The sequence below is a fragment of the Canis lupus genome, chromosome 6 (genome assembly GCF_048164855.1).
Source record: "Canis lupus baileyi chromosome 6, mCanLup2.hap1, whole genome shotgun sequence".
NCBI lineage: Eukaryota > Metazoa > Chordata > Mammalia > Carnivora > Canidae > Canis > Canis lupus.
The window spans coordinates 9,738,990-9,883,168 of NC_132843.1; the positions used below are offsets into that span (position 1 = coordinate 9,738,990).

General features: G+C 38.2%; 1 protein-coding gene and 1 long non-coding RNA gene across 5 annotated transcripts; both read left to right on the forward strand.

The window, feature by feature from the left end:
* Window positions 1-8,497: 8,497 nt before the first annotated feature.
* AKAIN1 (A-kinase anchor inhibitor 1) lies at window positions 8,498-92,934 on the forward strand. Of its 4 annotated transcripts, none has more exons than XM_072828876.1 (3): window positions 8,498-8,835; window positions 19,818-19,875; window positions 90,853-92,934. In XM_072828876.1, exons 2-3 carry the CDS (start codon window positions 19,821-19,823, stop codon window positions 91,044-91,046), a joined length of 249 nt encoding a protein of 82 aa, XP_072684977.1. In that variant the 5' UTR covers window positions 8,498-8,835; window positions 19,818-19,820; the 3' UTR covers window positions 91,047-92,934. The 4 variants fall into 4 exon arrangements, with proteins under 4 accessions (XP_072684977.1, XP_072684976.1, XP_072684978.1 ...); XM_072828875.1 differs by lacking the exon at window positions 8,498-8,835 and adding an exon at window positions 9,064-9,523; XM_072828877.1 differs by lacking the exons at window positions 8,498-8,835; window positions 19,818-19,875 and adding an exon at window positions 42,695-42,894.
* LOC140634990 (uncharacterized) lies at window positions 19,893-20,969 on the forward strand. Its single transcript, XR_012032321.1, has 2 exons — window positions 19,893-20,393; window positions 20,908-20,969. It is a non-coding gene; the product is annotated as an uncharacterized lncRNA (long non-coding RNA).
* Window positions 92,935-144,179: the final 51,245 nt, after the last annotated feature.

Below are 144,179 nucleotides of genomic sequence, written 5' to 3' on the forward strand. Positions count from 1 at the left end.
AAAGGAAAAATAAACTTCTCATACATTATGACAGAAGGTGGGTTTGTGATTTGGAGCCAGGTCCCTTCTGAAGATAGGCTCCGATTCTCCCAGCAAACTGGGAAATAGGGGTACTGTCTTCCCTGATGATTACATTTCAAAGTGATGGTTCCAGGTCCCATTTCAAAGAGAAATTCCTGGATTGTTAAGTGAACAAAGGGCCTATGTATCTTTTAAAAAGTTTCCCGCACATTTCATGAGGCAGAGATAGAATGTACAATGACAAATTTTCTTTTTTGTTTTTTTTATCATCTCTGCAGAAGTGCCTTCATATGTGTAATGGCCGTATAAATACCTTTCACGGACCGACCATGATTTGTATCGGAAATCTCTATTTTTTAATATTTATTTAAGTATAGTTGACACACAATGCTACATTAGTTTCGGGGCTACAACTTAGTGATTCAACAATTCTGTACGTTACTCAGGTTCTCCCCACGAGAAGTGTAATCACCATCTGTCCCCATACAAAGTTATTACAATAGTACTGACTCTATTCTCTAGGCTGTACTTTTTAAATTCCTGTGACTTATTTATTTTATTTTATTTTTTGGAGTTCGATTTGCCAACAAATAGTATAACACCTAGTGCTCATCCCATCAAGTGCCCCCCTCAGTGCCCATCACCCAGTCACCCCATCCTCCCACCCACCTCCCCTTCCACTACTACCCCTTGTTCATTTCCCAGAGTTGTTTGTTTGTTTGAATATTGTTTTATTGGAGTAATGACAAATTTTCTAAAGTGAATGCTCTCTTTTTTTCCTTTGCACCAGGGAAAATTAAATATTTTTCTTTTTTTCTAATTTGTTTTATCCTTATGCCTACAGCATCAGCATCACCTAAGAACTTTAATTGGAAATGCAAATTTTCAGATGCCAACCCAGGCCTGCTCAATCAGAAACTGGCTATCAGACCTAGCAATCTGCGGTTTTTAATCATCTCCTCAGGTGATGCTGATGCTGCCTCACGTGTGAGAATCACTGCAGAGGACTGCTGACAGCAGGCCATTTGAAAAGGGTCTAGGGAAGATGAAGGATTTTATTTTACTTGAATAGCTATCTGCAGCTTTCATTACTTGTTCTGCTAGAGAATTACCTTCAATTAATTGGCAAGAAATTAAGATGTCTGAAATAAAGCTATTAAATGAACCTAACTTTAGCTAAGTTAGTCAAATCTTAACAACTTGCATGAGAGGGAAATGAAAGCAAAAGCATTACCAAAAATAATTATGCTCATTTAGCTCAGAGTACATTCTCTAATTTAATATACAAAGAGTTGTCTGATTTTCTGGCAACTCACAAAATGCTCAGAATAGTAAAGCTATAAAAGCCAAACTCGAGAGAAAATAAACAATTGTGCAATTTATTCCCCATGGATCCCTTCTTAGTTCACCTGGCTCTCTAGGAAGGGTGGGGCAAATCTATCTTTTATCAGTATTCCTCAATTTTGGAGGTAAACTTGGAATCACTTGAAGATAAAAAGACACACTGTCAGAGGGAAGGGTCTCCAAAGCAGCAGGTGAGGTGAGAGTTTTACTCTCATGAACAGAGATGAGGAAAGCTTGAGGTTGGAGGTTGCCGGTACACTGGAAACTGTCCACTGTGGCCGTCAGTGAACGTGGGCCTGAGGACTCATAGTCACATTACTTGTGCATGCTTACAATTTGTGTCTGTTTCTTTATTTGAGAGACCTGCAAATAGACAGTAAACTGCAAGAGGGTAAAGAATGTTACCTTTGTGTTCTGGAGAATTGTCAAGGTCAAGAACAGTGTTTTGCATATTGCTGGTGCTGAATTAATTTTTGTTGAATTAATACAGTTCTAGGAAAAAATCATAATTCTTAAAGGAAAGATAATTTTAGTTTTGCTGTCAGATTCTTTTTTGGGGGTCTTAAGACTACAGAGCACGTAACAGAGTTGAAAGCTAACTGTTTTGTGATAAAGCAATGCGCAGACCGGTTATATCTTGTTTTAGTCTCACATTTGACCCCTCTAAATTTAAGTTCATTGGTGTCAAATGTGCCTTCTGACATAAATTTGTAGTGTGAAGAGCAGAAGATGAAAACATCTAAAGGTGCTAAGTGAAGTTTTTTTGTTTTGTTTTGTTTTTTTTCTTTTCCTTTTTTAGCTTATAGTATTTTGTAGTTTGCTGCTACTCAGAGAACTTTAGAAAATTGCAATGGATTTTCAAGCCAATAATTACATGATTTATACAAAAACATCTTTTAAATTCTTCAGTTGAATGTTACTGCTGTGTTGATCCTGTGTATTTGTGCTCAGTCATCATACTAAGAACCTTCTAAAGCTAAGCCCCTAATATTAACTCTGAAGTGGCCGTGGAGACTGGTCAATAAATTCATTCTCCTCAGCGAGGTTTCACAGAAGGGCCAATGGATGAAATGAGAATGAATTGCTTTGCCTCTTCTCCTGTTGAAGCTAGGCAGGATTGTAAAAGTGCTTATACTTTAAAATACTTTGGTCTCTATTGGAGGGAAGGTGCTGTGATTCTGAATGGTCAAATAGGACTACTTTGGAAGTCTCAGGAATTGCTATTTAGGGCAGCATTCACACAATTATTTATGTAAAATATACAAGATGCATAAACTTTGATTTATGGCTATAACTGTAAAGTTTAATTTTCTCCTTTAAGAGAAATGATGGGCAGAAAATTAACACTTGTGCTGCATGTGGTTTAGTGAAATTAGAACAACTCTGACCTCCTTGTTTACTAACCATGTATCCGTACGTCAGTTTTCTGCACTGCTAGCTCGTGTGTAAAAATCTCCCTTTCAATATCGTTTATGAAGTCACTTGTGTGTCTAAATTCCTCCTAAGTACTGCCTTTTGTCTAGGGGTGGGAGGGGAAAAGGGAGTTTCAGAGACTCAGCTGAAGTTCTAGCACGGAGATGGAGGTGAATTGTTTGGAGCAGTTTGAAATGTCTTTCACTTAAGGAGTCTGCTTTGAGAAGTCTTTTTTTTCCTTTTTCTTCATGTCATGTGTTTTTATTGGAAACTGTTTACCATGACTTCTGTTTGGTAGCCACTTTTTGTTCTTTTACTTTTTATTTATATTTTTTATTATTTAATCCAAGTATAATTAACATACAATGTTATACTAGTTTCAGATGTACAATAGAGTGATTCAATAATTCTATACATTACTCAGTGCTCATCACAATAGTGTATTCTTACGAGTAATAGTGTATTCTTACTCTTTAAAGAACAGTCCTTTATACTTCAAATTTAACCCGCTCCTGAAAGACAGCCCTAATAAATTGGTTTCTGTGGCCACTGAGACAAATAGCATTTCTTATGCCAAGCCTTCCTGAGGAAGTCCATCTCAAGTAAGGCTGGTGGCATTTGATTTCTTAGGAGCTCTGGATATTCCTGTGATAGACTCTCTCTCATATGTCCTTAGGCCATGGACCTGCCTCTGTCCATTGATCCCATCATAGATATATTGCAGTTAAGCTAGAAGGAGCTGGACAGGACAGTTAACACCAGGTAAATGGAAAATCTGGCATTAAAAAGCAATATGAGGAGGGATGCCTGGGTGGCTCAGAGGCTGAGAGTCTGCCTTCGGCTCAGGGTGTATTCCCGGGGTCTGGGATTGAGTCCCGCATCAGGCTCCTTGCAGGGAGCCTGCTTCTCTCTCTGCCTATCTCTCTGCCTCTCTCTGTGTGTCTTTCATGAATAAATAAATAAATAAAATCATTTAAAAAAGGCAATATGAGGAGCTCCACATGAAATGCCTAGAGATGGGAAAAATTCTGGATGGATTTATAAGAACTCTATCCCCAGTGACAGAGGAAGCAAAACAGAAGGAACGTGCCAAAGCTGAAATCTAGGTCTGAAAGAAAAAGATCAACTTACTATAGACACGAACTCTATGAACACATCATTCTCTGAACTTTTCAAGAGACTTGAAAAGCAGGTGATTAAAGACTATCCCAAGAATGAAGAGGTATACTGAGACCTAGGAATAAACCTAATCAAAGGGGTAAAGATCTATACCCTAAAACCTACCGAACGCTTCTGAAAGAAATTAAGAAAAACACAGAGATGCAAAAACATTCCATGCTCATGGATTGGAAGAATAAATACTGTGAAAATGTCTATGCTACCCAGGGCAATGTACACATTCAATGCAATCTCTATCAAGACACCATAGACTTTCTTCACAGAGTTCGAACAAATAATCTCAAGATTTGTGTGTAATCAGAAAAGACTCCAACCAAATAGCCAGGGGAATATTTTTTTTTAAAGATTTTATTTATTTATTCATGAGAGACAGAGACAGAGGCAGAGACACAGACAGAGGGAGAAGCAGGCTCCATGCAGGGAGCCTGATGTGGGATTCGATCCTAGGGACTCGATCCTGGGGACTCCAGGATCATACTCTGGGCCAAAGGCAGGCGCTAAACCGCTGAGCCACCCAGGGATCCCAAGCCAGGGGAATATTGGAAAAGAAAACCAGAGCTGGGGGCATCACAATGCCGGATTTCGAGCTGTACTACAAAGCTGTGATCATCAAGACAGTGTGGTACCGGCACAAAAACAGACACACAGATCAATGGAACAGAATAGAGAACCCAGAAATGGGCCCTCAATTCTATGGTCAACTAATATTCGACAAAGCAGGAAAGGCTATCCATTGGAAAAAGGACAGTGTCTTCAATAAATGGTGCTGGGAAAATTGGACAGCCACGTGCAGAAGAATGAAACTAGACCATTCTCTTACACCATACACAAAGATAAACTCAAAATAGTTGAAAGATCTAAATGTGAGACAGGAATCCATCAAAATCCTAGAGGAGAATACAGGCAATAGCCTTTTTGAAATCGGCCACAGTATCTTCTTGCAAGATACATCTAGAAAGGCAAAGGAAACAAGAGCAAAAATGAACTATTGGGACTTAATCAGGATAAAAAGCTTCTGCACAGCAAAAGAAATAGTCAACAAAACTAAAAGACAACCTACAGAATGGGAGAAGATATTTGCAAATGAAGTATCAGATAAAGGGCTAGTATCCAAGATCTATAAAGAACTTATTAAACTCAACACCCAAGAAACAAAACATACCATGTAATGGGAAGAAGACATGAACAGAAATTTCACAAAGAAAATCTACACGTGGCCAACAAGCACATGAGAAAATGCTCCACATCATGAAAACCACAATGAGATCCCACCTCACACCAGTGAGAATGGTGAAAATTAACGAGACGGGAAACAACAAATGTTGGAAAGGATGTGGAGAAGGGAGAGCCCTCTTGCACTGTTGGTGGGAATGCAAACTGTTACAGCCACTTTGGAAAACTGTGTGGAGGTTCCTCAAGATGTTAAAAATAGAGCTGCCCTATGACCCAGCAATAGCACTACTGGGTATTTACCCCAAAGATACAGATGTAGTGAAACACTGGGACACCTGCACCCCAATGTTCATAGCAGCAATGCCCACAATAGGCAAACTGTGGAAAGGGCCTCAGTACCCATTGAGAGATGAATGGATAAAGAAGCTGTGGTCTATATGTACAATGGAATATTACTCAGCCATCAGAAACGACGAATACCCACCATTTGCTTCAATGTGGATGGAACTGGAGGGTATTATGCTAAATGAAATAAGTTAGTCAGACTTATCATATGGTTTCATCATATGGTTTCACTCATATGGGGAATATAAGAAATAACGAAAGGGATTATAAGGGAAAGGAGGAGAACTGATTTGGAAAAATTAGAGAGGGAGACAAACCATGTGAGACTTCTAACTGGAAAATGAACAAAGGGTTGTGGAAAGGGAGAGGGTGGGGGTTGGGGTAATGGGCACTGAGAGGGGGCACTTGATGGGATGAGCACTGGGTGTTATACTGTGTTGGCAAATCGAACTTCAATAAAAACAAATGAAGAGGTAGACTGAGGGCTACATATTATTAATTGAAATGGAAGGCCAAAGATACCAAACATTAGAGTCCCACACAGAAAAGCAACTCAATCTAGCAGATACGGAAATTGCTCAGGTCTGGAAGAGAGGGCCTCAGTGGCCTGTTGGCCTTCTAGGTGAGATTGGTACCGGGCGGATGCAGAACTGTTCCCTGGAGACCATGCAGCAGAAGGCTAAAGAAAATGAAGTGATCATGAACTGATCTGTTATGATCTGATTTTGGAGGTGGAAAAATCTGATGTGGAAGTCACTGACCTGTGGCCTCTCCCCACTGCGATCTCTGTGTGTAACTGTAAGCAAGCTTCATGTACTTTCTTCTCTCAATTTTTAGTGAAGATCTCAGTGATCCTCAAAAAAAAAAAAAAAAAAGGCTATAGAAAAGTATATTTTGACTTCTGAGTTACATTTTTTCAGCCATATTTGACTAATTAAATGTTGATGCAGAGCTTTTATAATGAAGTTTTTGTATCCTATCAAATATGTGCTCTTGTGAGGTTTGTTGAAAAAAAATTTTTGGTGCCATAACTAACAGATTTTTTTCTCTGTGGGAAAAAATACTGCTTTGAATTATCGATCAATATATCCAAGATTTTTTTGTTGTTGTTAGTACATGTGTGCTACTAAAACATACTGGAATATAAGAGATCACGTTGAGGGGCCCAGTTTTCTTACACAATGCCTGTAATGCTAACTGGCAATAACTGTTATAGCCTGTCTTTTAATTTATCTTGCAAAGATATTATTAGAGGTTTTTACTATGGTCTGGAGATATATAAATTGCCCATGAAAAAGGCAGCGATGAGTTTTTCTTAATAGGAAGATGTCTAACCAGGAATTCAGTAAGATAATTCAGTGAGACCATATTACCCACCAGAATGATAAACTCACACTCATTTAAGGAAAGGCTTTACAGATTTTCCTCCTAGAGGGTTTCAAGAACCCCTTTGTTTAAATGGTCTTGGATCCTCCTTTTTCTTCCCTTTGGTCCCATAAGAGAATCACAGAATTTTGAATCTAATTTTAATAATCAAGTAATGTCTTTAATTATACAGGGAAAACAGAGGTAAAAAAAAAAAAGTAAAGTAATATATCCCCCCCCCCCAAAAAAAAAGAAAGAAAGAAAAAGAAAAAAAGAGTGCTGTCATTTAATGTAAAGGAACAGTCATGTGGCTAAAGCTCGAAGAATGCACCATCCCCATTTTTTTTGGCCACAAGTCATATGCATCTTTAAAAACACCACCTTCACAGAATCAGTAATAAACCTAAAAACTGTTCAAGTGGTGTTCTTTCTCCTTTGTAAGCTGCATGTTTTTAACGTATAAATTATGGGGCAAAGGGGAATCCCTGGGTGGCTCAGCGGTTTAGCGCCTGCCTTTGGCCCAGGGCGGGAACCTGGAGTCCCGGGGTCGAGTCCCGGGGTCGAGTCCCACGTCGGGCTCCCGGTGCATGGAGCCTGCTTCTCCCTCTGCCTCTCTCTCTCTCTCTATGTCTATCATAAATAAATAAATCTTTAAAAAAAAAAAAACAAAAAACTATGGGGTAGAAAGTTAAAAAGTCCATAAAACAAGAATCCAATATGCACTCTTTACACACAAAAACATGTTTTACCAGACTTAGGAGAAAAAAAAAATCGTGTTGCTGAGGCCACATATTTTGTCTCATTCATTCGTTTCTCCTGGAACACCTAGTACTGGGCCTATGGTGATGCAAGACACACATGTTTAAGGCCTTAAATGTAAAATAGTTTTTCCACGTAGTGTCCAACGCCTGGTTTTCTCTGCCCCAAAGGCACAATCTGTGAGGCTTGTGGTTTCAGAAGAGAAAATGAAGGATGGAACCAGTACGGAAAGCTGGTTCCTGGGGCAGAAATGTCATTTTGGCTGCCGGGCACAGCAACCCCGGAGGGGTCTCCCGCCTCCCGGCCGGAGCCAAGCACCTTCCACGGGGGTGTGACGCACGCAGGCGGCGCGCCGCAGTCTTGGGAGACGGCAGGTGCAGCGGCGTGATTCTGGGTGCTCCGCTCAGGTCCCACAGGTCGCCTGCCAGTGGCCGGGCTGCCGGGCAGGGTACAAAGGCAGGGGGGTCGGCGAGAACAGGCGGCGGCCGAGCTTCCCAGCAAGCGTCAGGGCCTGGAGCGGGGAACTGCAGGGCTTCGTGGGTCGAAGGCAAGAGCCGCGGCTCCAGCCGGCCGCGCCCACACGAGGGGCCCCTGCCGGCCCGTCTCCCACCCGCTTCGGCGCTCCCCCTCGGTGCGATCCGAACGTCGCCGTGAGGGTGTCGCTGGAGAACCTGGCCTGGAAGAGGTCGGGCGGAGTCACAATCAAACGATTCGGGAGGAGCCGCCGGGCAGGCCAGCGGACGCACCTGGACCCGCAGCGCGGCCCGGTCCCACCGCCGCCGCCGCCGCCGCACCTGGTCCGCGGGCTCCCAGGCGCCCCCGCGCGTGCGCGGCCTGAGTCTGCGTCGGGAGGTCCAGCCTCGGGACCGCCGGCGCCCCGCCCCCGCCGGGCTCCGCTCCTTCCGCTGCGCTGCCGGAAGTGCGTGTCGGCCTCGGGGGCGGGCCGCCGCCGGGAGAGTCGTCGCGATGCGGCTCCGCGGGTCGGCCCCTGCCAGCGCCGGACGTCCCGGCTTTCCCGGACTAGTGGTCGGAGGAGGGCGGACCCGGAGCCCTGGAGCCGGCGGGCGGGAGCGAGAGGAGGAAGCCCGGCCGGCAGACGGGCGCCGGGGTCGGCGGAGGGATCTGGGGCCGGGGCGGCGCGCGTGAACCCCGGGCAGTTCCTTCCGCGGGTGCGCGCGCAGGTGTTTAAAGGGAAGGCGGCCGCGGGGGCTGCGGGTTCCTCCGCTCGCCCGCGAGGTACTGTGGTCCCGATGCTTAGGGGGTGCGGTCCGCTGCTCTGGCTCTTCACGTGAAAGCCTGACAGCTGCAGGTTGCCGATTCTAATGAATCTCTCCGTGCCTCCCGAGGAGACTCCACCGGGGCGGGACGGGCCCTGGAGCAGCAGCTCTCTCTTCTGCCCCGCGCCTTGCAGAATCTCGTGCAATCTTTCCGACTCTGAAGCCCATGCTGGTTTTTGTTTTTTTTTTCCCCCTTCCTTTTTTTTTTTTTTTTTTTTTTCTGGAGGTCAGAGGCAGCTCAGAGAGCACACAGACTTCGGCTACAAAATGGGTGGACTCCTGGGAGGATGCTACCTCACTGTCAGGGCTTCGGACATGAACTTTAAACATGAGGTGGTGGGCAGGGTTCATAGATGGGAAAGGACCGTGTCTCGAGGAATGCCTCCTGTAGTTACGGTGGTGAAGGGAATGTATGTATACCGTCTGCTTCAGTTCAGCCACTATTTACAGTGCGGGTCGTGAGCACTGCTGCTCTCCTGTCGCAGGCTCTGCTCGGACCCCTTTCCTACCCAACCAGTCTCAGTTTTTTTTTCCATCAGTGTTGTTTATAGTAGGTAAAGAAAGCTTCAAGTAAAGTAACATTTGCTAATGAAACTGCAGGCATCAAATTCTGTTGCAGTACTTTCAAAAGCAGAATGCTAAACTAGGTGAGTTTCGACGTCTTATCACCTGAAGTATATGTACCTTGAGAAAGAGAAATATGCAACGAAAAAGTTATCTATGGGTAGTAAAGGCTCTGTATGTCTTTATTATGGAAAATTTTTATGCCTCTCTTGAAAGTGATTTTATTAAAAGCAATAAAATTTGTTAAAGTGAAAAAAAAATTATGGAAATATGGAAGAAATGCTTTCGATTTTCAACATGCTAGTTATGTAAAGGGAATTTTGGAAACCATAAAGGATGGATATGGAGCTTAGACTGCATTTCACATCTCAGGCGTAATCTGAAGAACATGTAGTGTTCTTGTAATCTTTTATAGCTAGAAATTGATTTTTTGTTGTTGCTGAGGAAAAGATACCGTCATCATATTCACTTTATCTAAAAAAGGAAAACCATTTATTGAGCCAGTGTAATTTATTGAATTTCTCTGGAGCTACAGATAGTAACAAAATGTCATTTAAAGTTTCAGAACCAAAATGAACTCTTTACTTTGGCCTCAATGTGAGATTTATGAACACAAATACAAGACTGGGCAATCATGCTGAACATACTCAGGATGTGCCCGCTATTAACAATGAAAGCTACGTGTATTTTCTTTTGCAAATAACATACATTACAAAACACATTTAAAAAACCTACATTGCCAGACACATGATAGATGCTTCATAAATATGTAATATATATTTTTAAGTTATTAAACCTGATAATAAACATTCTTGAGTCTATGACTCAAGATTAAGACTTAAATTGTGGAATTTCTGTGTGGTATTTCCCTATTCTATCTTTCCTGAGCTAACCAGTATCCTGAAGTTTGTTAATCACCCCCTGACTTTTAAAAACATATAGTTTGGGACGCCCAGGTGGCTCAGTGGTTGAGCGTCTGCCTTTGGCTCAGGGCGTGATCCTGGAATCCTGAGATCGAGTCCCACATCGGGCTTCCTGTGAGGAGCCTGCTTCTCCCTCTGCCTGCGTCTCTCCCCCTCTGTGTCTCTGTCTCATGAATAAATAAATAGAATCTTAAAAAAAACAAACAAACAAACATGGTTTTATATTTATCTGTCTATACCTATAGGTCTATTTGCTTATTATTGCTTATTTCAGGGCCTTTTGAAAATAGTATCAGCCTGCTTTAGATTTCTGTAACTTGTTTCACTTATTCAAAATTATGTTTCTAAAATTGCTTCAAATTGTGTCATTCATGCAGCATTAGTTTCTTTTTATTGCTGTGAAATATACCACTGTGCAAATACACCATAGTTCATGTGTGCATTTTCCTGATACTGGATGTTTGAATTGTCTCTAGCTCTTTGCTATTATAAATGATGACATGATTTTTCTTGCATGTATCTCCCGGCCCATGCGTTAAGAATTGTTTTAGGGTTACATTTAGGTTTGGGAGTGGAGTTGCTGTATTAGAGGGCATGTGGATATTAAATTTTACATGATAATGCTACTACATTGTCTTTTAAAATGTACCCATTATACTTTCACCAGCACTTGGTATTTTCTGTTGTCTTCCATTTGCCACTCTAGTAGGAGTAAAATTATGCCTAATTGGTTCTTTTAATTTGCATTGTTTATGTTTTTAAAATATGTTTGAGTAACTTTTCATGTATTTTTTGACCATTTGTATTTCTTTCTCTCTTTTGTAAGATTTTATTTATTTATTTGACAGAGAGAGAGCCAGAGAGCACAAACAGGGGGAATAGCAAAGGGAGAGGGAGAAGCAGGTTCCTTGCTGAGCAAGGAGCCCAACATGGGGCTGATCCCAGGACCCTGGGATCATTACCCGAGTTGAAGGCAGACACTTAACTGACTGGGCCACTCAGGCGCCCCAACCATTTGTTTCTTATTGTGTGCCATGTTTGTTTATGCATTTTAGTCATTTGTGGGAGGTTTTCCTCCCTTCCTTTCTTGCTAAGTATAATTGACAACAAATCTTATTAGTTTCAGGTATACATCACAGTGATTTGTTATTTTTATACATCATGTGATGATCCCCATGATCTATCACTATCCAAAGTTATTTTAATACTACTGTCTATATTCCCAATGCTACATATTATATCCCCAAGATTATTTTTTAACTGGAAGTTTGCACATCTTAATTCCCTGTACCTATTTTGCCCAACCCCTAAACCTTCCCCACTCTGTGGTAATCAATTTGTTTCCCATATTATGAGTCTGTTTCTGTTTTGTTTTTTTAGAATCCATATATGGGTGAAATCATGTGGTATTTTTTTTTCTCTTTATTACTGATTGACTTACCATAGTTCCCTCAGATTTCATTCTTTTTTTGTGACTAATACACTATTGTGTGTATGTGAATCTATGGATTCATCTATGGATGGACACTTAGATTGCTTCCATATCTTGACTGTTGTAAATGGTGCTGCAGTGAACATAGGGGTGCATATATCTCTTCAAATTGATGTTGATAAATACCCAGAAGTGGGATAGCTAGATTGGTAGTTCTATTTTTAATTTTTTTAAAAGATCTTATTTATTTATTCATGATAGACATACAGACAGAGAGAGGCAGAGACACAGGCAGAGGGAGATGCAGGTTCCATGCCGGGAGCCCGACACAGGACTCAATCCGGGACTCCAGGATCAGGCCCTGGGCCAAAGGCAGGCGCCAAACCGCTGAGCCACCCAGGGATCCCCTATTTTTAATTTTTAAAGGAATCTCCATACTGTTATTTTTTTTAAAGCAGCTGCACATTTTACATTCCTATCAATAGTGATCAGTAGTTCTTTTTTCTCCACATCCTCATCAACATTTGTTATTTTTTGTTTTTGATAATAGCCAATCTGAAAGATAACAGGTGCTATCTCATTGAGATTTTGATTTATACTTCCCTGATGATTAGTGATGTTGAACATCTTTTCAAGGGCCTGTTGGCCACCTGGACGTCTTCCTTCAAAAAATTTTTATTCAAGTTCTCTGCCCGTTTTTAAATCAGATTGTTATTGATATGAGGTTGTGTAAGTTCTTAATGTATTTGGATAGTAACCCTTATCTGATGAATGATTTGCAAATATCTTCTCACATTCCTTAAGCTCCCTTTTTGTTTTGTTGATTGTTTCCTGTGCTTGCAAAGCCTTTTTATTTTGGTGTAGTCTCAATTGTTTATTTTTGCTTTTGTTTCCCTTGTGTGAAGGATAGATCCATAAATATGCTGGTAAAATCAATGTGTAAGAGTTGCTGCTTATGTTTTCTTTTAGGAGTTTTATGGTTTCACCTCTCCCATGTAGGTCTTTAATCCATTTTGAGTTGATTTTTGTGTATGGTGTAAGATAGTGGTCCAGTTTCACTCTTTTGCATGATGCTGTCCAGTTTTCCAGCACCTTTGTTGAAGAGACTGTTTTCTTCCCATTGTGTATTCTTGCCTTCTTTGTCATAGATTAGTCAACCCTATGAATGCGGGTTTATTTCTGGACTTTCTATTCTGTTCCATATTCTATATGTTTATTTTTGTGCCAATACCATACTGTTTTGATTTTTATAGCTTTGTAGTATATCTTGAAATTTGGGATTCTGATACTTCCAGATTTGTTCTTTCTCAAGATTGCTTTGGTTATTCAAGGTCTTTTGTAGTTGCATACAAATTTCAGGTTTCTGGGCAGCCTAGGTGACTCAGTGGTTTAGCACCTGCCTTTGGCGGGGCATGTCCTGGAGACCCGGGACCGAGTCCCACATTAGGTTCCCTGCATGGAGCCTGCTTCTCCCTCTGCCTGTGTCTCTGCCTCTCTCTCTCTCTCTCTCTCTCTGTGTGTGTGTCTTTCATGAATGGATGAATAAAATCTTAAAAAAAAAATTCAGGATTCTTTTTCTAGTTCTGTGAAAAATGCTATTCATATTTTGATAGGGATTGCATTGAACCTGTAGATTGCTTTGGGTAGTATGGACATTTTAACAGTATCAATTCTTCCAATCCATGAGCATGGTAGATCTTTCCATTTGTTACTGTTGTCTTCAGTTTTTTTCATCAGTGTCTTATAGTTATCAGAGTATAGGTTTTTCACCTTCTTGGTTAAATTTATTCTTAGATGTTTAATTATTTTTGGTGCAGTTGTAAATGGGATTGTTATAATTCCTCTTTCTGCTACTTTGTTATTCATGTATAGAAATGAAATAGATTTCTGTATATTAATTTTGTATAGTGCAACTTTACTAAACTCATCCATTAGTCTACTAGTTTTTTGGTGGAGTCATTAGGGTTTTCTATGTATAGTATCATGCTATCTGGATATAGTGACAGTTTTACTTCTTCCTTACCAATTTGGAGAACTTTTTTTTTTTTTCTTGTCTGATTGCTGTAGCTAGGACTTCTAGTATTATGATGGATAAAAGTGGTAAGAGTGGACAGCCTTGTCTTGTTCCTGACCTGAGAGGAAAAGCTATAAGTTTTTCACCATTAAGTATGTTGTTAGCTGTAGGTTTTTATATGTAGCCATTATTGTGTTATGTTTCCTCTAAGCCTACTTTGCTGTGTGTTTTTATTATGAATGGATGTTGTATTTGTCAAATTATTTTTCTGCATTTCTTGAGATGATCATATGGTCTTTATCCTTCCCATTGTTAATGTCATGTACCACATTGTTAGATTCACAAATATTGATACACCCTGCATCCCTGGAATAAATCGTACTTGGTCATGGTGAATGATCAAGTGTATTGTTGAACTCACTTGGTGATTTAATATATTGTTGATTTTGGTTTGCTGATATTTTGTTGAGGATTCTTACATTCATGTTCATTGGGGGTATGATTGTATTTTTTGTTTCTAGAAGTTTATTTAGTTATTTTTAATATGTCTATTTTGATAGTCTGGATGTTTTGGATATATAGGTATAACAGTTAATAATCCTTTATTTCCTGGCTCACGTCACAGTTGTTAAATGGTAGAGCCCAGAGTTAAATTCACGTCTAACTACAAAATCTATTTCTTTTAATTATACCAGTGTTTTCTACTCTTCAGTATATGAATAGATCTTTATTAATGTGCATTAATATGTTTAAAGTCCTTAAAACAGTGTTATCAAATAATGTGTTCAATAAATGCTAGCTATTATTTTTAACATTTTTTCTTAAATGAACTTACCTTTTCAAATTTCTTTACTTTAGTCTTATGCCAAGTAGTACTATTTGTGACATTATCGTTTTGATATCTAATACATTTATTTTAATACAGTTTAAGGAACATACCTATTAAAATATTTATCCATATGTGCTTCAAATATCTTTTGTACCATCAATGTTATCAGTACCACACCGAAGAAAACACAAAAGCTTCTCAATAAACTCTTTCTGAATTAATATTTCTTTAATTCTGTTGTTAAACTAAAGAATAGTTAGATGAGCTAAATGCTCATTTGAAGTCCATTTACCTCCTGTCTGTGTGACTTTGGGCAATTTAATCTCTCTGTACCTCAGTTTTTCTTCTTTAAATTGAAGATAATTTTGGCTATAATTACATTTTTTTTTTAAAATAATTACATTTAAAGGAAGTATTGTATATATAACTTTTTGACATAATGCTTGATACATAGTAAGGACTCATGACTATTAAATAGCATTATGACCTTATTTTAAAGTTGTCCGAGGAGAAATTATAACACTTCAGAAACTGAGCATTTGAACAATCCTTCTGGAAGCTAATAATTTATATACAGGGTATTATTTTAAGGATCTCTCTCTTTTTATGCATAATCTTAAAAATTATGGTGAAATTCACATGTGATAAGATTAACCACTTTAAAGTGAACTATTTAGTGCCATTTCGTACAGTCATGATGCTGTGCATTTTCATCGCTCCAAAAGGAAACCCTGTACCCATTAAGAAGTTGCTCTGCATTTTTTCCTTCTCCTGCCCCTGGTAACTACCAGTTTGTGTTCTGTCTGTATGAATTTTTCTCTTCTGTATATTTCCTATAAATGGAATCATACAATATGTGGACTTTTGTGTTTAGCTTCTTTCATTTAGTAATCTGTTTTCAAGTTTTAGAAAGTGTAGCATATATCAGTACTTCATTCTTTATTATGATTGAATAATATTCCATTGTAAAGTATAAACCACAATTTGTTTATCCATTCTTATATTGATGGACATTTGTACTATTTCTACATTTTGGCTATTGTGAATAGTATTGCTTTGAACCTGTGTGTATGTGTACTTGTTTGAGTACCTACTTTTCAATTCTTTTGGGTATTAACCTAGGAGTGAAATTGCTAGGTCCATGGTAAACCTATGTTTGACTTTTTGAGAAACTGCCAAACGATTTTACACAGTGGTTGAACCATTTTACACTCCCACTAGCAATGTACAAGGGTCTTTCTACACATCTTTACCAACACTTGTTATTTTTCATTAAGAATAAAATATAGTTATTCTAGGGAGTACATATTCAAGTGATACATGATTGTGATTTTGATTTGCATTTCCCTAGTGACTAATGATGTTGAACATATTCTCATGTATGTGAATATTGGCAATTTAAATGTTGTCTTAGAGAGATGACTCAGATTCTATTCAGATTCTTTGCCCATTTTCCAATTGGCTTTTCTTTTTGTTGTTGAGTTATAAGAATTCTTTAGATGTTGAAGATACTAGGCTTTTTGTCAGATATATGATTTGCAAATGTTTTTCCCATTCTGTAGGTTATTTTTTCACTTTCTTGCTAATGTCCTATGCATAAAAGTTTTTAATTTTGATGAAATCCAATTTATCCATTCTTTTGTTATTGTTGCTTGTGTGATATCAACAACCCACTGCCAAATCTAACATCATGAAGACTTAGCCTTGTTTTCTTCTAAAAGTTTTATGGTTTTAGTTCTTGTACTTAGGTTGTTCATACATTTTGAGTTAATTTTTGTATATTGTATGATATAAGGGTCCAACTTCATTTTGCGTGTGTATCCAGTTGTCTCAGCATCATTTGTTGAAGAGATTATTCTTTCCATGTTGAATGGTGTTAGCAAACTTACAGAAAATCAGTTGGCCAAGAATGTATAGGTTTATTTCTGGACTCTTAATATTATTCCATTCATCCTGTATGTCTGTCTGTGTGCCAGCACCACACTTTTTGATTACCGTAGGTTTGTAGTAACTTTTGAAATCAAGAAGTGTAAATTCTTCAACTTTATTCTGCTTTTTAAATACTGTTTCACCTATTTGTGGCCTCTTAAAACTCCATAGGAATTTGATTTTTGGCTTTTGTAGTTCTTCAAGAGTAGCTATTGGAATTTTGACAAAGTGCATTGAATATGTAGATCGCTTTGGGTGATCATCTTAAAAATATTAACTATTCCCATTCAGAACAAGGGGTAGCTTTCCATTTATTTAGATTTCTTCATTTTCTTTTAGCAACATTTTGTAGTTTTTAGTGTACTGCATGCTTGATTAAACTTATTTCTAGGTAGTTTTGGATGTTATTGTAAATGGAATTTTTTTCTCAAATTTTTTTGTTTATTCATTGCTGGTGTTTGGAAATACATCTGATTCTTGTATCCTTTAATTGCTAATTGATAAGTTGTAGTAGTTTTTCTGTGGATTCTTTGGAGTTTCTATATGTAGTCTTATGTCATCTGTAAATACAGATCGTTTTACTTTTTATGCTTTTGTTTCTTTTTCTTGCCTATTTCTCTGGCTAGAACTTCCAGTATAATGCTTCAGAAGTGCTGAAATTAGGCATCCTTATCTTGCCCTGATATTTGGGTGAAAACTTTAGTCTTTCACTATTAAATGTGATGATCATTGTGGGTTTTCCATATGTGTCCTTTATCAGCTTAAGACGTTTCCTTGTTTTCCTACTCTATTAAGTGTTTTTTATAATCATTAAAAAGGGTTGGGTTTTGTCAAATGCTTTTTCTGCATCAATTGAGATGATCATGTGTTTTTTCCCTTCATTATATTAATGTGGTATATATAGCATTGCTTTTCACCTATTAAATCACCCATGCATTCCTGAGATACATCCATTCTTTTACTACGCTGCTGGATTTAGTTTGGTAGTATTTTTTTCCTGAGGATCTATATATGTATATTCATAGGGAACATTTCTTGAGGTATCTTTGGTAATAGGGTAAAATTGGCCTCATAGAATAAATTGGGAGTGCTCTCTTCTGTTCCTTTGGAAGAGTTTGAAGAGTATTGGTTTTAATTGTTTTTTTGTTTTTAATGTTTGGTAGCATTCACAAGTGAAGCCATTTGGTCCTGGACTTTCCTGTGTTGGGAGATTTTCTTCCTTTTTTCCTTTTTCTTTTTAAGTCACTTATTTAATTTCTCCTATTCCTCCTGAGCCAGTTTTGGTAATTATGTGTTTCTAGGACTTTGTCCATTTCATCTAGGTTATCTAGTTTAATTGGTGGACAATTATTTATAGTATTTTATTTTAAAAAAAATTTCTGGGGATCCCTGGGTGGCGCAGCGGTTTGGCGCCTGCCTTTGGCCCAGGGCGCAATCCTGGAGACCCGGGATCGAATCCCACGTTGGGCTCCCGGTGCATGGAGCCTGCTTCTCCCTCTGCCTATGTCTTTGCCTCTCTCTCTCTCTCTCTGTGTGACTATCATAAATAAATAAAAATTAAAAAAAAAAATTTCTGGAGAGTTGGTTGTAATGTCCCCATTGTAATTTCTGATTTTAGTTATTTGCATCTTCTCCTTTTTCTTTCTCGTCTAGCTAAAGTTTGTCAGTTTTATTGATTTTTCCCCCTTAAGAACAAACCTTTCGTTTTATTGATTCTCTTGTTGTTTCTATTCTCAATATCATTTATCTCTGCTCTAATCTTCATTATTTCCTTCCTTTTGTTAGCTTTGGGTTTAATTTGCTCTTCTTTATCTAGTTTCTTAAAGTGTGTTATGGACTGAACTGTGTCCCTCCCAAATTGATACGTTGAATCCCTAACCCCTCAATGTGGCTGTATTTGAAGATTAGGCTTTAGGGAGGTGACTAAGCTTAAATGAGATCATAAATATTTTTCTGTTTCTTTGGAGCACCCTGACTAATACATTCTCCTTTTGTTTATTTCCAAATCTTCAATCAAGAGTATATTCATGGATATATTCTTACAGAAAATATCTTTCAAGTGTTTCCCACCAAAAAAATTCCTCAACAAATAAGAACAAGGACAATAATTTCTTTTATGAGTGTGTGGTTCTGCCACCTTCTCAAGATGTTTTAAAAGGCTTAAGAGAAATACATTGAATGGCACTACATGGCTACTTTAGACAGCAACAATGTTTGAGTAGAGGATGTTAAATATATAGAAAGGGACTTTACCCGTATTTTAACCTCTATCTATATTTTAGGCTAGACTCTTCCGTGGCTTTAGTAGCTTGGAGTCTTGAGGTGGGGTTGAAGTAGGGTAGGATCATTTCTTCACTATCCTGATGGTGTGTGGGAAAATTGGACTAGCAAGTTCAAAATCTGGAGGGCAAGCTAGCAGGCTGAAGATTCAGGTATGAATTGATGGTGTAGTTCTGAGTCTAAAGGCTTAAAGCTCTGGTGGGATTTCTATGTTGTAGTCTGGAGGCATAATTCTTTCTTTGGCAAACCTTAGACTTTGCTCTTAAGATCTTTAGCCAATTGAATGAGGCCTACCCACATCATGGAGGGTAATCTGTTCACCTTAAAGTCAACTGATTTTCGATGTTGATCACATCAAAAAAATACCTTCACAGCAACTGGTGTTTGACTAAATAACATTCACCATAGTTTTGCCAACTTGACACATAGAATCATCTGTGTAGAAATATGGTCATTTTAATGGCACTTGAGTGGCTCAGTTAAGAGTCTGACCCTTTTTTTTTTTTTTTAAGATTTTATTTATTTATTCATGAGAGACACAGAGAGACAGAGAGACAGAGAGGCAGAGACACAGGCAGAGGGAGAAGCAGGCTCCCTCCCTACAAGGAGCCCGATGGGGGACTTGATCTCGAGTCTCCAGGATCACGCCTGAAGATGGCGCTAAACCGCTGAGCCACCCAGGCTGCCCAAGTGTCTGACTCTTGATCACATCTCGGGTCTTGATCTCAGGGTCATGAGTTCAAGCCTTGCGTTGGGCTCCACACTGAGTGTGGAGCCTACTTAAAAAAAAAAAAAAAAGAAATTTGGTCTTTTTAGAATAATATTTGAAGTTAGAAGAGATGGCTTAAACGAAAGTGGGAATTTATGAGAACTCATCTGAAAGTTGGTTTTATTTGACTTGTACTTTTATTAGAAGACAATTAAAGGGCACCTGCATGGTCAGTTGATTAAATGTCTGACTTTGGCACAGGTCATGGTCTCGGAGTCATGGGATAGAGCCCCACGTCTGACTCTGCACTCTCCACTCAGTGAGTAATCTGCTTATCACTCTCCCTCTGCCCCTCCCCCTGCTTGTGCTCTCTCTGTCCCTCTCTCTAATAAATAAGTAAAAAAATCTTTTTTTTTTTTTTTTAAAAGACAAGTTAAATCCGAAATATTTCAAAATGGCCACTTCCTTTAGGGAAGTAAATGCATAACTGTGCCCCTATCTGATGGGGAGTTAATCAGCATATATTTGAAAGCCATTATGACAAAGGCTGCTGCAACTATCAAATAAATGATTGTTTCTGCTGTCCAGGATGCACCTTTTATCACTTGCTCACTCTCTTTGGGGGACCATTGACAGTGACTCAGACTGAGTCAGGAAGCAAGATGTCCACTGATGTCACATTAAAAAGACTGGTGAGACTTACAAACTACAGGGGCTTGATGAATAGATAATGAAATAGCATTTTTAAATGGGTACGCTTTTCTTGCAGATATCCTTGGAAGACAGTTATTCTGTTTCCTGGAATAGGCTTTGTTTTGACATGGGCCCCATAGTAAGGTAACAGTCCCTTTTGATCATTTGTCAGCATGTCTGGAGCTCCAGCTGCATTCAACCTTATGGATTTGTTAGGGGCATCAAATGAATAATGCATGTGAAAGCATTTTGAAAGAGATCAAACATTAGAAAGTTGATGACAGGATAGGCAAGGTCTGAACCAAAGAACTTATATAAGACGTGTCAGAATTCATCAGGGGCCACTTGTTGGTTTCAAAGCTTTTACAGTATTTAAGTTAATTTTGGCATTTTAGGCAGGAGGAATGGTTTCATTGGATTTTAGAACTTATGGTTAAGGAAGCAAAGCATTAAGGAATTCATTGAATTCAATCTTTTAATAGCAGAGGCAGTAATATGGCTTATGGGACTATCAGTTTAACAAGTCTAAGTCTTCCTTAGAAAGACAGAATTTTAAGAGCAACTATTTTGGTTTATTGTATAAAGTAAAAATCAAAAAAATTTTGAGAAGGTATTCTCTTCTAATCCCCTTTTTTTTTCTGCATTCCTGTACATTCAGATATTCCTCATCCTGTTGCCATATTGGATTATGTAAAAATTAAAGATGAAGATTATGCCTGTGAATTTCTGAATCTTTTATGACTGGTACATGGTACATACTAAATAAATTGTTACTGTTCAGTCATGAAACAGGTTGTATGACACATGAGATAAAGTTAATGAGGATGGTTGGCTTAAGATGGGAGAAAGTTGTGATGAAAGTATTAGACATATACATGCAAATAATACCATTATTTATTTATGGAAAAAAATTTATGATTGCCAGTTATGTGTCCGAATTGTCCTAGATGCTAGAGTCACAACAATGAATAGAAATAGCTAAGATTGCTGCTATTCTGGAGTTCATGATCTATGACTAAAGAAAACTGGGGCAAGCATACTGAAAGAAAATTAGCATTGAGAGAGCACACGACAAGGCACCCAACTTCCACTGTGGAGTCAGGGAAGCAGTCCTTGAAGAAAAGGAATTTAAGTTGAGATCTGAAGTATATGAAAGTATTAATAAAATGGAAAGGAGGGAAGGGTGGACTTTCACAGAGGCAATAGGCCAAGTCTCTGTTAGAATAAGTATGGTATGTTTGAAGATTCAAAAAATCCTAGCATATCTAAAGCACAGAGAGTGATGGGGGAGCAGTACAAGGTAGGGGTGGGGGGGAAAGGCAGGAACTAGGCAGTGGGCCATGTTGCAAATTTTGGTCTTCATTCTAGGAACAATAGAAAGCCACTGAAGTTTTAATTAATGGGGGATATGGTTACTTATTTGTTTTGAAAAGATGACTGATTACAGTTGGGATCAGAGCAGATGTGGGGAGACCAGTTAAAAGGCTATTGCAGTTGTCTCGGCAAGGGATGAAGGTAGCTTGGATTAAGAGAGTAGTAACAAAGAGGAGAGAAATGGGTAGCTTTGGGAGTTCTGTAGACAAGATGTAGTAATATATTGCATACAGTGCAGGAACACCTTCACAGTTTCATTTACTAAGTTAGGGAATATTGGAAGAGCATAATAATTTCATTTCAGACATGCGGAGCCTGTCATTACCAATAACTATAACACACTCCCTAATTACCAGTTTCAACCACCCTTTTACACCAGTTCCTAATGTTTCCTGTTCACTCTAATTCCCCTACTCCAATGTTGCTTTTCCCATCAGAATCTATAATCCACTGATCACTCACTGTTTCCTGCTTCTCACTTCTTTTGTGATCTTATTGAGCACTTGATTCAATTTATATTCCTTCCATTACAGCATTATAATCACTCTTTCACATACATTTATGCTTGATTCCCTTGACTTTCTCTTGCTGCATTCTATCTTCTTGGAGAAAACACAACCCTATTTACTTTCAATTCCCCCTCTGCTCCTCACCTACCCTTGTGCTAGAGAAAAACTCAAAAAGCGTGCTGAATGGGCTCAATGTATGTGATTACTAACATCAAATGTGGCCATGATACTGCTTGGAAATCATACTGGCTTTCACTAAATACTCAGTCTCCATTTCTTCTTGATGACTGTTTCATACTGATCACACCTCAAATCATTCTTCTATAGTCCTCACTCTAAACTGAGGAGCTTGTGTCCATTGCATTGAGAAACAAATGCAATTGGAAGAGAACTTCCACAACCTCCCACCATTACATCTACCCACTTGCAGGTGTCTATATCCATTTAGGTTGTTTCTTTTTCTTCTCTTGATAGGTGAATTACTTATCCCTGGCATAGACTAATTTCCTCACTTGTCTCATTTCCTCTTAGGATGGGACCACTCAAGGGGAAGGGCAATGCTCTGTAAACTCTCTTCCCTCTTCCCTGCATCATCATTCTCTCCTCCACCAAAATCTTCTTTTGACCTCACTTTTCCCTCTAGCTAATGTCCTTTTCCTTCCCTTCTCTTAATAGTGAAACTTCTCAAGAGTTGTTTGTAATTCACTTTCTCTATTTTATCTCCTCCAATCCTCTCTTGAACCACTCAGTCAGACTTTTATACTTGCTACTTATCCTGAATGTATCAAGGTTACTGTGACCTCCATGTCATTTTTCAATCCTCACCTTACTTGATGTATCGGCAGCATTTGGTATAGGTGATCACTTTTTCAACCTTGAAACTCTTTCTTTTGGTTTTCAAGTCTTACTCTCTTAGTTTTACACCCATCTCTCTAAATGCTCCTCTCAGTCTCCCTGAGTTCTAAATACTGAGAGCCTATATCTCATTTCTTGGACCTCTTTTCTCTTTTCTTTAGTGATCTTATCCAGGCTCATGTATTTAAATAGCATATACAGAACTGAAGCCTCCCCAATCTTTATCTCCAGCCTAGACCTCTTCTTGAACTCTAGACTTGTATATCCATCTGGCTCCTTGACAACTCGCCTTGGATGTCTAATATGTGTCTCAAATTTAACATGTCCTGAAATGAGTTTCTGTTCATTTCTTAACCTGCTTCTTCTGAAATCATCTCCAAGTAAGAAAATGGAAACTTCATTTTTCTAATTATCCCAACCAAAAACCTGGGAATTATCCTTGACTTCCATCTTTCTTCTCAAACCCTATGTCTAATCTATCAACAAATTCTGTTAGCTCTATCTTCAAAATATATATAGAATTCTGACCGCTTTTTATCAATTTACCTCTTAATGCTCTTGTCCAAACCAGCTAGATTGTTGCCTTCTAACTAGTTGCCCCACTTCTGCCTTTATTCCCCATCTGGTCTGCTGTCACCCCTGCATGCAGCCAGAGCGGTACTTTTTTTTTTTTAAGGACTTTATTTATTCATTCATGAAAGACATACAGAGAGAGAGGCAGAGACACAGGCAGAAGGAGAAGCAGGCCCCATGCAAGGAGCCCGATGCGGGACTTGATCCCGGTTCCCCAGGATCAGGCCCTGGGCTGAAGGTGGCGCTAAACCGCTGAGCCACCTGGGCTGCCCCTAGAGTGGTACTATTTTATTTTATTTTATTTTATTTTTTTTATTATTTTATTTTATTTTATTTTATTTTATTTTATTTTATTTATTTTATTATTTATTTATTTTTAGAGTGGTACTTTTAAAACATAAGTCAGATCATATTATTTTCTCTGCTCAAACTCCTCCAGTAGCTTCTTGTTTTATTTAGTGTAAGAGTCAAATTCTTTACCATTGCCTACAAGGCCCTATATGATATAAACTTGTTAAAATTCTGATTTTATCTTTCTGCTTTCTCCTTTATTCATTCAGCCTCATATATGTGACCTGATTGCTGTTTCTTCAAGATATTATGCCTATTGCCACTTACAGGACTTTGCGCATTTTGTTCTCTTTACTCGTGTCCACTTTCATTACTTTACCAACTTTTCCAGAAAAGTCATTTTTCACATGTCACCTTCTCAGTGAAGCTTTACCTGATCATACTACTTAAAATTTCCAACTTCCTCTCAATACTATCTGTCCCATTATCCAATTTAATTTTTCTTCATACCATTTATCATGATGAAAAATATGTATTTGTGCTCTTATTGATTTCCCCTCAACTAGAATGTAAACTTTATGAGGACAGGAGCTTTGTCTATTTTGTTCATTAATATATCATCAGTTCCTAGAATAGTGCTTGACCTACAATAGATAAGTAATTGTTCAATGAATGAATTGATGAATTCAAGTGCACATAGTGAGTAGGCAATTCAGTTTATGAGTCTGGAGCTCAGAGAAGAGGTCTTCACCGGGGAAATAAATTTGGGACTCATTGGCATATATGTGGGGTGACCACATATCCAAATTGGCTCTGAATAGTGTAGGCAACATTACTGATAGTCCCCTTCCTTTACTTTTGAAAGTGGTCTGGTTTGAATGATAGGTTATGTAGTTCTCCTAAAAATACACGATAATTGAAACCAGAGGACTGGATGGGATTGCCTAGGGAAGGCCTATAAAGTGAAAACAGAAGAGGACCAAGAAAGAGCTCTTAGGTTCTCTAACTTATAAAGGCTTGAAGAGAAAGAAGAATCTGAAAATAAGATTGGAAAGGAGCAGTCTGAAAAGAGAAAAACCAGAAGAATGCACAAAAGCTAAGAGGAAAAAGTAGTTCAAAAGGGAGGAGGGTTATAATAATCTATTGAAAAATCAAATAATATAAGGACTGAAAAAATACCTGTTAGATCTTGGGAGTCAATGACAATCTCTACTTTTGGTGTAGTGATTAGGGCAGAAAACAGACTGATGAAATGGTGGGAGGAAAAACGAGGAAACAAAGACAGCAAATTATAGAAAACTTCATATTTTGATGTCAATATGAGAAGGAATGGGCAAATTCTGGGTTATGCAATTAGCAGATAGGCCTCAGGTAAAGCTCCTAGCAAAGCAGGAACACCAAAATAAGACACATTTGGAAACAATTTAGTACTTGACATTTTGAAAACATGGAATTAAAGGAGTTCTAATCAAAACTCATAATTTTATTTGCTTTCTGTGAGTTTCTAAATGTTTGCACTACACATGGAAAAGGATACATCAATACTTGGGTCCTCCAAACAATGTAATCCGAATATGGTCATAGGTGCCAGCCAGTTTGTGTGACATCAAGAAATACTATTTAATATTTTTGTTTGAAAGAGATTTGAGCTTGTTGAAATGTTGATAGAGAAGGTCCAGATGAGAGGGACCAGCAGAATACTCTGCTGGGGAGGGAAGAGATAATCGATGGTGGCATTTTATCGAGAAGGCGGGAGGGGACTGGATCTGCAGACAGATGGAAGGATTGGCTTTAGGTAGGTTAAGAAATACCTTTCTACTGTAACTGCAAGGATGAAGGAAAGGCTGGATGCATATATAGCAGTGTTTGTAGAGTTGGATAGGGAGGGAAAGAGCATTCTATCTGAGGTCTTCAATTTTTCTGAGAAAGAGGCAAGACCATCTGGGAATGAGGGAGATGTCTGGGGCTTAAAGCAGTTTGAAGAGTGAGAAAGAGACTAAGGAAACAATGTTAAAGGCTCTTTTGAGGTTGGTGATCATGAATCATGAGTGAACATTTCCTGTTACCTAGGTGATTATGGGAAATAAGAGGCTTTTTTCTTTGATCAAGCAAAAATCACTAGGGAAAAACAGTTAAGAGATGGCATTATCTTGGGATCCCTGGGTGGCGCAGTGGTTTGGCCCCTGCCTTTGGCCCAGGGCGTGATCCTGGAGACCTGGGATCGAATCCCACATTGGGCTCCCGGTGCATGGAGCCTGCTTCTCCCTCTGCCTGTCTCTGCCTCTCTCTCTCTCTCTCTCTCTCTCTCTCTGTGACTATCATAAATAAATACATTAAAAAAAAAGAGAGAGAGAGATGGCATTATCTTAAGCGACCAAATAGCCACTTCCTTTTTTGCTATATAATGAGTCAACATATGCATATGGGTAAGTAGGGATAGTTTGGAGAAAAACTCTCAAGAAGGTACTTAGTCTGTTTCATTTTATTTCTCTTTCAGGAATGAATGAGATGGAGTAGATTAAGGTTCTCACTGGACTGGGTGGTAGTCAAGACACCTGATTCACAGTTGTGGCTCTGCTGCTAGCTAGGTTCTCTCTCCAGGTGTCAGTTTTCTCATCAAAATGCTGTGAACAGATGATCTTAATTTTCTTTCTACATTTAAAATCTCTGAGTCTAGATTTAGCTTTCAACTGTCAGGCAGGGATGTAAATCATGGACTTCTTTTGGAGTTGGAAGTATTCTTACAGATTACCTGACTCTGAATTTGTGTTCCATGATATTGGCTTTCAAGGGGGTCTGATGAACTTGAACCTTCTTGATGGCCAGAGTTTTGAATCAATTAGGAGATAAGGCAAAGGAAGCAGGCAGACATAAGTTAAAACATTGTCTTTGTTAGTAGTAAATCTGATATTGGAGAATGTGGCTTATAGCTATGTAGATGTAGGCTTTAAAATACTGAATTCCAGAATGGGGAGACTTACCCACTAGAGGCATGGGAAGCACAGAATTTCACATTGTCCCTGAGCATATTATCACATATGGAAACAGAGCAGAATACAGGCTTTCTGCAGGCAGCCAGCTCCCTAAAGGTAAGGAAAGAGGAAGGAGTGGAGCCATCAAATATCAGGTTCTCTCATAAATTTACCAACCAGTAAGTTGCTCCTCCTCAGGGGAGAAATTCAGATGGACAAAGAGAGACAGAGGCAGAAAAGGGCCAGAAGTATGAAACTTCATTGGCTTCTTCTCAGTCTCGTCTGCTGATTTCTCTTCATCTTCCTGAATTCCAAATATTGGAGTGTTTCATGGTTCAGTCTTGAAAACTCCTACCTACCCTGTTCTCTTCCCATTTGTCTCTTCTAGTCTCATGGCTCATATACTGATGATTTCCAATTTTATATTATCTCCAAACTGAAATACTTCTTTGAACTCCAGAACCTCATCATCTTTAGGTCTTTGCTCAAATGCACTTTTCTCCATGCAGCTTTTCTTGACTATTCTCTATATAAGACCCAGAATTCTCTGCCCAGAACTGTTTATCTGTTTATACTACTTTATTTTTCTCCACAGTACTCATCACTCTGAGCTGTTGTATATGCTTAGTACTTTGTCTATTCTCCACAGGCAGTGTCTATCTAGTGGAAATTTGACGAGAGTAGGGTCTAGAATGTGCCTGGTATATAGTTGTTAATAAATTTATGTTGGTTGGATAAATGAGTGAATGAATGTTATGTTGCTTCTCCTACTGGGAAGGAAACATCAAGAATAGGGAAGAAACATTGCTTCTTCGAACACAATAGGATCCTGGATGCAGCCCAATGTCTGAGGTACAATTTGAACTGGGCACTAAGGTGAGGAAAGACTGGTCCTGGTTGGGAATACATCTGAGAGCCAAGTGTTTAGGAATAAGATCAAATTTGAAGACCAAGTCATCCAAAGTAATTGCCACTGGGGCTGAGTCCAGGTATAGGTCAACAAAGCACCTAGAGTTCTGTTTAGTCATCGTGTTCAAAGAGCACTAATTAAGATATTCTGGGAAGTTTCCCTTTCTTTTCCTTTTGTACTTGAAGGCAAAAAGAAGAGTGGAGCCACCCCTTTTCAAGTACTCACCTAACTTTACAAATGGAATAAGTCATTCCTTCCCACAGTGATGCCCTTACCTTTGGATACGGTGGATTATATCACCACTTTATTGTGCTTCTTATGCTGGCATCATTATTTCTTTATTTTTTAAAAAAGATTTTACTTATTTATTCATGAAACACACACACAGAGAGGCAGAGACATAGGCAGATGGAGAAGCAGGCTCCCGGCAGTGAGCCCAATGTGGGACTTGATCTGGGACTCCAGGATCACACCCTGGACTGAAGGCAGGCGCTCAACTGCTGAGCTACCCAGGCGTCCCTCATTATTTCTTTAAAATGATTTCCTCCACCATATGGTGAATTTCTTGAGTGCAGAGATTGCACTCATATTAGTATTTCCAAGGCTTAGTATACATGTACTCAGGTAATGTCATTGAATTGAATGAATTTTGCCAGGTTGTATAAAAGAGGAGGGAAATGAGCTAGGGAGGGGCACCTGGGTGGCTCAATGGTTGAGTGTCTGCCTTCAGCTCAGGTCATGATCCTGGGGTCCTGGGATCCAGTTCTGTATCAGGCTCCCTGCAGGGAACATGCTTCTCCCTCTGCTTATGTCTCTGCCTCTCTCTGTGTGTCTCTCATGAATAAATAAATAAGTAAATTCTGTTTTTTTTTTTTAACAGAAATGAAGCTAGAGAGCAAGGGTAGCTCAATTCTGTGTTCTATATGGAAATTCCCAAGATCCCAGTTAGACTTCCACTTTCAGTGACAACCACCTGGTTTAAAATCTAGTTCAACTGAAGTGTGAAGTTGTGTAGGTAGATGAACGGCCTGGAGAAGAGACAAAAAGTAAAGTCTTATTTAAAAGAAAGGTAGTATCTCATCTCTCTTATTGAAATGTTATTCTTTATTCTTTCACGTCAATAGTAGTTTTGGTAAACAGAGAATCTCCTTGATTGGGAGCTAGGATATTTTTTAGCTATGGTAAGTCACTGTTTGTGATGGGAGCTTGTTTTCTCAAGAGTTCTGGAGAAAAGGAAAGAACAGGTTCAAGAGAGGTGTAATTGCATAAGTTGAGGATAAAGACTTTTGAAATCAGGTGGCATAGGAGTAATGGGGTGGAGAAGCTGTTTCCTTCCCACCATTCAGGGTTGATACTGTCTGGTTGGCAGTGGGCAGCTTGAACCTGAATTAAAGGACTATTCTGTACATCTGTCTGAATCTCACCTGTGTGATAGAGAGCAGCTTAGAGAAAAGCTTCATCCTTCGTGATGGATTATGCCAACCCAGCTTCTGAAGCTAAAGGCAAGTTACAGATGGAATCATACAATGCCTCCACTTTAAGCACAGACCCCCATCTACATGTATACTTATGGCTTAGTTTGTCCTATTTCAGACAGTGCAGTAAGCATCAGAAAGTGTCAAATGGTTATAACAAAGTACCAGATGGCTTTTGTCAGGAAAATGTGCATAGTAAGGTTATCTTATACAAATCTGAAGTAGACATCCCAGAGGCAAAAGTGTCAGAAACTTTAGGAATTGACCTATCTTGGGCCATCCTCCATCTCAACATTTCAGCTGAACAATCTGAGACTTTCAGCTGTTGGTAAGACAATGAAGATGCTAATTTTCATTAATTTTAACTATGGCTAAGAATCATTTTTTTAAAGGTACAACAATGCAATGATTCTATTAAAATCTTTAAATCCTTAATTTTTAGAGATACTTATTGTAGTAGTTTCACATGAAATGATATACCTGAGATAGGCTTCAAAATATCTAGAGGTAGGAGGATTAGGGATGTGGGTGCAGGTGTAAAACAAAATATGCCATAAATTAATATATATTGGCACTGAGTGAGTAGGTAAGTAGGTGAGTAGGTCAAGTTAAGGAGTATATGGTGGGGATGGAGTTCATTAAGAACAAGAAGTTCTTTTGTACTTCTGTATATGTTTGAAATTTTCCACAATAAAATTGTTTTAAATATCTATAATCTATCTATCATCTGTCTGTAATTTTTAAAAAAGATACATACATACATGCATGCACATTTAGAAATATAACTAAAGATGTGTATGGCAGACAATGCAAGTATTCAAAAAGTCCTATTTCATTTACATAAACTTTAAAAAATCAGACAAGTTTAGTGCATTCACACATTCACTTATTTAATAAATATTTTAGAATATTTATAGTTTCTACTATGTGATAAGAAAATGCTGGGCATTGAATTGAAAGGTAAATGAGACACAGGAAAGCTTCTATGGAGGGACTTAGAGTTAATGAGGGAGACAGGCAAATAATTATGATCAAGTGCAGTACTAGAAATGACAGAGATAAACAGAGAGCTTCCTGGGAGACAGGGATCTGTGTGGATTATGGAAAGCTTCCAGAAGGAGGCCTGGGTCTTGTCAGAAGAATAAGCAGGAGTAAGCCAAGTGAAGAGGAAACATGAGCAGGTCATTTCAGGTAGGAGGAAGAGTGTGGATAAGGATGTCAGACTAGAAACATCAGGGACAACCTTTGTGTGCAGAGAACTAGATATAGTTCGGTGTTACAGGAACGTGAAGTGAAAGGCAAGAGGTGGTAAGATAGAATGTTCAGACAGTAGGCAGGGACCAAATCAAATGCATAGGCCATATTTAGAAGTTTGGATCTCTTTTTTTTATTTTTTATTTTTAGAAGTTTGGATCTTTTATAGACAATGTGGCATGATCTAATGTTTTAAGATTTTCTTTGGAGAGAAATGATACAGTTACATGGTTAGTGCTGTATTCTCTATGGATAGCTCTGATAACTACCAGGTAAATCTGTGGTTACTCTGACCCACCACCTGCCTTTATAAATAAAGCTTTATTGAAACACAGCCACATCCATGCATTTACTCGCTGTCTATGATGGTTTTCCCACTGTGAAGGCAGAGTTGAGTGGTTGTGAAAGAGAGGAACATAAAGCAGATGAATGTAAATAAGCAGATGAATATAGAAACATGAGACCAGAAGAGTGGTTACAATGCTATTGCAATAGTCCAGGTGAGAGACGATGAGGGTTTTATGAGGGCAGGGGTGATGGGAATGGAAAGTAGTTGGTACATTTAAGTTAAGAGAGATTTAGAAAATAAAATCAGCCAAATTAAGGGTCACTTGTAGACTTCTGGCATAGACTGAGAAGTTGATGCTAACGGAGAGAGAACATGGGAGAATGTTAAAATGGAAGGAAAGCTGATGAATTCAGTTTTGAATAAAGTGAGTCTAAAATATCCTACCCAGCTGACTTCATACCTCATTCATGAACCTCAGGGTCAAGGAGTTCTGAAGTTTGGGATTGGGATAGGATGGCTGTTGCAGTATGATAATTAAAAAAATATTCAATGTTTTGTATTTTTAAGCTATGTGGAAGTATCCCTGAGTAAAAAAAAAAAAGCCCCATCTCATCGTCCTCCCATGTAGCCTATTCCCCTGTAGACCCTAGGTAACATCAGAAACCTCTACTATGGCAACCTCTACTATGTACCCTTGGACTGAACAGTTCCTCAGTTCATTAACTCTCCCAGAAATGAAGTGGAAACTGTCTTGGCTTTGGGATGGGTTCACTGGTCACTGTCCTCCCCGCACTACCAGGATGGTGAGGCCCAGGCCATTGTCTTCTGTGTTTGGAAAAAAGGAAAATATTCAGTAAGAGACAAAGAGCATGCTCTCACATCAGTCATGCTTTTTTTTTTTTTTTTTTTTTCTTTTCTTCTCCTTTTTACTTGGGTTTAAATTCTGGCTGTATCATTAAGTGGCTTTGCAAAGCTACCTAATCTCTCCATGGCTCACTTTCCTTGTCTTTAGAATGAGGACAATAATAGTATCTATCTTAAGAGTAAATAAATTTAGGCAAATTACAGCATATAGCTTGGCACAGTCACCTAACAGGAGTTTATTGAATTGCTGTTATATAGTGAAGACCATACTAGGCACTGCAAGTACTGCGATAATAAAGCAGGAACAGTTTCTGCCCCTATAGAGATAACGGTGTAGCACTAAGCAGGTAATTGTACAGACCTTAAACAGGTAATCAAACAAATAACTATGAAATAGCAAGTTGAGGAAAGTGATATAAAGGAAATGAATCTAGGCCCCTGACAGAGAATAGACAGTGTGTATGTGTTTGTGTGTGTGTGTGTATGTGTGTGTGTAGTGGGATGGGTGTTGGACCTACTAAGGCTGGTCAGACAGGAAAAACCTCTCAGGGTAATATTTAAATTCAGATGGCATAGAAGCCGCTATGTGGAATGATAAGATATCAGGTAGCTGGAAATGCTATGTGAGTGCACTAAATAAGTACTCAGAAATATTACAGAATTTGGTAGAACCGTGCAATTTTCAAGAGACTTTTTTTTTTAAAAGATTTATCTATAACTAATGCTAATCTTTTTATCATATTCAATAGCAGAATACTTAATCTAGTAACTTCTGGTCAAGCAGTCAAAATGGCTGATTACTCTCATTTCAGAAACCTTTGAGTAAAACTCAGGATTTTGAATAGCTAATAAAAGATTTCTTTTGTGCACTTTTGTCTTGGGGTTGTGTCCAAACTCAAGGGGGTAGGGTATCCAGTTTTCAGACCCTAGCCATTCTCTAGCAGTTACTGAGATGGGACTTTGTCCTTTGCTTATGGAGCTTGATCCTTGATCCATCATCTTAGATGGCCATGTCTCACCAAGGCCTTTGGTCCCTCTGGAGCCTTTTTTTTTTTTTTTAAGATTTTATTTATATTCATGAGATACACAGAGAGGCAGAAACATAGGCAGAGGGAGAAGCAGGCTCCCTGTGAGGAGCCAGGTGTCGGACTTGATTCCAGGACCTCAGGATCACCCCTGGGCTGAGACACTCAGGTACCCCCTCTGCAGCCTTTCTTATTCGGACTTCAAGACTGCTGCTGGCTACATGTTCAATCCTTCCCAGTCATTAAAAGATAAACTGACTGGGCCCTACCTTCGGCTCAGGTCATGACCCTGGGGTTCCAGGATTGAGTCCCGCAACGGGCTTCCTGCAGGGAGCCTGCTTCTCCCTCTGCCTGTGTCTCTCTCTGTGTGTCTCTCATGAATAAATAAATAAATCTTTTAAAAAAAGATAAACTGAGACATACTAAATATTTTAAGAGTTTGAGCAAAACTTGATTCATATCAGGCAGCAATCTAGCATATAGAAAGGAGGTGCACAAAATAAAGGCTTTTATAGGCAGCAGAAAGCAGGAACAAGGAAACTCTTCTAGGCAAAAAAGCAGGTTAGTTTTTGCTGGGTTACTTTCCTTTAGGGGCTGGCAGGGGTCTGTCAGGAGCATTACCTAATTAGTGCTGATTAGGCAATTCCTGACTGACTGGTTTAAGATCCAAGCTTAGCCTGTAATTAAATCTCAGTTTGGTGACTTGGTGCTTAGCATAAAAAGTTCCATTTTGGACCTGTTTTCTTGTTTTTCACAGATTCATATGAGAGTTCTCTGGGGTTAGGAAGGACCTAGGAGGGGGCCCTAAGTTTCATCTATCCAGACAACTCACTCTGTTACGGGTATTTATCCCTCCAGCATCAGCCTGGAAAATTTTCAAGACGCTAGAGGTCTTTTGGAGCTATATATATCCTTGAGAGTCAAATGAAGGTCTCACCCTAACTCTGTTTAGACTTTACAATTTTAGCCCTGAGGCCTTGAGGCTAGGACACACTCCTCCCCGCCCCCCAGCAATAAAGTGAAAGCCTTGGCTTTCAAGATTTTAGTCTCCATTCTGCATTTCAAGCACTTATTTTAAAATTCAAATGCTAAGAAATTGCTTGTTTATTTTCTGAACTCATTTCAGTGTCTTTATAAAGCAATAGGATTCAGGAGCACCTGGGTAGCTTAGTGGGTGAAGCATCTGACTCCTGATTTTGGCTCAGGCCATGATATCAGAGTCCTGAGATTGAGCCCCCAAAAGAGCTCTGCACTCAGTGGGGGAGTCTCTCTCTCCCTCTCTCAAATCTTAAAAAAGAAAGCAATAGGGTTCATCCTAAATGTCTACTATTGTTACCTAAATTGGTGTAAAAAGGAATTACTAACTAGGAAAACCATCCATTTCAATTTCAAAAATGGTATCATTCTGAATACTTAAGCATTATTAGCATATTCAAAGAACTTTTAACTAGTTCCTCCTTAGATTTATGTGGTGACATCATCTCAGTACAGCTGACTCTTGAACAACATGGGAGTTGGGGTACAACAACCTCCCTCCTCCACAGTTGAAAATAGGTGTATAACTTTTGACTCCCCCCAAACTTAACTACTAATAGCCTACTGTTGACCAGAAGCCTCACCATAACATAGTCAATTAATATATATTTTGTGTGTTATATGCATTATATACTGTATTCTTTACATTATATACATTATACATTCTTTACATTATATACATTATACATTATATACTGTATATACTGTATTCTTACAATAAAGTAAACCAGAGAAAAAAATGTTATTAAAAAAATCATAAGAACAAGAAATTACATTTACAGTTCTGTAAAAAAATGTCCATGTGTAAGTGGACCCATGTGGTTCAAATCTGTGTTGTTCAAGGGTCAATGGTATTTCTAACTTTCCAACTCCCTCTCCCATTGATAGAAACCAAGCTGTGACATTTATTATCTTCTCTGCCCTATGTACACCTACCATCCAGGAACACTTCAACAGCCTAGATACTTCACTCTCAGAATTCTTTCACTTCCTTTCTGCTGATTTTTCACTAGTTACTTATGGAGCTGCTCTCAAGACCAACTTAGAAATCCTGCCTTGGTCCTGCCAGCTTTCTTATGCCTTTCCTCTCATGGTGCTAGTCTTTCAACCTCATAATTCTAGTCCAGAATGACCTCTTAATTTCCTTCTCCCTTAGTAAGTCCCTCATGCCTTAATTTCTTTACCTCTCCAAATTGGATTCCATTGGTTTAGAGGCATTCTCGTGTGTTAAAGGAAAAATCCAACAATCATAAATTTTGAAAAGATCATATCACCTTTATGCAGTGATTTATGAGTTGGGCAGCATCCAGTCTAGCAGGATAGAAAGCTCTGAAGGGGGGGCACCTGGGTGGCTATGTTGATTAAGCAGCTAACTCTTGATTTCAGCTCAGGTCATGATCTCAGGGTTGTGAGATTGAGCTCATGGAGCAAAGGGAAGTCTTGAGTCTGGTGAGGAATTGTGCTGAGCAGGCAAGTGCTGATTGGTTGACCTAGGCATGCCTTTTCTGGGAGAGCCAAGCATAGACACTTAGGTAAGTTTTGGTCGGCTGACATGGGGACTTAGCATGCATGACTCCATGTCAGGCTTACTGTAGATATTTTAACACATCTCCACCCTGCCTTCATATAACCGTGCCATCTGACACCTCTGTAGATTTATATTTGCAGACCTCAGCTCTGTCTCTGTTTTTCTCTCCCTTTTCCTTTCCTTTTCCCTGTCTTTTTTCTATCAGACTGTAGGCTACTTGAGAGCATACCTGTGTCTTATGCTTCTGAATCTTTAATATCTGATACTATTCTTAATATTCTTAGTATTGATCCCCTGATGCTTATTGAATAAATGCATGAAGAATAATGTGTATTTGTAAAATAAATTGCAACATTTTATATCAATGTACTCCTTCTTCAGTCATTCATATTGACTAAATACAATAATTCAAAATGATTGAATAGAAAATATGAAGCTATTTTAGGTTTAAAATATTTTTAAAATATAAGAAAAATTGAGTTAGCATATTTTATAGTTAATTCTAGTTCTCAAAAATTTCATTTTTAGGATATGCATACCCATATTTCTATTTATGAGAAATATCGGATTGCTACAAACTGTCTTTTAGATAAACTTATGGCAGTATACTTTACATAAAGTAAAATGCACTCATTATACGTATACAGTTCAATGGGTTTTTTTTTTTTTTTTTTTTTTTAGTTCAATGGGTTTTGACACAGGTACACACCCAGGTGACCACCACTAAGAGTAAAGATATAGCACATTCCATCATCCCAAAAACTTCCTTTGTATTTCTTTTCAGTCATTCCCAATCCATCTTCCCATGTCCCCCAACCCCAGATAACCACTGAATTGCTTTCTATCGCTATAGCTTCTTAGCCTTTTCCGGAATTTCACATAAATGGAATCATACAGTATGTACTCTATTATGTCTGGCTTCTTTTGCTCAGTATGTTTTTGAGATATATCATATTATTATCTCTGTATGCCCACAGTTTGTGCATCCATACAATGTTGATGGACTTAGAGGTTATTTTCACTTTGTGGCTATGATAAATAAAGCTATTGTCAATGTTCATACATACATCTTTGTGTAGACACAGTTTTCATTTCTCTTAGATAGCCACGTAGGAGTGGAATGGATAGACCAGTCCCAGGGTAAGTATATATTTAAGGTTATAAGAAACTATGAAAATGTTTTCCAAAGTGTCTGTAACATTTTACATTCTTACCAGCAATATAGGAGAGTTCTAGTTGCTCCATATCTCATCAACATTTGGCATTACCAGTCTTTTTCACTTTCCCCATTCTCCTAGGTATGTAATAATACCTCACTGTGGTTTAAATTTATATTTCTCTGATGACTAATTGTATTGAGAAGTCTTCATATGCATATTGGCCATTAGTAATACATTCCTCTTATGAGGCGCCTATTTAAACATTTTGGCAAGTTTTAGATGGGTTGTTGTCTTATTGAGTTGCAAGATATATGAATATAGATGTCAGATAAACATATTAACATATTATAAATATTTTCCCCTAGTCTGTAACTTGCATTTTTATTTTCTTAGCAGCGGTTTTCAGATAGACGATAACTTTGATTTTGATGAAGTCCCATTCATCAATTATTTTCTTTTATGATTTATGCTTCTGTTTTCATCTAGGAAATTTTTTCCTATTCTACAGTTGCAAAGGATATCTCTTATGCCACAAGCTGATTTTTATTTTTTTAAATTTTATTATTTTTTAAAAGATTTTATTTATTCATGAGAGACACACAGAGGCAGAGACACAGGCAGAAGGAGAAGCAGGCTCCCTGTGGGGAACCCAATGCAGAACTCGATCCCAGGACCCCGGGATCACAGCCTGAGCCAAAGGCACAGACGCTCAACCACTGAGCCACCCAGGTACCCCACAAACTGATTCTTAAAATAGGTTAAAAAGTAACCAGAGTCAGCATTTCTACGTTCTTAGCTACCATGCTCTAAAAAATAATTCTTCTCTGATACCAAAATCCCTGTGTAGTGTAGTAGGACTCTGCTAATTCTGAACTGAGCCTTTGAATAGAGATGCAGTGCGTGCTTTAAGCAATTGTTTAAAAAACTAATAAGTGTTTCTTTCTTTTTAAAATATTATTAAAAAAATAAAATATTTATTATTGAAATATAGTTGACATACAATGTTAAATTAATTTTAGGTATACAACACAGTGATTTGACAATTCTGTACATTACTCAGTGCTCACTACTATTAGTATAGTCATGATGTGTTACCATATCTTATTACAATATTATTGACTATATGCCCTATGCCATATTTTTCATCTCCCTGACTTATTTATTTTGTAACTGAAACTTTGTACCTCTCAATTCCCTTCACCTATTTTGCTCATCCCACTCCATGCCCCTTTGGCAACTACCGGTCTGTTCTCTGTATTTATGAGTCTTTTTCTGTTTTCTGTTTGTTCATTTGTTTTGCTTTTGAAATTCAACATGCACATGAAATCATTTGGATTTCTCTGACTTATTTCACTTAGCATAATATTCTCTAGGGTCATGGCTCTTGTCACAAATGGCTAGATTTCTTTCTTTTTTATGGCTGAGCAATAAAGTTATTAAGTATTTCTAAAGGTAATGATTAAATTTATTCCCAAACATACAGCCCAAGTGAGCCAGATATAAGAAGAGCACTCAATTTGGACTGTATTGAGGATCTAATCTTTGTCATTATACTTTTAAAAAGTTTGTTATTGTTTATTTTTCTTGTTTTGTTGAAAAGTGTTTTTTGACTCTCTCATTATGCCAGTTTTTCTGTCTTTAGTGTCTTTCTTCCTTTATATATATGCTTAGTAGGAAACTCTGTTTTGATTTCCTGCCACTTTTCTTTCCCCTTCTCATGTCCCTTTCCTATCTTTTACTTTTCTCTTCACCTCTTCTTTCCAGATATTTTTTTCTCATTGATTTTTCCCTCCTGCAATTGACTTAGTGTGGAATTTATCCATTTTATTTATTTATTTTTATTATTATTTTTGGAGGGGTGGAGAGAAGGGGGAGAGAGAGACAGATAATCTAAACTCAGTGTGGAGCCTGACCTAGGGCTTGAACTCACAACCCTCAGATCATGACCTGTAATCGAGAGTTGAGTGCTTTAATAGACTGAGCCACCCAGGTGCCCTGACTTAGTATGCACTTATATATAAACAGATAGATTTTTACATTCAGAACTTGTTGAATAAGATTTATATCATCTATTTACAATTTTGAAGTTCAACATTGAGTTGCATACTTTGTGCTTCTTTTTAAAAACCAAACTGGTTTTAATTTGAATGTTCTGCTCAACTGATTCTTCCTCTTCCTCTCCCATCATCTAGTAAAAACAACTGTGTGTATGTGTGTGTGTAACTACGGAGAACTTTTTGTACAAAAATAGACATGGATACATAGTGCTTTGGTGGGGAAAAAAGGTCTCAAACAACGTTAGATTTTTTTCCCAGGAAAATATTCATTGTGCATAAGCACACAATAAAATTTTAACTATTCTAATTTCCTTTTTCCAATAGAGAAGTTTTGCTGATATTTCCCTTAAAAAATACAGCTTGTTATAGTACCTTTTAAAGCATCTCACAGGATTCATAAACTGCTTCACAAAATGCAAGTCTACAGAGACACTGTCCTATGTTTAAGCCTGTAAAATTCTTAAAAATTTTCCATTTCTTTTCTTACAGCAGTATAGTTATTAATTTTATTTTCCCTTCCCTTTTATTCCATCTTCTATCTTCTGTTTTTTTGTTCAATGTATGCCATTTCCCTCTCTAGATGTATTTTTACCTCGCTTTCTTTAAGTCTTTACAGATTGGATAACATAAAGATTAGTTTTTCAATGTCTTCTTCCTCATTCAGTTTTTCTCTTTTCATGTCTATGCCACATCCTCTCATTCCTTTTATTATTATTATTATTCCTGCTTATTTCACTTCTACAGGCTTCCCTTAGGCCCAATTCAATATCTTAGAAGAAAAGAGTTCTTTTCCAGCACTTCATTTCTGTAATCATTTGAAACCTACAAGCCATTTGGAAAAAAATTATGTTTTAATGCTTCATAATGAAAATTCTTCTTTTCAATCTATTTCAACTGTCCTCAGAGATACTAAAAATTGTTTGAAATTATATTTGGTTGAATAATTCATTACAATGAGTATGGAATGGGAAGAATCAGGGTATGGCTAGAGCCAAGGTGAGCTGCAAATAATGCAAACAGTGGAAATATTTCAAGATGGGTTTTCAAAATTCTTCTACTTTTTAAAGCTCAAAGAATGAGTAGAATAAAGTAATGTTAGAGAGAATAGATGAGAACTTGGGGGGAAATCCGAGAGTTATAGCTCTGTCTATTGTAATTTCTTTAGCATCTCTAATGTTTATATGTCACATTAATTTTTATAAATCACTACTTCATAATGTGACCATGTTTATTTTTGTATAAAATATTCTCCCAAGTTTCCAATTAAAATAGTTGATTCTATTAGGTGACTTTTTTTTTTTTTAAATGTGCCTTCTAGTTCATCTAGCACCTTGGTCAAGTATCCATAGGTAGAAGGGCCCAGTTTGATAAGCTCAGCATGAGAGCAGGAAAGTTGGGACATCTAGTTCAACCTGTTCACTGTCTTGCTTCCTATCAGTATTCCCATCATTCACTGGAAATGATGGTACTAGAATGAGGTAGATGGTCGAGGTGGAGGTGGTGGCTGCCTCTCTGATAGATGGCTACGTAAAAATGCAGTGAATTGTTTGGCTAGAGAATGAGTTGCCTTAAGTGGAGGTGTTTATTTTTTTTTATTTTTTATTTTTATTTTATTTATTTATTTTTTTTAAGTGGAGGTGTTTAAACAGAGACACAATGAGGCTATATTGGGAACTTAAGCCTCAGTTGTTGAATAAGACTGTTTCTATCAAGAAATCTGGCTTTTATGGTAGAAAAAGGAAATTTTTATTTTCCTATGAGACAGTCTGTTATTAAATTGACCATATACACTAAGATATAAAAAATCTAGTAGTTTTATTAGGGTACTTAAACCAACAGAATAAAAACTCCAGTAGTAGCAAAAATTGGAGATAATATTCTTGAATATAAAATTTACTGATAAAATATTTATAAATAAAAATGTATTAAGTGCTTGGGTTTTACTGGGAATAATATTAATTGCTCTTACGAAAATATAAACAAGCAAAAACTGAATTGGGAGTATATTGTCCTTTGGCTAAGCAGCCATAATGTGTTGGGTAGAGAAAATGAAGAGTTCACTGGGGACAAAAGGGCAGAGAACAGCTCAGAAAGGCTGAGAAGTTTTTTCTTCTGTCCTTGACCTGTTGCACTGGTTTTTACTGGATCATATTACCTGCTACTGCCACAGCAAGCTAATCAAAGGTGCTCTTGGGACCATTTTCAGGCCTTCTTTATTTCTACTACTGTCTTGGCTTCTGTGTAGCTTGGGAGTCTATGGGAATACGTCTGTATTCATTCCTTATTTAACATTAAGAAAGACATGCTCTGAGGTTAGAGGTGGTATAAATTGTTTCTCTCTTTTAAAATGCTGATACAAGGGCAGCCCCTGTGGCGCATAGGTTTGGCGCCGCCTGCAGCCCGGGGTGTGATCCTGGAGGCCCGGGATCTAGTCCCACGTCGGGCTCCCTGCGTGCAGCCTGCTTCTCTCTCTGCCTGTGTCTCTGCCTCTCTCTCTCTCTGTGTCTCTATGAATAAATAAATAAAATCTTAAAAAAAATAAAAATAAAATGCTGATACATCTAATACCTTGCTACTCAAAATATAGTCTATGGACCAGTAGGATTCTGCAGCCTGGACATCATCTGGGAGCATGTTAGAAATGCAGAATCTCAGAATCTCTCTCTTCCACCCTGATCTCCGGAATCATAATCTGCATTTTAAGGAATCTCCACGGAATTTATATGCACGTTAATATTTGAGAAGTACTGATTTAACATATTTAGTTCCCATTCCTGTAGGGTGTCATCTATTCCCAGTGTGTCAGCAATTTCCTGGAAAGGGTTTAATTGGGGCTGTGTTCTCTCTTAATTAATCTGTTAATACATTATCACATTTAATCCCCACAAAAAACCTTCACAATACCTTAATCCTTATATTGCAGATGAGACAGTTAAGTAACTTGTCCAAGGTCACACAGCTAATAAATGGTGGAGAAGCTCTACTTGAGTCTGACTTGTTCTCAAATCTTTTTTTTCCTACGCCACACTGCTTTCTCTTGAACTTAATCATTATTAACTGTTTATGCATTAAGAGAATAAAACCCATAAAAAATTAAAGGTTTTAAAGAGAGCTTTTATTTTTTTATTTTTTGTTTTTTGTTTTTTGTTTTTTTTAAAGAGAGCTTTTAAAGAGGACTTTCAATCATTCAAAGATTATTTCAAAGACTGTATCATGTTTCTGGTGATAAAGCAAAGAAGACAGAATGAAGTGCCATTGGTCCCTAGTTTTTGGTGTAATTTGGGGGAAGTGAGAGGACTGTACCTTGTCATGCACATTCCTTGTCCTGCCCATCAGCTGACCTGCATCTTGTTGCTGCTGAGGCAGGTTCCATCTGTTTAAGGCTGTGTTGAGCCAGGTGCTAAGAGCAGTACTGATTGTATTATGTTGAGGCTGCCCATATGCCTCCACACAAACTGTAGTTCAAGAGCTGTAAAACTGTTTGCATTCTAAATCCATCAGATGGCTTTGAACAAAACCAGTGCCAATAAGGCTATTTGAATGCTTTATATTTGGCAAAAGAGTGGAGAAATTATGGCCACCAACCAAATTATTCGGAAATATTGTATTTTCAGAATAGCTATATTTTCCAGGGAGAGGTGCAAGTGAAGAAACCCCATAAAATACTGGAGATGGCCCAGGTCACCTTTTGTTCTTGCAAAACTCCAGCTGCAAAAACAGAGAATAAAATCTAAAGTAACTGACATATGCTTTGAGACTGGAGGATCCTGTGTCACCTTAGCTCTGGGCTTGTAACCCAGATGGACTTGTTTCAAGCTGGCAAACATCTACTCTGTGCTATCCACACTACACAAACGTTTGTTCTTGGAACTAGATAATGATTTAAAAATGAGCAGTGAATTAGAAGCATGAAGTGAGTGTGGGACATGTCCCAGTAACTTTAGAACTCTGCCTGTATGGGGGGGGGGTGCAGTTTTCAGTTGGATCAAGGTAGGGGAAGCACTGTTTCTTAGTCAGTCTCGGCGATTCTCACAACCGAAGGGGACTCTGTTGGCTCAGAGCGTGTAAGCTTGTCTCAGAGCGAAGACATATCTCACTGTGGTCTCTTTCTTGTGCATTGGCCAGCCTTGCTTTCAACTAAAATGATAACCTCGAGGACCTCCAAGTTTAGGAGCTCTCAGAGGGGACTGGCCGCCTTAGGGCGGGGCCTGATGGGGCGCCCTCCTCACGTGCTCCAGTCACCCCGTCCTTCCCTCTAGCTCTCTTCCTGACGTTAGCAAAGACTGAGTGAGAGAGGAGCCCCAAGGGCTCATTTACTTGGAGGCCCCACCCCTCTATTCAGAGTCACTCAATCCGGAGAACTCAGAGTCGTCCTCAAGAGTAAAGTTCTTTGAGTTATTTATATATATATATTACAAAAGGGCAAACTCATCCTAAATGTCAGTCCGATATCCACGGAGGCGAGAGACAGCAGGTAATTAGAAGCAATTAGTCGTCCCCCTGCCGGGAAGCCAGGCAATTACCTTTTTCTCTCTTCCTCTTCCGTCCTTCCTTCTCCCGTGGAAGCGATAGAAGTGTTTTGCTCCCCAAGCAGCAGCGTGCGCCGAGCTGGCACGGGAATGAGGGATGCACCGAGCGGGATTCGGTCTCCTCCTCCCGCCGCCGCGGTAGCCGCGGGCAGAGCAATGCATTGTGGAGGCCGAGCGCGCCGCGGCGGCTGGAGCTGCGGCCCCGGGACCGCGCCCGGGGAGCTGTCCGAGGTGCTGACCAGCCCGGCGCACGCCCGCGCGCCCCTCTGCCAAGGACCCCAAGTCCTGGCCTTCCTCCCACCCTTCCGTCTGCGGGTCTCTGCTCCTCGCCTAGGGGCGGAGCGGCTGGAGGAAATCATGGTGTTCGCTCCAGGTATCCCAGCACCTTGCTTTTTCACCAGGTGTCCAGGCGGGGAGCGGGGAAGAGAAGGGAGAGCATAGAGGGAGAAAAGGCCTTTACCTCGCCTCCCATCCGCGCGTTTGGGAGTTACTGTCTGTAAGCTAGGGGCGGGAGAGTGCCTCTGTGCGGAGTCGTCCCCCCTCTCCCCAGTCCCGTCCCATCTGTCCTCTAACCATCCCCAGCAGCAGTCCCGTCGCTGCTCTAGCCGCCTGGTCCCTCCACATCCTATCCGAGCTCAGGGACCTTGAGAACTGGGACCTTTGCCAGACACACAGGCGCCTACGTGGGCTGGAGAGTGGAGAGATCCGGCCAGGAGTCGTGGGCTTCAGGATACTTCGGTGGGAATCTTCTTCCCTGCCACTTCCCCCTCTGAAAAAGCGGCAGAGTGACCCGGTCCCTCCCGATGTCCTGAGGAAAGAAGTGGGGAAGCCCACGGGACTGGGACGAAGGGCAGAAGAGTGTTACTCCTCAAGGAATTAGACCTGAAACTCTGGCTGGAGGCTGCAGCGCGGAGGCTGCTACTGCGGCGCCGGCGCCGCTGGCTGTTGCAGTGTCTTTTTGGAGCTGGCGGTGAAGGACTTTGGTCCCTTTGCTGCTATCTCTGGCTACAACTTGGCGAAGAGTCAGATTTACCTGTGGTTGCTTGGCTTACTGGTGTGTGTGTGTGTGTGTGTGTGTGTGTGTGTGTGTATTTGAGTGATGGGTGTGTAAATTGAGCAGCGGGGGAGTGGGGGGGAGCATGGTCACTGTTAACCTACGAAGCTGTTTCTAGGGGGTAAATACAATATCTTTCTCTCAAGTTCCAGGCTCTGCTTTCATAAAAGACTGCTGTGGGGGAAAAAGGGGAGTATGGAAAAGAGTAGAGGGGATGAAAACTTAAGTTTGTTATGGTTCTTTCCCTTGAAAGGTTCTTTTGCATTTGCTATAGCCATTGGACCTCAGATAGCTGGGGAGGAAGAGTGTAATGCAATTTTAAAAGGGAAGAATTGAGTCTGGGTTTCAAAACAATTCAAACAGCAAGACTTAACATCCCCCGGGATGTCAGCTGAGGCAGGAGTGAGTTTCTGTCAGTTCTAACACTCACCACAAGGCAGTGACTCAGAGGATGACTTAGAGGAAAGTCCAGAGGCCCTTCTGCTGACCATCCCAAATAATTCAAGGCAAGGGGAAGTCCTTTTGTACAGTGAAGGGCATTCAATCAACACAGGATCTGTGAAGTTGAAAAACAACAGTTCTTTGTTACATTTATAAACTGCTTACTTACCACTTTATAAAGCACTTTTATGCCATTATTTCATATGATCTTCAAATTATCCTCTGAGGTAAGCAATATCATTTCCCTTTTACTAGCCCCAGGAGGCTAATTTCAGGTAGTCTTGCCAGCCTCAGCTGGAGTTTTCTGAATCCTCTGAATCTCTTTTTTCCTATACCTTCCTATACCTATCTGCTTGACAAAATGCCTTTTCAGTTTCCGGGATAGCTGCTTTTTGGTCCAGGCTCAGATGTATCCAAAGGGAATTGTCCTTCACTTCTGAGGTGAGGATGGGCTAGCGTTGTCCCCAGTTAGTGTTGTTGGGTGAAATCAACTAGGCATTTTCTAAAGGCATGATTGTGAGTGAAAGACTGTGTAATGAGTAGTGAGTAATTCCTGGAGTGGATTGAGCTGACTTAAGCAGACTACTGCTTGGACCGGACATTAGTTTTCCATTTTTCTTCTAAGTTTTGTGTTAGTTTTTCATTCCCTGAAAGGAAAGTAGAAGTTATTCATAACTGTCAGAGAAGGCATAAATTGTCCTGGATAGGATACGTTACAGAAACCTGTGGGGAAACACTTTTTGGGTCATTTCTTCAATTTTGACTTTCTCTTAAAAATTATAAGCATTTTGGGGCAATAAGAATAGAGTGCTTAAAGTATTGTGTCAGCTTACCTTTTCATTTACAGATCACATATCTTCCAACACATATAGTGATATTATTCTATTTTTTAAAGATTTTATTTATTTATTCATGAGACACACACACACACACACACACAAAAGCAGGCTCCCTGCAGGGAACCCTAGTGGGACTTGATCCCAGGTCTCCAGGGTCACACCCTGGGCTGAAGGCGGCGCTAAACCCCTGAGCCACCCGGGCTGCCCATTTTGATATTATTCTAAGTATTTTTTTTTAATTTTTATTTATTTATGATAGTCACAGAGAGAGAGAGAGAGAGAGAGAGAGAGAGGCAGAGACTCAGGCAGAGGGAGAAGCAGGCTTCATGCACCGGGAGCCCGATGTGGGATTCGATCCCGGGTCTCCAGGATCGCGCCCTGGGCCAAAGGCAGGCGCCAAACTGCTGCGCCACCCAGGGATCCCCATTTTGATATTATTCTAAAAGAATACTGAAACAATCAATTGTTTTTGAACTCTGCCAGATTTTCATCATTACTGTCTCATTTCTAGGACTATTGCTTTTCTAAATCTCTATAATCAGAGATACAGCTGTTTTGTACTAGTCAAGGCAAATATTCCCCCCCCCTCCATTTTCTCTAAGCCCACCCCGGAAGGGAGAGAACAGAGGCATGTGCTATCATTATTCCAAAATTAGTAAAGTAAATTAAAGTAATAATCCCAAATGAATATAATAATAAATTAATATCGAGCTGTCCATAAAATTGGGTCAGTGTGTACTGTGCCCTCCTAAACCCATTGTAGCTCTTTGGATTTTAGCAAAGGGAAGCAAGAACCCTGAGCTTTACTTCTGGCTTTGCCTCTGCGATTGACTTGCCTTGAATGATTCTACTGCTCTTTGGTTACCTTAAAGGCAAAGGTAAAAAGTGACAGAGATTCAGGAAGCAAATTTCAGCCCAGAAGTACAATGTAATGAGGGAGAAATGATTGGGAATCTATATGACTGTAGTTAGGATTCACTCTTATTACATGGTATAAAACAACCTTGCATTCTCTTATTTCAATTAGTCTACAGAATATAAGGAATATGGTTCAAGTTGGGCAGGGTTTTTGAGTGGTTTCTCAGCTTACATAGGGCAGACAACTCAATTCTGTACTTTTCCTCCTTCTTATACCATTCATAGACTTTTAATTTTATGCATTTTAATATTTAAACTCCTTAATAGTAAGGGACTATGACTACTAATTATTTAAGGATTCAGTTATCTAAAACCTATCATGCATTTCTTCTTCTCTCTAAAGGAATGACGTAAAATTAATAACAGTTAAATGAGGAATAAAGTATAAATATATTAATTCCTCTGTAAGTACCATCTATCCCTACATATAGGTTAAACCAAGCTGAGGCACATGGCTGAGGTGAAAAACAAACTGAGGCCCCTTGCTTTTCTTAAATCTCTTATCTATTCCTCCTCCTTCATTTCCCCAAAACTGAAGATGGAATCTTTGTAGAGCAATGTGAGAAGATTAAGAAGCATATCAACGGTTCCAAAGGAAAGAGGATAAAACAACAGATATGGAAAAATTTTTTGGCTCTGGTGCATAATACTTAACTGACCCAGGTTACTTAGTCTGTGGCTCTGAAAAAGCTTCCTTTTGAGAGGAAAAAAAGTTTTGGGATATCTGGATTTTATATATGGTACTTCTGTTTTTGTGGAGGAAAATCAAGGCATTATTACCAATTTTTGGACAAAGTCAAAGTAGAAGAAAGGAGGAAAACCACTGGGTATTGGTGTTGAAAGTGAAAAAGTATAGAAGAAAATTTCAGGATATTTCTTGGCCTGTTCCAGGATGAGAAAGGGTATGTTCACAGATTCAAGTGTTTTTTCAGTGCCCTGGTTTCATCCAAGGAATTCCAGATTCTAAACAATCAGATTAGCAACTCCTCCCTTGAGGAAGAGCTAATAAAAAATAGACTGTGAGGTATAAAGTGAGAACAGAATTTTCCTTATCCCTGGGCCATTCCACATATCCTCGAATGACTGGTATATACTTCAAGAATTAATGTACTTCTTTTTGTGGATGGATCTAAGATATACTTGACTTGTTTGAATTGCCTTCAAGTAAGATGTATTGTCAAGAAAAAGATCTTTTTTCTCTTGTACATGAATTAGACAAGATATGATAACAAGGATTTCGAGGTGAGATAAAAATGGTATAATTGCAAGCAATTGAATAGCCAGCTTCTTGACTTCTAAGATTACTTTGAATAACATTTAGCAACAGTAGCTCTAAGAGAGTTATAAAAATATCTAAGAAAATATTTAGTGCAAGGTAGTTATAGCTTTTGCTTATTTATGTAAACCTCTTAACCAGTTCTTGAGAGATAAATGAATAAATAAATTATATGACAGACAGACTGTCTTAACTCTGAGGTTTGCCATCTGCAAACTGGGCAGCTATTTATTAGCATAAATATTTTTTTACTTTTATTACTTTATAATTTTAAAAAGCTTACATACAGTTAAATGGACAGGTTGGCTTTCCGATATGTTGTGAATTATAGGTTAAGTTTTTTTTTTCATGTGAATATTCAATTATTCTAATACCATCTGTTGGCAAGACAATATTTCTCTGTTGAATTACCTTTGTAACTTATTAAAAGTTAACTGGCTATATTACTGTAGGTCTATTTCTGGACTCTATTTCATTCATCTATATATCTGTCCTTTCACTAATATCAGCCCATCTTGCTTACTATAGCTTTATAGTAAGTCTTGAAATTAAGTAGTGGAATCCTTCAATTTTGTTTTTCTCTTTCAAAATTATTTTAGCTGTAGTAGTTCCTTTGACTTTCCATATAAATTTTAGAATCAGTGGCGTGTGGGTGGCAAAGTCAGTTAAGCATCTGCCTTTGCCTCAAGTCATGATCCCAGGATCCTAGTATCAACCTGAAGCATTGTGTGTCTGTGGAGTCCTTGCTCAGTGAGGAGTCTGCTTCTCCCTTTGCCCCTCACCCTGTTTGTGCTTGCACATGCATGCTCTCTCTCTCTTTCTCAAATAAACAAGCAAACAAACAAAATCTTTTACAAAAAATTTTTAAAAGTTTGAATCAGCTTGCCTGTATCTACATAAAATGAAATCGATCATAATAGATTTCTATCTATTTCAAATCTATCATAAAATGATCAGTTTGTGGAGAATTAATATCTTAAATATGCTGAGTCTCCAGTCCACGAACGTGATTGGTCTCTTCATTTATTTAGCTTTTCCTTGATTTCTCTTATCAGTATTTTGTAGGTTTTAGCACAGAGATTGTATGTATGTTTTGATAGGTTTATACCTAAATATATTTTTGAGAAAAGATACTCTGTCATTAAAAATTTTCAATTTCTGAAAGTTCATTACTATATAGAAATATAGTTGGGTATCTTATGTTGACCTTGTTTCCTATGATCTTGCTTACCTCTCTTATTAGTTGTAGGAGTTATATTGTAGATTTCTTAGGAGGTTTTTTTTTTTTAAAGATTTATTTATTTATTTATTTATTTATTTATTTATTTATTTATTTGACAGAAAGATAGAGAGTGCGAGCGCACAAGCAGGAGGAGCTGCAGAGGGAGAGGGAGAAGCAGACTCCTCCCACCAAGCAGGGAGCCGGATGGGGGGCTCCATCCCAGGACCTTGGGATCATGACCTGAGCCTAGGGCAGATGCTTAACCAACTAAACCACCCAGGCATCCCTCTTAGGAGTTTTTATTTAGGCAATCATGTTGTCTGTAAATAAGGACCATTTCATTTCTTTTCCAGTTTTATGCCTTTTTGCATTGGGTAAAACACTAGCATATTGTTAAATAAAAGTATTTAGAGTGGACATTCCTTTTTTATTTTGTTTTTTAAGATTTTATTTGTTTCTTTATTTCTTTATTTATGAGAGAGAGAGAGAGAGAGAGAGGCAGAGACACAGGCAGAGGGAGAAGCAGGCTCCATGCAGGGAGCCCGATGTGGGACTCGATCCCTTGTCTCCAGGATCACACCCCAGGCTGAAGGCAGCGCTAAACTGCTAAGCTACCGGGGTTGCCCTAAAGTGGACATTCTTGATTTATTATTATTTTTTAAAGACTTTATTTATTTATTCATAGAGACACACAGAGAGAGAGAGGCAGAGACACAGGCGGGAAAACATGTAATCTTTTACCATTAGGTATGTTGTTAGCCATAGAACTTTTCATAGATGCTCTTTATTAGATTGAGGAAGTTCCTTTCTATTCCAAGTTTGCTGTGAACTTTTATCATCAAAAGACATTGAATATCATCAAATTTTTTTTCTGCTTCTAATGATATGATAATGTTGGTTTTCTTTTTTTGAGTGTTAATATGATGGGTTACAATGGTTTTCAAATGTTGAACAAGCCTTACATTTCTGAATAACACTCATTTGGTTTTGGTGTATTATTCTTTTCATGTGCTGAAGGATTCAATTTGTTAATATTTTTTTAAGGATTTTTTTGTTCTGTGTTCATGAGATATATTGCTCTGTAGTTTGCTTTTCACACACTATCTTTATCTGTTTTTTTTTTAAAGATTTTATTTATTTATTCATGAGAGACAAAGAGAGAGAGAGAGGCAGAGACACAAGCAGAGGGAGAAGCAGGCTCCATGCAGGGAGCCCGATGTGGGACTCGATCCCCAGTCTCCAGGATCACACCCTGGGCTGCAGGGGGCACCAAACCGCTGCGCCACCGGGGCTGCCCCTTTATCTGGTTTTGATATTAGTGTAATGCGTAATGCTATCCTTATAAATATGCTAAATATTTCTGCTGATGATTTTTTTCCAAAGAGATGATGTAGCCTGGTATAATTTCTTCCTTAAATGAATCATCACTCACTGAGGAGGGAGACCATGTGTGCCTAGAATTTTCTTTGTGGGAAACTCTTTAAACATGAATTCAATATCTTTAATAGATGCAAGACTATTCTGTTAGTTTTGAGTTAGTTTTGGTAGTTTTTATAGTAATTGGTCCATTTTATCTAATTTACTGTTTTTATGTGAACAAACTTGTAATACTCTCTTATTAACTGTTCAGTATGTGTAGGATTTATAGTGATGGCTTCCTTTCATTCCTGATACTGGTAATTTGTGGCTTCTTTATTTATTTATTTATTTATTTTTGTCAGTTTGGCTGCAAGTTTGTTCATTTTTTAAAATTTTTTCAAAGAAACATCTTTTTGATTTCATTGATATTCTGTATTGTTTTTCCTGTTTTCAATGTCATTGATTTCTGCTCTTTATTATTTCCTTCTTTCTACTGGCTTTAACCTTATTTTGCCCTTCTTTTTGTAGACTTAAAATTAAACTGAGATTGTTTGTTTTAGATTTTTCTTTCTTCTGATATAGACAGCACTATAAATTCCCATCTAAGTGTGTCTTTAGCATATTTTACAACTTTTAATATTGTATTTTTATTTTCATTCAGTACAAAATATTTTGTAATTTCTCTTGATACCTTCTCTTTTCCCCCATGGATTATTTAGAAGTATGTTGCTTAGTTTCCAGTTACTTGGGAATCCCCTACATATCTTCCTGGTATTGATTTCTACTTTATTTCCATTATGGCCAGAAAATTATCTTTCTATGATTTTAATTCTGTTTAATTTGGGAAGGTATGTTTATGAGACAGAATATGGTCTATATTGGTATGTTTTATGTCCACTAAAAATGTTTATTTTGTTCTTTTTTGGGTGGAATGCTCTGTAAATGTAATTTTGATATGATTGGTTGCTAGTATTGTTAATTTCCTCTATTTTAGCTCATATCCAGCCTACTTGGTCTATTGATTATTAGGTAAAGAGTGCTGAAGCTCCCAGCAAAAAAATTGTGGATTTTCCCATTTTTTCCTTTTAACACTTTTTGCTTTATGTGTCTTGAAGCTCTCTTATTAGAGAGACAACAATCTAATAGACTATTATGTCTTTCTGAATTGACTCTTTTACATTAAGTAATGTCTTTATCTCTTGTAATTTTTCTTGCTCTACAGTCTATTTTGACTGATAATAACATAGCTACTGCAGCTTTCTTTTGATTAGTGTTTGTATGGCACTGTCAATCCTCATTATTCACAGACTCCATATTTGCAAATTTGCCTGCTCAGTAAAAACTATTCGTAAAATAGATCAATCAAAAGCAGTACTTGCAGCATTTTCTCTATCATTCAAGAACATGTGCAGAATGGTAGAAAAATTGAGTTGCCTGGCATGCATGTTCTCAGCTAAGGTTGAACAAGCAACACTTAGCTTTCTTGTTTCAGCTCTCATACTGTGAACAAGTGTGATTTTTGTGGTTTTTTTTTTTTTGGTTTTTCACATATTTGTACTTTTTGTTGGTGATGTCACTGTTTAATGTGGCCCTCAAGTGTAGTGCTGAGGGGTTGCCTGATGTTTATAAGTAGAAGAAGATGGTGACATACTTTATGCAGGAAAATGGTAGATAAGCTCCATTCAGGCATGAGTTATAGTGCTGTTCACTGTGAGGTAAATTTTAATGAATCAACAACATATATTAAATATAGTTTCCTTAATCAGAAACACACAGAAAACAAGGTTATGTATTGATCAGTTGACCGAAATGTTACAACCAGAGGCCATAGGAACCCAACCCTGTATTTCCCTTAGGAGCAATGGTTCCCTATTTGCTAATTCACTGAACATAACTTTTGCGAATGAGATTAGACTGTATATTGTTTCTATTGTTTCCCATCCTTTTGCTTTTAAATTACCATGATCATTGTATTCAATGTGGGTTTCTTGCAGACAGCATATTGTTGGGTCTTGCTTTTTTTTTTTTTTTTTTAAGATTTTATTTATTTATCCATGAGAGACACACAGAGAGAGGCAGAGAGAGACATAGGCAGAGGGAGAAGCAGGCTCCCCATGGAAAGCCCAATGCCGGACTCAATCCCAGGACCGTGGGTTCACGCCCTGAGTCAAAGGCAGATGCTCAACTGCCTGAGCAACTCAGGCATCCCTGGGTCTTACTTTTAAATCAAATACATAGTTTTAAAAGGTTTAGTTAGCAACTGACTGCTTTTTCTAATTTTCCATTATTGTTTAAAATTAAGTAATATTGGGGATCCCTGGATGGCTCAGTGGTTTGGTGCCTGCCTTCGGCCCAAGGCATGGTCCTGGAGTCCCAGGATAGAGTCCCACATCAGGCTCCCTGCATGGAGCCTGCTTCTTCCTCTGCCTGTGTCTCTGCCTCACTCTCTCTGTGTCTCTCATGAATAAAGAAATAAACTCTTTAAAAAAATTAAATTAAGTAATATTTTACCATTTGAAAATTTCTGTTAGAATTTTAAAATTTTAGTAAGCATAGATAGCCAAAAAGAAAATTTTAAAAATCACATTATCCAGAAGTAACCACTGTCAATATTTTATATATAACTTCTCAAACTCTTCAGACCTTGTCTCTATGAACATAGCTCTTTTTAAAACAAAAATGTTACCCTGACATGCATACTACTTTTTGACACGATTGTTTACACATGTACTGTTATCATCTTTTCGTGCTATTCAGTTGCCTTATATCTATCATTAAAAAAAAAAACGACATAGAGCAAATGGTGTCATTATCCTTGTTTTTACAGATGATAAAAGTAAGGCTCAGAATGCCTGACCAATTTTAGGTTACAGAACCAAGATTTGACATTGGATCCACTTATCTTCTATATACAACATAGTTTTTTAAAAACATAGCAAGCAACACGTAATTTGCACACTAGGATTAGAGACAAAGGAGAAGAGATAAAACTGTTCTCCTGTGGAGAAAATCTTATGTATTTTGAAAACCCTTCTTCCAATCTGGACTTTAAAAAGTGTTCTCTCAACCACACAGAAATGGGCTTTGTCCTTTCACACTTCCTGGATTCTTCATTGACTCCAGACTGCTGCTATTAGTGATAGAGTGAAAGGATGGATAGACAAGATTGCCAAAAGTTGACCAGGAGACAAAAAAGAGCTAACAAATTTACAAAGTGCTTGATAATTCTCAATGCATTTGTATTAACTCAGTGCCATATGCAAGGTAATCTTTGAGTTTAAATAAAAGGCCTGGGACTAAGTATAGTCTTTTTCTTCTCTGTACACTGATGAGAATATTTCAGTTATTCCAGAGCAATTCAAATATGAGACAAAGTTGGTTGCTGCAGAAGCATGGATTTAAGGACAGATAGGCCTGGGTTTAAAGAGCCATGTCTACACTTAGTGCAATTGGGAGAGCCATCCAATCTTGATTTGCTGGATTGTAAAATGAATTCATAGTATCTATTTTCCTAAGTGTTAATGAAGATAAAGATGAAGTGTCTGGCCCGCAGTAGGCTAAATGGTAAGCTATTATTGATGTTATTGTTTTGAAAGGGAATGAATTATAATGTGTTTTTATGTACATATGCATGATTTTGATTTCAGAATTGGACCATCAGTCTTGGAAAGTTATACAGTTGATTTTCTTGTTTTGGAAGAAGACTAACTTACTGGTTCAATATGTTACCTGAGTAGAGGTTATTAAATGTTAAAGCCAAATGCTATAACAAGCTGAATTGATGATAAAGCAGATGTCTGAATGTGTCCTGGGATGAATAAGTTATGAATCATGAAAAGTTGCCGTTTAAAGGCTAGCAGCTGCATGCTTGAAAGCAGATGGCCATCTTGCTGATCTGAATAATCCTGATATTGTCTAAATTTAAAAGCTGGATGATGATTTTCTAGGGGGGGTATAAAGCATTATATTTTAATATTTAACTATTTAATTAGGGTAGATTTGTATTTTGGATATGAAATTTTGTTTCATATTCTCTTTACCTTTTGTGTGTGTGTATGTATGTGTGTGTGTGGTCTTATGTCATGGCCACACCAGCATTCTTAGATACTATTCTTTGAATATTATCTTTGGTCCTACATGAATCTTTTTAGTAAGAAAGCTTTTTCTTTCTTCTTATAAAGATACTTTGTTGGTGAGACAGCCACACAATCACTAACCAGAGATAGGTAGAGGCATTGGAGTTTTCCTTCAAAAGTTTGTTTTGACTTGTAATATGACTTTGAATTAGTTAAACTGCTTCCTGTGCCTCTTTCCCAATCGTTGTCTAAAAGTCTTCCTCAACATCTTAGAGATTTAGCATCTTGGTTCTCAGTACATACATTTACTGGGCAGAGGGGATAAATGTAAGAAAAGGCAGGGGAACTACATTTGTAGAAGATGCATGGCATGCTGCATGTATCACATGCACTTTTCTTAGTGCAAGGAACAACTTTATAAAGTACATGCCAAATTGTTTTTCTTTAACTTGTAGCTAAAATACCGTTTCATGTTTCAAACAGTGACAGATGATCTATTTGCTGAAACTAGTAGGCAAAAATGCAATTTTTCCATTTCTTTAAATTTTTTTTCTTTAAAATGAGAGAAATAGTGTTTATGGTACTCAAGAAATACACTCAAATTAGTAATATTATATCTCTGTTCTGGACACCTCACATAAGCCATGTATGATGGGTCTGTTTGGTATTTAGACAGGGAGCCTTCTTGGAATCCACATCTTGTGTTGTCTGGAAGAAATTGTTAATTTTTTCTTCATGGAATTTATTTCTAACATTCTTGTGTAGTTATTTCTGCCTCTCCATTTTAATTTTACATTTTTTGTGGGAATGAAAAATGAAATTATATGTTTATTGCAGCACCATAAATGAGATTTTGATCACCCCTGACCAGGGAATTTAGAATGAAATTCCCTATAGCTTTAATTGCAATCTGACTCATGCTATAGAATAGATTATTTCACCACATCATTAGGCCATGCTGTACGAGTCAATAAATAATAGTTGTTTTGCTCTAAAAATAACTTATGTTAAGAAGGACAAACTTTATAGCTTCGTTTTTCTTGCCATTCTTTCTTGCGTCTACTAGGGCAATACTAGTTGGGTGGTGCCAGTATTCATTAGACTGGAACTAACTAAAAAGAATAAATATGACCCTCCTCTACCCAAAATCTTGGACCGCAGCAGATACCTTGGTAAAGGTCATGTGCAGTTTGGCCTGGGAAGGAGATGGTAGCTGCCTTTCTGGGAGCAGAGCTGGGGATATCATAAATATTCACTAATGGGGAGGCGGTGTAAATGCTTTAGATATTTTCAATCATTTATTCAACAGACATTCACTGACTCTCTTCTCTGAGCCAGGTGCCCTGCTATGTAGTGATCACTAGGATTTTAACATACAAAGGTACACCAAAGGATCAGGGTCTCTTAACTGAAGAGTAGAGAGTAAAAGGGGATGAAGAGGAAGAATGGGTCAGTTCTGTACGGAAGGAAGTGACTGTCTTGTCTGGGTCTGATTCCTCCTGGGGAGCCTGCCCTGGGAATGGATAAAGCCTTACTCCAAAAGAGAAACCCTCCTGTTTGGACCATTCTGTAGTGCCACTGGGCCATGCATGAGAACCCTGTTTGTGAGTGCAGGAACGTGAGACCGGGAGACATGACTACCAAAGTAGAAAGAGAGGGTCTCTTTTGTCTTGATATTTTAGGTCCAAATATGCACTTTATAAAGAAATGGTCTCTATTGCCCTGAAGTGACAATAAGGATTCTCTCAAGGCAGGAGCATATTAGAGATCTGAAAGTAGACCCTCTAAGAGAAGCAGATGTATTGATCTAGGCCTGACTCTGACCCCCCAAATTTATCTTTACTTGAGGTCATCTCCCTTAAATGACCACTGCCAGCACCAGGATGGGATGAAAGTGTGCTGTGCTCCCTTTAAAGCATTGCCTCAAGCACGGGTACACATGTCTTTTCCTGTTTTCTAAGCATAGCTAAGGTGGACTTTTATTAAACACTAAGGGAAAATCCAAAGGAAATTAGCATGCAAACATATTAAAAGGGTCAGGATTTTGATCTGGTCATAGGTATTTTACGTCTAGGTCCCTATTCCTGCCCATCCCATTACTGTCTGTGCTGTAGCTCAGGGATTCTCAATGCTGGCTACACATTAACATTACCAATATTGGTAATGTTACCAATATTAACCAATGTTACCAATATTAACCAATGTTAATACCAATATTACCAGGGCAATATATTGTTGCTCTGGGTCCTACTCAGGCTGGTAAAATAAAAATCTCAGGTGGTGTGCCCTAAGCATAAGTGATTGTTAGAGGCTCTCCTGATGGTTGATTGTGCGTTTGGGCTGAAAATCACTGATCTAACTTCAAAGGGCAAGCACAACAGGTGGGCAGCTTGCCCAGTTCCTTATACTCCTGTTCCTTATGTATCTTCTCTACTCAAAACAGGGCACATACAAGCGCTTCGTACATGTTGGATAAATGAATCAATGAATGAACAAATGGCCATCTTTCTTTTCACCTCATAGTCATCCCATTAAATTAAAAACCAAGAGAAGATTCTAACTCTTCTGCTCACTTGGGGCCTTCCCATCCAAGTCTTGCTCTGGTTTGATGAAGAGACCTTTTCTGGTAATTGACAGCACTGTAGGATTGTCAGTGATTAAAGTCTGGTGGTGGTCTTGTTCCACTTGTTTACACTGAGATTTCAATCACTCAAAGGTCATAGCAGTCGTACAACCAGGATTACACACGTCGATTAGCAGGAGGGTCTATATATCCACACAGAGGGTCTGTATATCCACAGGCAGATGAGTCCTACTGTAGTTAGGCTAGGAGTCAAAGTTGAGTTAGCACAGTATTCCCAGTATAGGGCAGAAGGCAGACACACAAGGCAGGTCATGACCCTAGAGGGACATTGACCAGAGATTTGCACTGAGGGCCTTGGGGGTGATATCCCTCTTGCCTGGTGGTTTGTCTACAGGCATGACTCTGAGAGATGATTGGAGTCACAGTTGAGGAAGGAATAGGGCAGAACCAATGACATGTATGCCAGGGATTGCTCAGTGTAGATTCTGTGTCCTTCCCAATGACATTCTAAGCAGTTTTTCATGTTCCTGCAATAATCTGGGTCAAATGGAAAAATGGGTATAGTTTTCTTGGGTCCTCATTTCAGAAGGGCACGTTACTGCAAATTTCAAACACTGAAGAAAAGAATCAAAGCACGTATATAATCAAATAATTTTCCTTTAGGCTTAAGGTGTATTTTTGTTATATAATTTAGCTTAGAATCAATTTATATATGGTAAAATAAGAATAGCTTATTTATTATTTATAGAGTATTACTTACAATGCATGAGTCTGGAAATACATTTTTAATGGTATTTAATATGCTAAGTGTCCTACTTTATTCTGGAAATCCTGAGATTAAATTGCCTAAATGTTTTGTTATACTATCATAAAAGGCAATTATATATTTTTAATCTTTAAAATGATTTGTCTTCAAATCTTTTAGGAAAATATAATTCAAAGTTAGCATATAAAGTATACAGGCCACAAGGCATTGGAAAACATTACTTGGCTTGGAATAAGAAATTTGACTTTAATACCAACCAGGATTCTCTACATACCTTCTATATAATTTGGAGAAAGTTACTTAGTCTTTCTGAACTTCAGTTTACTTAATTATAGAATAGTAATAATAATGATCTTTCTTATGATAATGATTCATAGAGAAATTACTACAAAATATGCTTAATAGATTATAAATCACATGAAATTTGAGTTCTAATTTGTATTTAAAATTTTTAACCTGAATGAGATATTCACCTTGCCTGAATCTATAAGAAAAAAGTCCCATGATATCCTTAAGTGTTTTCCACCTTTTTTATGAGCTCTCTGCTGCCTCTGAACTAACTGAGATCTCAACTGCATTTGGTGCTGGCCTTTGGGAACTGCTGTGTTTCGTAGCCTTGCTGAGACCAGCATACCCTGCCTGAGGCCACAGCTGGTCTCTGCGTAGAACTAGATAAATTCCTGGAAGTATGTGAAAACTTTCCAAGGGGTATGTGCTTATGAGGAGAGTTTTAAGAGAGTCAGTTTCTGTGTCCTTATTTTATTTATATAATCTCTACACTAAGATTGGGGCTTGAACTCATGACTCCAAGATCAAGAGCTGCATGCTCTTCCAACTGAGCCAGCCAGGTGCCCCTCTATGTCATTATTTTTATTTTTATTGTTTTTAAAGATTTATTTATTTATTCATGAGAGACACACACAGAGAGAGAGAGAGAGAGAGAGAGAGGCAGAGACACAGGCAGAGGGAGAAGCAGGCTCCATGCATGTGGGACTTGATCCTGGATCCTGGGATCACGACCTGAGCCAAAGGCAGCCACCCAATCGCTGAGCCACCAGGTGTCCCTATGACATTATTTTAAATCTATGTTCTCAAAGTTGATTTGCTTGAGAAACCACCAATGGTGTGCAGTTTCCATTGTCCAGCTACCAAAGTGCATAACTGCCCTTTTCTCCTTGTACAAAAGAAAGAGTTATGTCTCCCTTCCCTAATCCTACAATGTCCCCAAATGAAAAAACCCCAGGAGGCATCAAATAGGAAAAGATCTTAAGTTTTAGCCTCTGATCCAGCACTTGGCTCCTATAGCCTACAGAATTTAAAGCACTAGGTTTCATAGCATTCATAGCAGTAGGTTGGCATTCTGTCTCCAAAAAGCATCTGAGGCCTGCACACAAGGCCAGCTGTCTCCTTTTCAGTAGAATATTCCCATGGGGGGCGGGGGGGCTGCTCTGTGTTTTATAGTGTCATGCTCATTACACTAAAGATAACCACTTTCTGCTCTTTGAGGGGCTGTTTACTCTGCAATGGTGGTCAGGCCCCTCAGTGCCTTATCTCATCAGGCAGTTTTGCTTACTGCTCTTTGCTGTCAGTTTACTGATGAGGCCAGACAGGGTCTCCAAGGTGGACCTTGACTGCTTCTAGATGTACTACATGACCTCAGTGTTTCTGTAGGCAGGGCTCCCTTGAAAGGGAATCCTCAGAGCACTGCTTCTCCTCTGGGGATAGACATTGGGAGAGGTAGCCCTCAAGAGTTTGGACCTCCTTATGGTATGGTTCCCAGGGTTATCTTAGCCAGGGTGGACGGACCATCTTCAACACCAGAGTCCACAGCACTATTGCAACTTCCTTGTAAGTCTAGTTTAAAAAAAAGTTTGTGGGAGAAAAGTTGCCTTAAGTGGTCTGGAGATCAAGGGCAAGGAGCAAAAAAGCAGGCATAGAATAAATGCATCAGTGAGGGGAAGCTCTGGGCAAGTGTTTGGAGCATATTTCTTGGATTTTGGTCTTCATCTACCAGGAGGAGTACTAGGAGTGGGTGAACAAAATATACCAGACAGCTGAGAAATAATCCTGCAGCCCCCTTTTCTGGTTGTAATGTCAATTCTAGATCTTTAACCATGCACGGCAGATGGTAGAGGAGGGCACATGCCAAGGAAGGCCCAGGTGGGACAGGTGCCTGCCACTTACCACTACTGTGGTCAAGTGTTTAGTGATCACCAACCCAACTATGCTTCTGTTCTCGTAGAGCTCAGGATTGTTCTTTGAACCTAATCTCTGAATTCCTCAGTGTAGAACAGAGTTTGTGTCATATTAATTAATTATTTATTGGACAGGCATTATGTGCCAGACCTGGACTAGAGCTAAACAGACATGACCCCTACCCTCAGGGGACCTAGCATGTTTGGGCAGAGTCTAGAAAAACACCTGCCTGTAGTCTGGACCAGGTTTTCTCCTCCAAAGGAAAGCACCTAATTTTATTCCAAGTACAATATAACAAAAGTCGATCCATCATTTTTTGGCTCACAGTAGAGTTGCCAGCTGCTTTTGTTGGGCTTTCATGTCACTGATGGCTGTTCTTTTTGGACATGGGGAAAATGTCAGTATCTTGAATCAATGATTTGGAAAACAAAATATATACAGGAATTGGGAAAGCTACAAAATGTAATACAACACACACACAATACCAACTACAATGCCCCATGAGCTGATATTTAATTTTTGTTTTGTTTATTTCTAAAAAAGACTTTTAGCAATTGCATTTATCAAGGAAATTCACATGAATTATGCAGCAGTGTTGTGGTCAGTGAAAGCAAGTTCTCTCTTGGGAAGGGATTTGAGCATTTCACAGTTAGTAGTAACTAGGATGGTTTATTACATTTTTTATTTTGCACATTACAATATCTACTTGCAGTATTTTAATGATTAAATACTTTTTAACCAGTTGTGAAATTAAACATTTTTCATGAATCCTAACTCAGACAATGTTTAAATACAACTTTTCACCAAATCATTTATCTGGCTTCACAATATCTAGTTACACTGTAAACTTTATTTTTTTAAGATTTCATTTATTTCTTTGACAGAGAGAGAGAGGGAGGGAGAGCGTAGCACAAGCATGGGAAACAGTAGGCAGAAGGAGAGGGAGAAAGCAGGCTCCTCGTCAAGCAGAGAGCCATCTGTGGGGCTCAATCCCAGGAGACTGGAATCATGACCCAAGCCAAAGACAGATGCTCAAACCAGCTGAGCCCTCAGGTGCCCTTTCACTGTAAACTTTAAAACAAAAGGTATATAATTTAGATACCATCTTCTTTTCTTCCATCATAGCTATTTTCTTCTTTGGAAGGACCCTGATCTTTATAATCTTAATATTTCCCTCAGAGGGGGTTTTATAGATATGGTACAAGTGAAGGGAGTCAGACTTCATAGAAATTTCTTCTTCTAGAAGTAAAATTTCAGTTTCTTATGTTCTTGGGAAGTATAAATAGAAGAGGCCAAAAATCCTTTTTCTTTTCTTTTTGAGAGAGAGAGAGTGAGCAGGGGAGGTGGGACAGAGAGAGAGAGGGAGAATCTTAAGCAGACTCCACAGCTAGTATGGAGCCTGATGCGGGGTTCCATCTTATGAACATGAGATCATGTCCTGAGCTGAAATCAAGAGTTGGATGTTTAACCAACTGAGCCAACCAGGCACCCCGAAAAACCTCTTTCTTGATATGGTTTTTTTCTTCCTAAGATATTGTTATTAATTGGTAACATGATTTCTTTGGGGGGGAATACAACTATATAAAACTTATGTGAAATATGTAATAGTAAATAATTTGGTTAGGTGAGATGCGCTGTGAAACATCACAGGGATAAGTAGGGCTATGAATCAATGACTAACTGTTCTTTTCATAATTGTTAAGTGGAAGGATAGCATAGTGTCTAAGAGCCCAGCCTGTGGAGGCAGATTACCTGGGGTCAAATTCCATGTACAAGTTGTGTGACCTTGGCAATTTACAGTCCCTCCTTACCTCCGTTTCCTCACCTGTAAAGTGTGGATAAAACACATTTTTGTTATATACAGTAATAGGTATCAGGTATTGTTCTAGTTACCTATTACTGTATAACAAATCACCACAAAACTTAGTTGCATCACAATATGACACCATTCCTTTTGGCCATGAATCTTCAATCCGGGCCACGCAGGGTCAGTGGGGGAGGTTGGCAAAGACAGCTTGTCTCTGCTCCACTGGATGTCAGCTGGGATGACTTGATTCTAGAGGTTGGAATCACCTGAAGGTTCATTCACTTCCACAACTGGTGGTTGATGCTGGCCATCAGCTAAGATCTTAGCTGGGTGCTGCTGATTGCAACACTTCTAGATGGCCTCTTCATGTAGCCTGGGTCTCTTTATAGCATGGTGGCCAGGTTCCAAGACAAATATCCCCAGGGAGAAAAAGCCAGGTGGGAGCTGTATCATCTGTCCTTGGAAATCATGCCATGTCCCTTCTGTCATATTCTATTAACTGAGGCAGTTACAAATGCTTACCCAAGTTCAAGGGGAAGAGAAAAAGACTCCATCCCTTGATGGGTGATAGCAAGTTTCTGAAGAACATGGAGGACCAGACATATTGCTGTGGTCAATTTTGGAAAACACAGACTACTACTTAATGTGGTTTTCATGAGGACTACATGAGTCAGTGTATACAGAAAATGTTTAGCACACATTAAATAATAAATGAATGTGCTAGTGTTATTATAAGAGTATGTAAAATGTGCTGGGGACTGTATAAATCCTTTGGTTAGCAGAAACTCAGAATTCTGGAGTCACTAGTCTAACTTCTAATTTAAACATAAGGCAACTGAAGCCCAGAGGTTAAGTTGTTCACCCATGCAATGAAAGAACTAGGGCCAGGAGACCAAAGTTGTGAATGCTTCTTACTTAAGGTCAGACTAAGGAGTGTGGAAACTTACAGAGCTGGCAATCATGGAAATAAACCTCTAAGCAGTTAATGTAGTCCAGTATTGAGTGCTCTGTCTCCAGAGATGCTTAGAATCAAACCTGATTATAAAAGGAATAGGTCTTCTTTATATTTCTGGTATATTTGTGTTCAGTGACAAAGTTCTTTTTCTGATTTTATTTTGTGATTAATAGGATCAGATGAATTTCAGCTGAAGTTGCTAGTACCACATATTTTGCCACATAATGCATACTAGGCAGTATTTTTGTTAAATATCAGAATATTTTTGAATATCCCAAATATGTGAATTAGTAATACACAGGGTATGCCAGTCTTATCTATGAATATAATTGTACCCAATGTAAAATTTCAAATTGTTACAATTATTAGAACTTTAGGCTAGTATAGTACTGACACGTCACAGGCAGGTGAAAGTTAACTATCATTGCTGGACATTTCTGTAATGATAGATATCATCACAGATGAGGAAATCTGGATAAACAGACTTTAATAAGATTGTTTTCATTTCTCTCCTAGGAAATTATCCAGGTAGTTTGTTATAATGCTTTACCTTTTTGCTCAGAAATACATTAATTGGGAAAAAGTGTTTTTCTCACATTTAGTTTATCTAGATTTTCTAAATCTGTCCATTAGGGATCTCTCTAGGAATCTCAGAGGAGACTGGGGCAGCCAGGTTAGTTGGGAGTGGGCATGTCAAATATGGTCCATGGCAGTGGTGCTGATGTGAGGAAGGATGCTACCTATACTACCTTGTAGGCCATGGGTAACAGTAGATTCCATTTCATATTCCAGTTCAGACTGGCTTTCTGAAGCTGAGCTGTGTAGAATTTACTGGGAACAGGGCTTTGGCTGATGAATGGTATCTGTCATGGTCTCAGGCAGATGGGATGGCTGCAATGTCATGGGGTGTACTTGGTGTCCTTGCTGTGAATTTCACCCAATTGTCCTGTCCTGGTTAATTCTATGTGTCAGTTTGGCCAGATTTTAGTCAAATGCCAGTCTGTTGTTGCTGGGAAGGTATCTTTTAGATGTGATGAACATTTAAATCAGTAGACTCTGAGTAGAGCAAATGGCCCCTATAATGAGAGTGGACCTCATCCAGTCAGTGCCAGGCCTTAAGAGAAAGGACTCAGGTTCCCTGAGGAAGTAAGAATTCTTCCTTCGGACTGTCTTTGGACTCAAGACTGCAACATCATATCTTCCCTGGGTCTCTAGGCTGCCGACCTGTCCTATAAAGGGTGGCTTTGCCGCTCTCACAATTGTAAGAACCGATACTTTAAAATCTCTCTCTCTCTCTCTCTCTGTCTCTCACTAGCCCCCTCATCCCTACCCCTGTCCCTAATCTCCTTCTTTTTTTTTTTTAATTTATTTATGATAGTCACACAGAGAGAGAGAGAGAGAGAGAGAGGCAGAGACATAGCCAGAGGGAGAAGCAGGCTCCATACACTGGGAGCCCAACGTGGGATTCGATCCTGGGTCTCCAGGATCGTGCCTGGGCCAAAGGCAGGCGCCAAACCGCTGTGCCACCCAGGGATCCCCCCTAATCTCCTTCTATGTCTCTATCTAACTGGTTCTGTTTCTCTGGAGAACCCTGACTAATACACCTCCTTTAGGTCCCTTATGTAGTTCCTCCCCACCTGTTTGAGAGTTGCCTCATTTCGAGATATGGACACCTGTTTGTGATCCATGTTATCCAAGTGCCATGCTTCTAGAAACTTGAGACTGGGAGGCATGAACTATAAGGAGAAGGGTTCACATTAAGATAAAAGTTCAAAAAGTTGGTGGTAGATTTCAAGATAAAGTAGCATTTCAGACAGTAAGAGATTTGGAAAATTGGAGACAGTGTGGTGCTGAGGAGGAATGGGCATGAGGTTTGGAAGTGGGCAGCTTGGATTTGAACTGTGATCTGCAACTTTCTGGCTGTATTATCTTTGGAAAGGCACTTAAACTTTGTGAGTTTCTGCTTTCCTCATCTCTAAAACAGGGGGAATGGTACCTACCTGCCAGGGCTAATAAGTGATGACTTTGACTGGTTATTAAGGAAGGCTATATGAAGGCGGTGGTAAAATAAGGAAGTGGGTTATATTTTTCCTTATTGCTTTTATTTTCTGCTCTGTAAAACAATTTTTTTCAAGTTCCCCTCCTGCCTTTACTTTATGTAATCTGGCTTACAGACTGTTCATTCCTATCGAGACATACATGATAAAAAAGAGCATACATTGTTACCCCTTTTTGGCAATAAGGCTTAAGAATAAGATAAAGGCTTCCAGTTATGAAATTAATAAATCATGGGAATAAAAGTCACAGCATAAGGAACACAGTCAATGATATAATAGTGATGTAATGGGACAGACGATAGCTACACTTGTGGTGAACATAGCATAAAGTATAAGCTTGTCAAATTACTAAACAGTACACTTGATACTAATGTAACATTAAGTGTCAACAATACTTAAAAAAAAAAAAAAAAAGAGCCCAAGTGACAAAATTCTGGTACCAACCACAACATAGGGGAACCCATATTCGGGTTGGGTTGGGGAATAGGGAAACAGTGATCTCTGCAGTCAGTTGTGCACCTGACCCTATCCTTCTGCCTACATGTAGGGAGCACAGTGCCACTTCCTAAGGGTGTTTAAAGGAATAAATGAGATAATCCACAAGATGTGCTTAACTGTGCCGGGAACCTAGCGAGTGTTCAATAAGGTTTAGCTAGAAACAGTCTCAGGCAGCAGGCCCAGTGGTGGCAGTAATTTTATTACAGAGATTGGCACAGAGCCCTTCAGATGGATGAGGGTATAATAGAAGGCTAGGTGGGGAAATAAACGTGGTGTGTATCCTCAGCACCAACCAGACTGAGGAAAAAGTTTGTGCTGGCGATTAGTAAAAGATATAACATTTCAGGTAGAATCAGGAGACTATCATAAAACTCAAAACAGTTATATGGTTATTTTTACCACCGTTAGCAATGGTTTTTAGGAGAATATGCAAAAATCACTCCTGTTGTAAATTCAATTGTTATAACTCTTGATGGGATCATGTTGCCTGGTATTTCTGCAAAGCCAATAACACTGATGCGGCAAACATTGATGCTTGCCGACGCAAAACCAGCTCCTCTTCATCTGTGTGAAAGAGTCTGGATTTTGTCCTGGTATCTACCTTTCACTCATCTGACTCACAAAAATGCTGACAAGTCTATGCTCTGATGATTGTTCCACGGCTGTTGCCAGTGATGGTTTGGCCCTGAGACCAAAGAAGGAAGAAAGGAAGCCTGTTGGTTGAGTTGGGTGTGGAGAGTGATGAGAAGGGGGGGGGAGGCACCTAGTAAAAAATTATCCCACTTCATGGCAATAGTCATTAGGAGAAAGGAGTCCACACTCTGCCTTTGCATGTTGCTTTATGAGGATCTGATATGTGGATCTATTGCAGCCATCTGTGGGCATGAGGTAGAGAATAGCTGCCATTTTATTATTATGTTGTTGCCTTACATTTGCCTGGGGAGAAAATACTGTCCTGTTTTTATTCAAGATGAGGACTGGGCTGGAGAAGGAGGATGAATGCATATTGCAATTGTTTTCCATCATTCTGTCTGATGAATCCTACTTCGTATTTCTACCTCCACAGTACTGAGCATTCTGATCCCATATGTATCCCAGAATTTCTCTGATCTCTTGGACTGAGTGTGGCTTACTTTCTTGGCTGTCCTCTTCTTGTATATTCTAGGCTGTGGCTTTTTCGGACAATTTCCTATGTCTACTCAATGCCATATGCTTTCCTTCTTCCAGAAATTTGTAGAGCTCTCCCTTCATAGGTGCCTTCAGTTTCATTCTCCCTTCTTGTCATGGTTGTGGGTTCATTCCTTTTTGTGTTTTTATACATTGGAAGGTACACAGGCTAATGCTTGTGCTTCCTTAACCAGTTTGACTATTTCTTCTGTCAGTCATTATAATTAAGTCATGTTTGTATTGGGGTTGTTATTGATTGGCAAGACCCATTTATATATTAAGATATCAACCTATTTCATACATAGAGGAAATATATCCTCCAGTTCATTGCCTTTTAAAATTATTATGGCTTTCTTGACGTATGGAAGATTTTACCGTAGTGTGGTAAAATTTATCAATCTTCTTTGTGATTTCTTTCTTTGTTTTTATTCTGAGAAGGACTTCTTCCCAAGATCAGATATATATTCATTATGTTTGATCCTCACTTCCTCCTTTTCTTTTTTATTCTGTCCTTTTAACCTCCAATGTGCTGGATTTAACTGATCACCTTCTTTAGATCATGACACACCACCATCATTGACCCACACAGAGCCCCTGTCTTTTATTTTGTTATTTTCTATTCTTTCATCTTCTACCCCCAGAGCCATTTCTCTCCACTGCATTTCTTCAGCCACACGCATCTACTCTAGTGTGCATGGTTTATGTTCTTCATTTTTTTTAAAAATTCACCATTTCTTTCTCTATCTGGAGCTAGAATTTTATTTTTTTTAAAGATTTTATTTATTTATTCATGAGAGACACACAGATAGAGAAAGGCAGAGACACAGGTAGAGGGAGAAGCAGGCTCCATGCAGGGAGCCCAAAGTGGGACTCGATCCCGGGTCTCCAGGATCACACCCTGGGCTGAAGGCGGCGCTAAACCGCTGAGCCACCAGGGCTGCCCTAGAGCTAGAATTTTAAATGAAAAAAAAAAAAATCATTTATCAAATTTTATCAGTATCTGTCTCTGTTCATGTGAATTACCATTTTTATCAAATTCCAGGTACCAGGCTTTCTAACCTGTTCCATTTACCCAACTGTCTACTTTGGTGCTAGGATCACACCACTTAAATTATTATGTAATTTTAAAAATACATTTTAGTATGCAGGAATGAAAAATCACAGTCAATGTCCTTCCTGATCATTTAATTCTTTTCCCCTTTTAAATATGATTGAGAAGCAGAGCCATTCTTTAATAATTAGCACGTCTCTGCATGTTAGCATAGCAAATTGCTAGTCACTCACTGTCACCTAAACCAATCATGTGCTACGTTTCGCACATGTTGAAAAACACTATGGAAGATGTGACTTAAGGAGCAGAAACGTTTAAAAGAAGTGCCTGTAACCAATTGAAAAGGAAACAGATGCTCACATGTTTTTGGGAACTCTGGTTCCCAGTTACCCAAGATGCTTACTGTGATTAACATTCTTGCAACCTTAAATCACGCTCTGCCAGTTTCTAAGAAAACAATTTCAAATGTCATTTTGAGCCCCAGTGAAATAGGAGCCAGGAATGAAATCAGATTCTGACCTTCTTTTTATCTGTGTTGAGCAGATTCTTCTATCTTGATTTGATTTTTATCAACAACTCTTGTCTTTTCTGTAAGTTTATCAAGATATGGTTTAAATATAGTTCATACTCCATCAAGTATGCGCACAGATTGTGGTGATGCCAAGAACTGGACACAGAATGGTGCCTTGCTCCTTGCAACAGCAGTGGACGGTGATTCTATGTGCCTGATGTGGGGGAGCAAAATAAAGGAGAAACATAGCAAACACACTGTCCCTGCCTCCTAGGACAGACGGAGGGGAAATGTCAACTCACTAGGGCCTGAAGAGCCAAACTTAATTAATTCAGAAAAATACAAATTCTAACCACTTTGTGGTGGCAAAAGAGCAAAAACCAAATACATTTCTATAAGACATGAGCATTTTTTAAAAATCATAATTTAAAAATTATAAAGTTGACATACAATGTTATATTAGTTTCAGATGCACGACATAGTGATTTGATATTTCTATACATTACACAATACTCACCAAGATGTGAGCATTTTAATTCCTCCCCATCATCAGCAATACAATAATGAATTGGAGAGGAGCTTACACATAGACAACAATAGAACACTTAGTAGGTAATTTGTTGTTTAGTTTAGGGAGCCTTCTCACCAATAGATGCTTATTATCTTTCTGGAAACTGTCTACTTTTGATTAATTTGCTAAAGATCAGATAGTTCAAAAGCAATGAAAGTAATAGTTTATCAGGGTCATTGCACAGCACGTTTTGGAATGTTGAATGGAGAATTAGGAGAATTTCCTTTTCAGAAAGGGAAGCTTGAGGCAGGTAAGTCAAGTGAATTGTCAAAGTTACTCGGTGGGCTGGTGGCGACGCTGGTTGTCTCTCAGCCTCGTGTGGGTTCTGTGCCTTGAAACTGCTGGCTCTTTTCTATGAGGATCAGTTAATTGGCAAGGGCTGTTTGGAGCACTGAGTGGAGAAGGTTCCTGAGGGTCAGCCAGGCTCATTTACAACAAGTGACACAAAGGCTTGGCAGTACCAGCCTTAGAAAGAGGAGTGGAGAGACATGAGGCCTGTATCTGCTCTTCCTGTGGCACACCTTTCTTTTACTTAGAGAGACCAGCCTATAGATATCCTTAGCTTATATTTGAAGGATTTCATTGGATGTGTAGGTGAAGCTCCTTTGATCTGATTTAAGGGCGGCATGAAGGGAGAACCAGAGCTCAAATCAGAACACTTGGCGTCTCATCTTTGAAAACTCTCATGTCTGCTTAATCTAAAAACTGGATACAGCTCCAGAATGTTATTATTCTCTACTGATTTTCAGAGTTTGAGTTCATAGTAGAATTACACAGAGGACACCAGGAAGTGAAGTGCTTTGTCGTGGCTGTTGTTCTTTCTTGCAACCTACTCCTTGTCACCCTTGGAGTGTTAACAGGTGTCTGCCGGGCAGGCCTGGCCACTCTCCGGTTATGAGCTGAGTTTGGGGTGGAACCAGTGGCTGATGATCCATTTTATCTGTTCGTATTATGCACCAATTAAAGTCTTGGATGGCATCTCCCCTTGATAAGTACAACACACAGTTTGAAACATTTCAATGGCATGTTTTGCTGGGTTCATCTTTCTTCTTTAGGGGGCACTTGCACTGATCCATATTTCTGTTTACCTACTGGGGTGGGGGATTAGAATAAACATATGAGAGACACCAGCTGTATAGTATCTGTATAGTATGAGTTGTATGGGTTAAAATGATGGGTAGAAATTATCCAATTAATGGGCTGGAAAGGTACTGATAGAGTATATTTTTCAACTTTTATCACCTTGCTATTAATTAACTTATCCCTCACTCTCTTCCTCAAGGTAACATTTTATATAAAATCATATCCATGTGCATGTTATTTATTTTTTTAAAGAAATAACCTTTTATTTATATTTTTTAAAGATTTTATTTATTTATTCATGAGAGACACAGAGAGAAAGAGAGGCAGAGACACAGGCAGAGGGAGAAGCAGGCTCCTTGTGGGGAGCCCGATGTGGGACTTGATCCCCAGACTCCAGGATCAGGTCCTGGGCTGAAGGCGGCGCTAAACCGCTGAGCCACCAGGGCTGCCCTCCATGTGCATATTAAATTGAAATATGAGTTTGAGGTTTTCTTTCACCATCCTTTTTCATCTTGATCTAGGTTGTCTGCACATGATTAGAGAATATTTTCCAAATACAGGAGTCCTCCCCCACCTTTATCCATGGGGGATACATTCCAAGACCCTCAATGATGCCTGAAACCACAGATAGTACCAAACTCTATGCACCATGTTTTTTCCTATACACACATAACTATGATAAAGTTTGATTTATAAATTAGGCAGAATAAGAGATTAACAATAGTAACTCAAAATAAAATAGGACAATTGTAACAATAAACTGTACTAAAAGTTATGTGACTGTGGTTTCTCTCTCGCTCTCTCTTGAAAAATTATACTGTATCTACTTTTCTTCTGATGATGTGAGATGGTAAAATACCCACAGGATGAAATGAAGAGATGTGAATGATGTGGGCATTGTGATGCATCATTAGGCTACTATTGACCTTCTGAGGATACATCAGAAAGAAGACCACCTGGGGCACCTGGCTGGCTCAGTCAGTAGAGCATGGGATTCTTGATCTTGGGACTGTGATTTTGAGTCCCATACTGGGTGTAGTAATTACTTAAAAACAAAATCTTAAAAAAAAAAAAAAAAGAGGACCATCTGCCTTCTAGACCCTGGTTGCCTGTGGGTAACGGTGGACAGTGAAAACATGGGTAAAGGAGGGATTTCTGTATAGGTGCAATCACTGCCTGTGATATATATTCAAATGCACAATGTTTTTTTTTTTTCTGTTCATCTGACAGTAAGGATTACAACCCCCTGTTTTCTAAAAAGGCATAATTGTTGTAATATTGGATTTTTAAAATAAACTGCCCAGTACATTATGTGACTCACATAAGCCTACCAGATGGATCCAAAAGATAATAAGTCATATTGTTCAGCCTTCTAAGCACATATTGATAACATTATCTGCCAGCATTTCTTTTTTATCATTTGCAAATGTTCTACATTGATTTACTTGTGAATGTTTCATGAGATTTGGAAATGGGTCTTCTAATTTTCTTACTTCTTGGAACCCACTTTAATTCATACTGTTTAACTCCAATCAAGTATTGAAAGAAATACCTTGAAGGCTGCCAAGAAGACAATATGACTTTAACATACAAAGACTTTAGAGTATATATATATATATCAGAGGCAAATTTTCCATAAATAAGAACTTCTTTTCTGAAGAGTGTTCCTGGCCAATGATCCCTTTGGCCTCACAACACAGTAGACTTTGAGTATTTTTCACTTATTTCCATCTCTCAATGATCCAAAAATTACAGAAGCAGCTCCATTTTCCCTCAGCAAAAGGTTTTTTATATTGTCAATAAATCTGAGTCCTTTGACAAATTAAACTATAATGAAAGAGGAAAGCCCTGAAAATGATGCTAATTTCAGAACTCCAATTTGAGACCTAGAGAGAGGGTAGATGAAGTAAGAGGATTTTGAAATTAAGATTAAAATCTTGTTGAAGGCTGATTTGTTTCCCAAAGTATAGCACAGATTTGGCAGTTAGCTAATTTAGTAAATGGAAAAGGCCATCTTGCACTCTGGAGCCTGTGTCATCTGCTCAAATTGTCCCCTTTAATTAAATAAATTGTGAAATGGTCACTTATTCATTTAGTTTCCTCATGCTCTGTAGGGATAGGCTGAAGGTGAGCTTTAAATAACAGGGCAGCCGACCTGAAATCTCTATTAGAATTACCTGTAGTCACAGTTAAATATGTAAATTTCTAAGCTGCATCCCATAGTCATTGCTATAACTATTAACCCCGGTGGTGCTTACGTTGCCAGAGTTTGAGAACCACAAATCAACCAGATGCTCAATGACCTGCCTGCAGGCTGGTCTCTCCTGTACCAGGTCATCCTCTTTATTACTTCATTCTCTTTGTACTGCCTGTGCCATGATGGGGAAGTCCTTTCTTCTTTACGTCCTCTTCAGGCCTTTCTAAACTTTTTTTTTTTTTTTTTTTATGATAGTCACAGAGAGAGAGAGAGAGGCAGAGACATAGGCAGAGGGAGAAGCAGGCTCCACGCACCGGGAGCCCGACGTGGGATTCGATCCTGGGTCTCCAGGATCTCGCCCTGGGCCAAAGGCAGGTGCCAAACCGCTGCGCCACCCAGGGATCCCATCTTCAGGCCTTTCTAAAGACAAAACTCTGAAATATAAGAATTTTAAACTCATGGCAGAATTTGAAAGAAGCCCATCAGCCTTATCTATAAGTATGTTAGTGATGTAATATGTATACATCACATTCATACATTTGAATTTTATAAATTTTTACCCTCATATTCATCCAATGAAATCTAGCTGGGAAGGCATTTCTACGGGAATTTGTAAGATGAGTTAAACCAGGCTAAGGGGTTAAGAGGCTTGTTCATAGAACCAGATCATATCTCATGTCTTCAATGAATATCTCAAGTGCCAGTAGATTGTCTCAATATCCCTAATGCCTAGCACATTGCCTGGACATAATAGATGCTCAATAAATGTTTGAATAACTCCATGTAGCATTGGGTCCTCTTGCAGACCCAACCTTTCAGGGCAAAGGCAGACAGAGCAACAGAGCAAGGGATTGCCATCTTGTTCTGATTCCTTACACACGGGCCAAGAGCTGAGACCCACCAGTGCTAGCCCTGGGTTCCTGATTCCTGAGGTTTCTTTCTAAGAGAAGCTGCTGGTAAATAGGCCAGGTGAGACAATGTAGCTGTGAAACTACATAATTTGTTATTTTTGCTCACTTTGACCTGAGTCCCTAACATCTCTTTAGAGTGCATAGACTCAATTTAGCCCTCTTACACATAAATCCTTTCCTTATTGTTTTGACATAATATATTGTTTTTAGTCCATGGCACAACCGCCTCTCAGACCTCCCCAAGCTTGAATGGCTCCATCTTTTATTACTATTTCCTTCATCTGCTTGTGACTATCCTCATTATAAGCTGGTTACTATAAATTGGGGTCCTGTGCCAAGGCAGAGCTCAGTGCTATAAAGCAGTCTGCTCTGGATCCTCTACCCTACTTTATTATTCCTTTTGGGATTTCTGGCTACCATCACTCTTGTGGTTAAAATAGTATCAACCAATTAACAACTCTACTTTCTTGCCTTGTTTATCTGCCACACTTATTTTTTCTGGCTCACTTTTCAAGATATAGCTGAACTGCACAATTTCTTGAAAGTTTCCTTCTCCTGCGTGGCCTTTATCCTATATTCTAGAACCCTGTTCTGATTAGTACATTCCACTCAATGACAAAAGCAAAATGAAATGCTTGTGCCTTCCTTTTTCTAAAGCAATAATAAACACACTGAAAGAAAAAAGCTTTGGCTTCTCACTCATGTTTCCCCTCACCAAAAACAACTTGCTGAGCTCAGGAGTGAGTTCAGACCACAAAAGAAATCACTGAACAGAAATGAAAAAAAAAAAAAAAGATAGATTTGACTATGTTAAAATAAACAACTTCTGTTCAGTAAGTGAACCACACACAGTTAAGAGGAAAAAGAAAAAGGACACAAAGAGGGAGAAGATATTCCCTGCACATATAACTGACAAAGTGGTTGTGTCTAGAATATACACAAGACAATAAAGAAAAGGAAAACCACTCAGTGGGAAAATGGGTGAGTAGGTAAATAGAATAGGTGCTTCATAAAAGAGGGAAATCATGATGATCTCAGAAAAGATGCTCAAACTCATTAGGTATCTGGGACATTCAAATTAAATCCAGAAGATAAACATTTTTTTTTTCAGAAGATAAAAGTTCGTGCTTACCAGGTTGGGATTAAAATAAAAAAGACACATACTAGGTATTGACCAGGATTTTTTTGTTTTGTTTTGACCAGGATTTTGAACAGTGGGAATACTCCTAGCTATAGGGATTGTAAATTTGTACTACTCCTTTCTTTTAAGGTTTTATTTTTTTAAATTTATTCATAAGAGACTCAAAGAGGCAGAGACACAGGCAAAAGGAGAAGCAGGCTCCCCATAGGGAGCCTGATGTGGGACTGGATCCCCGGACCCCGGGATCATGCCCTGAGCCGAAGGCAGACGCTCAACTTCTGAGCCACCCAGGCGTCCCATGTACAACTCCTTTGGATAACAAGTTGGCTATGCTTAGGGAATTTGAGCATGATTATTCTCTACAACCCAGAAGGCTACTCCTGCTTCATGGTCTTGGAAACTCTTGTGAATGTGCCTTTATAGACAAAAATCAAGAATGTTTGCAGCAGAATCATTCATAATAGTGTAAAACTGGAATCGAGCCAAGTGCTATTAGTAGGAGAATAAACATTTTGATCTGGTCATTAAATGGGATGCTGTATAGCAATGGAAATGATCAAACTAGAGCTGTGGGTAACACTATGTAGCCAAATGTTAGGGAAAAGCAAGAGAATGATTATCAGAAAATTTGGGAGATTACTTAAATTTAGTAGGAAGGAGAGGGTGAGTTTGGAGAGGGGACTCAGTGGCCTCAGAGACGCTGCCAATTCTTAGTTCTCATATGGAATCGCTGGTTAAACAAACTAAAAAATTATGGCAGAAGAATTTGTGGCTGAGGATTGAGATTTCATAAAAAAAATAAGATGAGAGGAATGGTAGGATATAAATCTATCTGTGCTAGCCCATGCACTTATACTATTTTCACTAAATAAGGCAAAAGTGAGAGTTACCTCATAAAAAGTATACCAGTGTGAAGCCTTACATCTTAAACTGGTTATAATGTGTCTTGTATAATTAATTGCTATTTACTATAGTTTGCTTGCTAGAAACTTTCAAAGGCACTATCTACAATTTCAATTAGATGCATATCATTTGATTTTATATGATTTGCATCCTTTGAAATGCTGTTTCTTATTTCCTCCTGACTCCACCTCTCCTTCCTCCCTTTCTTCTTTTTATCTCATATGGGATCTTAGATGGATGCTCTGTACCCATGCTGTGCTCTGACTTGGAGTTTTTGGTGCTGGCAGCCGTAACTCCCCAAGACACAGGGAGAGACCAGGAGATTACCTCCTGTCACACAGCTCTAACAACACACACTCCTGAAGTCTGGGTTTATTTTCCTTCAGCTTCTTTCTCCTTCTGAAATATCACTGGAAAAAAAAAAAAAAAAGACAAAACATCTGATCTTGTTCTTCATTTCCTTTTCTATTTCCAGCCACCTGTTCTTTTTTTCTAATTAACCCCAACACAGTAAAGAAAGCCAAGATTCTTACGGTTACATAAAAAAAGGTGTAATAAAAGAAAAGCTACATATAGTAGAATTTCGCCCAAGGAAACTCATGGTTGAAGAAGTAGTTGTATATGTCTTTGTCCAATTTGTAGATGACACAATGGTGACTTGTCTCCTCACTCCTCTGCTTTAAAGAAACGAACCAAATGTTTCACGTGTTACCCATTTCACCTGTATTATATGATTTAAATCTGACAAAGTCAAGGCTTGTTCAGACGAACTCAGGGTGGCCCAGAGGTGGGAGTCACACTTGGTGCCTCTAGGACTGGGGCTTCCTCAGCACAAATGGATGGCTACACAGCCTCCAAGAGTCTGGACCCGAGATGTACAGGGTTCAGGGAGTTTATAAACATGGAGACTGTTTGCATGGCAAACAGCCAATAGGAGTTGAATCACCTGGAAACATCACTGGACCCCACGAAGGGAGCTTGTTATCACGTTGCCTATTCTAAAAAGCAGTTGATATCAAAAGGAGGGAGCTGAAAATTGATCCTTGGAGGGGCTTGTAGGTATGCAAAACAGGAAATGATGAAGTTTAACAGGGAGATAGGAAAAGAGATATGACCTTATTGTAAAATTTCTAAATGCTGATTGACCTAGTTCTCTGTGACCTGGAAATTGGAGCAGACTTTTTGATATTCTTACTCTAGGCTGCTTTCTGCACTCTTGTTCACATGGAGGGTCTGAGCTGGTACCAAAAGAGCATCTCTTCAGCTGTTTCCTCCCAAACTCTAATTGCAGAGAAGCAGCAAAAGAGGCCAAGAGGAATAAATTAATGGGAGCACAGAGAAAAGGGAGAGAAAGCTAGAACAGGAAACTGGAAACTGGAAAACTAGTACAATCATCATTCTTTGCACCACTTCTGAGTGTCCACTGTGAGTCATTGCTGTGCTCAGTCCTGGGGACAGAGTGCTGAGCAAGACAGATGGGGCTCGTGCCCTAGGGAGCCGATGCCCTGGCCAGGAAGGTGGACACCAAGCACAGGCATGTGATCAGCAGATGGGACGTGTTGGGCTGCATTTCTGGCAGCTGCAGATTCTTAAGGAGAGGCTTTGGAGGAGGTGTTGCCTATGGAAGGCTTTCTTCTCAGTACTAATGTCAGGAAGCTAAATGCAATATGGCCACAATAGTTGAATCCATGTGTGGTTGTTTTACCTTTTAGACGAGGGCTGCTTGGAAACCATGTGGATCCAGACTTTTCATTTATAAGAAAATTTTTTAACAGGCACTTGGGTACTGCTCCTCTTAAATCTTGGCTCCAAGCACTTTACAAATACTTCTTTAATCAGAATGATCCTATACTGGAGGTGCTATTATTGTCTGCATTTTATAGGGGAAACATAGCTTGCCAAAGTTCCCACAGTTTTATGGGACTGAATGTGTGTGTCATCCCCAAATTCCTATGTCGAAATCCTAACCATCAAGGTGATGGAATTTGGAGGTGGGGCTCTTGGGAGGTGATTAGGTCATGAGGATGGAGCCCTCATGAATGGAGTTAGTTCCTTAGAAAAGAGAACCCAGTGAGATCTCTTGGTCCTTCTACCATGTGAAGACTCAGGGAGAGGGTCATCTGTGAACCACGAATCTGACCCTTACCAGACACCCAATCCATTGGCATCTTAATCTTGGACTTCTTAGCCTCCAGAATGTGAGAAATACATTTGATGTGTAAGCCACGCAGTCCATGGTGTTGATGTTATAGTAGCCTGAGCAGGCCAAGACACACAGCAGGGCCCACTAGGCTATTCATACTTTCAAAACTAGATGTTGTCTGTGATGAGCTGAATACAAAGCCAAGTGAGAGGAGGGACGGTGTGATGTTGGACCTGAGACAGGTGTCTGGCCCTGAAGGCGATGATAAGAGGCTGAGCTTTCATTCTAAATGCAAATAGGAGGCCAAGGAAGCAATTAGGAAAGGAAAGCATATGTTTATGCATCTTCCATTTTGTGCAGAGAAGGGAATAGTCTTTGGGGTCTCTTAATGGCTGCTGAATCCTTGCCTTCTTGCAGAGTAGACAGCAGCTGGAATGTGCCATGGTGAGGTCTACAAAGCATGGGTTCTAGTCTCAGCTCTGGGACTTACAGAGTGGGACCCCAAGGAGGAGACTCCATACTCTTCCACTTAAAAAACTGAGAATTGATTCTCAATCTCTGTTAATCTTTTAAGTCTTCAAATATTTTGTGGTCCTTAAAAACTCTGAAAAATCGTAGTCATTGTTTCCTTCCTGAAGGTGAAAAGTTGGTCTGTCTTGTGCAAACCTGACACATTTGGACATTGAGTAGATGTTTCCCAAGTGACCATTTGGGAGAGGGGAGAATTTGAGGCTAGCTGGTAGAAGGCTTCTAGTTCTGCCCCATGCTCTCGGCTCTGTCTGCATTCCATCATTGAGAATTGATGGTAACATCTGCCTGCCTGGTATTGCTTCTAGCAGCACTAGACTAGTCTGATGTGGGACCAAGAAGGACCCTGGGAGCCGAGTAGCTGTTTCAGGAGACAGGATGGCACATTTGCACTGCACTCTTTCTGTGGTTGGAATACACAGTCTCACATAACTCCTGCAATTTTTCAAATGTATGTGGAGGCTGTTGTGATTAATAACATTCAAATTCATCTTAAAAGCACTGCTGAATTCATGGCCTCTTTTTGTCATTGTCAGACGAGGGGATATGTGAAATATTTTGACATTGCAAAGGCATCGTCTTCAAAAGGTTGGGAGCTGCTCTTTAAGGAGAATAGACAAGATTTTACTGTATGTCAGAGTGTAATTTTCTCCGTTAGCCCCCAGGGACTCTTGCTATACACTTATATTCTCCAAGGGTGAGGAAATACTTTTGAGAGATTATTTAGTTAAGTTCTAGACTTGTACTTTCTGATGACTTGTCGCAGGTGGGAATTTGATTCCTTCTTTAGCGGAAAAAGGTGATTGTGAGGATTATCTTATTCATGTTAGGGAGGAGGATGGGAGAAGAGTTTTTGTCTTTGTCTTTTAAGGGTTCCTTTAAAATCACATCCTTCCTTTCCTCCCTCCCTTTCCCAGATGGGTAGGAAGGGAGAGCTTGTGGCTAGTTTTGCCTAGGAACTCAGAGTCTTTCCTTAAATAGTTAAGAGATCTGGTAATTCAGTCAAGCAATTTTCATCTGAATGAGGATGGGAAACCTCTGGACTGTGTTTCCAGCTGCTCCAGAACTCTTGGGAGGACAAATCTGTAAATGGCCTCATGAAAGTTTTTGTGGTCAGAAACTAGCATGGATGTGCTAGTTATTCTGTGTGTCTTATAAAATAACCAGTCCTGTATCATGAGTCAAGGATTTCCCCCACCCACACACACTTATCCAGGAACCAGGGCACACAGCACCCTCCGGAAGGCTCTGTCCTGGGTCTGTGGCAATGCTAGGAGTGGCCACCAAGGGGCAGCAGAGGCTGCAGAACTGAACCGTGGCCCAGCTGGGGAGGTGGTGAACTGGAAGCTGAGCCCTGGGGATGGTAGTACTTGCCTAGGTGCAAAGATCTAGTTCGGAATGTGGGAAGAGAGCACATGATCCCCTGGGTTCCAAGATTTATTTTGCTATCTATTCAGATCTAGTATTGTCACTTTCTTTAAGACAGAGGCTCACATGGTGCTCCTTTCCTCTGTTCCCTTAACACCTGACTCCCAGATTTCCAGAGTCGCTGTCTGGGAGGAACTGCCCTCACTTATGTGGCATATCCCTGGGGAAGGAATGCAGGAGCCAGGAGTTTGGGCTTGGTTTGGTGGCTCTGGGAGGGGAGAGCGGACACTGGGTGACATGCCCGCTCTGCACAAGTGAGCTGGTTAGAAAAGGTGAGGAGACAGGCAATCACTGTCACAGGGTGGCCCCATCTCTTCCTTCCCACCCGTTGTCGTTTGATATGGTAAATGGACATTTTATCAGTCCAGTAAAAGGTGAAAAAGGTGCTGTAAAAGGTGCTGTGTGTGCCCTAGATTCAGGAAAAATTATTCTTTTCCCCTTCTTCTGGATTGCTGTTCCTTAATCCTTCCTTCATAGAAATTCTAGAGCTTCTACTGACTGCAAGAAATGAGGGATTTGGGGAGAAATTTTATTTCCCTAGTCTTTTGGGGTGAAAGGAGGGAAGCCCGTAGCTAAGGTTGGCAGAAATCTGTGTGGTGGTCAGAACAGCCTTGTGGGTCTTTCTGAACTCTTAACCCAGTCTTGGTTGAGAATTTGTTATCCAAGTATTCAGAAAATTAAATACTTAAAGCATCTCCAAGATGGCATTTCACATTTTCCTCACCTCGACTTCCTGTCAAAAGTAGGAAGCCTTTTCCTGTGGCTCTATTTCCATGGTAAAAAACACATGGTTTAGTATAGTCTGATTTATCAATGTTTTCCTTTATGGTCGCTGCTTTTTGTGTTCTGTTACGAAATCCTTGTCTACTCCCACATCAGAAAGATACCCTTTTATATTTTCTTCTAAATGCTTGATCATCTTTTAAAGACTGTTTTCGTTTAGAGCAGTTTTAGGTTCTCAGCAAATTTAAGGGGGAAAAAAACAGAGACTTCCCATATCTCCCCTACCCTCTCCAACCTACCCTCATTATCAATATCCTGAACCACAGTAGCACATTTGTTACAATTGCTGAACCTACATCAACACATCATAACCATCCACAGTTCATAGTCTCCATTAGGGTTCACTCTGGGTGTTGTACATTCTAGGGCTTTAAAAAAAATGTAAAATAACTTGTATCTGCCATTATAGTGATAGAGTAACTTCACTCTCCTAAAAAACCTCTGAGCTCCAGATTTTTTTACATTTCAAATGTAGATATGAAGTCCACCTGGAACTGATTTTCTATGTATAGTGTGAGGTAGCCAAAGCTCCCTAATTTTTCCTCATGAATAACTATCAGCCTCCACTCCATTGCCTGAAAATACCATCTTTTCCCCACTGCGCTGCTGTGTCATGTTTATTATAAATCAGGTGACCTGGAATATGTAGGCTGTTTCTAGACTTCCCATTCTATTTCATTGGCCGATTTTTCTATTCCTATATCAATATCACACTTTGAGAATTGCTACCGATAATTGGTACTGATAGCTGATAATTTTTTTTCTTTTTTTCTTTGTTGTTCTTTTTCAAAATTACCTTTGTCTTGGCCAACACACTCAAATTTGATTTCTAGTTTAAAATGGTCTTTTCCTTTTTGAGTTTTATTGACACTATTCCTTACGGCTGTCCTAAAAATAACACATGGCAACCCAGTCGTATAAGTTAAATTATGTTCTAAAATAATGAGGTGGCTCTGCAAGATAAAAGCTTTTGAGCTCAGTGAGTCAACTGTCTGTTGTGCCCTCTGAGGCCAGGGAAAGAATTCCCTTCCTTTTCCTGTTGGCCTTTCCAAATCCAGTCTGTCTTTCTAGATCTGCTCCAAACCCCATGTGTTCCCACTTCGGTTTTATAACTCCCCTCTGGCTTCTCCAGCTACCATGTGTGGGGCAGATTTGGTGGTACACTGCAGCTGTACCCACTTTCCTAGGCACTGTCTCTAGAGCCCCCTTCCCCCAAGAGGCACTTGGCCCCTGAGGCTGCTCTCAGTTCCCCACAGGGCTCTGTCCCACACACACTGGTGAATTTCCACATGGATTTGATCTTCCTGCATGACATGTTCTCCCCGTCCTGTTCCTGCCACTTTGATTTTATTGGTTAATACCTTGTTTACTTCGGAATCCCCCTGCCTGGGCATCATTCCCTGATCCCAGACAAGATCAGTTTCCCTTGTAATGCCTACCATGCCCCTTCACAGCATGTGCCCTGGCTCGAAATGATAAGCCTGTTTGATTATTTGATCAAAGCTTGACTCTTCCATTGTATTGTAAACACCAGTAAAGCAGGATCGGTGACTGTTTTGCTCAACATTTTAATCTCTTATACCTAATCTAGCATTTGCTTTATAGTAAGTGCTCCGTAATTTGTTTAGAAATGAATGCACACATGAATGAAATGCTTTGGCCTAGTGGCCTATGTCACTCTCCACAGGATCCTGCATGTAGATACTCAATAAATATCTTTCATCTCTTCTTGCTCTATGGGACAATTCAATAAAGAGCTCTGTATAGTTTATGAGAGTAGCTTGCCTCATTATAAAATGACCTGCCTGACCACTGCAGGCACAGTCAGTTGTGTTTCTTCATGCCCTGTTCTTGCTTTGATGTGGGTGATGGTGGCATTGGTGGGCCATTGCTCAAATGTGACTTAGAGGTGTCCTATACCTGCCAATACCTGTCTTGCCTTCTGATTCTCACATCTACCTTCTAGAAACCCCCAAATGCTGCTTCTGATTTGGTTATGGTGCACAGGAAAGCAGCACTGGTTTGGTGGTGTTAGCAGAAAGCTGGAAGCTTAGAGGCTGTGACTTTCCATTGCTAGGAAGTCATATAACTTTAGCTTGCTCAGTGGCAAAGCAGGGCAGCCAGGACAGCTTCGTTAGCAGTTGGCATAAATGAGTGAGAGCTAACATCTGGTCCTTCATGGAAAATTCTTGTACTTAGAGCCAGAAAATAGACTATCATTCCATTAATAAAAGGACCAGAATTAGTTCTTGTCTCTGTGTTCCACATGCTAGTCATTGATGAATGATAACACTGTCTTGATAGTCTCAAGCAATGAGAGGGGAAGATATAAAATATGGTCCATGGTCACCATTAGCAACACTGTGCTTTGGAGAGTATGGGCAGGCAGTGGTGATGGAACCCTATCTTGCCAGAGAGGGACTTCTATAATTTGCATAGTTAGTGACCCAGTGAAGAGATACCAGAGATACAGATGCTGCTTATGATACAACCTCTGCCACACTTTCTGGGTGTCAAAGGAAATCGATCTGATAGAAGGAAAATCATTAATCAGATTCTGCCTCAAAATGAGAACACTGACCTTTCCTAAAACACACCTCACTGGAATCTAATAGGGTTAATGTAATAGAGGCCAATGGCACTTAGGTTATTAGAGGGAGAAAACTGGAAATTTTTACCAGAAGGATCTTCCTATGGTCATTGGAAGTACGGTTTTAATGGATACAAATAAAGAATTAAGACCAATTATTAACCATATTGCATTGAGTTCCAGACAAGTTCCACTGGGGCAAGTGAGGATGACATATGGAGCAGCAAGCTCTGAGGAGCGGAGGAGGGCTGCTGAGCTCAGTGTTATCTGCAGAAGGCTGGTCCCCATGGAGTAAACTGGGTGTCACAGGGAAGCATGACCGTGGGGATGCCTGTGTGTGTGGGCACGTGGGCACGTGTAGGTGAGTAATGATTCGAGGTGGAAAGACACTGAAGATAAATTTAGTTACATCACATTTTTGACTTGGTTGTATTTATATTGGGCATTTAGAGTTGAAAGCTAATTAAGTCGATTCATCATCTTTTGTGAAATAGCAGAATGATTTTGTAAATGCTAATTAGGCTAGAGGACATTTGCATCATTTAAAACTAGGCAATTGGCCACCTACAACATGTAGGTGATTCATTAATTTCAAATAATGTAATGCATGTAAGTAAATTGCAAGACTGAGGATTTCTTTGGTTGGTTCTGCATCCTGTTGGGTCATAATGCACTTTTCACACTGTACTTTTATTAAGAGTCTCTGTTAGGATATTCTTGAATGCTCTATCCTTTCAAGTGAATGTCATAGAAGCACCAGTTACTATACAGGATGGGGCCAATCCTTTGAGGGCCTGCTCTGCCCTTAGCACCTTGCCCATGATGGGGCTCTAGGTGGTTCCTTCCTCCTACATAGATGGTTATCACCTCTTGATCCAAACTCTGAGGCCACAGCTGATTGGGCCAGAATGAGCCACGCATTCAGTCTATGGCTGGCCTAGGAGGTGGCCTAGCATGAAAGTTGTGTTTTTCAGGGATAGTGGTAGTATGCTGAGTCTTTCAGTTTCCTTCTCAGGAATTTCAGCTGATGCTGTCAAGAATTAGACAGTTACCCGCAGAACCTTAACTGAAAAGCTCTCAGAAAGAAGGCAGTATGTAAAATCATGAAGCACTTCAAGTCATGAATAAGCAGAAACAAGGGTAAGTAAATGCTGTGACTTGGGAAGAAAGGGAGTTCTGCGGGCAGACAGCTGAAACTCTCTAACAGCAGAGAATAATCTAGATAATCTAATTATTGGGGTTATATTGGATGACTCCAATTTCTGAATTGTACTATGAGACTTAGCCAAATATTTCTAAGATGTCCAGCTAAGACATGTGTTTCCTCATGGTAATCACACCCCAAGAAGCCCCCCAACTTAAACTAGCAGAAGGATATCTTTCCTTGCATGCCAGAGAGTCTAACACACAGTATGTATCTGTGATTTTTTTAATAATAAATTTATTTTTTATTGGTGTTCAATTTGCCAACATACAGAATAACACCCAGTGCTCATCCCGTCAAGTGCCCTCCTCAGTGCCCGTCACCCATTCACCCCCACCCCCCCTCCTCCCCTTCCAACACCCCTAGTTCATTTCCCAGAGTTAGGAGTCTTTATGTTCTGTCTCCCTTTCTGATATTTCCCACACATTTCTTCTCCCTTCCCTTCTATTCCCTTTCACTATTATTTATATATAATGAATGAATGAGAACATATAATGTTTGTCCTTCTCCGATTGACTTATTTCACTCAGCATAACACCCTCCAGTTCCATCCACGTTGAAGCAAATGGTGGGTATTTGTCATTTCTAATGGCTGAGGAATATTCCATTGTATACATAAACCACATCTTCTTTATCCATTAGTCTTTCAATGGACACCGAGGCTCCTTCCACAGTTTGGCTATTGTGGACATTGCTGCTAGAAACATTGGGGTGCAGGTGTCCCGGCGTTTCATTGCATCTGTATCTTTGGGGTAAATCCCCAGCAGTGCAATTGCTGGGTCGTAGGGCAGGTCTATTTTCAACTCTTTGAAGAACCTCCACACAGTTTTCCAGAGTGGCTGCACCAGTTCACATTCCCACCAACAGTGTAAGAGGGTTTCCTTTTCTCTGCATCCTCTCCAACATTTGTGGTTTCCTGCCTTGTTAATTTGCCCCATTCTCACTGGTGTGAGGTGGTATCTCATTGTGGTTTTGATTTGTATTTCCCTGATGGCAAGTGATGCAGAGCATTTTCTCATGTGCATTTTGGCCATGTCTAGGTCTTCGTCTGTGAGATTTCTGTTCATGTCTTTTGCACATTTCATGATTGGATTGTTTGTTTCTTTGGTGTTGAGTTTAATAAGTTCTTTATAGATCTTGGAAACTAGCCCTTTATCTGATATGTCATTTGCAAATATCTTCTCCCATTCTTAAGTTGTCTTTTAGTTTTGTTGACTGTATCCTTTGCTGTGCAAAAGCTTCTTATCTTGATGAAGTCCCAATAGTTCATTTTTGCTTTTGTTTCTTTTGCCTTCGTGGATGTATCTTGCAAGAAGTTGCTGTGGCCGAGTTCAGAAAGGGTGTTGCCTGTGTTCTCTAGGATTTTGATGGAATCTCGTCTCACTTTTAGATCTTTCATCCATTTTGAGTTTATCTTTGTGTATGGTAAAAGAGAGTGGTGTATCTGTGATTTACCTTTTTTTTTTTTCCTTTCAGCTTTATTGAAATAGAAATGACAGAGGTCACTGTAAAAGTTTAGAGTGTAGATCCAATATAATAACTGCCTGGTGCTTCTCTGGCATTCACTTGAAAGGATAGGGTGTTCGAGAACATCCTGGCTGAGCCCCTGATAAAAGCACTGTGTGAAAAACTATACTATGACCCTAGGGGAGGCAGAACCAACCAGAGAAATCCTCCTCAGAGTCTTGCCATTTACTTACATGAATTAAATTTACTTGAAATTAATGAACCACCTACATGTTGTAGGTGGCCAATTGCGTAATTTTAAATAACTTCACTTGCATCTATTATGAAGTGATTACCATTCATAATCTCATGTAGACACAAGGGGAAAAAAGAAAAAAAACCATTTTCTTATTTATTTACTTGTCTGTCTTATAACCGGAAGTTTGTTCATTTTGACCACCTTCATCCAGCTCTTCTACCCCCTATCCCCCACCTCTGGTAACCACAATTCTGAGCTCTTTTTCTTTTCTTTTCTTTTTTCTTTTCTTTTCTTTTCTTTTCTTTTCTTTTCTTTTCTTTTCTTTTCTTTTCTTTCTTTTCTTTTCTTTCTTTTTTTTTTTTAAGGTTTTATTTATCCATTCATGAGAGAGAGAGAGGCAGAAACACAGGCAGAGGGAGAAGTAGGCTCCCTACAGGGAGCCCGATGCAGGGTCAATCCCAGAGTTCTGGGATCACGACCTGAGCCAAAGGCAGATGCTCAGCCACTGAACCACCCAGGTGCCCCCTGAGCTCTTTTTCTTATGAGTTTGGTTTTTCCTTTTTTCTTTTTCTTTTCTTTTCTTTTCTTTTCTTTTCTTTTCTTTTCTTTTCTTTTCTTTCTTTTCTTTTCTTTTCTTTTCTTTCTTTTTCTTTTTTTTTCTTTTCTTTTTTTTCTTTTCTTTCTTTCTTTTTTTTAAGGCTTTATTTATCCATTCATGAGAGACAGAAAGAGGCAGAGACACAGGCAGAGGGAGAAGCAGGCTCCCTATGGGGAGCCTGATGCAGGGTCGATCCCAGAGTTCTGGGACCCGAGCCAAAGGCAGATGCTCAGCCACTGAGCCACCCAGGTGCCCCCTGAGCTCTTTTTCTTATGAGTTTGGTTTTTCCTTTTTTCTTTCTCTCTCTCTTTCTTTCTTTCTTTCTTTCTTTCTTTCTTTCTTTCTTTCTTTCTTCCTTTCTTTCTTTCTTTTTTCTTTCTTTCTTTCTTTCTTTCTCTCTTTCTTTCTTTCTTTCTTTCTTTCTTTCTTTCTTTCTTTCTTTCTTTCTTTCTTTCTTCTTTCTTTCTTTCTTTCGATCCCACATGGAAGTGAGATCATACAGTATTTGTCTTTGTCTGTCTGACTTACTTCACTTAGTACAATGCCCTCAGGTCTGTCCATGTTATCACAAATGGTAGGACCCTGTTTTACATATAGGGACATTGAGGATTTAAAAATTAAGTAACTAGTCACTGGCCATTTTGTTTGGGGGACAGAAATTTAAAGCCCATATATTCTGATTCCAGAGCCTTCATTGAACCATTGCCTTATATTATTCATGTGTCCCCAAATACACAATCAGTGCATAAACATTTTTCTTTCATATGCTGTGTACACATATCACATTTTCTTCATCCAATTAATCTGTCAATGGACACGTAAGTTGTTTCCAAGTCTTGGCTATTTTAAGTTACGCTGCAATGAACATGGGGATCTAGACATTTTTCAAGATAATGATTTTGCTTCCTTTGGATATAAATCCAGAAGTGGAGCTTCTGGATTATATGGTATTTCTATTTTTAATTTTTGGAGGAATCTTCATACTGTTTTTTCACAATGGCTGCACCAATTTACAACCTCCTACTGTACCAAGGCTTCCTTTCCTCCACATCCTTGCCAGCATTTATCCCTTGTCTTTTTGATGCTTACTATTCTAACAGGCATAAAGTGATATCTCATTATGGTTTTGACTTGTATTTCCCTAATGATTAGTGATGACCTCCTTTTAATGTACCTGTTGGCCATTTATATAGTTTTTTTGTTATAGAGTTGTATACTTTTTAAAATATATTTTGGATATTAACGCTTTTCAGAGATATGATTTGTAAATAGTTCATCCCTTTCTGTAGATTGCCTTTTCATTCTTTTTGCTGTGCAGAAGCTTTTTAGTTTGAGATAGTCTGCTTGTTTATTTTTGATTTTGTTGCTTGTGCTCTAGGTGCCATATCCAAAAGTTGTTGCTGAGAAGCTTTTTTCATATGTTCTTTCAGGAGTTTTATGGTTTGAGGTATTCAAGTCTTTAATCCAGTGACTGGTGTAAGGTAGGGATCAAGTTTCATTCTTTTCCATATGATTATTCCATTTCCCTAGTACCATTTAGTGAATGTATACTGTATTTTCTCCTGAGAAAATATTGAGTATTCTTGGCTCCCTTGTCAAATATTAGTTGACCACATATGCATGGGTTTACTTCTGGATTCTTAATCTGTGCCACTGGTCTGTGTGTCTATTTTTATGCCAGTACCCATGTTTTGATTTTTGTTTTATAATAGTTTGGAATCAGGATGTGTGATACCTCCTGTTTTGTTCTTTCTCAGGACTGCTTTGGCTATTGGGGTCTTCTGTGGTTCTCTCTCTATATATATTTGGTTGTTATTGTTCTTGTTTACTTGTTTGTTTTGTTTTGATTTTATTGTCCACATGCTGTGTGTGGCTTTTACCTTCATTTTCATTCCACACTTTCTCTGTCCCAGCTAGTTGCCACTCTTTTTGTCCTATACTCTTCTCTTCAGATAGATATTCATGACCCAAAACAATGTGGTGATGAGGGCCATGAGGGTTACCAATCTTGCAAGTCACCAAAGGGATACTCTAGACAGCATGGCACAGGCTGCCTTTGACTTTTTAATCAATTTATCTTCATGGTGGTTAGATGAGAATATGACAATGTAGGTCAGATATTGGGTCACAGCTAAATTTAGAATATTTCTCTCTCTCTCTCTCTCTCTCTCTCTCTCCTGTTAAGAAATCAGCTTACTCTCATCTTACATTTTTCCTTCTTCCATCCAAAGGAACAAAAATAGCTCTACAGCAGGGACATGTGTACTACATATGTAGTTTGGCTAAGATACTCTTTCCAGGATCAAACAGGAACTTTTTTTAAAGCTTTTATTTATTTATTCGTAACAGACACAGAGATAGAAGCAGAGAGAGACACAGGCAGAAGGAGAAGCAGGCTCCCCGCAGGGAGCCCGATGTGGGACTCAATCCTGGGACTCTGGGATCACACCCTGAGCTGAAGGCAGATGCTCAACCACTGAGCTACCCAGGCATCCCACAAACAGGAACTCTTTAAACTTTTCTGTTTGTCTACACATTTATGCTCTATAGTGGTAGTAGACAGGGCTCCCCGGGTATCATAATGACCTGCTGTAAATTTATACTCTTCCTCTTCAAATTAGCGTTGATGATTCCACAGAAGAAATTTCAAAAAATCTGTAATTGCTTCTTGGTGTTAGCGTTAGAACCTCCCTGGTTTTAGGAGGCCTTATGGCTGTCCAGTTTGCAACTTACTTTCCAGCCTTCCATGTGGTCAGGTGTGGCCTTGTAACTCAGTTTCCCCCAATGAAATGTGAGCATAGTGATGTTTGTGACTTATATGATGATCCTTTTAAAGGAAATCACCTACCTTCCATTTGCCCTTTGACTGCCTTCTAGCCCCAGATGGGATATTGGTGAATCAGTTCTATTCATGCAGATGAGGTCAATATAGTAGGAGATGGCAGAGCAATAAGCTAGAAGGAGGCAGACCCTTTAGGTAACCTGGTTGAGCATGGTCACCTGCACACCAGAGCACCTCTGGGCTGCTACAAGAGAGGGCAATAATTATCACTTTCTTGTGTGAGTTTTCTGGTGTATTTTTGAGTTTTCTTGTTACAATAGCCGAGTCTATGCCTTAACCAAAAGATGGTGGTGGACACTAAGTACTCAGGAGCCACACTGAGTGCTGAATAAATGTCATGTCACTTAATTTTCTAGCAACTACCCTAAAATAGATACTAATTGCTCATTTGACAGATGTACAAACAGGCTTACAGAGTCTAAATGACTTGCCGAAGATTGGAAGTCTATAAAGTGGTAGAAAGAACCCAGACTCAGCTCTGAAGTGCTTCAAAGCACGAAATCTAAATCATCGTGCCCTAGCCTTATTATTACTGTTCACTCTTTTTTTTTGCAGAGCATATTTGAAGTATTCTTCTCAGCTAATTTAAAGTTTCTATCTGTTATACACTGTAGCTTTTGATTCTTTCTCTGCTTACTTTGGTGCAGATTGTTCATTTTATTCTTTTTTTTTTTTTTTTTTTGAGAGGAGGGAGATGAGGATTGTCCCTTGGTTTTGAATAGATTCATCTTACTTTGTTCATTAAACTGTAAATCCCACAGGAAATGGTGCTAGTGATACAAATGCTGCTAAATAATTGACAACTCCATCTCAAGGGATAAGAGCTGCCTGGTCTTCTGGAATGACTCCGTATTCTCTTATGTGATGTTTTTCTCCTGGGTATATACATTCTGTTGTCAATGAATCAATCCCGGTGAACAACCCCCAATTTTAAATACATTTTCATGGCAGCAGCATATTTGAATAGAGGAAACATCAGAAATGATGGTTCTGAATAACAAATGATGACCATTCTATTTGTCACTCTAAATATAAGCAGGTGGAATTTGAAATTTTCATGATTGCACTTTAGTCAAATGTTAGATTCATGATCAGTCTGCCATGCATGAGTTAGCAATAAGTGTGCTGCATAATAAAAGAAAGTCCAAAATAACAGTGCATGAAATAAGATACATATTTTTTTTTGAACATGAAAGAGTCCTGAAAGTGGGCAGCCAAGGATGATATGTGGCTCTTGGTCATTGGGTTCTTAGGCTCTTTCTGAGTTTTTCTCTGCAAATACCTGAAAATGGTTTCCATTCTAAAGATTCCCTCATGGTTAACAAAAGCCTCTGTAGAGAGAGCCATTGTGTCAAGTCACAGTGGGATGGGGAGAGAGTACAGGGCCTTTGTCTACTTATTTACTTTTAAAGACCTTTTCCAGATATTTTACTAAATGAACTTTCACCTCATTGATCAGACCTTAGCTATACCTACTTACATGGCTACCTGAATAAAATCAAAGTTTTGTCTTGTTTTTAATAAGGAAGAGAAGACTCAATTATGGGTAGACTACCTGCCTTCTAATTAGAAAATTCCCACCATTCTAAGACTAGGGGTTGGCAAACCATGGCCTAAGGGCCAAATCTGGCCCACAACCTCTTTTTTGTAAATAATGAGTTATTGAACCAAAACCATAGGCATTCATTTATGTATTGTTGATAGCGCTACAATAAGCAGAGCTGAGTAGTTGGGTCATAGAGACTGTATGGCCCACAAGTCTAAAATATTTCCACTCTGGTTCTATTGAAAAAGTTTGCCAACCTCTGTTCTAGGTCATGAAGGACAGATTCAGATGAACAAAAGGCTTCATTCCTCAGGATGTTATTATAGGAGCAGGGTTGAGCCTAAAACAGATTCAGTAGTAATCCATTCTTTTCCAGCCCTGGTGAAATTAAATCGATTAGGCATACATTCAGTTGCAAATAACATAAAACCTGGCTAATGGCAGATTCAACTACAAGGAGTTTATTTATCTCACATACAAAGAAGTCCAGAAGTACATGGTCCAGGGCTGATGTGGATGCTGAGTGATACTTTCAAAACTAGACTCTTTTTTTTCTACCCAGCCATGGCCAGAATGTTGGCTTTCATCCCCATGCTTATTGTAATTTGGGTGCAGCACCTAAAAGCATTATGTCTGCATCCTGCATAGAAAGAAGGGGTAGGTGTCAAAGGCCCAAAGAGGCATGAATTTATCTCTCTCCAGAAGTTTCCCAGAGGTCCTGATTGGCCGGGACTGTATTCTCATGACACCTGCTGGCAGCAGAGGATTCTGAGAAGGTGAGAATAAACGTTGGGCACACGACTGGGGCAAACAAATGGAAAGGGAGACAGTAGCAATTAACCAGGCCATTCTAGCACCTTCTTAGTTCTCACCTATCCCGCCTGCCCTTTCCAAAGTAACAGTTCCTGAAATTGATTTTGTTCTTTTTACCTCCCTTTCATATTTTTGGCTAGGTGAGAAACCTGGAAATGAGCCTGAAGAGGTGAAGCTGCAGAAAGCCAGCAAACAGATTGTGCAGAATGCCATCTTGCAAGCTGTGCAGCAAGTCTCCCAGGAGAGCCAGCAGAGGGGAGAGAGAACCAGTGACAGCCGGGGCAGCCTCCAACTGGGCGTGGGGGAATTAACCAAGAAGCATGAAAAGAAGTAACACAGTGGATTTGGCTCTTGTCATGTGCTTGGTTTCCAGCCTTCCTCTTAGTATAGGATGCGTTGCCAAAATGTTGCCAGTAAAGCAAACCAAAGTGTCATCGGCACCTAGCAGTAGAATGAATTTGTGCTAGCCCTTGGCTGGGAAACACTGTGTTGAAAAAGTGCATTAGACGATTCTGTTTATATTAACGCAGTGCCTCTGAAACATAGCGGGGCCAAACACGACTCTGTAATTGCAAAAGTAGTTTTGCAGCACAATTTATTTTTAAAGTTCTTTTTTCCTGAAGTTTCTGTCTTATTTATTTACTTTTGCCTTTTATGCATCTTTTTGCAAGTATAACCAGCAATCCTTTTTGCTGAAATATTGTTATTGTGTTCTCTGTAATATTTGAAAAAAGACATGCCGGATATGTGAAGGAATGGAGTTTGTCAACTTCAAATATGGATTCAAAGGCTTCACTGGGTTCAGGTCCAAGATCAAGTTGAGCAAAGGCAAATTCTAAGACTCAGTCCCTCAGGATCTTTCAAGGCATATATTTATATTACTTTTTAAAAAGGAGGAGTTTAAGTTTTTAAGAACTCTTTTTTTTTTTTCTCTCCATGGTTTGTTAGCTGGTTTTCACTCTCTGTGCAAAAGTCCTTTAGAAATATGGATTTCTTTTTCTATCTCAAATTAAAATAAGACAAATGATGGGTATATATGCATGAGTTGCCAATGATCCAATTTTTTTTAGCAGCCCCATGAGGAGCAACTAGAACTATAGATTCTACCCTGGGGATACACTGGAGTCCGATTATGGGGTACAGTGTCCATGGAAAGAGTTTTGGGGTTTTTTAAATACTATGTTGTCATCAGGCTCTGCCGTCCCACTAGTACCTTCCTAATAAGAACTTTTCCCTTCCCACTCACAAATTAAAATTATATTTTTGAGATTATGAAAATCATACATATCAGGAATAAATAACACTGAAAATGGGGAAACCATTTTTTTAAAACTCTCTGAAGCATGAAAATACAGTGGAAATGAAAAAGTAACAGTGTTTTGGACACTACAATAATGGAGATACATGTGCATATGAAAAAAGCTATCATTATTGTAATAGTATGACTTCTACCCCATATCAATAAGGCACATATTTCTGGGGTCATTAGAACCCCATTGTCTGGGTTTCACAACAGTCATTGAGTTGGTGCTACTGAAGACAGAGAAAGAATCTGACCATTAGTAAAAACCCTTTGGCTTCAGAATATCAAAATCTATGTTTGATTGGTTTTTTTGAAAGCCAATATCAGCACATATGATATAATTGATATTAAGATTTACTTCTAGAATTCCAGAATGTTACACTTTCCAAGATGGATACTATTGATAATATTAGATAAATGAAAACACTCTCTTATCAGCTTTGTTAGACTGTCTCACATGATGCATGGCTGGAATAAATTCACAAAAAGAATGGCTGTGAGAGGGAGCAGAGGGAGTTAAAATTTAAATGTGCTTTATTTCTAAATATTTTTTAGCAGAACTTATGACAATTGGAGAATGAGTTTAAATTGATCTGAAGTCATATAATCAATATGATATGATTGTACAGTATGTGGATAATGGGAATGAAAGTATTAAGAGAAATCATTCAGAAAGATCTACTATAAAAATAAACCCAACGCTTGTAGTTTGCAGGTGATCTAGCACCATGTCTATCTACTAAGATGCTGGTTATAACCAGTCCTGGACCCTGCTGTCAAATCATGTGGCAGAAATATAGAAATGCGCTATCTTTCTTCTCTGGTGTGTCTGTGCTAATACATTGGGGATCTTTGAGAATATCTGATTAACTTCTGTATCTAAACATTATTTGTAAATAAAATATATCCAGCTTTGAAATATGTTGTCATTATAAGCCAAGTTTTCTACCGCCTACTTTTTGGCTCATTTCATATGTATACCTTACATTCATATGGCACCATGAGGCATCCCAAGTTTTCCAAACCCCTAGATATCGTGATCCCGAGAGTGTTTCTTCCATGGGTCTTTACTGTAAGTCTGTGGGGTGATGGTTCCTGAGGCTTGAACAGAAAAGGACGTGTGCTAAGAAGTGGCCTTTTGATCTCAGAAAGTAAAGGTGAGTGTGGATCTGGAAAGTTGAGTGCCTTTCATGATAAATCTGAGATGGAACATCTACAGTAAGGAACAGAGATATTGAGAAATTCTTGGAAGAAGAAAAGGAAGTTGAGCAACTTCTGCACTCAATAGGTTGGTGCCATATTGGCAGAATCCTAAGAAAGCTTGGCCATAAACATGAATCTACCTGTTAAACTTGCTGATCTCTCAGTATAAAGATAAGGTTATTGGCTTTGAGAGGGGCCTATGGACCTTCATTTGGCATCAGATTAAGGTGGGTTACAGCTTGGTTATTATCATAAACCAGCACACAGCTTTTGGTTTTAGGAATTCGTATGAATATTTATTTAATGTCTTTTATCTTCCTGATTTACTACACAGTGAAGCATTCATGGGCCTCCCAGTGTTGTGTGTTCAGCTGTTCATCTTTTACTTTGCCTGGCCATGGAGTAGACCAAAAAGAGAAATCCTTTTTCCTCCCCACATCCCTCTTTTTTAGCTGCGTCATTTCCCTTATGGTAGGATTTTAAGTCATAAACAAATGAATGAACCATTTAACAGTAACCATGTTATTTATGCCAATCAAGAATGAATAACTGCCTATTTTCAAGGTTTTAAGGTCTCCATGAAAAAGATCTTTAGAAAAGGGAATTTTTAATTAATTTACTATAACAGCTATTCCAATAAGATGCAATTGAGAATAAAATCTCTGAGTTTAGCCACTATAGTACCCAGACAGGTGAAAGACTTAAACACTCGAGCAAATTCTTCAGTTCATAAAAGGAGAATGTGGAAACCACAATAATCACATCTTTTCTCTTGAATGTGAGAAAGTTTTCTAAAATAGTAACTCATTTTTCTCATTGCCACAACTTCACGATATATAGCATCTCGGAAGATCTTATTCTCCTTTTGCAAATAAAGTCACACTGAGTATATCCTAAGTGTGATAAGTATATCCTAAGTGATGAGTATAAGGGAGGATAATAAGTATATCCTAAGTGATAAACAGCAAGTATTATTGGGCACAAGAATACATGAATCACTGATATTGAACTTTGAGAGCATATGAATTAGCTCAGGAGAAGAAATATAAATTCTGGGGACATCTATATTAAGATGGAAGAATAAAACTGCCTTCTAGTAAGAAATGTCATAAAAGTAGGAAAAGGCCAGAAAAATCATCATCAATAGAAATAGCTCAATGCTATTAACATCAAAAAGTGGTAGCTAAGGAAAGAAAAAGGAAATTGCAGAGGAAACAAAATAGAAGGTCACAACAGAGCATGGCAAGTTCACTTATCTTTGTTCCTCAGAGCCACTTGCAAAGTCCATGAAATCCTGACCCAGGTGTGGGGCAAGATGAATGCAGTGGGTGACTTTGTCGTTTGTCTGTCAAGGACAGTGTAGTAGAAATGACTCTTATGAAGAAATAGACAGAATTGGAGAAGGTACTCCTACCACACAGAAGTGACAAGCTTATCTTACAGAAATGAAGAAAGGACAAGATAAATGCATATTAAAGAATCTCTTCATCGTGTTCTAGGAAAATGGATACAAAATGTTCAATACCAATACTCCTAGAATAAGAATAATATCCTAGAAATTTTTGGGCTGAGAGCAAGCCATTTAGGAAGGTAAAAACTTTAGACTGGCATCAGACTACCTCATAGCAATATTCAATAGGCTAACATAAAGGAGAAGAGGCTACAAAGTAGCTCTGAAAAGGAAAGTATGAAGTAAGCTTGCTATTCCCAGCAGCCAACATGTCATTGGAGAATGAAGGCAAGCAAGCAAAAAAAAAAAAAAAAAAAAGGGAAGAAAAAATATCCTAAGGGTTACTGGTGGCTTGAGTCCTTCTTAAAAAAAAAAAAAAAAATGCTTAGCCATAAACTTCAGCCAACTAAAAGATAAATCAAATAGTCTAGGGGCGCCTGGGTGGCACAGTTGGTTAAGCGTCCAGTTCTTGATTTCAGCTCAGGTCATGATCTCAGGGACATGGGATGGAGCCATCCTTCACGCTTGCACTGAGCGCAGAGTCTCCTCAAGCTTTTCTCCTTCTCCCTCTCCCTGTGCCCTTCCCCTTACTCTCTATCTAAAATAAATACATAAATCTTAAAAAAATAAAAGAGTCTAAGCAATGGAGGAGCTACAGTAAAAGGACTAGTGAGGAGTGCTGCCTTCACTTAAATATCAAGTAAATATTACATAATTGTGAAAATTAGGTCAAAGAAAAGAATGTAAATTGTTATATCTTGACAGCATAAAAATATGACTAACAAAAATCACAAGATGGGACAGAGGAAATGACATCATGCTAATGACTTCATCTGTCAGAGAAAGAGAATTGGTGTGATCTTAAGTTGAATGATTTAGTTAAAAAACTTAATGACACAAAATTCTTAATTGATCTTATAATTTCTTTTCTTAACCTGAGAGGAATGTTTTAGAAAATAACACACGATGCTGAAGAAAGATGTATTTAAAGTTAACAATACCTTTACTTTCATTTAGGTTCTTTTTCTTTCATTAAATAAAAAATAGGGGATGCCAGTGTGGCTCAGTGGTTGAGCGTCTGCCTTTGGCTCAGGGTGTGATCCCAGGGTCCTGAGATCGAGTCCCACATCAGGTTCCCCGCAGCAAGCCTGCTTCTCCCTCTGCCTATGTCTCTGCCTCTCTCTCTCTCTCTGTGTCTTTCATGAATAAATAAATAAAATCTTTTTAAAAAACTAAAAAATGTATTAAGAGATGTGTGTGTTTTATATATGTATAATTTATCTCATATCTATCATTCTATCTCTCTCTATGTATATCTATCATCTATTATGTATCTAAATTCCCTAATGCCATACATGACCACTATTGGCTCATTCTTCCACTGAAACTGAACAGAAAGACTCTGACAGCACATGATGACCCAGGGTGATCCTCCCATTGAGAAAAATGATTCCTCTAATCATTGGACTTAGGCCACAGATGGTCCACAGTCTAAGTAATAAGTGAAGAAAAGAATAGCTTTATTCCTACAGTGCTTTACAATTTTTAGAGCAAGTTATAATTGTACAGCAGATTCCTATCTGACTTCTACTTAACCAGTTAATCAGTGCTTTTCTTACATGCCTCATTGTTGTAAGAATTGACGCTCTTGCATGCCCCACTAATTGAGATATATGTCTAGCTGACACTGTTGGTGGCCATCGTACGCTCTCAGCATTTGCCATTTCTCTGTGCACAGATGGCTTCTCACTGCAAGTAGCTGTTATTTTTTGCCTGTGGGCTTTTTCTGGCTATGGCTGTGTGCTCAGCCCACACAAGGGGCAGCTGGAAGCACCAGGGAGCCATGGCCCTAGGAGCAGCCCTCTAAGGGTGATAGATGGGAGCTGGTGCATATGTATCCCAGCCCTGTCACCCCTCAGGTGGCCTGATGCTGAGGCACAGCCTGCAGTCTCCTAGCAGCTGCCGCCCTGATGAGTCCCAGGTGTGCACGGCCCTCGCCTTCTCTCTCCTACTTTGCCATCATTCTTCCCACTGGTGCTTCCTAGGGTGAGCTCCCAGCTGAATGACTTTCATTCACATCTTTGCTTCCGGGTCTGCCTCTCAGGAAAGCAAACTTCAGACAGTGGTAGTATGGTTGTTTCTTATCAAAGAAAACTGAGATTACTAATGGCTTCTGCTTTGTTGCAGGAAAATCGAACCAGCCTTTCTGCAGAGACAATCCGCTCCAGCCAGATAGTGAGCAGAAGCTGGCATCTTTCAAAACAAATCTCCAAAGCAATAGACCATGAGTTGGTTAAGATATCAATGTGTTGTGTATTTTAATTTTATTACGGATATCTTGGTTGTCTTGGGATTGATTTATCTCAGTTCTGTTTTCTAAGTTGGCTAATTTATAACCATTGGATCCAGATAAATATCAAATAAATGGGCACCATAGGCTGCTCCGCTAAGGGAAAGTGGTTGAGAGACCATTGCCAGGCCATAAATGTGATGAATCTAAAGAACTGAAATTTAACAAACGGGAAACAAATTTTAAGTCCGATAATTCTGGCAGTGCCTCGTCTGATGAAATTGGGTCTTTTCTGGCAAGACTTGAGAGAGAATCATCCCTTTGAATTTATTGTTTTGCTTATGCTTTCCAATTAAAAGTTGCCCTTTAAATCTGGAGAAACTGTAATTCATGCCTAGTTTTTAAAAAGCTCAGATTATGGAAAAAGGCAATGTTGTTACAGTCAAGAGAGGACGAACTTGTTAGCCAAGTGAGCCGGTTTCCAGCTCCAGGTACAATCGCTAAAAACACCTCGTGGTGCAATTCAATACTTATTTCTTAGGTTATCTGTTTAATTTCTGTTTCTCCAGCCAAATCGTAGGCTTTATGAAGATGGCCCATCTTGTTTAGCTGTCTTGTGTAACTCGTGTCTAAATACAGTCTCAGCAAAGAGTGAGCACCTATTACTCCTTGAACAAATGGATGGATACATTACCTGGGGGACATTTACAAGCTTCAGTTTTCTGAGCCTTGGTTTCCTCACATGTAACATAGAAGCTGGCCAGGGTGAGTCACTAAGCTGCTTCCTAGTTCTAACAGTAAGTGATTTTATTTTATTTATTTATTTTTGGTACTTTTTACTGGAGATTCATATTAAGTGTATAGTTTGATGAATTTTTATACGTGTTTATAGCCAAGTAAGTGCCACCAGACTGATACAGAAAATTATCAGCACCCCTACAAGTTTCCTTATGCCCCCACCAGGTGATACTACCCCAAAGGTATCTACTCTTCTGACCTATATAATCATCCGTTTGTTTTGCTCATTTTTGAACTACATATAAATGGTATCACGTAGTATACCTTATTCCTTGGTCATCTTTCCTCAACATTCTGTTCATGAGTTCATTCAGGTTGGTTTCAAGAGGGGTGATTTTTCATGTTATTTGGTGTCTATTACTGTGTATAAATATACCACTACTTACTCATTAATTCTACTCATCAAAATTCCCCTCAATTTTGGCTATTACAAATAAAATCATTATAAATATTCTCTTTTTGAGAGAGAGAGAGAGAGAGAGAGAGAGAGAGGGGGAGAGAGAGAGCATGTGAGCCAGGTTGGGGGAGAGGGAGATCTTAAGCAGGATCCATGCCCAGCATGGAGTCTGTCACAGAACTTGATCTCACGACCCTGAGATCATGACCTGAGTCAAAATCAAAAGTTGAATGCTTAACCAATGAAGTCATGCAGTGCCCCGTAAGTCACTATAAATATTCTTGTACAAATCTTTGGGGGTGAGCATATACCATCTCCTTTGGGTAAATACCCAGGAGTAGGATTGCTGGGTCGTGGTAGGCATTTATTTACTACATTCTGCCAGAGAGGCTTTCAGGGCAGTGGTACTAAGTTAGCCTCCTACTAGTAACATGTAAGAGTTCTAAGAGGTTACTCTGCCTTTCAAAGCCTTTGGATCCCCAGCCTCCTACTCACAAATCCAGAATTCAGCAAGAATTTCCCACCTTTGAAGGGTGGGAAGCTGGCCTCATTTTGGAGACTCCAAGTCTCCGTTCAGTCCATCTGGCTGCCAAAATCCTTGCTGATTTCACTTTCCACCAGCCAACCACCTCCTCCCAGCAAGCGGACAGCTGGTGATAGCTCACCCTGGAAAGATTTCCCCTAATCTGCCATTCCAGTTCATTTTGTTCCCGTGGCATGGATGCCACCCTGCCTTAATTAAGGTATGCTTCTTGTAATTCATCCACTCTTTCCTAGATGCTGCTAGTGGCAGCATTGGGCTACACCCTTCCCAGAAGCAGAAATCCTCTGATCTGTGAATTATTGATCCAGACATGTTGGGTTCCATAATATCGTACCAGTTACAGATCACATCTGTAATCCTGGGATCAAATATAGGAACGAACATCTAGTTTGCACCCTCATTTGTTTTAGAATCACAACCCTGGAAGCAACGTGGAATAAACTTATTCTACTGATATTCTTGCTGGTGCATAGTGAAGGAATTTTGATAGAATTGTAATCACTTAAAATTATGCTTGAGTGGGTAAAAAGAAGGCCAATGCTATTAGATAACAATGCTTTTCATCTCCTGTCTTTTTTGTTCAACTTTCTGTAAATCTGCTTGTACCTTCCACAATAATCTTTTCCCTACGTCCACCAAGCTTTGGCCTTATCACCATCCCTTAATTTTGAATCCAACTATGAAAGAAGAGGTGAGAGAGAGAAGGAAAAAAGAGAAAGAAGGCAACAATCAATCAGGATTGTGCTTTATGCTCAGGGTAGAAATGTACGTGTGTGTGTGTGTGTGTGTGTGTGTGTGTGTTTGTATGTGTTAGGGTGTGCTTGTGTCCTGACTCTAAACCTATATTAGGATGAAATTAAGCAAAATTTTCTGGTTTTGGTTCTAAATGAAAAGTAGGCCTATTTTATAATAACAGTTCATATAAATGATAAACAGAAATAATTTGCATAGAAAGTAGATACTTCAGACTTTCACTTTTTTTAGAGACTAGAGTTCTGTGGTATCAGGACAAGTAAAGGTGATCTTCTTCAGACATATGACCTCTTGATTTCCTGGAAACTTGCCAGCTAGACCTCCAAAGAGAATTCTTTCGTTCAAATTTAACGATGAACTCAGAGTCTTACCACTGTTTTAGAAAAACAACATGAAGCTAAAACCCCACACAACAAAATTATTCTTTATCATTTTGTAAAATATTTTCATTTAGGGCTAGCTTAATATTCCAATTTGTCTTAAATAACTTATGTTTATTTTTGTTAAATTAAATGCTTATTGAAAATTAGAATTCAGGTTGAAATAATTATTCAATTCTCATAAATCACCCTGGTGCTGATATTTGTTCACAACTAATTAGGTTTGTGACCTTAAGCAAATGAGTTTATCTTCCTGATGCTTGTTTTTATTATTTCAGAGAAAGAGGATCATTATACTAATTCTGCTTATTATTAGTCATGTTGGTATGTGATCAGTTTCTGAATGTTGGTGTCACTAAATTCAGTCCTGGGCATGCCAAGACCTAAATGAATGGAAATTTCTTTCATTCTAGATAAACATCAATGCCATGACCACTATGTGGTTTCTTAATCTGATGGAACAAGCAGGATAAATCTTTTTACCTAGACGAGTAAAAGCCTCAAGTATCTTGCTGTACACCTGCCTTTGTGTATGTGTTGTTAAGTTCTTATTTATTCTTTCGTGGCTTCCAAAGATAAGAGTAATCCTTGGTAAGGTCTTTTCATACCAGATAAGAGAGTGAGAACCTTTGAAAGATTGGTCCTTTGCAGAAAAGAGTTCCAAGAAAATATAATTTTTTCTCCAATCCATTTCTGTTTATACTACCCATCAAAGCTACACCTCATCTTTTATAAGCTATATCCTGTGGTTAATGATTTGGTATCTGAGGATTTTTGTCCTTGTCACACAGGAGAATTCTTAAGAGGTAGAATGAAAGGAAGTTCCTCGGCTCCCTCTAGAGGGAAAATTGTGCTATTAACATAACTTCTGAGAATTGGTTCAAGAAAATGTGTAAATGACTAGGTTTCGAAGATTAGAAAAGTTCAAAGTACCACACAACTTCTTTCAGTTGAAAACCTGTGATGCCAGGCACCATGTGAAACCCTAATTTGCAAGATGCTTTTAAAGTGTAGGAAAGAGAAAGGAGGTAAAATATTATTTGTGCAAATGGATGTAATATATAATAGAAACAAGTTTATTAAGATAGATACAAAATGGTGCAGGAGATCAAGAACAGTTCTATGAAGGAAAGGATTGTCAGTGAAAATCTTTCTGGACTAGAGAAATGGAAAGGGGGAAAGGAAAAGTCATTGTTTTATTTTTTAAAAAGATTTTATGTATTTATTTGAGAGTAAGCACAAGCAGCAGGAGGGGGAGAGAGAGAAGCAGACTCCCTGCTGAGCAGGAAGTCCCCACGGGGCTGGATCCCAGGATGCTGGGATCATGACCAGAGCTGAAGGCAGATGCTTAACCAACTGAGCCACCCAGGTGCCCCAAAGTCATTGTTTTAAATAAAATTTCTAAATTATCTTAATTTTTTGAATTTCAAAAATACATTTTTTATACATTCAAAAATATGTTGTAAATTGTAGCCTTCTTCTACCTGCTTAGGTCATCTCATGCCACTTCCACCAAACCCTTTATGCTCTAGTTGTTCTAAATTACTTGCAATTTCTCTCTGATTTCACACTTTAGTATCTGTGATCACGTAGTCCCAGCTGCCTAGAACACATCCCCCAACCGCTTTTATCTTAGAATCTTTTATTCACTCTTAAGAATCAGTTCGAGCATATTATCTTGCCCAAAGTATTTTTCACACCTGTACACTTTCATTCAGCCAATGAGACTGGTCTGAACACAGTCTCCTGTGTGTCCAATGGTCCCAAGGGTGCCATTCGCTTAGTATCTACCACATATTCTTGGAATTGTCTACTGAAGTATCCATCTCTGCTGGTAGATTATAAATGCTTCTAGGGCAGGGGCCAGGTCGTAATCATTCTTATACTCACTTGATATAGTACAGTGCTTTGAATATGGTTTGTACTCAGGTGATGTGGAATTGAATTGTACTTTGACTTCCAGGGTATATTCTAAACTGTGCTGCATTTTAGGGTTGGGGCACACATGAAGGGATCCTGCTCAGTCTGGACTGTCTTTATTTTGTATGTGTGATGAAATGGGTGAGGGGATTTTATTACCTCAAATTGTAATGATCTTTGGCAGCTCCTAAAAGGTGTATGAAGATTAAGATTTACATTATTTCATGTCAGGAATGACTTATTCCAAAGGGGTATTCAATAGCAGCCATTGCTCAAATCAGTAAATCAGAGAACTCTCAGGAAAAATGCCAATATTCATGTGTATAAAGGAATAATCCTTTTTATCTATTATTGCAATTGAGAGTTACCTGATTCCCAGTTCTTCAGCAGCCACGGAGAGAGGTTTCAAAAGATCCTCAAATCTTATAAGAAATCTACTTCCTTGTATTATCTCCATATGTCAGCTTTCTTTCTTTATATTGCTTTACCTGTCCCCAGCTCTTCCGCTACTATTAAAGTCACCCCCTCAAGTGTGCCAAAAGCATTTCCAGAAGGGAAGAGCAAAGGGAAGAGCAAGATTGCTGAGTAGAAGGTGAAAAGTTCTCAGCCGGGAGAATCTCAATTGGGATTTATAATAAGGCCCCTCAAGACAGAGGCCAACCAAAAAAAAAAAAAAAAAAAAAAAAAAGATGAGGCCAACAAAGGTTGAATTAAAACAAGCTTGTTGAATCTTTCAGAAAAGCTATACCTACACACCCAAGACCTAGAGACTACTTATGATTTTCCTGTGGTATTTTCCCAAGCTTGTGGATGTCCCTCAGATTTTTTTCCTCTCTGTAAATGAAAATTTAAGATAATGGTTTAAGTAACACATTCCTTATATCTAAGTGCATGATAGAAATTCTGCTACCAGGAAATCAGTTTGAAGAGATAAATGGAAGTTTTGGAAAATAGAGGCATGAATACTACTTAAAAAGTATTAATAAACTTAATTTTTCTGGTGTACCTGGGTGCCTCAGTAGGTGAAGCATCCAACTCCTGATTTCAGCCCAGGTTATGGTCTCAGGATTGTAAGATGGAGCCCCATGCTGGACTCTAAGCTCAGCACAGAGTCAGGGATTCTCTCACCCTCTCTGCCCCTAACCCCTGCACACACACATACACACTCTCTCTCTCCAAAATAAATAAATAAATCTAAAAAACCCCACAACCCTTAATTTTACTGATTTATTACTATTATTTAAAAATACTTTGGTCTACCTAGATATATTCCATGCCCCTAGCATGGAGTAGTACTACTCCTGTTTCATGGAGTATTATTACTCCTTAGTCTTCAGCTTTCTGATCTCTTCATCTGTTTGGTGCTATTATCAATTAAAATAATCATACTAAAACAGCTACGAAATCCATGAGGGCAATTGCCATGACTCCCTTGCCTTGGCACAGATTATGTGTTTTGGATGGATAAATGAATTAAGTAATCAGTAGACCTTATAATTAATTAATTTGCATTTATTACGAACCAAAATCTATGGTTTGTCTCTTACATGCACTAACCAGTTTAATCTTCATCTCTCGATAAAGTATGTTTCAGAATATGCCCATTTTACAGTTTGGGAAGTTGAGCTGTAGAGAAATTAAGTAATTTAAACCTGCCCTCTAATAAATAGTGAGATCAAATCTATAGAAAAGCATCTTGCTGTTTGCAAGTTGTGGCCACAGACTACTGTGGGGCTATGGGGCAGAGTGGAAGCAGCATGGAAGCAGCCAGAAGGCAAGGTCTTGTTCCCTCTACTGTGCATATGACCTTTCCCAGGCTGGGCATCCTCACTTGTTTGTTTTATTTTTAAGATTTTTTTTATTATTTATTTATTCATAGACACACACACACACACACACACACACACACACACACAGAGGCAAGAGACACAGGCAGAGGGAGAAGCAGGCTCTCTGCAGGGAGCCCGACGTGGGATCGTCCCGGGTCTCCAGGATCACACACACTCCGGGCTGCAGGCAGCGCTAAACCACTGTGTCACGGGGGCTGCCCTGGCATCCTCACTTGTAAATGTACAGGCCAACAACCTGATTATTGTGAGGATTAGATTAAGACCAAGGTGATAATGAACTGTCTGGCCAAGAAATAAAGGCATTACTAAAAGGCTAAGTAAATAGAGAAGTGGGAATCATGAGTGTAGGAAAGAGTGGAGAGGTTGTCTTCTCTCAGAATTTACCAAAGTGAGGAACTCAAGGGCTTAGGAAGCCTGAGTTTTCCCTGGAAATATTGATCAGTCAAAAGGAGGATGTGGAATCAAAAGAAGATGAATCTTTTTGTTGTTGTTGTTGTTAAATACAGAGATTGGTGTTTGCAGAACCTATATACATATATAAATCATAGATATTAATTGGCCTTAGAAGGTCTTCATCAATACTTCAAAAATACTTCAAAAAATCAAGTATTTTTTAAATAAGACTTATAATGCACATTAATAGTTTAAATGTGATTGGAGAATGTTTTTGGTTACAGAATGATACTGTTTGCTAAAGCTTATTCCTTTTGTTCTGTATCTGGAACATATCTCAGGGTTCTTTCAAATATGGAATATAGTTAAAAGGTTTTTCTCATCTAATTAAGGATTCAGGATTATCTAATTGAATTATAAAGGGGCTGATCTCTCTCCATTCCTCATCCCCTGTCCTGCTTCTTTTTATAAGTGAATTAACATCCAATTTAAATTGAATGAATGATAGCCTATCAGGAGATCAGCTTTAATAGCTCCCGAAACAAAAAATAATAGGAAAACAAGCTTAGCTGAATCTAAAGTTGCCTTAAAATTTAGTTGCATCACTTAATGTTTAAGTTCCAGAGTTCAAAAATATGTATTTCATTGTTTCAGAGTTTTCATTGTTTTTGTGTATGAATGTGAAAATTTAACACAATGTTTCTAAACCATGGAGTTTAACTATATTAACAGTGACTATATTGACTCTAATAGTTTATGATTAACCGTAAACTGTTAGAACTGGAGGGGACTTTGAGAACAGCAGTTCTTAGAGTTCTGCAGAAGCCTCGTGTTATTAGATGCTCTGGAAAAAAAATTGTTCTTTGTGCAATGAAGTTGGGAAACATTCACACAGTTGCTCACTCTTGGAAATTGAGCATACAGTGACCTTATTAAAGACGGAGAATTCTGTAACAACGAATCTTATTGATCTCTGCTTAACTGAATGCTTCTGCAGTGTATTTCACCACAGAACCTTTCTTGATGAACAGTTATTAGTGACTTATAAGAAAAACACCTGGGGACATTTAGTCCCAGTCAAGTGACTTTGCTCATGGCCACATAAAGTCATATGGATCTGGATTCCCAATCTGTTTCAGCTAGCTAATGTCCTTACCAAAAAGAACAGAAAATGTAGTCGTTATGGTTTATTTTTAGAGAACATATGGTTACTAATTAGTGACTTTTTTAATGTTCTCCAAACATCTCTCTCTTTAATAACCCATTGTGAAATGTTGCTGGTTATTAACTTTATCAATCTGGAATCAGTACTTTCTGAAACTTGAAATATTTGCCAATTTTCAATCCTTTGATATATTTTATATTTGTTTTGTTCCCAAAGATGATTAATAATGGTTCTGTAAACACCTACTCCAGTCTCATGATCTGATTCATCTGGCTTGGATATTTAGAATCTTTGGAAGCAACAAATTACTCTGATGCAATTACCGTATATGTCTTGATTTCTTTTCCTCTTTAACCATTGTTTTTCCTTTACTAATTCTTCTCCTTCTTAAAGAAATTGAAGGTAAGTTTTATTTCTCTCTATTTCTGGTTGTATACAGCAACATTAGGGGTGTATTATTTAATATGTGGTATTGTATGATGGCTTTTGGAGCTTTAGACAGGAAACAAATATTTCAATATATTTTGCTTATTGATATGCCCATAATTTGAATCCAACCCTATGATATTTATAGACTTTCCCTGGAAAATTTAACTCACACATTTGGATTAATTCCTAATTCATTGGCTACATTAGTGTCCCCATTCCCCAACAAAAAGGGAAATGAACACAACGCTGATATCACCTGGGTTAAAAACAAAACATAACCCTGTGTAAATAGTAGTGAGTTCATATCTAGGGTATTTGTGAAATTCTTAAGGGAAAGCTTCTCTATAGAGTTAAGAGTCCACAGCCTGGCAATATAAAATGAGAATTTGGAGGAGCCGGTCTCAAACAACGTTTATTAGTGAGATGACATGAAGCCCAGAAAGGGCCTGATGCAGCAAGTCAAGCAGCTTGGAGGAGGTACAACATGTTTAACAGGCCCAGAATGTTCCCCCGAGTATTGATAATGGTCAACCATGGAGAAAACCTTTCTTTCAGAATAGTTGAGAGCTTGATATCCTAGAGGGTTGTATCCTTTGTGAAATGTGGAGGCATGGAGGTGCTGCAGTCTGGTGAACCTGAAAAAGGAGCTGGTAAAGGATGAGGACGCAGACTCAGGTTTCAACTAAGAATTGTTTGAGACTTACTTAGGGTGAAGCATGATACAAGGCAAACCACAGATTCCAGGCAGCACAGCTACATAGTGCTAAATAACATTTTTGAAACTTCTGCTATTCAGTGTATTTTCCAAGTAGATTTTCATGTCATCCTCAGCACAGCTATATGAATGAAGTATTACCATTATCCTCACTGTGCAGATTTGAAAGGTAAGGCCCAGGGCTGTTAATGGGTTTGTCAAGGATCCTGTGGAGTGGCAGGGCTGGAATCTAGAGCTGAGTCTGTTGCCTCCAGAATCCAAGAATCCCACTTCTCTTCTTATTTAGATTTTTTTCTTCTGTTAAAGAAAAGAAATTAATTCTATTTTTATTGCAAAAGCAATATACATTTACCCCCCCCCCCAAAAAAAAGAGAAAAAGTCACCTTAATTCTATTACTGTTAACTTCTGAGGTATTGTATACAAGAACATGCATTTTAAAATTTTATACAAAATCAGGACATTCTCTGTTTTATGTAGCTTGTTCCCCGCCCCCCAGCTTAGGATATACTAGATGTTTTTCCAGTATCATTAAACATTTTAACTTTTGAGTTGCATAGTATTTTGTTGAAAGGATATGTCGTAAGTTATTTAATCCATTTTCTATCAGTGGATATTGTTTGACTTTTATTGTAATGATTCTCATCTACTTCTAACCTGAATTTGCAAATAAATATCCAATATGCCTTGTCTGATTATTAAAAAAGACTTAAATTTCTCCATGATTCCTACCATTGTCCATGCTGGTGACTTCCTATTAATATTTCTGAGATGACAGGAGCCAAAAATGGTCCATTTTAACTAATCTTCAACAAGAAGGATGTGAAGCAAAGAAATGTCCAGGCAGTTCTCTCCCCTTGAGAACCACCTTGCTTCTCTTTGTAGACACTAGATGTCACTTTAGTTGTTGAAAAGGATTTTTAGGCTTCGTTAAAAACAGAAGTTCTTCAGAGTAGACTTGTTAGGTTTGATTTCTGCCTAATCTTAACGTGATGATTACTCACATTCTTTCTACTTTTTTTTTTTTTTTTGAGGTTTTTCTTCCCTGATCACCCTGTAGCAGCACTATTAGGCTGGCATGATCAGAGAAATCCATTTGTGCCTTATTTTAGCTGCTTTTCTTTTTTATTCTCCAAAATATTAGTTTTCCTTTCCCTCTCACCCTGTGAGCTTGAACTAAAAAGCAAAACAAACAAAAAAAAAAACAACAAAAAAACCCCCAACCTCCCCCCCCCCAAAAAAAAAACCAAAAGAAGCAGAAACCATCAACCAAAAAACCTGGATCGAAAGAGCTACAGGATCTTAAATTTGAGGAGTCTCAATTCAGTTGTAAAATCCAGCTTAAAAAAAGTTTTCAGTCTTCTGTGAAATGATGAATATGAACTTTGAAAAACCATGTTCATGAATTATCCATGCATTGAGGATCTGTGGGGCAGGATTGAATCCAGCTCAGTTTTCCTGTCATCGTCTTGTTAAGTACTATACTCCTGGGGGTGTATTTGTATATACAGAGAAGGCGGCTTGCTTCAGGGACACAGTAAGAAGGCACATGCTATTAAACTCCTTTTGAGTCCTACAGGTGGTTAATTTCTTGTATTAGATGACTAGACGGATGATGCTGAGTTTCCTTTGCAAAAGGAGAGACCACTGGGAATTGGCTTTTGTCTTAACTTAAATTTGACATTGATGGATGTACCAGTTCCCCAACCAGCTTGCTTACCTCTTTTGTTGGGATAACTGGTTTAATTCCAATTATCTCTGTGTTTAGTTTTATTCTTTTCAAATTCAGCTTTTTCCCAAAGATAAAGTCCAATGAATGAAATGACCAGGTCAAAAGGTGCATTAAAAAAAAAATCTTAATACACATTACATAATTGATTTTGATACAGATCAACTGATTTATAATGTAGAAGGGCCATAAACTTGTTATTCTGTGGCAGATTCTTAATTTAGTTGTGGTTCAATTACTTATGATATGACCATTTCAGAGGTATTTAAAAGCTTCTCTCAGTGCAGATTTATGGGGTGATCTCTTTCCTTTCAGAGAAAATTAGATTTCTCTCTTTTTTCGCAACTTATATATTACATTCAATATGATTGTTTGCACTGAATTATAAAGGTTTTTGTAAACTCACTTGCTAGGTTGTTTTTTGTTCTTTGTTATTTTGGAATTTGTGCCACAGGGACCTGCTGGCTTTATGTTTAATCAATTTCCAAACATCCTTGTAGACTTTCATCTTTCTTTCTTTCTTCCTTCCTTCCTTTCTTTCTTTCTTTCTCTTTCTTTCTTTCTTCTTTCTTTCTTTTCTTTCTTTTTCTTTCTTTCTTCTTTCTTTCTTTCTTTCTTTCTTTCTTTCTTTCTTTCTTTCTTTTTTTCTTTCTTTCTTTCTTTCTTTTTTTCTTTCTTTCTTTCTTTCTTTCTTTCTTTCTTTCTTTCTTTCTTTTTTCTTTCTTTCTCTTTCCTCCTTCCCTCCTTCCCTCCTTCCCTCCCTCCCTCCATAGTTTTTTCTGACTTTGTTTTCTTGGAATTAAAAAGTGACTTGAAATATTAGTAAACGGACAATCTTTAAATTAATTTAGTCTGTTTTCATTCCTTATTTGCTTTGTAGAAATTGAGACACAGACATTATTCTTGGCTTTCTGGTAATCTTTCTGGAGAAAGCTGTGGGGTTGGCATCTAGAATATCTGAAAAATCCTATCTCTTTAGAGGACTAATGGACTGGGATGAGCCAGACAATCCCCTGGACTCTGTGATCATATATCTGGGCTCTCTGCCTTGCAGACAAAGTTAGAGGACTGTCCCCTGATAGGAGAAAATCTGGTTTATTCCTTTGATGCTTTTGAGCCACTTATACAAGATAGACCCACAGGGTGCTATCTACTAGAAGTAAGAAAATAGTGCAATAGTCTAGTTGTAATACTTTAATAGTCAGTACAATTCTAGCCAGAATTTTTGACTTGCCTAGATAATTACCTTTGTAAATATGCTATCAATATCTGATTACTAAAGCAATATATATTTGCAATAAAAATGTGAGAATTGAAACAAGTACATAAAAGTTGCATTAGTCTGGAATCTCTTGTTATCAGGTGACAGAAGCCCATTCAAAATTAATATGAACACAGCAGAAGTGTATTGCTTACATAAATAGAAAGTCAAGAGGTTGAAGTTTCAGAAAAATCTGGATCTAAGGGTGGTGTTGCATCTGATGATGTTATCTCTAGAGAGATGTATCTTGAGAGAACTTTTCTCTCTTTCTCTTTTTCTTCAGTCTGTTTCTATTTTCCTAAGTCCTGGCTGCATGTCTAAAGGTTGTCTTAATCAGGTGGCAAAACATCACCAACAAGAAAAGTTCCCACTGGCAGCTCGACATTAACAGTGGCTTTACCAGCTAATAGTGACCCAGAGAGAAGATGGGAGCTTTTTTTATATATATATATATTTTTTTCTTATTGGAGTTTGATTTGCCAACATATAGTATAACACCCAGTGCTCATCCCGTCAATGGATGGGGACTCTTTCCTGATGGCTCGAGGGAAAATGCTGGTGGGCCAGGTTCAGAGCTTATGCCCATCACTGAACTAACCACTGTGACCAGTGGGTTACTGGCATCCTCTGGCTGAGCCTGGGTCACAAGCCTGCCTCTGCACTCAGGAATGAGGTCAAGTTACCTAAAGCACATAGTAGGGTTAGCCATAAGTTAAAGAGGTTGTGTTACGTGGAAAAAGTGGAGAGAAGATGTTTCTTGGTTGGGAGAGTCATAGCTGCTCCAGTTCTCTATAGAAGAAAATGATGAAGAAAGAAGCTTGCAGAAGAATAATGGGCACCTGAACACAAGAACACATGATTTCACAGGACATGCCTGACTGTGAATGGGAGCTGATGGTAGTAGGCTATCTTTGATTGCAGGTCCCAAACACAGGCAAATGGTAGGAGGTGTCACCAGTAAAAGTATGTTCCACTCTCCAGCTCCCCACCATTAACCTTCTTTGTCTCTGGAAGACCAGGAAACTAATTCTAGGGAAGAGAAACTAAGGTCTGCATTGTTAAAGAACTCAAAGCCTAAAAGTGCACAATGTAACTGAATCTGATACAAGGAATGGGGAGCATCCAGCTGATCCTTGAACTTACTTCTCACATTCTGACATTTTAAACCCCAGTAGTTATTATTTGGGCATTTAGGACATGAGCAAATGGAGAAAAATATTTAGCAAATTAAAGATATTTGTGCGTAGAAGTTTTTGCCATGATTAAGCAAAAATGCCATATATTTCTTCAGGGCAGGGACCCCTTTATCTTGTTCATCCTGTTTATCTAACATTTGACAGAATGGCCAGCATATTGTAGCTGCAGTTTAAACACTTGGATGGATTTAAGTGATTCTTGCTGGATACCTACCACCAGGGGATCCCAAATGTCAACTGTTCCTCAAAGATTTATGACCCACAGATGTTCATGCTGGTTTCAGCAAGGGCACAACTTCCTACAGCATGAAGTCTTGGGCATTCCTTTGTAACTCCTACCCAGAGAACAGCAGGGGAAGCAACGCTCCAGAAACAGAAGGTGCATATCGCCTTTTCCTCCTTCCTAGTCATTGGAATTCCATCTATTTTAGTGGGTAATGTGGGTGATATTTTTGCCCTGAATGTAGTAATGGATCAGCTGCTGATGTGCTCTTCTATTTTGGTGGTGTTCATGGACAGAGGGAGTTTGAAAGGTGAGAGAGGTCTTCGTGGGGCACAGGGAAGATGAAGGAGGGGAAGACCAAAGAGAGGAAAAGAGGAGAGAAGGAAAGAAATAAGGGTGATCTTGCACATTATAATAGAGGCTGATATTAGCTTACGCGTATATTTCAGTAGTGCTGTGGTCAAATGTCGTTTTCAACCATTTCTATAATTTTTTATCTGAGTTTCGATGACTAAATTTGGGTGAGGATGGGACAAGACTTGAAATAATAGTGACTCCAGAATATATTCTTTTTTTTTTTTTTTTTGTGAGAATATATTCTTCACTGAAGTAAAGTGCTTTGCAAAACATTGTCCTTCTCTAGCCCAGACTTAAAAGCATAAGAGCGTTCTAGTGTGTGAAATTTGGGCTCAATTAGTCACAGAGGACAGAATGAGTCATCACCTAGAAACAAGAATTTTCTTTTGGGGCCCTACATGGTTGTTTGCATTTAAACCTTATGAAGGTTTTGAAATTGTTTACACTTTAAAGCAAGAAACCAATTCTCAAGAACCGGATTTCCGGGTACAATAAAAAGGATAATTTTATTTGGTATTCCTATATTAATACCCTGCAAGACAAAAACCTCATTATAGGCTGATCTGTGTGCTTCTAGCTCATGTGCAGCTGCTGTGGATATTGATGTTTTGAATAATGAATAAGCACATGGGAATTATATACAAAAAAACACCACAGTGCTTAAGCTTTCAATCTACCCACAGCAGCTATTTACCTCCAAATGCTTTAATTGATTTTGGTTTAGTAACAAAACTATATGAAAACTGTTTTTATGGTCTTATACCACAAGCAAGCTCATGCAGGACCTCTCACCTCCTGCAAAGTCACTTCAGGGATTTCTGGGTGTCTCCAGATGGTGTCCAAGTCCTTATGGACAGGATAGGTCAACTACCACAAGGAGATGGATCCTTGGCAACCCATTGTTTGTACCTGGCATCGCTGCTCTGCTGGGCACTGCAGCTGCCATTTATTTTAGTGGTTCTTTTGTAGTATGCAGCTTAATCCTAAATCTAGTTTGGTGAAGATTAGAATGTAGGATCTGTATCTTGGGTTTCCTCATTTCTGTCATTTTGGGCTGTAAACACATCCCCAACTTTCATGCCCAAACTGTACTCTTGGAGCTCAATTGATGAGTGAACTACTCTTCTGCTTTGCAAAGAAAACTTCCTACTGATGCTGCTAACTCTTCTCTGTCCAGGTCAGTTCTTTGACAGACTTTTTAAAGTAAACCACATGCCCAACAGGGTGCTTGAACTCATGACCCCAAGATCAAGAGTTGTATGCTCTATTGACTGAGGCAGCCAAGCACCCATTAGGCTTTCCCCCCTTAATCTCTTAGTTTTATGAAATTGCATTATTTTAAAACCCTTCTAGTTACTTCCTTTTTATTGAATTATCCCTGTATCAGCCAGGGTTCTCCAGAGAAATAGAACCAATGGGGGAGCGAGAGACACAACAGCTATGGGGGAGAGGTAGAGAGAGGGTGGTTAAGAGTGTGATTGATTTGTTTTTAAGAAATTGGCTCACAGGATTGTGTAGGCTGGCAAGTCCGAAATCTGTAGGGCAGGCTGGCAGGCAGGAAACACAAGGAGGATATTTTTTCTTACATCCTCATGACTTACTTACTTAATGTATTTATTTACATTTTAAATTTAAATTCAATTTGCCAACATATAGTATAACACCCAGTGCTTGTCCCATCAAGTGCCCTCGTCATTGCCTGTCACCCAGTTACCCAATCCCCCCTCCCACCTCCCCTTACATAACCCTTTGTTTGTGTCCCAGAGTTAGGAGTCTCTCATGGTTTGTCTACCTCTCTAATATTTCCCCACTCAAGGAGGATTTTTATATCACAGCCTCGAGGTAGAATTGTTTCTCAAGGAAACTTCAGTTTTTGCTCTGAAGGCCTTTAACTAATTTGATGGCACCAACCCACACTAAGGACAATCTACTTTAAGTCAACTGACAGCAATTGTTATTCACACCTACAAGATGCCTTCCTGGCAACATCTAGACTGGTGTTTGAACAAACAGCTGCCCACCATTGTCTAACCAAGCTGACACACAAAAATAACTATCAACCCCCTTCTAATATCCTTTTCCTAAGCAAGCTGCTACTAGATGTCCCTCTGAAGCACACGTTTATTTACTTCATTCGGATTTCATTTATTATTCTGTCAATCAAAATTCAGACTCTCGTGAAATTAGCAATCTCAAATACACATGTCTTCAACTGTCTTCAAATTACTACACCTTCCACAGGAAGGAATACTTGAAGAACCACCATTATTATTATTATTATTAATTATTATTATTATTATTGAAATATATTTGATACAATGCTATACTAATTTCAGGTGTACAATATATTGATTTGACAATTCTATGCATTACTCAGTGCTCACTGTGGCAAGTGTAGTCACCATACAGTATTATTACAATATTATTGACTATGATCCCTATGCTGTACTTTTTATCTCTGTAATTTATTTGTTGTATAACTGGAGGTTTGTACCTCTTAATCCCCTTTATCTATTTCCCCCATCCCCATCCCATTTCCCCTCTGACAACCACTCATTTATTCTCTGTATTTGAGTCTTATTTGCTGATTTGTTTTTTAAATTCCATATGTAATTGAAGTCATATGGTATATTTCTCTGTTTGACTTATTTCACTTAGCCTAATGTCCTCTAGCTCCATCCATGCTGTTGCAAATGACAAGATTTCATTCTTTTTTATGGCTGAGAAATATATATACCACATCTTATTTATCCATTCATCTATCAATGGATACTTGAATTGCTTCCATACGTGGCTATTATAAAGAATGCTTCAGGGGATCCCTGGGTGGCGCAGCGGTTTGGCGCCTGCCTTTGGCCCAGGGCGCGATCCTGGAGATCCGGGATCGAGTCCCGCATCAGGCTCCGGGTGCATGGAGCCTGCTTCTCCCTCTGCCTATGTCTCTGCCCCTCTCTCTCTCTCTGTGTGACTATCATAAATTAAAAAAATTAAAAATAAATGCTTCAATATACGTAGAGGTGCATATATCTTTCCAAATTAATGCTTTTTATTTTCTTTGCATAAATATCCAGTAATGGGATTACTGTATCATATGTTATTTTTATTTTTAATTTTTTAAGGAGCCTCTACACTACTTTCCATAGTAGCTTCATCAATTTATATTCCCACCAACAGTTCACAAGGCTTCCTTTTTCATTTGTGGCTTGTTTTCCCCCTTTTAACTCTGTGGTTCTCTTAATGAACATAAATTTTTTAATGCAGTCAAATCTATCATATTTTTTCATTTCTGGTCAGTGATTTTTTTTTCTTGTCTTGAACTCTCCTGAGCTCATGACATCATCTTGGTGAAGGGGAACATGAGTGAGAAGCCAGAGGTTTTTTAATTTTTTTCCCTTCTGTGTGTGCGTGTGTGTTTGATGTAAGTATTGTGGCATTAGAAAAAAGAAGGCACAACATTTCTTTCTTTTTCTTTTCTTTTCTTTCTTTCTTCTTTTTTTTTTTTTGTCATTGAGTGGAATGTGCTAATCAGAACAAAATTCTACAATATAGGATAGGCATCAAAGTAAACTCTGGAGAACTTGGGCAGTTCAGAAAACTGAGCCAGAAAAATGTGTGGGAGAAAAACAAGACAAGAAAGCAAAGAGAACTGTGGATTGATTGACATTACTTAACACAAGAGTGACAGTAGCTAGAAATGCAAAAAGGAATCTAAAAGAGTAGACTAAGGGTTCAGAGCAGACTGCCCTACAGCACTGAAGGCTGCATAAGGGCTCCTTTTTCTCCACAACCTCACCAACTCTTGTTATTTCTTTGTGTTTTTGATGTTAGCCATTCCCACAAGTATAAAATGGTATCTCATTGTGGTTTTGAGTTGCTTTTCTCTGATGACTAGTGGTGTTGAGCATCCTTTCATGTGTCTGTGGGCCATCTGTATGTCTTGTCTGGAGAAATGTCTATTCAGTTTCTCTGCCTATTTTTTGAAGTGGACTGTTTGCTTTTTTGTGTCAGTTCTTTACATATTTTAGATACTAACTTCTTATGGAATATATCATTTACAATTATCTTTTCCCATTAGGCAGATTGCCTTTTTGTTTTGTTGATAGTTTGCTGTGCAAAAGCTTTGTATTTTGTTGTAATCCCATTAGTTTATTTTTGCTTTTTGTTTCCCTTGCCTGAGGAGACTTGTCCATAAATATGTTGCTAAAACTGATGTCAAAAGATTACTCATGTTTTCTTTTAGGACTTTTATGGTTTCAGGTCTCACATTTAGGTCTTTAACCCACTTTGAGTTTATTTTTGTGTGTGATGTAAGAAAGTGGTTTGGTTTCTTTTTCTCTTTTCTTTTCTTTCTTTCTTCCTTCCTTTCCTTCCTTCTCTCCTTCCTTTCCTTCCTTTCCTTCCTTTCCTTTCCTTCCTTTCCTTCCTTTCCTTTCCTTCCTTCCTTCCTTCCTTCCTTCCTTCCTTCCTTCCTTCCTTCCTTCCTTCTCTCCCTCCCTCCTTTCTCTCTTTCTTTCTTTTATGCCTTTAGCTGTCCAGTTTTCCCAGCACCATTGAAGAGACTGCCTTTTCCCCTTTGTATATTCCTGCCTCCTTTCTTGTAGATTAATTGGTCATACAGTTGTGGGTATATTTCTGGGCTGTTTGTCCTGTTTCATTGATTTACATGCCTATTTTTGTGCTAGTACTACACTGTTTTGATTACTATAGCTTTGTAGTATATCTTGAAACCTAATATTAAGACACCTCCAACTTTGTTCTTCTTTCTCAAGATTGCTTTGGCTATTTGGGGTCTTTTATGGTTCCATACAAATCTTAGTATCCCAGTTCTGTGAAAAATGCTGTTGGTATTTTACATTTATTTATTTATTTATTTATTTATTTATTTATTTATTTATTTATATTTAATTTATTTATTCACAAGAGACACAGAGAGAGAGAGGCAGAGGGAGAAGCAGGCTCCATGCACTGGGATCCCAACGGGGGATTCGATCCCGGGTCTCCAGGATCACACCCTGGGGTGAGGGCGGCACTAAACCGCTGAGCCACCCGGGCTGCCCTGTTGGTATTTTAATAGAGATTGCATTGAATATATAGATTGCTTTGGGTAATATGGACATTTTGACTGTATTCCTTCAATCCATGAGCATGTATGTTTCCATATGTTTCCAAACATGATATGTTTGTGTTGTCTTCACTTTCTTTCACCAGTGTCTTAAATTTTTCAGAGTATGGGTCTTTCCTCTCCTTGGTTAAATTTACTCCTAGGTATTTATCCTTATTGGTCCAATTGTAAATATGATCATTTTCTTAATTTCTCTTTCTACTACTTCATTATTAGTGCATAGAACACAATAGATTTCTGTATATTAATTTTGTATTCTGTGACTTTACTGAATTATCAGTTTCAGTGTTTTTTGGCAAGTCTGTAGGGCAATTATCTATCTATTTCTCTGTCTCTCTATCATCTATCTAATCTATCTATCATCTATCTATCTATCTATCTATCATCATCATCATCTATCTATCTCATTCCATCTGCAAATAGTGACGGTTTTACTTCTTCCTTACCAATTAGAGGACTTTTTTTTCTTGTTTGATTGCTATGGCTAGGACTTATAGTAGTATGTTTAATAAAAGTGGTGAGAATGGACCTCCTTGTCTTGTTCCTGATCTTCATGGAAAAGCTCTCAAATTTTCACCATGAAGTGTGATGTTTGCTGTGGGTTTTTCATATATGGTTGTTATTATGTTGAAATATGTTTCCTCTAATCCTACTTTTTTCAGATTTTTTAAAAATCATAAATGAATGTTTTATTTTGTCAAATGATTTTTTCTGCATATTTTGAGATGATCATATGGTTTTTATCTTCCCTCTTGTTAATGCAATATTCACATTGATTGATTTGCAAATATTGAACCACCCTTGGATTCTGGAATAAATCACACTTGATTATGGACAATTATTTTTTAAAATGTTTTATTGAATTTGATTTGCTAATATTTTGTTGAGGATTTTTATGTCTATGCTCATCAGAGATATTGGCCTGTAGTTTTCTTGTAGTGTCATTGTCTAGTTTTGGTATCAGAATAATGCTGGCCTCAGAATGCATTGGAAGATTTCCTTCCTCTTCCATTTTTGGAGTAGTTTGAGAATAAATATTAACTCTTCTTAAATTTTGGTAGAATTCACTTGTAAAGTCATTTGGTCCTAAACTTTTGTGTTTTTTGAGAGTTTTATGAATACAGACACAACATCATTGTTAGTCATCAGTTTGTTCCAATTTTTTATTTCTCCCTGATTTCAGTTTTGGGAGGTTGTATGTTTCTAGTAATTTAACCATATCTTCTAGGTTGTCCAATTCATTGGCATATGATTTTTCACAATCTCAAAATTCTTTATATTTTTGTTGTGTCAACTATATTTATCCTCTTTCATCTCTGATTTTAGTTATTTGAGTCTTTTTTTCCATAATGAGTCTGACTAAAGTTTTATCACTTTAGTTATCTTTTCAAGAACCAGCTTTGATTTCATTGATCTTTACTATTGTTTTCTTAGTCTATATTTCATTTATTTCCACTCTAATCTTTATTATTTCTTCCTTCTACTGATTTTGGGCTTTGTTTTTCTTTTTCTAGTTTCTTCAGGTATAAAGTTTGGTTGTTTGAAATTTTTGCTTCTTGAGGTAGAGCTGTATTGCTATAAACTTCCCTCCTAGAGCTACTTTTGCTTTTACTTTTCCAAAGGTTTTGGGCTGTGATAATTTAAATTTTAATTTGTCTCCATGTATTTAAAATTTTTCTATTTGATTTCTTCATTGGCTCATTGGTTGATTAGTAACCTGTTGTTTAGCTTCCGTGTATTTGTGGCTTTTCTGTTTTTTTTGTTTGTTTGTTTTTTTAATAATTCTACTGTTATACTCTGTGGTCAGAAAAGATGCTTGAGATGACTTCAATCTTCTTAAATTTATTGAGACTTTTTTTGTGACCTAAAATGTGGTTTATCTTGGAGAATATTCCCTGTGTACTCAACAATAATATGTATTCTGCTATTTTTGGGTGGAATGTTCTGTATATGTCTGTTAGGTCTATCTGGTCTGATGTATCATTCAAAGCCAGTGTTTCCTTGTTGATTTTCTCTCTGGATGATCTATACTTTGAGGTGGATTAAAGTCTCCTACTATTATTGTATTATTACCAATTTCTCCCTTGACATCTGTTAATATTTGCTTTATGTATTTAGGTGCTCCTATGTTGAATGCATGGATATTTACAGTTGTCATATTGTCTGTTGGACTGGTCCCTTTATCCTTATGTAATGCCCTTTTTGGTGTCTTGCTACAGTGTTTGTTTTAAACTTCATTTAAAATAATATATTGATAAATATGTGCTTATTACCATTTTGTTAGTTGTTTTTTGATTGCTTTTGTAGCTCTTCTCTGTTCCAGAATCTTGCCTTATCATTTATTCCTTTTCTGCCCTATTTCCAATTCTCATCTTGTTTCTTCCTCATAAACTGTAAGAATGCTTACGATTTTTATCAGTCTAAAACACTTAAATTTTCCTGACCCTGCATCCTACTCTTCTTCTCTTAATATCTCAAAACTGTTTCCATTCTCCATCCTCATTCACCCTAATCTGTTGCATTTGGCTTCTAGAAGCAAGACTTGACTAAAACCACTCTCACAATGGAATTCAAAGGCTTCCTGTTTCCAATGTCAAATGCACATTTCAAGTCTTACCTTGCTGGATCTCATCATTGCATTTTTCTATTTAAATTGTATAATTTCTTTCACCTTAGACTTCATCTTGCTAAAGCTTTGAATAATACTCCTATTTAATAAGTACTCTGTATGACCTAATTGCTCAACTCATATTCCTTATAATAATTCTGAAGGATAGATATTATTGATTTCATTTTACATAGAAAACCGAGGCTCAGGAAGGTTAAGTGACTTGTTCATAGTACCTAGAAGTGAAAGAGCCAGTTTTTTTTTTTTTTTTTTAGATTTTATTTATTTATTTGAGAGAACAGAGAGCACAAGTGGGGAGTTGAGGGAGGAAAGGGTCAGAGGGAGAAGCAGACTCCCTGCCAAGCCAGGAGCCTGATGTGGGACTCAATACCAGAACTTTGAGATCATGACCTGATCTGAAGGCAGATGCTTAACCAATGGAGCCACCCAGGCACCCCAAGCCAGGTTTTGCACCATGATCTGAATCCTTCCTGGGAAGTAGGAACCCACTTCCTTCTATGCTCATGCAATATAACCCAGGGACCACTTCTTCCAAAATGTCATCCATTACCACTCCTTGGGTTAGATGCCTCATTTTATGCTACTATTATGTTTCTACTATTTCACTGAACACTTTATGTTTTAACTTAGTCATTAGTGTCATCCTCTCTGGCCAAAGGCTTCTTCCCTGGGGATAGATTCATACCTTATCCTTGTTTGGTTCAGTGCTGGCATATATGTATCCCAAATGTCCCTTGATGATAGACAACATATTTATACTTCACATTCCCCAAAATGTGACACAGGGTCCTATCCATGCTCACACTGTTTATTCAGTTATTTGAGCGGATACAATATTTCTTATTAAATGCCCAAAGGCCTTACAATGGCCGGTACTTTTCCAATACCCTTTAATAATCGAAGACTGTTCTGGCTGAATGTCCATTCCTTGGTCTCTCTCCTTGATATGACAGAGTAGATTTTATATCTGGCTAAAGATGATGTATAGAAAGACCTCCAAGGCACTATTTTAGTGCTGACTACCACCAGGAAAGATGATTCTTTGGATAAATGGCACGGTATCTCTACCCTCTTGTCTTATTTCCCCTCCAAAGCATTCCCTTGTGTGTGTCTCTTAGGGATAAATTCTGTGCTTGTGGCATATCAAGGATTTTCCGCCACTTGAGGAAATAGTCCATCTTCTGTTTCCATTTCCATTATGCAGGAGTTAGAGCATCAAGTATTTAGGGTGGCCCTGTGGATTTCTACCAAACTCTGTGATCTCTAAAAGTCTATGAACACCCTTGTCTGGGACCCTAGTGCTCCAGAGTGCTATGGAAACCAGTAGAAAGCAGCACCACACAGCTGGCAAATTCAGATGGGCTGCATGAGTGATTAAACTCTTGTTCTTTCTTCTGTAGACACAGTTCTTTATGTTGTAGCATCTTCACCATTGAGTAAGGATACTGTGGGTTGGGACATGAGCAGAAATGGATAAATGGCCATCTCCATAAACTTCTGGTCTAAACTGTGGCCATAATTCTTGGATTGGGATTGAAAATTTCAATTTCAAATTTCAGTGAAATTTCTGTTTTCACTGGCAGGGTATTTTTCCTACACTCACTCTAAATGTTTAAAAATGTGCTGAATGTCCTATTTATTTTGGGATAGAGGCCAAAGTGAATTGCTTCTCCATCAGTTATGCTAAGCAGTGTGTAATGGGGTAAATTGATAAAATAGCCATGGCTGGTGATATGATTCCATTTTCAGAACATGACATACTCCTTGGATCAAAGGATGTCTTTGGAAGCTGGGCGTGCAAATAAGTCATCAGGAACTAGCAGCTTGGCCCACTTTAGACTGCACACAGACTTTGGTATAGTAATATTACCAGACATACTGAAGCACTGGCTAGTAGAGGGCTTGCCCTTGAGCTAGCAGAGTCCCCTTAGACAAACCCTGCTGTTATCCTCTGGATAACGCTGCATGGACCCACTCAGAACAATTAAAGCTGCTTGTGTTGGCCTAGCTGTAAGCACATTTTCACAGAGTGCAAATGAAACAGAATGCTTTCCTCACAAATCCACCCACTGTTCATCAGGAGAAAAACACAGGGGAAGACTGGGAAATGCAGGCCAACTTCCTGTAAGTAGAACAACACAGAATTACCACTGTGATGTTCAGGGAAATGGAGCAGAAGATGGGTCAGGGCACTGCCTCCAGCCAGAAAGCCAGCTACATGGCAGCAGATAGCACTCCAAGTTGTTTCAGGAGCCAGGGACTGGAGAGAAACAGTTTGTAAGGAAAGATATTTTTTAAAATAAAATTTAAAATTTTTTAGAGCATTTCTAGGTTAATAAAAAAGTGAGTGGAAGATAAATAGACTTCTCATATACTCCCTGCCCCCACACATGCAGAGCCTCCCCCATGATCAGTAACCCCTACCAGGTGATACATTTGTTACAGTTGATGAACCTTCATTGACACCTTATTATCATTCCACTTCTTTTTTTTTTTTTTTTTAAAGATTTTTTTTTTTATTTATTTATTCATGATAGTCACACAGAGAGAGAGAGGCGCAGAGACACAGGCAGAGGGAGAAGCAGGCTCCATGCAGGGAGCCCGACGTGGGATTCGATCCCGAGTCTCCAGGATCGCGCCCTGGGCCAAAGGCAGGCGCCAAACCGCTGCGCCACCCAGGGATCCCTCATTCCACTTCTTTTTAATGGACTCTTAAACAATCCTTTAGTGGTTTGGAATATTTTTTTTTTTTTTTTTTTTTTTTAGATTTGGAGAGGGAAAATTAGGAAAGAATTTTCCCTCCTATTTTATTCTTGATGGATTTTTCTGCTGTTTTTGTTCACAACTAGCCTTTACTAAAGTACTAATGAAGCCTAGTCTTGTTTCCCTGAACTCCCATATAACTTAAAGGCCTTGCTGACTCACTGAGCATACCTAAAAGGCTTACTGCTATTTTATGTGCATTAGTCTTTGCTTTTCAAATAGATTGTGAGTTCTCATTGCTGAGTTCATGTGCTCTCAGTAGAATACCTGTTGCCGTACAGGAGTTTGTTTGGGAGGAAAAACACCAGAGGCATCTGAACACCAGGATAGTTCTGAAAGAATTCTGTTGTTATGATCATCCATTTTGTAATCACACTGCTAGAATAATGGAAGGACAGTCTGCTTTAGGGCATGACAATAGTGTAATACGCCAAGCTGTGCAGATAGAGGGTGGGGAGCTATGTCCCAGTGGCCCAAGTTACATGATCCAGATGGTGTGGTGGTGTTGGTAATAGACGTATGAAAAATGACCCTGTCAGATGTTGTTCAATATTACGAAAATCTTATAAACCACATGGAACAAAGGTCATTTATTCTAGAGCAAGAGATATTCTAGGTATATAGTCAAACAGAATTTGTAAAGGAAGATGTAGCTAGAATAAGCAGAAGACATTGATAGATCTTTCCAGAGATGTCATGGATCTCATGGTGATTTTTGCCACACCTACTCACAGGTCAAAAAATATTTCTAGAAATACAAAATTTCCAAATATATTTTATAGTTTTCTTTACCTTTTAAAATAAAATGAATATATAATACTAGTTTTGATTTTTTGTGCCAAAATTATGTTAAATGTATTCATTATGTTAATGGTATTAAATATTTGGAATATTACATGATTTTATTCATGTACAGAAATAGCCATGTATTTTAATTGATATGAATTGATTATAGATACTCAATACTTTAATTGACTTGTACTAAATCAAAGACTTTGTAAATTTGAATTCTAATTAAACTTTATATCTCATTTTTTCACATCATTGGCTTATGGGCCAGAATCTTTATTTTTTTTTTAAAGATTTTTATTTATTTATTCTGAGAGACATAGAGAGAGAGAGAGGCAGAGACACGGGCAGAGGGAGAAGCAGGCTCCATGCAGGGAGCCCGACGTGGGACTCGATTCCGGGTCTCCAGGATCACGCCTTGGGCTGAAGGCGGCGCTAAACAGCTGAGTCACCGGGGCTGCCCTGGGCCAGAATCTTTCTAAAGTATTCTGTTATTTTCATGTTAAGATATCTAAAGTACAGAAATACCATTAACTTGGAAGCAGGCAGTTCTCTGACATGTTGAGTAAACCTGCCACTATATTTCTATGATTATCAATAGACTTAAAAGTCCTCTTAAAAATCATGGTGACTAAAGATGCCTGGGTGGCTCAGTGGTTAAGCATTTGCCTTTGGCCCAGGGTGTGATCCTAGAGTCCTGGAATCAAGTCCCACATCAGGCTCCCTGCTTCTCCCTCTGCCTATGTGTCTGCCTCTCTCTCTGTCTCTCAAGTAAAAATAAATAAAATCTTAAAAAAAAAAAAATCATGGTGACTTGAGTTATCTTCTTTATGTTATACACTAGCAAGTCAATTAGGTAAACTTAAATCAGAAATTTAGGACTTGTCCTTCACACATTCTTTTCAACTCCATGTCCAATTGCCAAGTCCTATCAGTTTGAATTCCTAAATATCCCTCATGTTTTCCCCACCTGTCTTGCATAGACCCAAGCTCACACAGCTACCTGGATGTTTTCCTTTGGAGCACTAACAGCAGCCTCCAACTTCCACATGAGTTAGTACTGGATTGGCTCACTACTTTGTTCTTAATCCCAGCAGAGTGCCAGACAAGTACTAGATGTTGAATGAAAATTTGAAAGAATAAATGAATGAGTTCTATGTAGTTTGAACTATCAGAAATTCTAAATTAGTAAATTCCAGCATATGTGGTTCAGTTAAACATGACAATTTATACTAGGTAGTTCCTGTCTAGGGTGTAAGCAATTCTCTAGGGATTGCCTTATGTGCCTGAATTACCTATTTAATTGGTTTACAGTACACTCTTTGGTTATGATTATTGAGATTTGTGTCTTCTGAATTGAATTAAGATACTAGCTTGAAATCACTATCGTGTCAAGGTTGTGGGCATGTGATATTTTCCTCAAGAAAGGGAGAGTGACAATTGGTTATTATGACAATGAGGTAATGACATAACAGCTGTGTTATCTTTAGTTCAGGAGAAAAGGTAATAATAAATCCAACATGGATGTGCTAGGGTCATGAAAATATATCCTATAGCTCAGGTTAAGCCAAAGACAGAATCAAAGAGGTCTATAGAGGTCATGGAGATTTGAGATCTCACTTGCCTCCTGCCCTTCTCTCTCTCTCTCTCTCTCTTTTTAAAGACTTTATTCATTTATTCATGAGAAAGAGAGAGAGAGAGAGAGAGGCAGAGACACAAGCAGAGGGAGAAGCAGGCTCCATGCAGGAAACCCAATGTGGGACTCATCCCCGAGCCCCAGGATCATGCCCTGAGCCAAAGGCAGATGCTCAACAGCTTGAGCCACCCAGGTATCCCAACCTCCTGCCCTTCTCAATCCTATCAAGGGAGCTTGGAGAGAATTTTAGAATGCAAATCTTTCTCTCCTAGTGAGATTTTTCTAGTGCGCATGTTCGTGATCCAAAGGAAGCCTCAGAGGTGTTAGAAATAACATGCCACTGTCACTCCTACTTTTAATGATCACTCTTTCTTTAAATAGCTTCCATAGAAATTTCATCTTTCTTTCTCTTTTTTTTTTCTTTTGCATGTGTGGGTGTTATGTTCTTTCCTCTTGGGTTCCCTCACTGAAAGGAAATTTGAGATTGTGAAATGATACTTTGTACTCACAGCTCTTTATAGGTGGAGTAAAGTTTTCTCTGTTACTAGTACTCATATATCATAGCATATATGCTCCTTATTCTCAGTGTGTAGTCACTTAATGTTTTGGGGAGAAAATGCACTTAAGGTTTTAGTTCCCTTCTAATTATAAAAATCCTGTAGCACAGAGCCTACATTCATAGTGGGAATTTCCATACAGCATTAATCTTGGATCTAATTTCTCTGAGTCACTATGGCTGGGTAGCACCTGTTAACTTTACTGAGAATCAAGTGGGTGCATCAGGGGCTGACTATTTTCACATTTAATGCTCTAGGCTGAAGGCAAGCAAGAGGTCCTTGAAATCCTCCTTTTGATGTGGAAATTGCCCAGACTTGGAGGTTTTAGAGTCTCGAATTAGTTGAAAACAGAGAAAAAATAAATCTGGTGTGTGAGTGAAAGAAGTGATCTCTGTTCAGAAAAGTTTCATAGGGTTGAAAGTCTTGCATCTTTTAAGAGAGGTTTGAGGATCTAGGTTGAGTAAAAAGTGTTTTCACAGTTTTGTTTACGTAGGAAGGGCTGAGAAACTACCCATTTTGAAATAATCAACTATTTTTATTGCTAAAGTAATATTTTTCTGAAAGGATCATTCATGAATATTAAAAATATGCAAATACACATTGTTTATAAATCCCTAAATTGACTCCAACAGCAAAGTCAGACAGAAACCTCTGAAGGCCCTTAGCAGTAAAAATATTTTTATAGCCAACCCCAACACATGCAAATTGAGATGAAATCTATTTTAAATGGTAAAAGAAGTATAAGGAAGTCAGAGAAGTTCTGACTTTTTTTTTTCAAAATGACTATTTTAAAGTGTTCTTTTTTTATTTTTATCTTTATTTTTAAAAAGATTTTATTTATTTATTCATGAGAGACACAGGCAGAGGGAGAAATAGGCTCCCTGCAGGGATCCTGATGTGGGACTTGATCCCAGGACATTGGGTTCATGGCCCGAGTTCATGAACCTTCAGTTCAACCACTGAGCCACCCAGGTGCCCCAAAGTGTTCTTTTTTAATTTGAAAGATCAAATTAAATAATTGGGAAGGGGTGTTGTTGTTGTACTACTGTGTCCCAAGCTTATAGACAGTCTACATTTTGGATAATTCTGTGTTAAGCAGAATGCCTGTGGGAGAAAGATACTTGTTTTTGTAATAAGCACATGGGTGGAATTTCTTGGTGGCAAAATATGTCCTTGAAGACCATGTCAAAATGAAGTACGATGCTGTCACCTGGTGACCACATTCTGAATTACATTAATAATCCTATAAGGCTCCTGTCTTTCTGCTTCCTGTACCCTCTTCCTAATGTTAGGTGACATCATAGAATTTTAGAGCCAGACCAACATTAGAACAAATCACATACAGCTTCTCCAGCTTACAGATGGGAAGCCACGAGCCTAAGAAGTTAAGGTGACACAGATTGAAGGTGGTGCTTGGTATGTGCCTAGTTGATTTAGTGGTAAAAGTGAGCACTTGAAGTCAGCTAAGTTAGATTTAAGATTTAAATAGCCATTCTGCAATTCTGGTTGTGAGGTCTTGGGAAAATTATTAATCCTTGCTGAACTTCCATTTCCTCACATGGAAAATGAGAATTCTGTTAGACAATACCTCATGGAGTGATTAAAAAATTGAATTCATAATATGTATAACTTACCTGCTACATAATATATATAATTTGCAAATATGTTTGAGACATGCCAGGCAGAGGACAGAATGATGTCAGAATAAATGTGATAATGGACTTAAGAGCGACTTCAAAATTTACAGAACTGTCCAAATATAGGATGGTATGATTCATGGTCAGTTGAAATCAAATAATGTGGAATAAAATGACACTATTTCTCCATTTCCTTCTTTCCCTTTGGGAAGATACCAAATTGCTCTTGATTCATTTCACTGTTTTATTCTACTGTCTCTCTTCTAAGTTCTAAAGCTGTGCTTTGTTGATTTTTCTTGCAGAGTTTCAACCCTTTGAGATAACGAGTGTGCCTGTCACTATTGTCTAAACTGAAATCTCTGAGTGTTTTGGATCCTGGAGTGACAAGACAGAGTTAACTTGGTGATGCTGATGTTAGCTGCTCACTCAGCTATGTTAGCATAACAAGTCCAACCAGGCAGAGCCTGAAAACTTGCATTAAGCTTCCTCTGCATTTTGTGAGCTTGAGCATACAAAGCCTGGAGGTCAAATATGGAAAATCTAATCTGACCATCTGAGCTTGACATGTAATGAGTTTTTTCTTTGTTTGTTTGTTTGTTTGTTTGTTTGTTTTGTTGTTGTTATTTTTGGTCTTTTTTGATTTAAAGGCTGGCCAGGCAAGTGATCAAGTGATCTAATGCATTTGATCTCTTTTCTACTTGTCAGGTCACCATGGAGTACATCAGGATTATTCCATTTTATTTTAAGTGCAAAAAACCTTCATGTTTCTCTTTGTAGTTACTTCTAATGCCTGAAAATGAAAACTGTTTCACTATATAATGAACGCCTGTAAAATTTGTAGAGGAATGCAGTGTGCCTGGCTGATTCTAATTCAACTACATTTATTGAGCTCTGGCTCCATATTAGAGACAGACTAGGTACATTACATCCATTACGTGAGGGTGGATGCAGCAGATGTTGTGGCTGGTAAGAGCTATCTTGAGTCTGTTTGAGATGGAAGAAAGAAGCTTGGTTTGTGTTCACACAGAAGCAGACCCTGAGACAAAGATCTGATTGCAAATCATTTATTTGGGAAGTTATCTTAGGAAACAACATAAGGAAAGGAGTTAATTTAGGTAGGAGAAGGAAGCTGATAAAGGGTATATAAACAAAGAGGTTTCTACTGTTGGCAGATAGAGTTTAATTCTGCTAGGGGACTCTGGAAAACAGAACACGTGCCTTAGAATTATCTCACTACATCTAATTAAGGGGCAAGAGAAAGAAACAATTTCAAGAGGGATATAGAGTTAGACCAAATCTCTGGCTCCATGATTGATAAGTCTTCTTGATCCTGTACATTCTTTGGGGACAGTGAGAAAGGGAAAGGAGAGGGAGAGAGGGAAAGAGAAAAGGAAGGGGAAGAGGGAGGTTTGAATCCCACCTATAAGTTGGAATGTGCCAAAACTATTCTAATGGGTGGGGGGGGGGGCAGCTTTAACCTTATATTCATGTTGTATTTGTAGAGGAGTTTTAAAATTTTTAAAGTGCTCACCCCCACCTTTCAAACTGTGGGCATTTTTTGGCATATACGGTGATGGGATTTCAATCTCTATCAAATAAACACAGACCACTTAAAAATGAGATATCTTCCAATGTTTCAATGTATTTGTGTATATGTACACACATATATAAGTGTGTTCATTGAGGATGCTTGCTCCCAACCTATTCTTTTTTTTTTTTTTTTTAAGATTTTATTTATTTATTCATGAGAGACACAGAGCACAAGCGCACGGGGGCAAGAGAGATACAGAGAGAGAGAGACAGAGACAGAGACACAGGCAGAGGGAGAAGCAGGCTCCACGCAGGGAGCCCGATGTGGGACTCGATCCCGGGTCTCCAGGATCACAACCTGGGCTGAAGGCGGGGCTAAACCGCTGAGCCACCCAGGCTGCCCAAACCCCAACCTATTCTCATCCTCCACTCCCCACCTTCACAGGTAAACACTTTTATGAATCTCTTTATATACACTTCCGGAGTTTCTTTATACAAATGCAAGCAAGTATGAATATATTTAAAATTATTTCTCTCTCAAGAGATCTTTAAAATGGATAATAATCATAATAAGTAACACTTTATTAAGTATTAGCTAGATAGTATCCATTTTACATGCATAGACCCATTCTACAGATAAAGAAATTGAGCACAGAAAATTTATAACTTTCCCAAGGTCATAGAACAAGTAAGTTAGGGACAAAAAATTTGAACCTAGTTAGTATCTAGAGTCTGGACACTAGTCATTATGCAATACCACCTCCTAGAAAGTAACTAAAATTGATAGGTCAAATGGTACAAACTTTTAGTTATAAAATGAGTAAGTCATGGGGATGTAATGTACAGCGTGGTGATTATACTTAATAATACAGAATTGCATATTTAGAAGTTTCTAAGAGAGTAATCGTAAAGTCCACATCAGAAGAAAAAACATTTTTGCAATTGTATGGTGATATAATAACTAGACTTACTGTGGTGATCACTTCTGAATGTATACAAGTATCAAATCATGTTGTTATACATCTGAAACTAATATAGTGTTATGTATGTCAATTATATCTCAATTAAAAATAAACTAACATTCATAGAATTTTACTCTTATCTCCAAATAGGCAGTCTTTAGGTAGTTTTCTGCCCAGGAACTGTTCCTTTACAGCCCAAACTTTTAGGACTAAAGTCAGAATTCCTAGTGTCTTAAAAAACAAGTGAAATCCCTGGGCACAGGGATCAGTTGCAGACTAAGTGGCCCTGACTGCCAAAGTCTGGTCCCGACTTCCAGGTATCCAATCAGACTAGTGGGTTAGCTTTGTGTGAGAGCAGAGCTAACCATGGGCTGTGTTCAGCATGTGGAGAAAGAACTTACAATTCTTCTATCTTGTGCAGAATAAAGGCCAAGTTCCTCAAATAAATCTAATCCCTTTACCTGCATATTGTTCACCAGCACATTGCTAAGCATCACATTTTTATTCTCACCAGCAGTGTTCTTATGGAACCACCTTAACATTCATATCTATTTAAATTTTCAGAAGAACCCAGGCATTATGGTGGTGTGGTAGAGACGTGGAGTTTTTTTTCCAGCCTCAATTGAGCGGAATTTTAGACCTCTCGGTCTCGAAGCCAACAATAATACCTACAACTGATAATTCAGAAACAAGAGTCTGTAAACCATTACCTGGGTCAGGTCAATCTTCCAAAGTACGTGGGTATTAGACTTGCTTCTGCCTTCCTGGGGTATATAAAAGACTGGTTGCTGGCCTCTGTAAGTTATAGAGCTGAGGAGCATAAACTGCCTCTGGAGAGGTTTATACTTAAAAGACCTCTCATAATTATTTTAGTCTTAAGCTTTTCAGTAGGTTAAGTGGGTGATGACCTGTAGTCACTGTTTCCTTTTCTTCTCTTCCCTTATTACCCTTATATCCACTTTGGGCAGCTCTCCTCACCTACTTAATTTCCTCTCCCCTTTATCTATCAGAAACATTCCACACCAAATCTCTTGCAGTTCTAATTTTTCTTTATTTTACCACCTTCACTCATTCCCCTACTCCTCATTTCTGGCAGCCACTAATCTGTTCTCTGTATCTATGAGGTCGTTGTTGTTGATTATTATTATTATTATCTTTTCAATTCTACATATAAGTGAGATTTACAGTATTTGTCTTTCTCTGACATTTCCTTAGCATAATGGCCTCAGTGTCCATCCATGTTGCCATAAATGGTAAGATTTTCTTCTTTTATTTTTTAATTCTTTAAAAAGATTTTATTTATTCATGAGAGAGAGAGAGAGAGAGAAAGAGAGAGAGAGAGGCAAAGACTTAGGCAGAGAGAGAAGCAGGCTTCATGCAGGGACCCCAATGTGGGACTTGATCCTGGGACTTCAGGATCACACCCTGGGCTTAACCACTGAGATATCTAGGCATCCCAAAATTTTCTTCTTTTAATGTGTGAATAATATTTCTCCCTCTTTTCCCTTTCTACAAATTTATATATATACATACACCTCATACATCTTTTTTATCCATTCATCCATTGATGGACACTCTGATTACTTCCATGTCTTAGTTAAAGCATGTAATGCTGCTGCAATAAACATAGGGGTACATAGATCTTTGTTTCCTTCAGATAAATACCCAAAATAGAATTGTTGGATCATATGGTAGTTGTATTTTTTATTTTTTTCTTTGAGAAACCTCCATACTGTTTTCCAAAGTGGCTGCACCAATTTATATTTCTCAACAGAGTGTAAGTGTTCCCTTTTTTTCCACATCCTCGCCACACTTGTTGTTTCTTGTCTTTTTGTTAAAAGCCATTCTGACAGGTGTGAGGTGGTATCTCATTATGGTTTTGATTAACATTTCCTTGATGATTAGTGATGTTGAGTATATTTTCATGTGTCTGTTGGCCATCTCTATGTCTTCTTTGGAAAAAGATTTTTTTTTTTTTTTCAGATCCTTTATCCACTTTTAAATTGGATTGCTTGGGGTTTTCTTTGCTGTTACATGCGTTCTTTATATATTTGGATATTAATCCTTTATCAGTTAAATGGTTTACAAGCATTTTCTCCCTCTTGGTAGATTTCCTTTTCATTTTGTTGATGATTTCCTTTTCTTTACAGAAGGTTTTTATTTTTTATTTTTTTTACAGAAGCTTTTTAGTTTTATCCAGTCCCAGTAGTTTATTTTTGCTTTTGTTGCCTTTGTTTTTGGTGTCAAATCCAAACAAAAGAATCATTACCAAAATTGATGTCAATAAGCATACTATATTTTCTTCTAGGAGTTTTAAGGTTTAAGGTCTTACATTCAAGTCTTTAGTCTATTTTGGGTTAATTTTTGTATATGGTGTAAGATAATAGCCCAGTTTCATTCCTTTGCATGTGGCTATCCAGTTTTTCTAGCACTACTTATTGAAAAGATTGTTTATCTATTGTATATTCCTGACTCCTTTGTCATAAATTAATTGACCATATATGCATGGTCATATATTGCCCCATGTGCAATATGGGGTCCCAAAAGGAGGAAGGGGGACAGAAAGACCATATATTTCTGGTTTCTCTATTCTGTTCCATTGATCTATGTGTCTGTTTTTATGCCAACACCATATTGTTTTGATTACTATAACTTTGTAGTATAGTGTGATGCATTTCTCATCTTTTAATGAGATACCTGTCATTCAACTTATCTTCTCCTTCACTGTTTCTACCATCACAATACCTGCAGATTATATTGCTCAAGTAGTTTTCAAATCTGCTTATTTCTCCCCGTCTATTATGGTTGAATTGTAGTTTTCATATGTTGAGTCCAAATCTGAACTAACTTAGAATATGACATTATTTGGAAATAGATTTTTTACAGAAGCAATCAAGGTGAAATAAAATCCTAACTCAATAGGACTGTCTTCTTATAAAATGGAGGCAATTTGGGGAATGATGTTAGAAAAATGGTAGAATTTGAGGCTCAGGTCCTCATTCCCCCATGGATACATGGACTCAACAGAAAATATGAGCAAAATTGCTTTGAGTTCCAAAAATCAGCTAAGATGGTTTAGTATCCCAAGTGAGAAGAAGGTCAAGGAGAGTCACATTAGGATGGGCAGGAAAGTTATTTACTTTTAGCTTGCCCAAGTTCATCTTCCAGTATAGCATGGCATTATTGAGAGAAAACTCCCAACTCCTGACTTCTACCTTGAAAGGGGGAAAAAAAGAATTAAATGCATGTCCAATATTCTGGTTTTTTTAGGGTACTGCCCAAAGGGCAGGTTTCTATATTGCCTAGAAATGGGATAGGAACAGATGGGAACTCTGGCATATATTGAAAGCCAGGTTGGGGGTTGCTGAGAACAAAGACAGGCACTGTGGCTTGTCTTTGCACTAGAGGCTCTAGAGAGACTGTAGTACTATAGTCAGGCAGCAGAGAGAATAAGAGATTATGAGTTCTTGGGAAGAAATAGGAACAAACAGAGTATACACATACCCCAAAAGATTTGAGAAATCCTTAGAATCTCTAGCTAATTGATGGCAGTCTTGCTCTGTATGAAACCAGTTTGTAAAGATTGGGAGAGGGGGCTGGTTTTTTAAATGTCCACATCTCAACAATAGATCATAAGGCATATAAATTAACAGGGAAACATGGCCCAATCAAAGGAACAAAACAAATTTCTAGAACTGAGCTTAATGAAACAGGTGTCTATGAATTATCTAACAAAGAATTCAAAATAACTATCTTGAAGATGTTCACTCAAAGAAAATAGAGATAACTAGATAAAATTAGAAAAAGAATCCATGAGGGTACCTGGGTGGCTGAGTTAAGCAACAGACTATTGATTTTGGCTCTGGCCATGATCTTAGAGTTGTGAGATCAAGCCCTGCATCAGACTCTGGCTGAGCATGGAGTCTGCTTAAGATTCTCTCTCTCCCTCTCCATCTTCACCTTCCATTCTCATTCACTCTCTTTTTCTAAAAAGAAAAAAAAAGAAAGACAAAGAAAAAAAAAGAATCCATGAACAAAGTGAGAATATTAACAAAGAGACAGCAATTATAAAAAAAGACCAAGCAAATTCTAGAGCTGAAATTCAGTTCAATTCTGAATTGATATTTGCACTAAAGGAATTCAATAGCATATTTGGTGAAGAAGAAAGAACCACTGAAGTTAAAGATAAGGCATTTGAAAGTATTGAGTCAGAGGAACAACAAAGAATGTCTAAAGGACTTATGGAAGATCATCAAAAAGACCAGTATGTGCAACATGGGGTCCCAAAAGGAAGAAGGGGGACAGAAAGCTTATTTGAAGAAATAATGGCCCCAAACTCCTCAAATTTGAGGGAAAAAATAGCTCAAGAAGCTCAACAAACTCCAACTAGAATAAACCAAAGAGACCCTTAGTGAGACACACTATACAAACTGTCAAAAGTCACATCAAAAAGATAATCTTGAAATTTGGAAGATAAAAGTCATTTTTTACAGATTTCTCATCAGAATCCTTGCAAACCAGAAGGAAATATGAGTATATATTCCAAGTCCTGAAAGAAAAACACTACCAACTAAAAATACTATTTTGGCAGAAAAACACTACCAACCAAAAATACTATATCTGTCAAAACTGTCCTTCAAAAAATGAAGGAGAAATTAAAACTTTCCCAGATAAACAAAAGCTGAGAGAGTTTAGCATCATTAGACCTGCCCTATAAGAAATACTTAAGGGAGTCTTTCAAGTCAAAATGAAAAGACAGTAGACAGCAACATAAAACCATTTGAAAATATAATGATCTCTGGTAAAAAGTAAATAGGTAAACAAATATAAAATCCTGGAGTTTTGTGACTGCATAAATCATTTTTAATTCTGGTGCAGAATTTAAAAGCTAAGTCCATAAAATATAAATTTACATTAATGGACACAATATAAAAAGATACAATTTGTGACATCAATAACAAAATGAAGTTTGCAGAGATATAAAAGAATAGAGATTTATTTTGTGATTGAAGTTATCAGTTTAAAATGAATTGTAAGATGTTATCATTGTAAGATTGTTATAAATGTAAGATGTTTTATGCAATCCACATGGTAACCACAAAAAATACATATAGGAGATACATAAAAGGAAATGAGAAAGGAATAAAAATGTCACTACAGAAATTGACCAAGTATAAAATAAAGCAGTAAAAAAGGAAATGAGGGTCAAAATGACTACATGTACACAGAAAACAATGAACAAAATAGGAATAGTAATTCCTTCCCTATCAATTATTACTTTAAATGTAAATAAAGTCCTCAAACAAACAAACAAACAAAACATAGCATCATATAATGAGTAAAAAACAAAATTTGCTATATACTCTCTAAAAGAGACCTGCCTTGGGTGGAAGAGGATATGTAGTCTGAAAAATGAAAAAATAGAAACAGCTATTCCATGTAAATGTTAATGAAAAGAAAGTGGGGGTGGCCATATTTATATTAGACAAAATAGACGAATTCAAAAATTGTCATAAGAGACAAGGAAATTTTATAATTATAAAATGTTGAATTCACCAAGCAAATGATAAAAATTAATGAAAACTTATAAATTTAAATATAAAAGTTATAAAAATTACAAATGTATAGGCACCTAACACCAGAACTCATTAACATATGAAGCAAACACTGACAGAATTGAAGGGAGAAATAGACAGCAACACAACAATAGTAGAAGACTGTAATATCCCACTTTTAAAAATGGAAAGAATAACCAGACAGAAGATCAATAAGGTAACAGAGGACATGAACAAAACTATAGACCGATTGGACCTAAGAGACATATGCAGAATTTAAGAACAGCAGAATGCACTCTATTCTCAAGTCCAGATGGAACAGTCTCCATGAGATACCACAAAACAAGTCTTGACAGATTTAAGAAGATTGAAATCACACAAATTATCTTTTTTGACCATAGTGGAATGAAACTAGAAGTTAGTAACAGAAGAAAAGTTGGAAAATCCATCCACCGATATATGGTAAACAATATACTCTTAATGGGTCAAAGAAGATATCATGAGGGAAATTGGAAAATGTCTTGAGGCAAATGAAAATGATGAAAATACTACACACCAAAACTTACAGGATGCAGGAAAAGCAATACTAAGAGAAAGTTTATCGTGATAAATACATTAAATATAATGTAATACTTAACATTAAAATCAACTAACTTTACATCTCAAAGAACTAGAAAGCAAAGAACAAATTAAGCCCAAAGTTAGCTGAAGGAAGGAAATAATAAAAATTAGACCAGAAATAAAGAGAGATATGATAAAACTATGAATTGGATTTTTGAGAAGATTAATTAAATTCACAAGTCCTTAGGTTAACTAAGAATAAAAGAGAAATGGCTCAATAATTAAAGCAAACTCCTAACTATAGACCATGAACTGGAGGTTGCTGGAAGGGAGGTGGGTAGAGAGATGGATTAAATGGATGATTGTATCAAGGAAGGGACTTGATGGAATGAGCACTGGATGTTATTTGCAACTGGTGAATCACTAAATTCTACATCTGAAATTGATATTACACTGTATATTAATTAATAAATTTAAATAAAAAATGAAACAAAAAATCAGAAATGAAAGAGGGGACATTAGAACTGATGCTACAGAAATAAAAAGGATTGTAAGAGACTACTATGAACAATTATATGCCAACAAATTGGATAATCTAAAAAAGTGATTAAATTCCGGAAACATGTGAACTACCAAAAATGAATCATGAAGGAATAGGAATCATAAAACAGTAAACTTGTAGCTAATAAGGAGATTGAATCATAACAAAAAGCCTTCTAGAAACAACAGCAACAAGCTCAGGACCAGATGGCTTCACTGGAGAAGTGTACCAAACATTCAAAGAAGAATCAACACCTGTCTTCCTCAAACTTTTCCAAAAAAATCAAGGAGGAGGAAACACTTCCAAATTTAATTTATGAATCTGATATTACACTGATACTAAAGCCAGAGAAAGATATTATCAGAAAAGCACAGACCAATGTCCTTGATGAATACTGATGCAAAAAATCCTCAAGAAATACTGACAAGCCAAATTCAATGTCCCATGGAAAGGACTATACAATGTGGCCAAGTGGGATTTATTCTTGAAATGCAAGTATGATTCAACATGTGAAAACCAATGTATGTAATCAACCAATTACAAAATCAATTTATGTGATATACCACATTAAAAGAATGGAGGGCTAAAACTGCATGATCATCTCAGTTGTTGCAGAAAAAGTATTCGACAAAATTCAACACTCTTCCGTGATACTACATTCAACAAAGTAGGAATAGAGGGAAACTACTTCAACATGGCGAAGGCCATATGTGAAAAGTCTGTAGCTAACATACTCAGTGTTAAAAGACTGAAGCTTTGCCTCAGAATTAGAAACAGGCAAAGTCTCCCCTCATCTATTAAATACGATACTGGAAACCAAAGCTAGAGCACTTAGGCAAGAGAAGGAAATAAAAGGCATCAAGTTGAAAAGGAGGAAGTAAAATGATCTCTGTTTACAGATGGTATGTCCTTATATGTAAAAGAACTCAGAAGAGTCCATAAAACATGTTAGATCTAACAAAAAAATTCAGCAAAAATTAAGTTGCATTTTTACACACTAACAATGAACAGTCCAAAAAGGAAATTAAGAAAGGCTATTTGTGATAGCAACAAAAATAATTAAATAGTAATAAACTTAACCAAGGAGGATAAGGACTTGTACCCTGAAAACTATAAAATATCATTGAAGGGAATTTAAGACATAAGTAAATGGAAAGACATCTGATGTTTATTGATTGGGTGACATAATATTGGTAAAATGTCCATACAACCCAAAACAAATCTACAGATTCAAAGCAAAATTCCAATGGCATTTTTGCATGAATAGAGAAGAAATTCTAAAACGTGTACATCTCAAAGAACCCCAAGTAGCCAAAACAGACTTGAAGAACAACAAATATGGAGCCTTATACTCACTGATTTCTAAACCTCTGACAAAGCTGCAGTGATCAAAAAAGCGTGGTACTAGCATAAAGATAAACCTATAAACAATAGAACAGAATACACAGCCCAGAAGTTAAACCCTTGTGCACATGGTCAAATGATATTCAACGAGGTTGCTAAGACCATACAATGAAGAAGGGGCATTATCATCACCAAAGATACAGATAAACTGACTAGCCACATGCAAAAGGTTGATGTTGAATTCTTACTTTACACCATATACAAAAATTAGCTCAAAATGGATTAAAGATCTAAATGTAAGACCGAAAACTATAAATCTCCTAGAAGAAAAATAGGGGACAATCTTTATCATGTTGGATTTGGCCATGATTTCTTGCTTAAACACTGAAAGCACAGGAGAAAAAGCAAAACTAGACAAATGGGAATAGTCGGACTTTAAAGCTGCACATCAAAGGAGATAGTCAACAGAATGAAAAGTCAACCTACAGAATGGGAGAAAATATATTGCAAACCATATATTTGACAAGAAGTCGGTATTCAGGATATGTTAAGGCCTCCCTCAACTCAACAACAAGAAATTAAATAACTCAATTGAAAAATGGATAGATAACTAGAATAGACATTTCTCCAAAGAAGATGTAAAATGTAGGTGGGTTCTAGAAGTTGAAATATTCAATGGACAGATTCCTCTTACAAAGTCTCCAGAGGAAATGCAGAGCTGCTGAAACATCTAGAACTGTAAGACAATAAGTGTGTGTGGTTTTAGGCTCCCAAGTATATGATGATTTGTTATAGCAAAGGAAACTAAAATGTCTAATGGTCTTCTAGTTTTTCTCTAATTTTTGCTTTCCTCAAATTAATCTTCCCCATGATTAGCTTTTCTAAAACACTAATAAGACCATGTAACTCTCATGATCTTATGGTGAATTGAACTATTGATTTTTCACCTTCTTGTAAACACTGCCAGAATCAGGGAAAAAGTGAATTGGCTATTACCAGTGGTAAGAGTGGGTATTTGCAGAACTAGGTAAAAAATAAGATCTTTTTACTCAGGATTCATTTTTTGATATTGTCACTTATTAGTATTTAGAGAGCTGTTTTAGAAAGAAATTTAATGAAAGTCAGTATCTATTTTAACACCATTATAAGTAGATTTTATGGCAGAAGAAAAGGTCTTCTGGAAATAAATACTCTTAAAACAAGCTAAATCCTGTTTAACAACCTAATCTCCTAGGAAGAAGTTACATGAAAACAGCCATTAGGAAAACCACTTAAAACACAGGATACTGAGTTTGTTTTTCCAGAGGCGCTAAAATCCTTCTAAAGGTAGCTGAGGATAGACAGCATACATACAGCCACAGGGAGCCTTTGCTGGCAGCCTATGATTTTAGTAAGTGGTGCTTCTAACATCAGAAACCATAGGTTTTAACTTGTGTGACTTCTGGAACATGCATAAAAAATACTCGGCTTTTTTTTTTTAGAATTTATGCATCCTGATTCTGCTGAAAATATCCAAACTGTGAATGTGTCTCTACCCAGTGCAATACAGTCTCTGGCAGGTAATCCCAGCCTTTCTTCTTTGTTTCTTTCACAATCCAATTTCTTTTCTTTTTTTCTTTCTTTTATCTAAAAAAGGAACTAAATCCATAACAAAACTCTTTTACCTTTCCCCCATGGAACCACTGAATGTTTTTCATAAATTCCAGTGTCATCTTGGCTGGATCCAATTTGAGGACATTATATTCATTTTATTTTTTTAAATTGAAGTATAATTAACGTAGCGTTATATTAGTGTCAGTTGTACAGTATAATAATTCAATAATTCTATATATTACTCAGTGCTCATCAACATATGTGTTCTCTTGATCCCCTCTATTTCACCCTCTGCCCCAGCAACCACCAGTTTGTTCTCTATATTTAAGTCTTTTTTTTGTCTTCTTTTTCTTTGTTCACTTGTATTGTTTTGTAAATTCCACATGTGAGTGAAATGATATGATGACTTATTTCATTTGGCATGATACCCTCTAGGTCCATCCATGTTATTGCAAATGACAAGATTTCTTCTTTTTTATGGCTAATATTCCTCTGTGTGTGTGTGTGTGTGAGAGAGAGAGAGAGAGAGAGAGAGAGAGAGAGAGAGACATATTCTTTATCCATTCATCTAAGATAGATACTTGGGTTATTTCCATATCTTGACTATTCTAAGTAATGCTGTAATAAATATAGGGGCACATGTATGTTTTGAATTAGTTTTCACTTTCTTTGGATATATATCCAATAGTGGAATTACTGGATCATATGGTAATTCTAGGTTTTTGAGAAACCTGCACTAGTTTGCATTCCCACCAGCAGCTCATGGGGGTTCCTTTTCCTCCACCTCATCAATACTTATGTCTTGTGTTTCTTAAATTTTAGCCATTCTGACGGGTGTAGGGGGATATATATTTGTGGTTTTAATTTGTATTTCTCTGATGATTGGCAATGTTGAAGATCTTTTTATAAGTCTGTTGGCCATCTGTAAGTCTTCATTGGGAAAATATCAATTCAGATTCTCTTCCCATATTTTAAATTGAATTATTTGTATTTTTTTAGTATTGAGTTTTGTAGGTTCTTTATATATTTTGGATATTAACTGCTTGTCAGATATATCATTTTAAAATATTTTATCCCATTCACTAGGTCTTTTGTTTTGCTATTGCACAAAGCTTTTTATGGTATAGTCCCAATAGTTTAAATAGTACTCTTGCTTCCCTTACCCGATGAGACCGACCCAGGAAGGTATTTCTAGGGCCAATGTCAAAAAAAATTACTACCTATGGTTTTTCTAAAGTTTTTATTCAGTTATACATACAGTGTAATGTTAGTTTCAGGTGTGCAATATAGTGATTCAACACTTCCATACAATGTTCAATACTCATCACAAGTGTACTCCTTAATCCCCATCACCTATTAAACCCATTCCTCCACCAACTTCCCCTCTGGTAACCCTCAGTTTGTTTTCAGTAGTATATATTTTGGTTTGCCTCTCTCTCTTTTCTTTCGCTTTGCTCATTTGTTTTGTTTCTTAAATTCCATATATGAGTAAGATCATACAGTACTTGTTTTTCTCTGACTTATTTCACTTAGCATAATACTCTCTAGCTCTATCCATATAGTTAAAGATAGCAAGATTTTATTCTTTTTATGGGTGAGTAATATTCCAATGTGTATGTACATATACCACACCTTCTTTATCCATTCATTGATTGGTGGCACTTGGGCTGTTTCCATAATTTGGCTATTGTAGACAACACTGCTATAAATATCAGAGTGCATATAACTCTTTGAATCAGTATTTTCATATTCTAGGGAAATACCTGGTAGTGCAATTACTAGATCCTAGGATAGTTCTATTTTTAACTTTTTGAGGAACCTGTAAACTGTTTTCCAGAATGGCTGTGCACCAACTGAGAAAGAGGGTTCCCCATCATCACCAACTCCTGTTGTTTCTTGTGTTGTTGGTTTTAGTCATTTGGAAATATGTGAGATGATATCATGTGGTTTTGATTTGCATTTCCCTGATGATCAGTGATGCCGAACATCTTTTCATGTGTCTGTTGGCTATCTGTGTCCTCTTTGGAAAAACGTTCAAGTCTTCTGTCCATTTTTAATTGGATTATTTGTTCTTTGGGTGTTAAATATATACATTATATATTTTGTGTTATATATTTTGGATCCTAACCTTTTATCTGTTAGGTCATTTGCAAATGTATTTTATGTTCTCTTCTAGGAATTTTATGATTTCAAGTTTCACATTGAGGTCTTTAACCCATTTTGAGTTTATTTTTGTGTATGGTGAAAGAAAGTGGTCCAGTTTCATTCTTTTGCCTGTTGCTGTCCAGTTTTCACAGCACCGTTTGTTAAAGAGGCTGTGTTTTCCTTATTGTATATTCTTACCTCTTCGTCATAGGTCAATTGACTGTATAATTGTGAGTTTATTTCTGGGCTCTCTATTCTGTTCCATTCATCTATTTCTATTTTTGTACCAGTACCATACTGTTTTAATACATCTTTACAGTATATCTTGAAATTTGGAATTGTGGTACCTCCAGCTTTGTTCTTCTTTCTCAAGATTGCTTTAGCTATTCAAGGTCTTTTTAATGGTTTCATACAAATTTTAGAATATTTGTTCTAGTTCTGTGAAAAATGTTGTTGGTATTTTGATAGGGATGGCATTGAATCTGTAGATTGCTTTGGGTAATGTGGATATTTTAACAATATCAATTCTTCCAATCCATGAGCATGCAATGTCTTTCCATTTGTGTCCTCTTCCATTTCTTTCATCAGTGTTTTACAGTTTTCAGAATATAGGTCTTTCATCTCCTTGGTTCAATTTAGGTATTTTTTTGTATTTTTATTTTTCTTGGTGTGATTATAAGTGGAATTTTCTCAATTTCTCTTTCTACTACTTCACTTTTAGTTTATAGAAATACAATGGATTTCTGTGTATTGATTTTGTATCCTGTGACTTTACTGAGTTCATTTATCAGTTCTCGTAGTTTTTGGTGGAGTCTTTAATGTTTTCTATATATAGGATCATGCCATCTGCGAATAGTGACAGTTTTACATCTTCATTGCTGATTTGGATGCCTGTTATTTCTTTTTGTTGCTTGATTGCTGTGGCTTGGACTTCCAGTAGTATGTTGAATAAAAGTGGTGAGAATGGACATCCTTCTTTTGTTTCTGTTCTGAGAGAAAAACCTGTTTTTCATCATGAAGTATGATGTGGGTTTTCTATAAGGCCTTTATTTTATGTTGAGGTATGTTCCCTCTGTGTCTACTTTGCTGAGTTTTTATCATTAATGGCTGTTCTACTTTAGGAAATGATTTGGATAATCAAATGGTTTTTATCCTTTCTCTTGATAATGTGATCTTTCATATTGATTGATTTGCAAATCCCTTATTATGTAATACCCTTCTTTGTCCTTGCTACAATCTTTGTTTTAAAGTCTCTTTTGTGAGATATAAATGTTGCTACCCTTTCTTTTTTTCACTTTCATTAGCATGGTATATTTTTTCCCATCCTTTCACTTCCAGCCTTTATGTGTCTTTAGGTCTGAGGTGAGTCTCTTGCAGGTAGCATATAGATGGGTCTTTTCTTTTTTATTCATTTAGTCAGCTGGTTTTTTGATTGGAGCATTAGACCATTTACATATTTACATTTAAAGTAATTATTGATAGGTATGTACTTTTGCCATTTTTTTCATTGCTTTGTGGGTGTTTTTGAAGTTCCTTTCTTCTCTTGCTCTCTTCCTTTGTGGTTTGATCACTTTCTTTAGTGTTATGCTTGGACTCCTTTCACTTTATTTTGGTGTATCTACTATAGCTTTTTAAATTAAAGTATAATTAACGTACAATGTTATAATATTTTCAGGTGTACTATATGATGATTCAGTATTTCTATACATTAATTAGTGTTCATTAAGATAACTGTACCCTCTATCCTCTTTATCTATTTAACCCATCCTCCTACTCAGCTTCGTAGGTTTTTGATTTGTGATTACATTGAAGTCCATATATAACATCCTAAGTGTATAGCAGTCTATATTAAGTTGATGGCTGCATAAATGCAAACTCATTCTAGTAAAACTAAATTTTTACTATCCCTTATGTATATATATGTATGATGTCATCTTTTATATCCTTTTATTTTGTGAATCCCTTGTGATTTTTGTAGATAAAGTTGATTTTACTGCTTTTGTGCTTTAATCTCCATATTGGTTTTGTAAGTGATTAATCTACTACTTTTATTATATGTTTGCATTTACTTGTGCAATTTCTCTCTTACATACTTTCTTACTCCTGATTATAGCCTTTTCTTTGTACTCAAAGAATTTCCTTTAACATTTCTTGTCAGACTTGTTTAGTGGTGGCGAACTTCTTTAACTTTTGTTTGTCTGGGGAAACTCCCTCTTCCTATTCTGAATAATCAACTCTCTTGGTAGAATATTCTTGGTTGTATTTTTCCCCCTTTCAGTACTTTTAATGCATCATGCCAATTTCCTTTGGCCTACAAAGTTTCTGCTGAAAGTAAGCTGCCTTTAAAATTCTCCCTTTATCACTACTTTTTGCTATTTTAATTATTATGTCTTGGTGTAAACCTCTTTGGATTAAATTTTTTGGGAGGATCTGTGTGTTTCCTGGATCTGGATGTCTGTTTCTTCCTCAGAGTAGGGAAGTTGTCAGCTATTATTTCTTCAAACAAATTTTCTGCCCTCCTTCTTCTAAGATCCTGATAGTGTGAATGTCATTATGCTTGATTATGTCAATGAATTCCCCTATCCTATTCACTTTTATTATTCTTGGTCCGTTTTGCTATTCTATTTGGGTGCTTTATTACCCTTTCTTCTAGGCTGCTGATATGATTTTCTGACTTCTCCAGTCTGCTGTTGATTCCCTTTAGTGTATTTTTAATTTGAGTTATTGGGTTCTTCACCTCTGACTCTTTTTTTTTTTTTTTTTTTCGATCTCTTTGTTGAAGGTCTCAACAAGATTGTCTACCCTTTTCTCATGTCCAGTGAGAACTTTTATGATGATCACTTTGGATTCTTTATCAGACATATTGCTTATCTCCATTTCATTTAGCTCTTTTGCTATGGTTTTGTCCTCTTCTTGCATTTGGGATATATTCCTCTATCTGCTCATTTTCTTGCATTTGGGACATATTCCTCTATCTGCTGTGTCTGTTTCTGTGTATTAGGAAAGTCAGCTACATCTCCTGATCCTGAAAGTAGTAACCTCATGAAAAAGAGGTTCTATGATGCTCTGCAGCACAATGCCCCCCATTTACTAGAACCATGCGCTTCATGAGTGTCTCCTACATGGACTGCATGTGCCTTATTGTTGTGGCTGAGCTCTTTGCCTTCAGGCCAGTCAGCTGAAATGGCCCACTTTGTCTGTTGTGGGTACATCAGGCAGGGTTTGGTGCTTATGCTGTTAAAGGCCCAGTCTGGGACCATCATGGGCTTGTAGTTGGATGATGTCAATAGACCAGATGCCTGCTCTCAGTCCACATGCCAGGGTTGCAGTCACAATGAATTGCAGGGCTCTCTTCCTGCCTTGGCTGCTGAGAGGCTTTTGTTGGTAGGCTGGGTTAGTAATTGGACCAGATGCCTGCCCATAGTGTTTCTGCTAAGGATATAGTTGTACTAATTGACAGGGCACTCTGTCCATGCTGCTCACTATAACACTTGGTTCCTGAGACTGTGGATGCACTGGTGTGTGTAGTTATCTTCCCTTCTTCCTAGGGCAGGAATTACTTTGGAATGGCACTGGTCCTTGTGGGGGCTGCTTACAGGGTGCATTGGGGCTGGATATGCTTTGGAGGCACACTTGCTGAGTGGGGTTGTTTCAGTGAGATGGATCTGCAGAAGAACATGGAGGCAAGGCATGTGTTGTTAGTAAGATAGGTGGAGAGTGTTTTCACTGGTGTCCACTAGTGTCCTGTT

Bases quoted from the DNA above. Each gene is read 5' to 3' on its own strand.
- AKAIN1 (XM_072828874.1), top strand. From the start codon at position 43,040: ATGAGGGATGCACCGAGCGGGATTCGGTCTCCTCCTCCCGCCGCCGCG. The intron at 43,323-90,852 runs GTATCCCAGCAC...ATTTTTGGCTAG, and splicing joins AATCATGGTGTTCGCTCCAG to GTGAGAAACCTGGAAATGAG.